The sequence below is a fragment of the Phascolarctos cinereus genome, unplaced genomic scaffold, assembly GCF_003287225.1.
Source record: "Phascolarctos cinereus isolate Bilbo 61053 unplaced genomic scaffold, phaCin_HiC Scaffold_2;HRSCAF=192, whole genome shotgun sequence".
In the NCBI taxonomy this organism is placed as follows: Eukaryota; Metazoa; Chordata; class Mammalia; order Diprotodontia; family Phascolarctidae; genus Phascolarctos; species Phascolarctos cinereus.
In genome coordinates, this window is record NW_027555625.1 from 379,457,452 (window position 1) to 379,601,630 (window position 144,179).

The 144,179-nt window shown below is 37.5% G+C and overlaps 2 protein-coding genes and 2 pseudogenes across 3 annotated transcripts in view; 2 read left to right on the forward strand and 2 right to left on the reverse strand.

Moving 5' to 3' along the window:
* Positions 1-14,467: 14,467 nt before the first annotated feature.
* On the reverse strand, positions 14,468-102,154 carry PRELID2 (PRELI domain containing 2). Of its 2 annotated transcripts, XM_020964313.2 has the most exons (8): positions 101,948-102,032; positions 82,335-82,440; positions 69,660-69,717; positions 68,269-68,342; positions 65,864-66,024; positions 42,637-42,742; positions 19,152-19,221; positions 14,468-18,016 (listed from the first exon to the last, which is right to left on the reverse strand). In XM_020964313.2, exons 2-7 carry the CDS (start codon positions 82,380-82,382, stop codon positions 19,162-19,164), a joined length of 507 nt encoding a protein of 168 aa, XP_020819972.1. In that variant the 5' UTR covers positions 82,383-82,440; positions 101,948-102,032; the 3' UTR covers positions 14,468-18,016; positions 19,152-19,161. The 2 variants fall into 2 exon arrangements, with proteins under 2 accessions (XP_020819972.1, XP_020819969.1); XM_020964310.2 differs by lacking the exon at positions 82,335-82,440 and having other exon boundaries at positions 101,948-102,154.
* On the forward strand, positions 33,054-33,171 carry LOC144455994 (5S ribosomal RNA; annotated as a pseudogene).
* LOC110192895 (NADH dehydrogenase [ubiquinone] 1 alpha subcomplex subunit 3 pseudogene) lies at positions 78,045-78,302 on the forward strand (annotated as a pseudogene).
* Positions 102,155-133,800: 31,646 nt separating the features above from the next.
* GRXCR2 (glutaredoxin and cysteine rich domain containing 2) overlaps positions 133,801-144,179 on the reverse strand; it is a 14,410-nt gene continuing 4,031 nt past the window's right edge. Inside the window, 3 exon segments of the mRNA XM_020964265.1 lie at positions 133,801-133,925; positions 133,928-133,982; positions 139,748-139,975. Coding sequence (XP_020819924.1) covers positions 133,801-133,925; positions 133,928-133,982; positions 139,748-139,975 — 408 coding nt within the window.

Sequence of the window (144,179 nt, forward strand, 5' to 3'; positions counted from 1 at the left end):
TCTAAAATTTTGAGTCTATAGGTCTTTCTAACTTAAATCTTCTCTCCAATAGAATTTGTGTAGGCTGTTTGCTTTCTTTTTGCCAGGAAGAAATGATAATCACTACACTTGACAGAACAATTAACACCTAAAGAAACAAATTGTAATGCAGAATTTGGTCTTCACACATACAAAAAGTCCACTTTCAATACAGGAATAGCTCCAATTCTAATCTAGGAATTTTGTCTAATCCAAGCAAAAGACTTAATGAAAACTTGTAGCAACCTAGGATCTCTGAGGTAATCACAGACCATCAACAAGATGCCAATGTGAAATACAATGGATGTTTGCTGGGGGAAGGGGACAAGCATTTATATAACAACCAAGGAGAGCCAGGCACTGTGCTAAGTGCTTTATAAGTACTATCTCATTTGATCTTCACAAGAAACACGTGAGGAAGGTGCTATTATTATCCCTGTTGAAGAGCTGAAGAAACTAAGACAAACAGGTTAAGTGACTTGCCCAAGGTAACACACAGAAACAGTAAGTGTCTGAGGCCAGATTTGAACTCAGATCTTCCTGACTCAAGGCCCAGGGTTCTATCCACTGTACCACCTCAATGCCTTGTGGTAGGGTGGGGAAGATAAGTTGAAAGTTCAATACTTCCCTGGTATATTCTCCAGCTCCTTGAAATGCGCTTTGTGAAATGAAATATCAAGCATAGAAGTTTTTACAGCAGTAGCCCAAATTTGTTCTACGAAAGTTATGACCTTGGAATTTTGTTTCCCTCTCTCCCTTACTTATACTTGCATCTTGAATCTCTATTGTAATTAACTTTCCTCAGAGTCAACTCTCATTTACCAAATTTCTTTTTTTCTGTCAGCCCCCTATTATGAGACTCTTAAGGGCTTGTTTTGAATAACTGGCAAGAATATCTGTGTCTGATGATCTTAAAGATTGCGCCCAGAAGAAACATAAATGGCCCAGTTGGGTTTTCGGTTAGAAGTGATTTCCACCCAAACCCCAAATAATTGGCCATGTCACCATTTTGAAATTTTGAGGAATAGATGACTCCTGAGTTGATGGAGACCCCCTTTACATGGAGATATAAAGATCTACATGTATAGATCTTTAATTTGTATGATATGTACATATATGCGTATAGATGTGTATATATTCAGCTAAACAGTTGACATTCAAACTTTTGTCATCATACCCAGAAGTTCACCCTGGCAAACACACAAAGAAGCAAAGATTTCATAAGCAGCCTGAACAGATGGCAGTCATGAAACAGCTCCACCCTTCTCAGAGAACATTGGTGAATAGCTCCATTGAGCCCAATTTAACAGGATGGAGATTGTCATTTTCTCCCTGCTGCATACCTCACAGCATTCCAGTCCATGACTTCAAAAGCTCCATCTTGGGGTCCAATTGCATATGGTACTTAGGATTACCTTTAAAGGAAAAGGTAAGGGACAAAGGCCTCCAGCTATTATAGAATCCTTTCTACAAATGCATCATCTTGCAACAAATGCAACTTGGGTTTTAGATTTTAGCTGCTGAATGTGGCAAGGTATTGTCCCTGTCCATCTTCCTCTTCTGTCTTACCATTTACTTGGCAGTTATGCTGGAGAACTCTTTCTGATGCTGTTCTTCTGGTTGTAATTCTCTGAGAGGCAAGAGGCAGCTGACTCGCGGGAAAAAATTTCTCCTCTCAAATACTCTCCTGCTGCTTCTTCCATCGATTCTGCTGTCCCTATGGATTAGATCTCTTTAAAGTTTTATATTCCTTCAAGTGCCAAAAAAGAAATGCATTTTCCCATTAACATATTACTTTTTTTGCATTTGGGGGTATGTAGAGCCTAGTTTTATAAACTTAAGAACTCTCTATTCACCCCCTCCCCAATAAAGACTGTAATGGGAACATTGGACTTTATATTCCTATATTTTCACTTCTCTCTAAAAACAATACCTATTTATGTATGTGTTCCTATAAAAAGTAGAAATTGCCAAGATAGAATAGTGGTAACCAGTGAGAATATGAGTCACGTTTTAGTAAGAACAGAACTCAGTGCTTTCAATGTTTCTCAGACAGTATTCTGTGGAAGACAAGAGCAAAAGAGACAAGAGGAAGACACGGATTTTTTCTTTTGGATTCAAATTGACTAAATGCTTCTTGAATATTATGCTAGCATGCAATGTTTTTCAAATAATTTTATTGATATCTTTTGTTTTTACGTCACCTACATTTAGTAACATATGCTTCACCCTATCCTCTCTCAGAAAATCACCTCAATAAACAAAGGAAAAATAGAATAAAAAAATTCAGCAAAACCAAGACATCAAAAAAGATTCATATTATCTGTTAGTGATCTATACCCATAGTACTTCACCTCTGTAAAGAAGGGACAGAGGGACATCCTCATTTCTTCTTTGGAGTCAAGCTTGGGCATTATAAGTTCACAGCATTCAGTTTCAATTGCTTTGTTGTTATTGTTTCTTTTATTTTTGTGTATATTGTATTCTTGGTTCTGCTTACTTCACTTTGACTCAATTTATATGTTTTCTCATGATTCTCTGCCTTTGTCACATACATCATTTCTGAAGGAACAGTACTATTCCATTATGTGAATGTACCACAACTTTTTTTTTGCAAAATACCCCTATTCAATGGTTATCTATCTTCTTTTCAGTTCTTTGTTACCATAAAAAAAGTGTTTTTACAAATATTTTGGTATATATGACTCCTGTTTTGTTTTGTTTTTTATCATTGACCTCCTTGGGGCATATACCTAGCAGTGGAGTCTCTAGGTCAAAGGATATGGATATTTTAGTCACTTTCTTCACGTAATTCAATTTTTTTTTCCAGAACAGCTGAGCCAATTCACAAATCCATCAAAAGTGCATTAGTGCACCTTATCTTTCCAAAACATCTCCAACATTGATTCCCATTTTTTCCATTTTACAGGAAGTAAGATGAAACTTGTGTTACTCTTATTATTAGTGATCTGGAACATTTTTTCATATAGTTGTTAATAGTTTTCAATTCTTTTAAGAATTACTTTTTCATACCTTGGATCATTTATGGATCAAGGGATTGCTTTTAATCTTAAATATTTGTTAGTTGCCTGATATCTTGGATATCAGAACCTTGTTAGAGATATTTAATACAAAGATTTTATGCCAGTTCAACTATATTTCTGTTTACTCTAACTGCATTAATTTTGTTTGTGCAAAACTTTTTCAATTTCACAGTCAAAATTATCTATTGGATCTTGTAATCACTTTAATCCTTTGTTTGGTTGAGAATCCTTAACCATAGCTATAAAAGGTGCCTGATTTGGTTTTCTTCTCATTTATTTTCTATTATGATCTTTAATATTCAAGTCACATATCTATTCTGAAAGTATTGTGATACGTGGTATAAAGAATTAGTCTAAAAGCAATTTCTATCAGACTGCCTTTGAATTTTCCTAGTAAATCTTGTCAGATAGGGTGTCCTTCCTTAGAGAATTTATGTTTGGGAACTTATCAGATAATAGGTGTATTGACCACAATAATCTCTGATTCTTCTTTGTCTAGTCTGTTACATTGATTTATTTTCTATTTTTTTCAACCAACATCAAGTAGGAATATGGAATTACTACTTCCTAATATAGTTTCAGAACTAGAAGTATTATTATCCCCCTCATTCCTGGTTTTTTGTTGTTGTTGTTGTTGTTTCTCTTGATATTTTAGATTTATTCCTCAAAAAAAATGTTATTGCTTTTTCTAGAGCTATAAAGTGGCATAATTTAATTTAGGCAACATTATCATTTTTATTGTTTTGGCATGATCCAGCCAGGGGCTCTGAATAGCCTTTCTCTTGTTTAAGTTGTTCTTTATTTCTTTAAGAAGAATTTTGTTATTATATCTATACAGATATAAGATATGTACTGACTCAGCTATGTTTTGCATTTTGTATTTATTTTGAATGAGATTTCACTACCTCTGATTCTCTTCTGTATTTTGTTATATCAAAATGCTACTGATTTTGTAGGTTTATTTTGTGTCCTCCTACTTTGATAAAGCTATTTATTATTTCAATTAGTTTCTTTGGTGATTCCTTAGAATTTTCCATATAAACTATACTATAAGCAAATGATAATTTTTTCCTCATCTTCATCTGTTTTTTTTCTTTTAGTTTCTTCCTCTTTTCTTATTACTATGTCTAGTACCTGTAAAGCTACATCAAAAATCAGTGGACAAGGGGAGTATCTGTGCTTTACTCACGTTTATTAGGAAAGTTGCTAATGCTTCCCCAATACACATAACTCTAGCATTTGATTTGAGTTACATATTTTCAAAGATCATTCTATAACTGTATTTCATAAGGTTTTAGCATAAATGGAAGTCAAAATTTGTCAAAAGTTTTTTCTATATTATTAATATAATCATATTTTGAAATTTTTATTTTAATATAATCAATGATATTGATTTTTATAATGATTGCTTTTTATAAGTTCCTATAGTCTTTTTGCAGAGTTTTTTTTAAAAATTGATATTCATTAATGACATGAACCTCTAATTCTCTTTGCTTTTTTCTGACCTGTTTTAAGTATTAAGATTACATTGGTCTCATAAAAAGAGTTTGCAAGAGTACTTGCTTTTTCAATTTTCTATACTAATTTGTATAGTATAAATAATAGTAGTTCTTGAAAATTTTGAAAATTCTCCTATAAATCCTTCTGGGCTATGGTTTTCTTTTTCTTTGATAGTTCTTTTTCAGTGACTTTAATTTCCTTTTCTGAAATTGGATTGTTTAAGATTTCAAATGTCTATTGATTTGGAATTTCTTTTAGATAATACTCTTTCTTTTAAACTCTCAAAATTGCTGGCATAGACCTTGTATAGTAGGATCAGATAATTTTATTTTAAATTTATCTTCATTGTAATTTCACCTTGTTTATTTTAAATTTTATTAATTTGATTTTTCCCTTTTCTTTTTAATCAACTTCACTAAAAGTTTATCAGTTTTGTTAGCCCTTTTTAAAAAAAGTTTATTATTTGTTTATCAGTTCTGTAGGTTTTTTGGTTTCTAATTTATCTCTTTCTCTAATTTTCAACATTTCTTCTTTGATTCTTGTTTTGGGGTTTTATTTCTTGGTTTTCTAATTCTTTAATCGCATATTCAGTTATTTGATCTCCTCTTTTTCTTTCCTAAGGATATTTTCTTTTCTGTGAGGATTAAATTAACTTCATTCTAGAAAATGTAATATGTCTTGCATTTACTGTTCCTAAGCTATTCTTTCACCCATTCATTGTTTAAGATGATGTTATTAGGTCTTCATTTAAGTCTATGTCTTTTTGAGGTGTTCTCTGTACTGATTACCATTTTATTGTATTATAGTCTTAAAAGGATGTGTTAGATATTTCTTTTTACATATATTTGCAATATCTCCATGCCCTAATATATACTCAGTTTTTGCAAAGATTCCAGGTGGTGGTAAAAAATATGCATATTCTTTATCCAATTCAGAAGTTTCTGTAATTATTTGAAGTCTAATTTATTGAACAGTTTGCTCAGTTCTATCTTTTCCCTTTTGTTGATCTTTCAGTTAGATTTGTCTAATTTCAAAAGAGGAATAATAGTTTCCTATTACTGTGGTATTACTATCTATGTCTTATTGTAATTTTAGTTCATTTTTTTCTTTATGAAATGATACATTATGACATTTGGAGCAAATAACTTTAATATTAAAATTGGCTTATTGCCCATGGTACCTTTCAGCATAGTAGAAATTCCTCCTTTATCTCTATTTATATTGTGAATTTTAGTTTCAGCTTTGTCTGAAAGAATGACTGGAGCTCTTGGGGTTTGGGGAGATTCACCTGGTATATAGTAAATCTTGTTACAGGATCTCATTTTTATTCAATGAATATCTTTGCTTTGTTGGGCATGTTTCTTGTAAGCAAAAGATACAGAATTTTTGTTTCCTTCTCATTCTTTTTTAAAAATTTGTTTACCTTCTCTCTTTCATTTTATTGCGTTACGTAAATCATTTACATTTAAAGTTATGAGAGTTAGTTTAATCTTCATCCATTGTGTTTCTAGGTTTGGTTTTTTTTTCTGAATTAGAATTTTGTTTTCCTTTCACTTTCTACCAATAGTTGATTTTGCTTAATCTACTTTAAGACAGTACTATTCCCACAGGCTCTTTCCTTCACACTCCCTCCCATTTTCTCCTAGTTTTTGGAGTTTTACTTAACTTATTGATTCCTTTTTATTTCTTCCTTTTACTTATTTATTTAATTTTTCACCTCTTTTTTTTTTCCTTTCACTTGAAGTTAATTCAAAATCCTTTCTCTCCTACAAATTCTTTTGTTCATATTTTCTTTCCTTTTTTATTTTTTCCCATTCCACTATTTTGTCCCACAAAATATAGACTCACCAGTAGGAGGGTTATGAGGTTTATTCCATGTATTTCAGGCCTATTTCCTCCACTCTCACTTCTGTTTCTTTAAGTTCTACTTTCAAATTTATCCCTTTGTGTACTTTTAAAAAGAAATATCTTAATAGTCCCTCTGAGTTTTTTCTCCCAATCCTACAGATGTTTTTCTCTTTGGAGTATTTTTTTCTTTTAATTTTAATAGCCTCTAGAGATGGAGTCCTTTATTTAATTATTACTATATTTGTTTCATTTCCTTGGTAGTTGCATTTATTTACATTTCTTGTGTTTTTGTTGTTTGGGACAGCTACTGGAGCTAGAAGCAGAGCAAGTGAAGGGATATCTCCTGATGGGGGGGGGGGTCTGATAGGCCACATCCAGAAACCTACCTTATTATTTCATCTGAGATGAAACTGCATCTGAGATTGGAGCCATGAAGAGGAGAATGAATATAGGAGTAAGAGACTTTGTATGGACAGTTCAAAAAAAAAATACTGAGAATTATCCTATTACTGTTCTTAAGAGGAGAATGATTCCCTGCCCTAAGGGCCAAGAGATGGGCAAGCAATCATCTTCAAGGAACTGGGGTGATCGAATGAGAAATTCCAAAAAAAACCTGATGAATCACTGGAGAAATTGCTCCTTAGCATGTGGTCTAATGGGGTCAATGTTCTCTACATTTGAGATCCACAGGCTTAGGGAATTATCTGAGGATTTATTGTTAAAGTCAACTAAATCTATTAGAAACTCCAGAAAGGGACTGCCCTTTGTCCCTTTTTGGATGACTGAGATTGGGAGTTATTCACATCTGTTCCTTTATAGATTGATTTCCATCACAGCCGACACCCCGATGGAGATCTTCAGGGGAGAGAAGGAAGTTCCTAAAAGAAATGGGTTACATTGGATTCATGTGTACTCACCCCAGCAAGAACTGTCACAATGTATTACCAGTGTGCCTCAGGGCAATTATATCCCACCTTCTAGGTGAAGCTCCATCAGAATGGATTTCTATCCCAGCTATATAGTTGGGTAACTCTGTGATCAACTGGTGAAATTTAAGCAAGAGGTCAGGACAGTTGTGGCTTAGACAAATAACGTCAGTACGAATAGTCACCTTGGGAATGAAAAGCATCATCAAGCCTACTTTCCTAATAGCAAGTGGGCAGAAGGCAATGGCACTCTGCTTTGGATGGAGCTTTGGGAGTAGCTTCAGAAACAGAGGGTTGACAAGAAGAGAAATGGCCATTCTATGGGGGTGTTAGCAAAACAAATGGGGAAATTCAGCACCAGGGCAGTAAGGATCCTTTAGAGCCACCTAAGCCTAAAAAAAATATCAAAATAAGCTACTGACACTTCATCATACTCTAAGAAGGCATCCCAGAGACTTATAGAAATCTGTAGATTTTGGAGAACTCACATTCCCCACCTGCTTATCCTGATGGCCCTCATTTAGTAAGTCACCTGCAAGTCTATCTCTTTCAAATGGAGCCCAGAACAGATACAGCCTAGAAAATCTATTGCAGGTTGTCTGATACCCCTGGGCCCTTATGATTCCATAAGGCCCATGTTTCTGGAGTTTTCTGTCCCTGAAAGACTAGGATGAGTGAAGCCTTTGACAGGCAGCAAGAGGCTTGCTGTTAGGCTTCTGGAGCTATAGATTCCTCCAAGCAGCCACTTGCTAGGCCACTTTTGAAAAACAGTTACTTGGGCTTAGATTCTTAAAATCTAGCCACTGCTTAGATTCTTATAATCTAGCCAATAGCTTACTAATGTTCAGACTCCTTAAGAGTCTGCCCAATATGACTGATGTTCTAATAAACCTTGTCTTTGGCTGAAAGAAGGTTTGGGTCAAATTCTTTTGGGCAAGATCTGGTGTTGTGATTTTGGGGTCCCAGTACCCCTAAACTCCTAAACCTCAACATTTGGTGGCCTGTATGGAGAAACTGCCTAATCCCAAGTTCTTCTCCAGCCAAGACTGGAAGGTATGTAAGCCTGCCCATGCCTCCTTTCTTGCTGTGCAGTTGGGGTTGCTCTCCAAGCACCAAGGCTTGGAGGAGCTTTTTGAGCAGACAGTTATGAGGCTGTCTCACACTCCGCCTGACGCTCTCATGTTCTCGATCCACTGGGTCAGTTGGAGGCCATGGACCTTCCACAGCATAGAGAACAAGGACAGACATCCTATCTGGAAGTGCATGCCCAGTTCTGTCAGTTCTCTTGGCACTATAGAATTGGGGAAAACTGCAGTTGCTTTTTGGTGCCCTGAGGCTTACTTACTCCCTTCCCTCTACACCCCTGAATTCTCCTTCCTGGAGGTTACAGGGAAAAGTTAGAACAGCTAAAAATATCTTGGCAGATTTTGGAGGTTTTGTGATTGATCATTAACGAGTTTTGAAACCCCTCCTTACAACCCTGGTCACTCCTTTCTCCCACTCCCTTCCCTTGAGTCAAGAGGGTATATTAGCCCCTCTCATAGGAATAGAGAGTTTCACCCTTTACCCCTCACCTTTGATTTTGCCCTCCCCCACCTGGGAAAAGGAAGGAGGGGGGAGGGGCAGCAGCTCAGCATGGGCCCCCCTGGCAATGGCCTTGGGCCCTAGGGCAACCTTTGCCTGGAAGCATCACCCAGGTTCAGCACATCCTGCTCAAGGTAAAGAAGCTAGCCTCCAAACTTGGGTAAGCTCTTTTAAATTTGTAGTTTTAACTGTGTAAAGTAATTTGGAAATGCATTTAACAAAATTGAAGTCACCTGATTGGTTATGAGTTTGTTGCAAGTTTCAAATTGGTGAACTTCTTGTATCAGTTATGTCAAGCAACTTTTTGATGAGGATAGGAGCTAAATCCCAAAAAGGAAAAATCCTGGACTTTCCCATGTGGCCAAATCTCCAGCATTCCCCTGAGACTATAATCCCATCAACTGGCCTTTCATTGTGGCTCTGCCCAATCTATTACCCTTAACCTAGCCTAGACCTCTCTATGTCCCTCTGCCATTTCCCTCCCTTAATCCTAGCTTGGCTCCATTCTCCCTGGGGTCCAGGTCCCAGGAGTTCTGTTCACCCCAGCTTTCTGGCCACTCCTAGGTCCCTGCCACAGTCTTTCTGTATGTAAGGTCCACCTTGTCTCCATTAAGATGCTTAGGTTCTTAAAATCTAGCTACTGCTTAGATTCTTATAATCTAGCCAATAGCTTACTACTGTTCAGACTCCTTAAGAGTCTGCCCAATATGACTGATGTTCTAATAAACCTTGTCTTTGGCTGAAAAAAAAAAGGCAGTTACTTGCCTATTATTGGGCACCAATTGCTTCTGAATAGATGACACAGGATCATACAATCACCCACCTAAAAAGATCTGGCTCCTGAGGAACACTGTTTCACCTGATTGGCTGATGATTCCATGTGATACAAAAGAGGCAGATGCAACCAGGCTTTAGCAGTAGTAATCTGTTAACAGTGTATACCCTAGGAAATGGAGGTACAAGTCCTTCTAGTAGGCCGAGCTCCAGGCTGCATGGCTAGAATGTGAGAGCCTTGAGGGATGGCATAGACATCTTTAGCTACACTGACTTCTAGCTGGTAACTATGGATCTGGTTAAGTGGTCTGGTTACTGCCTGGAGGTTGCAGAATTGGATGCTCTAAAGGCTCTCCTCTTTGGGATCAGAATCAGTGGAAGAATTTTGACAATGCTTTGCATTGCATACAATAGTTTGTGAAGCATATTAATACCATCAGGAACATCATATCTAAACAACCAGGTTGGAGTCATTATGAAAATATCAGAATTTGTGGAGTGGGTCCATTACCAATATGCACCTTAGAGTATTGATGCTATATAATGTTGAGCATGGGACCACATGATTCCTCCTAAGGACAAGGCAGCTATTCTGGTCCAATTGAGCTCCTTGTTCCAGTCCAAGCATCCACCTCACCCAAGCAGCCCTCAACCTGTCTCCAACTGGCAAAATGGCACTCTTTCATCTTGATGCAAGAGGTTTGGCCCCTGCCAATCAAAAGCTGCACCATCATGTACCTGATTTCCCAGTCAGGGAATCCAACCTCCCAGAAGCCATGTCTAACAGGACAAATCAGTGCCACCTTAGGAAGGGGAAGGGAACTCCAGTCTAGTGGGTCCTGGGATCCAGTCTCCAGGAAAACTTACTTAATAAATATGTTCCATTTTTTAATATAGCCCCAGATGACCCTCCCCAGTCCTCAATGTCCTTGCCCCTCAGAGCCTCTGCATACACTGGAGTAATATCTCAGTCCCCCTCAATTGGTAGGCCTTCTTTTCCTTTAATAAAACCCCTTCCCAGTAAGGGCTTGGGGGACTAAGAGGTGATATTGATGGAAGGTGTCTTTCTAATAACACAGGTGAAGAGTAATTGTCACTATATAACTATGGTGGTGTCCCTTTACTTGGAAGAAGTGTAACTCCTTATCTGTCTTGGTGGTAATTCTGAATCCCTGGATAGGGGAGAGGACTTATTTAGCCCCTGTGGAAGAATGGAGTAGACCCTCCACAGAGATCTCTATGCCAGCATTCCCCTAATGTGGCTTTCAAGGAAGGAAGAGTTTTGGTGGGAAGCCAGGTAATATGGGGGGAGGGAGGGTACTGGGAGAGCTTAGGTATCAACTTCACTCCAGGAAAGGTTGTATGAGAGAAGTTTGTGACTTCTTAGCCCCTTTACTAAAGACAAATTGATGTGTGATAGAGAATTGTTGATTGTGCTGGAAGTATCACAATCTGGGCTGTGACTCTGATGCTGCTGGTACTGTTCATCAATGTGACTTTGCATTAGCACACCCACTGTGAACTGCAAAGAAGATGTGGCATTGCTCATCACACAATTCAGATCATTGAGATCTGAGACTGTCATTGTAAAGAGGGAAAGAAAAGCCTAGGATTTCTGGCATATGGCTTTCTCAACTTTTTTCTTTTTTTCTTCCTTTTTCTTTATAGTTACCCTTTGGCGAGTGAGGATAGGGAGAAGCTGTAATTTTTTTTTAATCCCTTGGTACTACTTATGCCAGGAGGATTATCTAGTAAAATCCCCTTAAAGAATTGAAATGATAGAAGGTTCTCTAGAACAGAGATGAGAAACACATTGGGGCAGCATGTAGCCCAGAATGCTCCCAAGTGTGGCCTAAAAAAGGACTGTCATCATGTATTCAAGTTTTTCTGTTCTGCTAATTATTTATGCTATGCTGGTCAGAAAGTCTGACATTTATTCTCATCTATGTTCTTTGCTCAATGTTCTGGTTTTTCTCTTGAACCATTCTGGAATACCTTGCTATACTTCCATGATTTCTTGGGAATTCTCAGGTTATTAAGTTTCATCCTTTGTTGGCTCAATTTCCTTTGTCTTATAATATTTATTTAGAGATGTTTGCATTCATACCACTTACCACACCGATTAACACATATTAATCACTTAATAAATGCTTTTTCATTCATTTATTCATCATTCTCATATTTGTTGTCATGATATGCAATAAAATGCATTTGTGGAATGACATGCAATTTTAACATGAATGTCATATATTAGGTACCCACATGTGAATTTTATTTTAGTTACTAGTAACGTCTCTATTAACTGTGTTAATTATACTAATGTGATGTTAACTATGTTCTACGGTTTTTGTAATTCTGACATGTTAACTCATGTAAGTCTGTTTTTGCAGATATCTTGTAGCTAAGGGATTACATATTCTTCACTAAGGGAAGACTGTAGAATGGGTTCAAAGCCTTGAAAATGTTTTGCCAATTATATATAACAATAAAAACAAAGGCATGAATCCTGCTGTCTCTCTCTCTCCCTCTCTCTCTTCCCTTTCCACCTCCCTTCCTCCCTATCCTTCTCATTCTCTCCCTTTTAATTGAAGGAAAGACAAAAAGAATTTGAAGTTAAGAAAAATATGGTGTCTTTAGACCCAGTAGCCTTTGTATTTTGTTGGAGGGGCATACCCTATACTGATGCTGACTGGGTACAACTTAGTAATTATATATTAAACAGGGAACTCCCAAGAGTTTCTAACCATAAGTAAAATAAAGGCTTTGGACAGAGACACTATCCTTAGTGAACAGGATATGGAGGTTTTGAAAAATGGACTTAAAGCTTATAGAAACTCTTTAGCTATTGGGGCGCCAGGGTGGGGAGGAGGGAACATGTTCCAAAAATCTTGGTTCCAGAACATGGGATCTGCTTTCAGAGAGTAAATGCTTATTATAAGCAAGGCTCTGAGAACCGTTATACTTTTTATGAGGGAGGAAAAGCCAAAAAGCTAAGGGGTTTTTTTCCCTTTTACCTCTAGTCCAATAACTGAGTGTATAAAGACCTTACCCTTCTAAAAAAGAACTGTAGCTTAAACATGTAAGTATTCAATTAAAAGAGAGATAGCAGAGTCTAGTATCCCTTTTTGGAAGGAAAAGGTAGCATCTTAGCTAAGGATTCTAATTTGAAGCCAGAAACAGGAAGTGGAAAGACACCCCACCTAGAAACAACCTACAGTAGCCCTAAAACCAATGGAGTACCATCTAACAGTACCCTATAAGACTTGAATGGAGCAACACCAACAGCGACTACATGCCATTATCTAATTCCTGGTGGGGAATGAATATCACATAACACTAGAAAGTAGATGCTGTGGGAGCAATGAGCTGACAAGAAATGGTAGTCCTGTAGCATCAGTTGTCCACTGTATATACCTTGGCCAAATGTATTCTCCACATGCCTCCCCACAAATGTTCCTTGGATGTTCACTCTTCCCACTGGTGGTGTGCATACTGTGATAAAGTGTGCCCTCTATGTTTAAGGGGGAAATGCCCTGGTTTTGCTACTTTTCTTATTATGCTATTTCATTAAATGCTTTTACTTTGAAATAGTTCTACCAAAAAAGATAAATAAACTGATGGGGGCTCATAAACAATAGTTTTGAGCAAATACAGATCCATAAAATACTTTGAACATATGGTTATCTTTCCTTTTAAGTCTTCAAGCATTAACCTCCGAGGGCAATAGAGATAATAATGTTTAGCTTTTGCTCTTCTAATCTGCCTTAACTTGTTTTTTCACATTTAGCTTGCAATTTTAGATTGACTTTTATAAAAATTGCTTTATTGTCCCACTTTGTTTCCTAGAACCATCAAAATAAATATAAGTTCTGAGGAGTTTGAATGTTAAGAAATAGAAATAAAAACACAAAAAGAAACAAAGATAAAGCACCTAACACAGTGTGTTGAACAAAGTAGGTGCTTAACAGTTGCCAAATGAAAAAACAAAATCTCTTCAGACACTGTGCATTTAACACTGTGCCTGGCACAAAGTATGTACATAATGTTTAATGTTTGTTGACTGACCAATACAGTCATTACGTTTTGGATTGTCAATGAAAACAAAATAATCCAGCTCCATAGTACTATGTAATCAAAGGTCACTGATTCAAGCGTATAAAGCTGAGTTTATGATAATCAATGCCAAATTTAAAGAAACCGGGGACTTAGAACCTAACCCCAAAGGACCATATAATTTACACTCCCATTGGTAGTAACGCTGGTAAAGGTTCAGTTAATTCTTGATTTGAATCAATCTTTAATACCACAGTATAAAATCAAGAAAGTTCAAAGGCTTATGTACTAATCAGTAGACCAAGGAAGGGATAATCCTGAATCAACTGCTGAGAGGTTTTTGCTTTGCTTTGTTTTGTTTTAGCTTTGGTTAGCCCCTTACTAGTCAGAAATGGACCTGGTTTACTACAGAGGCGTATGAATACTTGTTACATATGCTTCAAAACTCTTACAAGTAGGAAAGGACCTCCTAGACCCATTAGTAGACCAGACAGGTCCAGATCTGAGTTGAACTTCTAGGGAGTAGCAGAGCCCTCTAGTGTCCTAAGGGTTAGAGTGAAAACACAGTTTGGCTTGGTACATCCTTCTCTATGAAAATTCTGGGAATTAGAACATGGTAGCTAACTCATCTTTACAATGTGAAAGGGAAACTTAGCAGATAAAGGCCAAAATCCATGCTAATTGGCTTGATACCCAAAGAAATAAGATTAAAGTCACAAATAGTAGTTGAAACACCTTTATTTCATAGTGACAGCAATACTATTAACTATTCCTTTCAAGGATGTTACACAGAGAATTAAATAGATTTGCCTTCTCCCCCTTAAATCACAGTAACACTGAATCAAAATACCTTATCAGGCATCTTCTAACTACATAAATAATGGGCTTGGTATGAGAAATATTCTGTTTAATTTTAATCCATACATTATTAAATGTATTTAAAAACATTTAAAGAAAACAATTGAACAATAGTTTAATGGATTTAATTAACAAACTTACAGAATATCACACTTATCTGAAAGTCACTTATATAGTCATTACCTCACATGTATGATGTTGGTTAAGTCACTTAATCTCTCAGGGATAAACTAGATAGCACCTAGTTCATCATCTGAGATCTGTTCCAGCTCAAAATTTATTATTATATGATCCTAAATCATACATGCCCATCATAGAAAAGAACCAAGAAGACAACGAAGAAAGGTCTCTTGGCAACAACAACATACATACACACACAAAAAAAAAACCAGCCATGATGTCCATATACTTATGTTCATAGGGTAGCATGTCAGTACATTATAAAGCATTGGCTCTTATTTTATATAAGATTCTAGCATTCTTATTTATCTAGGTTAACGGCTCCTGCATATTAGAAATGGAACTAAGAACTGACAGCTGACCGTAAATTCTAGAATGTGTGTGTGTGTGTATGTGTGTGTGTGTGTGTGTGTGTGTGTGTGTGTGTATTAAAAAACAAGTTAAGTTTAAAAAAATATTTCAATCCAGGGTTATTTAGTGTAGAGGTAAACTCTTTAATATACCATGATAGTAGCCTCAGGATTTCATTGAATTACAGAATAGTACAATAATTGATATTCATGACACTGACCAGCAGGAAGATGTTAAAACTATGTGTAGAACACTATTTAAGAAGCATGTCACACATTTTGGCAAGATTTCCATCAGAAATTTTTAAAAGATTGCTATTTAAGATGGCAAGCTTTGGTTATCTATAAAATTCATTTATGTGGATCACCTCAATCTACCGAGGTGTCAGATAAATACGGTGTCACTGAATATAAAACACATGATACAGTTTATATTAAAATACAGCACCTTTCATCAGTATATGATTGAATAGATAAAACATTACTAAGGTGAAACGCTAACAGGCAACTGTAAGGCAAAATCTTAAATCATCTTTCCTCATAATTGGGATTTTCCATATTTCGAAGTAAAAACTTTATTGGCCAGTAAGTTAAACCAATTACAAAGCCTTCAAAAACAACTGGAAATGTGCATTATATAGCTGAATAGGTTAGCTAAGATGTCTTTTATGTTTATTTTTTAGTTTGCTGTTTGGTGACCTAAACTCACCGAAACTAGATTAAAGTTTACTAAAGCCAGCTATTGAGAAGTAACACCTTCCCAAACTATTCCTATTTTTTACAAATTATACCTTCATCTCAGTTTTGAGATGGGGGGAAAACAGGGCAGCCAAATAGGGACTTTCAGATGTCTGATCACATGACAATGACAGGTATAGAGAATTAAAACAAATTATAAGCCATAGTCAATAGAAAATAAATGGGATATCAAAACAGATTTGACACACAAAGCTGCCAATACCTGCAAAAATAAAATGAGCAGGCAAAAATGATTATCACAAATCTAAGAGATGTACCTTACTATAAAGGTGACCTTTGAGGAGAGAGTGCATCTACGGATGAAATCCAGCAAATTAGAAGAAGCAACTCTGCAAAGGACTATTAGTGACTAATGGTTTTTTGGCTGACCTTTAAACTCCTGAAGCAATTCAATTATGAAGGAAATTCTGCATCTCTGTGCTTTAGGTTGTATTTTTTTTCATCTTTAAGATGGACATAATACTAAAGATCCTTAACTTCTTCAAAGTGGTCATATAAAAGAGAGTAAGATAATCTCTGTAAATGACCCTAAGTTCTTCAGTAAAAGAAGCAAATTAGAAACAACTTCACTGAAATAGCAATATTATCACACTTATTTTTGGAAGTAGGCTGTCATTTGAAAAGTCCAGGTACTACATATTGATGGAAAAGCCAAAGTAACTTCTAGGTTCTGGCCTTCATATCTTCCTCCCAGTACAACTGCTGAATGATATAGCAAGAAAACAAAGGGAACATATCTTAAAAACACAAATCAAGCAACAAAAACATAAGAAATAAAAGTTCACAATTGAAAGCTTGCCACAAAAAGTACAATAACTTTAAAATCTATTGGTGGGTGAAGTCAAATGAAGGTTTGAATATTAAAATAAAGAATAATATTCTGAAACTTATCAATGATGGTCCGATTTCCCTATCCTAAGGTGACTTCAAAGTTATTACCTCCCAAATGTTTGGTTAGGAACACCACCAACATGCTTCATTTATGTTTTGCTTATTTTGTCTTCCTCTCAGAGGATAAAGCAGTACTGGACTATGGTTTTTAAGAAATAATTGTATTGCCTTCATCTTTTCAAAGTGCTTTCACATCTATTATCTGACTTTATCTAGGTGGCACAGCAGAGAGAGCACTGAGCCCATCAGGTCAGGAAGACCTAAATTCATTTCCAGCCTCAGGTATATCCTAACTGTGTGACCCTGAGCAAGTCATTTAACCTTTGTTTGCCTCAGCTTCTTCATCTATAAAATGGGGATAATAATAACACCTACCTTCCAGGGTTGTTGTGAAGCTAAAACAAGATAAAGTTCTTAGCATTATCTGACATATATTAGACACTTCATAAATGCTTGCCTCTTTCACTCCTTCCCAACAACCCAATCAGGTTGGTAGGGCAAGTCTTATCCCATTTAACAGATAAGAAAATTAACATTAGTTAAGTGACCTGAGTCAATCAAGACTAAAACTTAAGTCTCCTAATATCCAACCTAAACGGCACAGATTTAGCTAGAATATCAGAATCTAAACTGGTTGTTATAGGAAAGATGGCAAATGTGCTTCTTTTCAGGGTTATGAAAAGGATATCAAGCCATCATAATGTATGCACTATAAAGGTAATTTGTTTTCAACATAATCCAACAGCATGACTACCACAGACCATCTCGGGTTCAAAATACAATCCCTTAAATTTACTAATCCACGTGATCCTATGGCTATGGTGATGTCATGCTCCACGCACATGGAAGATCACTATTTAGTCTTCTTAAACAATTCTTGTCGCTTTATGGCATAAGAGAATTATAGAAATAATTCTAAGGAATCACTAATTAACAAAAATTATCCTAAACATTATCTTTTTCATTTTCAAAGTAAAATTCAAATAAAATTCAAATTGAAGAACTTATCCCCAAGAGTTGCATTTTCTTTAACAAATGGAAAAAGAACTGTACTTCCAGAAGAGTATATCTTTTTAAATACTTGTAGAAGGCTAGTGCCTTTTCTTCAAGCCATCCATGTTGTATCCTTGAGCCCTCCTCACTCTGTGGCTGGAATATCCAAAGGTTTTGGAAATGCAGTGGCAACAAAGGCATTGTTCTCTTGGAACTGAAGACATGGACTCAACTCCCCCTTATAAGGCAAAGAAAGCAAGCTTTATCATCTAATAAATCCACACTTCTAATCAATATTTACTTGCTCTTTTTTTTTCTGTAGCAACTCAAAAGAGTCATTTGAATTCTACGACAATGGGCCATTCTGGAAGAAATTACATTTCTGTGGAGTAATGATCTTAGAATAAAGTCAGCACCTCCTTTTGAGTCTACCTTCCCAATAGTAATAGCTAAATGAGGAATAAGAGATAACTCAAATTGAGATCTTAATCATAGTGATAGTATAGGACTTTGCTGTTATCAAATTCCAACAAGCAGTCAAAAGCATGAACAAACAGATGCCAGGACTATTTGTTTTATTCAAAACTGAAAGGGAATCCAAAACATGTCAAATGGATTTGTCAGTAGCAATGCTACAAACAAATTGCTTGGTGAGATTTATATACCTTTATTTTGGCTCATGATGAAACAGCCTTTCCAGTTTTCCAATACCCACTTAAAGAGTAGGTCAGGTTGTTCAAATGAGTATCAGACGTACGAAAGTCCCATCAATACTAAAAACTCTATATAGCACAATACTAAAAACTCTATATAGCATCCCAGAACATGGGCATCATACTTAAGAGTAGAAAGTGATATTATTTGGCAATAAGATAAAGAGTAGGTTTAAGAGTACTGGCCTCACCAGTTACAAATGAGAAGAGGAATAGTTTAAGACCATGGATGCGACTAACGATTTTAAACAAAAATTTGTCCTATAACAAAAATGTAATCAAAGCTACTAACAAGTTGTAACAGAACTAAAGCCCCTTTTTCATTCCCCTTCTTGCTCAAAACAAAGTTTTAAAAGCCCCCTTCATTATTCTTAGCAAGTTCATGAGGCCCAGTTCACTGTGGGTCTTTTGCTTTCTTGAGAATTTTCTTGCAGGTTCATGCCACGTTCAGAGCTGCAGAGCTATAGCAAGTTGTCCACTATTCAATCAAATTCAGCTGTGATCCTAAATTTTGTGTAAGAACGATACAAACTAAAAATATTGAACACGTATACTACACATGTGAGGTGGGCTTCAGAGCACAGAGCTACAACTCTGGGTCAACAAAACTTACTATAAATGGATAGAGAAAATGATCCAGACTTTGTTCTTGATACTCACTGATCATTCTTTATTCAGGTAAAGGGGTCCCACACTGTTCTTTCAAAAGAGTTTCCATTATTCTAATTCCCTGTGAGAATAAGGAAGAAAGATCAGTATGCCATATTTAATATGCACATACTTTCATAATTATCATACCTTTTTCCTTCAAGGGTCCAAGGCTATTAATATATAATCATGTTTTCCATTTCAAAGAATTAAGTTCATCATAATGCCACAAATATAGAATTGCCAATCCATCAACAAGCTATTTGACAGCCACGGTGCTCAACACTGTGGATACAAGTATTAAGAATGAAACAATCCATACCCACAGGGAGCTTACATTCTAATGGAGAAGACAAGTACATATAGAAATATATGCAGCATACAAATAAAGTGGAAAAATATGAACAAATATGAAGTAAATTCAATGTCGTTCAGGAGGGAGAGCACTGCAGGTTGGGGGAGATCAGGAAAAGTCACATGTGTAATATGTTGCTTAAGGTGTGTCTTAAAGGAAAAAAAGGGACTGGGGTAGCTAGATGGTGCAGTGGATAGAGCACTGGCCCTGGATTCAGGAAGACCTGAGTTCAAATCTGGCCTCAGATAGCCTTACTAGCTGTGTGACCTTGGGCAAGTCACTCTACCCTATTGCCTTGTGCAAAAAAAAAAAAAAAAGAAAAGAAAGAGAAGGACCCTATGCAGCAGAAGTAAGGAAGAAGTGAAGTTCTGACACAGCTGGTAATGAGGCTGGAAGAACTAATGAAGGAAAGAAACAATGAAAATGTCTCCTCTTCCTCCCTTTACCTATAGCTGTTGCAAACATCTAACTATAAAACAAAACTGTAAATCTCCGCCCACTTAACCTTGCCTCCCTAAGGAGGCATGATCTGGAAAACACAAAGACCACACAGCTACCTTAATGTGGGTCTGAAGCAAAGAGAACTTTGTCCTAGGAATAAGAAAAACTATGTTTCAGGCCCCAAACTGCAGCAGGAGCCTGAGGGGAAGTCATTTCTCAGAGCCTCAGTTTCCCTCTACAGCAAAGGAGGACATTAGACTAGATGATTTCTAAAGTCTCTTTTACATATGAGATAATATTCTTCTCTTAGAACTAGATAGGAAGGAATGATGTAACAAGGAATACCGAGAGAAAAAAAACCTGAAGATCAGTGAGAAAACAAATTCTATCATGGGAGATGCTAACAGAGCTGTACTTCACTGTCCAATTGATGAGAGTAAACTATGGAAACAGCCTACCTGGCTACCATTGCTTCTTTCTTGGCACAGTTATCACAAGGCCATGAATCAGTGGGGTAAGAGAAGGACCTCTCATAGGAGAAACTAAAAAGAGTATAAACTGAAGAGATAGAGACTAGACCTGTGACTTCATTGATAGAGAGAATTCCCAGAGAAGTAAATTCCTCCCAATGCAGCCACCACACCTTCTCTGAAACTTAAAATCTTAAGAGAATTGTCTAGGGCACTAGGAGTTTTAAGTGATTTGTCTAGGTCACACAGGAAATATTTGTCAGAGACAGAAAAGTAGAAACAATAATATAATTAAAATTAGGCCCTGAGGAAGTCAAAGGCTAGATGTAGAGAAAAGAAGGAAAGGCCAGATGTCTTTCCTTTATTGGGAGAATTAAGGGTAAGTTTAAAAAGGCATGACCCAGATGGAAGAAACTACAGACTGAATGAATGAAAAATTACTTAGCAAGCTAACATCTCAAGACCTACAATAAGTGCTGAGTTCTGGAAATACAAATACAAAAATGAATGCAATCCCTGTCTTCAAGATATTCTTATACTTATAGAGGGAAGCAATGATACACGGGAGTGGTATCCAGGTGGGGATATTTTGGTTTGGAAAGTTAAACAGATGCTGAGTGGTACCATAGGGCTCTCTCCTAGAACCAAGGACAGATGGTATGATTATGGCTCTAAGGAGGGAAGGAGGAGGAAGGAAGGTTGTGAAGGGTGATTCAAGGTAGCTTTCCGGTGGTAAGGAGATGACCTGGAAGTGAAGTGAAGCATAGTTGGAGCCTTGACAAGATGTAGTGGGCACCTGAGGCAACCACCAATCAGGATAACAGGAATTAAAGGATGAAAGTATTAAATGCTCCAGGAAATTTTCTAATTTTGGTGTCCTGGAAGCTAGGGAGATGATGGCCAGGATTTACAGATCAATCTATCAACAAGCAAGTGTTAAACATCCATTCATGCTAGGCACTGTACCAGCCACTGGGGAATGCAAAGAAAAAGTGAGCCTTTTCTCCTATAGAATGCTAGTGCCTTGAGGGCAGGGACATTTAAAAAAAAATTTTAATCCCCAGCACTTAGCACTACACCTTAAATAGAGTAATAATACTTAATGTTTGATAAATGCTTACTGATTGAATGATTATTCTGTTCCAGTGCTCTAGACTCCGGAAAAGTCAAGGGATCATACAGAAAATTCAAAGAAATTCAATTGGACATAATACTGAACAAATTTCTTGGATAATCCACAAGGCAATGTGACAACTTATATGATCATCACTAGGGATATTAATTACTTTATTAGCAAGATGCAGTGCCATTTATGGAAACTTCTGGCTGAATAAGTGACAGATATCACCAGGAATTTGGGGAGATTCTCTAAAATAAATGCTGAAGACATACTGTACACCCCATAGAGCCTGGGTCAGCTTCCTTCCAAAACAAAAAGAAATGGGAGAGAATAAAGTAAAATTTCCAGTGCTGGAGAAATGCTCTCAGTTCTTATTTAGGTAAGGACCTATAACTTTTAGACAGTTCCAATTTGGAACCTCTACCTGCTCTACTTCCCCCCTAAAAACAAAAAAATTATACAAAGACAGCTATGTGTGCTTTTATAAGCTCAATAAAGACAATACTAATTTCACAGAAACTTTTCAAAATCCTTTTTTTTAAATTAAATTTAGATGATCTTTCTTTTAAAAAAAAAAAGCATGCTTCTTCCACGGAAAATGAGAAATGGGTGAACTGTGCCCATCCGTCTAAATAAAGAAGGCCTCCATTTACAGAACAGAACACTAATTGACAGAAGTGAAGCCTCTCAGGTTTGCCTTGGGAATTAAAAAAACATTATTTATTCAATCAATTATGTTCATAATATGACAGCTGATTTTTCTCTTTTTTTTTCCCTTTCCACTACCATTTTAGTCTTTTAAGTAGAATGATTAGGCAAGTAGAGTGAAACCAAATCTATTTAAAAAAAAAACCTTTAGCGGAGCAGGGCAAGCCATTGCTTAGGATCTTTTCAGTAAGAAATATCAAAGTCTAACTACAGAATTCCTTTGCTCAGAAACCTTAAGTGGTTTCCTATGACCTCTGGGATAAAATGCAAACTCCTCAATCTGTCATGTAATGAGGAAACTCTACAACCTGGCTTCACCCTGCCATTCCACCTGTAATTCATCTAACTCTCCTCACATACTGCATTTTATCAAGACTGACTTACTAATTGTTTGTTGAACTTATCACCTCATCTTGCACCTTTCTGGCTTTTCTCAGACTTTGCCCTATGCCTATCATGCATTCACCTTCATCGCTGCCTCATAGCATCCTGAGCCTCCTTCAAGGGTCAGTTCACCTATTCAAAGGTGTCTTCCCTCATGCCACACCTACAAACCTCTATCATTAATGCTCTCCCCTCATCAAATTGTTGGTCTAATACAGGGATAAGAATGCTGGATGTAGAGTCAAAAGACCTGGGTTCAAATGCCACCTCCATCACTTGTTATCTCCGTGACATTGGAGAAGGAACTTAAAAGTTCTCTGTGGCTCAGTTTCCTCATCTGTAAAATGAGGGAGTTGAACTAGAAGGGCCTCTAAGGTTCTTTCCATCTCTTAATCTAAGATTCTATGTTGTATCCCACCACATCCCTCCAGCAGAATGCAACTTTCTTGAAGTTTCATTTCTGCCTTTGTATCCCCAATGCCTAGCATGGTGACTGGTACATCACGGGTACTTAATAAATATTTGTTGCATTGAAATGGTCAAAGGTAAAAATCCACTTGACATAGTTCTTCCAAATAAAGTTCAGACACCTAAATCTCTACCTAAGGAGATCCAACTTAGGGGCCTAAATCATACCCTTTATAATATGTTGCTGCACTTCCAATACAGAACAAACATTGATGCCCCATTAAAGCATTCTCCTTTATAGAGATATGGCTTAAAAGCTTCTTGGACTGACAAACCATAAAACAATTTGATTTTATTATTCTCCTCCCCCTTGGAGGATTTTTTGTTTTATGACAAAGCAATCTTTCTCCATTTGCAAAAGAACATGGAAGTGAGCTATCTCATAGACTCATTTCCCTAATGCTGCAGAGCATCATTTGCCAAATATACCCTCCTGAAAGAACTGCAGAGCTTTTAAGATGCAAAAACACGTTACAAGCCTCCCATTTTAAGAGTCCCTAAGCAATAACTGATCATTACTGAAAACTCAAAGGCTGCCTAAAAGAAAGATCAGGGAAGCTGGGAACCAAAGTCAGCTAAATCCAGGTCAAAACTCTTTTCATAAATATCAACATGATGCTTTCTTGAGAAAACCATGATTTATCTAGGAGGTCCTCAATAGGACCATTAAATCCAATGAGGAACCAGAGGGTTTCAAAAGCAGTCTTTTAGAGGTATTTCTGAAGGGAACTCTTAACAAAATAGAAATGTTCACTTAATTATTACTATGATAACAAATTGGTGCATAAGACCCCTCTGGAAATAATGCTTTCTTGCTGGTCATTGCTTACAGAGGGTGTAATCCGCCCTACTGTTATTATTCTTTAAGAGCTTGGACTTCTGAATAATAAGTGGCATAATCATGGGAGCTAATTATTTCTGAGAAGCATTGTAATGGAAAGCATCTTTGGTCTCCTATTACGCTGAAGTCTCTAATTATGCACATTGAGGAACAATACCTGCTGATGTAAAAGCTAATGATGATGATAATAAAAATAACAGTTCAAATTTGTAGAGTACTTTAAGGTCTGTAAATGGCCATGCTCATAACTACCCTTCCAGGTATTATAACCTCCATTTTCTAGATGTGCCCAGAGAGGTGAAATTCTTTGTTTGGAGTCATATAGCAATTTTAAAAAACCCCAAAACTAAAAGCTCTGGGAGGGTCTTAGAAGCCATCTACTCCAACCCATATCTGCATAGGAATTTCTCATTTATGACATGCCCAACCTCCCTGGGTCTCCATTTCCTCATCTGTAAAATGAGGAAGTTAGATTCGATGGCTGCTAAGGCCTCTTCTAGTGGACAATGAAGTAGCCATCCAACACCAGGCTCACAGCTTTCAATGAGAGGTCAATGACTATTCCACTATCCCTGGAAATATTCCATTGTACTTTGGGACAGCCCTGATTGTTAGGAAATTAAGAAATGTGTGCTACTTTAATATGAGGAAAGGCCTAAATGTGAGACTTTACAACTTCAATATGTTGCTTCTAGCTTTGTCCTCTAGGATGAACTATTTCTCATGACCACCTTTCTGAAAGCAGGTTACCATAACCCTGTCCCTTTTCTCCCAGTCTTCCTGCTCTCCAGATCAAAAAATGTTCTTGTTGGTCAGAATTACATACAAAAGTGCAATTCTCCTTACTAATTCTTCTTCTTTGCAAATGATGAAGTTATCATAAAGTGTCTACATTCAAACTTGAACCCAGGTCTTCTGACTCCAAAACTAGTGCTCTGCCTTAGGCTGTATATCTGCTTTGAATAATTCAAGACAATACATAAATTTCCCACCCCCAAACTTAAATAACAGGTTTGTCCAGGTTTGGGGAGGGGGAGAGAGAGGGAAGAGAAAAGACGCAGAGATAGAGACACAGAGAACAATGCATGGGTCCCTGACCTTCAGGAGATGACAGTCTTGTTGGGGACACAAGGTCTACTGAAACAATTCAGTAACAATCCCAGACAGCAGAGGATTTAGTGCTGAAATTAGCAGTCCTAGCAAGTACTGTAAGAGTTCAGAGAAGTTCAGGCCAGTGAGAATTATGGTGGTCATGGAAGGGTTAATGGATAAGGCAGTATCAGAGAGACATTTTGAAGAATGAGAAAGGTTTCAACAGACACAGAGGAAAAGCATTCAGATCCCAGTTTACATTTCTATTTTAAGTGGATTCTTCTCCATGTGAAAGAATTCATATCAGAACTCCTTTTTTAAATAGTCACTAGTCACCTCCCCTCATTCATTTAAAATTAATTTTATTTACAATACAATTAAAATTTTATTAAGTACCTATAGCATTGTAGGCACAGAGCAAAGCACTGGGGATGCATATAAGAAAAAGTAAGAAAGTCCTCGCCTTCAAGGAGCTTACTATTTATTAATGGAGGAAGAAAGCATACATAAGGTAGAGTTGGTAGGGGGGAAGAAAAGTATGTAACCAGGGGGCATGATGAAGGTAAAGGTAAATCCAAGCAGTATTGCTGGTTAGAAATGCAGAGCTGCCCCCTGGCCTGTTCTGAACCCTCTTTAGATGGGGACTTTGGAGGAGCTGCTAGCAATTTTTTTAAAAGTTGCTTGAAGTACAACTTTTTGGCAAAATATCTAGTGTGTAAATTAAAGCACACCTAGATTGGAGTCTGTTCTGGGAGGTAAAGTAGGTAGTACAGTAGAAAAAAACAGTGACTATATAGCATCACCTGGGTTCAAATACCAGCTCTGCCATTTATTATCAGCATAACCTTGGTAAAGTCATTGAGCCTCTGGGAGCCCAAATTTCCACATCTATGAAATGGGAGGGTTGGACTACGGTCTCTGAAATTCCTTCCAGCTCTAGATCCTATGATAATATCTATGAGCCTATGATATTTTAAATTAACTTGTCATTCTTTGCATAAGAAAGTTCAACTCAGTCCTCATAATGATCCCTTCAAGCTCTGAATCCTTGCTCCTATGATCCTAAGAGAGAAGAGGAGTAAAATTAACCCTCAACACCATTTTAAAGCTTCATAAAACACTGTCATTCTCAAATTTTTTATCACTATTTTCCTAAAACATTATATATTATAGTAAATTGGCTTTTTATCTAATATTGTACTTTTATGTATTCATGAGGAAAGAGAAAAAAAGAAAAAACAAGCATTTATTAAGTTCTCTCTAAGGGCCACCCACTATGCTAAATGTAGGTGATACAAATAATAATAAAAATGATGATGATAACTAACATTTATATAATGCTTGCCAGGTACTGTGCTAAGTGCTTTTAAAAGTAAATGACTTGCCTAGGGTCACACCTCTAGTAAGTATCTGAGGTGGACTTGAACTCATCTTTCTGACTCCGGGCCCAATGCTCTATTCAGTGTGCCACCTATAGTAAGATAATGCCTGACCTCAAGGAGCAGGGATTATCAAAAGGAGATGACAACACAAAAAAGGGGAGATGAAAAGGATAGGGGATAAGCAGAAAATCAAGGCACTCTGAATGGAGGCATGGTTTTGAAGTCCAAAGGAGGTCAGGAACAGGGCTAGGAGGAGAATGAAGGTTATGCACAGCTCCTCCACAAAATGGAGAGTCCAGAAGGAACTTACCAACTGGGGAGGAGTAGGCCTCATGGAAGGATGTTCTGTGGCGAATAGGCCACAGAGAGGGAGTAGTAGGCTGTTCCAGGGAAAGGAGGGCCCATTGCTGAAAGAAGTTCCAGAGTGGAACCTGATATGTCAATTTAAAACTGTCTTCATTAAACCTAACTAGAGCAAATTGGCCTACCATATGAACATATTCATACAGGGAGTTAATAATTAAAATGAAGGTAATTCTATATTCAAAATATTCTTTCCCCCCAAAATGAACAAAGAGTGGCCAACCTCATATTCTAAAAACTATGTCAGATATAGAAATAAAGGTACAAATATAAGGCATACTTACTTCAATATTTCAAAAGATACAAAATTTTATAATGCAGTCTTTCTTGAGTTGCCGTGCTTCCCCTCTCCCCCCAAAAAAATCATTTGGTGACCAATTTTCTAGTAACATGGTCCACAAATCTGAATAGACCAGTCCTTAGACAAACACAGTTCATCAGCAGGACCACTTGGGGAACGCTTCCTTCAGTCCAGAGTCTGTGATCAATTGGTATACTCTTTGAGAATTTAGGATCTCATCCAAATCATGATGAGACACCAGGTTAGGATTTCACTGGAGCTGGAGCTGTAAGAAACCTCATGTATCATCCAGTCCAACAACCTCATTTCATAAATAGGAAACTGAGGCCCAAGGCCCTTTGCACCAGGTCACACACATAGTGAGTAGCAAAGCTGGGATTTTAACCCTTCCCCTATCCTCTCTAAATCCAGTGCTCTTTCCATTGTACCATGCTATCCTATGTACAAAGTGGGTAAATAACACTTCAAAGATCTGTGATTGTGTCAGTTTGGATACTTTCTCCACTGTACAGATTGCAACCCCCTCTGTAATTTAGTAAATGGGCTTGGAGAATAGCTGTGGTTAAAAAAATGCATCACCCCAGAGCCAAACCGACTATGAGTCTCACTGAGTTCATCCAAGATCATGGTCCTTAGACAACAGTTATACAGTTCGTCACTGGGCCCATACCTGAAGTCTTTCCCACCTGGTAGGAACTACCAGCATTTTTGTTCCTACTAGAATAGCCTTCAAGAACCCAGAATCATCTCCATACCACCATAAGACATTAGGGTAGGACTTTAGGAAAGAAAGTAAATAATGTCTATGAAAAATGTAAAGGTACTTTTCTCACTGACTCCCTTGAATAATCACATCTGCAGAGCATCTGAAGTGGGCTCCTTATCAAATACAAATACCTTATTAGAATATATGACATAATATGATTTTCCCTTAGAGGTTTATAAACTCGGTCTTGAGTATGATTCATTTTTGTGTCGAGAGGCAACCCAAATCATTACACCTTAAGTGTCAAGGCCAGAACAGTAAACTGACACAATAATCCAGATTTATCTCCATTTCACGCTACAAAACTTTTCCCTCTCTTTAATGAGAATATGAAATTCTCATAGTCCTTAATGGAAAGGAAGAATATACTTGGTACTTTCACAGGCATCTCCTTAACAAATCACTCAATATAAGATAGTCTGAATTCTAAGTTCAAGAAAATGATGCTCTGCTATTCATAGAACCTGTCTTATTATGCTAAGGTTGGTTTCCTAGCCTTTTTTTTTTGTAATAATGAAACACTAACTGGATGGCTAAAGGCTCACTCTCCACCCTACCCCCCACCTCCCACCCCATGTATATATAGAAAGAGTTTTGATTCTTCAAACTTGAGTATGACAAAGTGAGAAGTGCTTGGAATTGGCCCCAAGGACAGAAACACCTGGCTGTAGCTCTGAATATATCTATTTTTACCCACATGTTCCAGTGGAACTGGAAGACAAACATTCCCCTGTAGGAACCATTTTTGCTTCAATACAATATCTGCCAATTCTGTTTCTTTGGTTGATGATCTAATACTAAGATAGGAGAGCCCTTCACTTTATACTAAGGAGCTGTTAGAGCCGAACGAGCTTTTCATTTCCAACAGACAAAGCGTCTGCAGGTTAAACAAGATAGCAGGTTACAACTTACAACAGAAGTGCTATAATTACCATTAGCAACATAAATAAGATTGCTCATCTTTATCCCTCATCCTTCAAATTACCTGTGAAGTGGCAAAACAATGAACACATAGCAAGGTTTAAGAAAAATGTTTTTTTTAAACAATGAAGCATTTAACACCCTAAATTAACAAGAGTAATCAAAACAAAAGCTACATGAAGGAAAACCACCAAAAAATTCAAAATATAAAACCTCTGTCCATGGATCATTGTCTAAAGATAATCCACCTACTGCAATTAGGTCAGTCATTTGAAAAAAAAATCCTAAGGCTCACAAATTCATATGCACTCCAATGCTTCTTTGCAGCTTAAAAAAGAAATGAGGTATGAGAAAAAGTGGAATCATTTTTATTTTTTTATGCATTTGTTTTTTAGAAAAATTTCTCTTCCTTTCATAGTCATTGTCTACTCTCTTTGACACCAGATTTTCCTATGCAGATTAATTATTCCCACATGGATATACTAAATCTACCCATTATCTTTAATAGAAAATAAGTCCATTGGAGATGGTATAGCATGCCTATAATCCCCACTACTGGGAAGACTGAGGTTTGAGAATCTCTTGAGCTTGGGATTTCTGAGCTGCAGTGGGCAAAGCCAATAAGGTGTCCACACAAAGTTCAGCATTAATATTATGAGCCCCAGTGAACACAGAGGCCACTAGACTACCTAATGAGGAATCACACTGGCCCGTGTCAAAAACAAAAGTTGTTAAAACTGCTATACCAATCAAAGTGGGTCCAAACAATCACAATCAATCAATAAACATTTGTTAAGCACCTACTATGTACCCTGGTACACTGGTATACTTTGTTAAGTCTTGAGAATACAAAACGAGGCAAAAGTCAAGGACTGCCCTTAGAAATTTCACCATCTGTACAGGTGAAAATAGGATAGAACTAACAGAGAGAAGACACTAGAATGAAGGTGCTGGGAAAGGCTTCCTGCACAAAATGGCATTTTAGTTGGAACTTAAAGGAATCCAGGGAAGTTTTAACATATCATAAAGCTAAGCAGGTAAGTTGCACAACAATGTTTTAAAAAGCTTCAAATGCCAAAGAGAGAAGTTTATAAACTAACCCAGTAATCAGGAGACTTGTCCTTTTGTCCTACCTCTTCTAATAACTAGCTACGTTAGCTTGGGGAAGTGACCACCCTTTTTGGGATATCAATTTCTTTATCTAGTAAATAAACAGATTCTATTTAATCTATTGGGGTTGGACTAGATGATCCCCAGGGTGCCTTCCAACCATAAATTCTTTGATTCTATGAACCTAGGGAGATGAGACTGTCTAAAGCACTGTTTTCAGCTACTGCCTGCCATTCATGAAGCAGATAAAAAGAGAGACTTCAAAGGGGAGAATTGGAAAGTTCCTTCACATTGTCCTTCGAATACCTATGCTGGTCCCCTGCATGTAAGCCACTTGAAAATGCATGCTTGTTAGTTAATGTGGATTAGGCAAAGAGGGTAGATGGCTCAGCTAAAAGCATCCTCACTGTTAAAAAACACTATTCAAAAGTCGTGTATCACTGAATACGGCCACATTCTTCTCCCTTCTGACCCAAACACTTTATGGAATCTTAGATGTGGAAAGGATAGACTATCTCCACTGTAAAGCAAGAGTTTCCTCTGTGAATGAGCTCCCTGTTATTATTATTGGACAGGTTAAGCGCTGTCTTGATAGGCTCAGACAAGTCATTTAACTTCTCTAACCTGTTTCCTCATCAATTAAATGGGATAATACCACATATCTCACAGGGTTGTTGTGAGAATCAAATGTGATAACTTATGAAAAGCACTTTGCAACAGTTAAAGTACTGTATAAATAGCTATTATTATGGTTATCATTATACTTATGAAATGGAAAAAGACTTAGTTATTCAGCCTCTAACACATACAGTGGGGTCTATGAGAATATAAGAATTACACTAGATGAAAAAAAATGGATGAGTTACAATCTGCACCAAGAAAGGGAGTATCCCATTGACTGAAGTGGAGAGGATGAATAAAAATATTTTAAAAGGCTATGAATAAATGCAGCATTAGTAAGGCAGAAGAGACCTTAGGTAATGTAGTTCAACTCCCAAGTTCATTGGATCATAGATTCAGGGCTAAAAGGAACTTTACAGATCATCTGATCCATTCTTTCACTTTGCAGATGAGGAAACTAAGTCCCAGGGAGGTTAAGTGATTTGTTCAAGGTCACCTATAGATAGTAAGTGGCAAAGCTGGAGTCTGAACCCTCCGACTCCCAAACCTTGCCATTATACCCCAACACAGTCCTTACTTTATCATAGCTTAGACACTGAACAACAAAACTACTAAAAATAGTCCTACAATTTTATATGACTTAAGGTTGTATCAACAAGAAGGGTGTTATTTCTATGCAAATGAATTATCAACTCAAGCAGGTGTTCATTTTTCTGAGCTCCCTCAGATTAAAATAAATTAGGAGTTTGTTTGTTTTTTCTTTAAGACTAACCAGCTGTTAGGTAGTTAGACCTGGGGTCCTAGTGGATAGGATCCCACAGGTAAATCAAGGAGGTATAGAATCTGAATCCAGTCAAACAGGATCCATAGTGGACAAGAGTTCTTCTGTCTTTCCCCCAAACTGAGATGTATGCATTTCCTCCTTAGCACTATATCTAATCTAGGTTCCTTGAAGCCTGTCATGAGGAGCTATTTAAACAGAGGGACTAATACCATGTTGATACATGGAGGACTCTACAACAACTGTACCCAGAAGAGTATGGAAGAAGGGTCAGGGGAGCTAATTATGACACCTCAGATACCAGCATACAACAGGAATCAGGGATCTTAAAAATCTTGCACCACCTTTGCGCCACCCTCACAGGAACTATACTGTCCTTGTTATAGAAGCTCCAAAATTCCTCCTTAAGTAACTGTTCTGAGACACTCCGATGCCTTTTTCCCAATCCCAGGGGTAAAACTGAGGGCCTGAAAGCATCAAGACTCTACCTGCATCACAGTATGGTCCAACAAGGAGACAGATCTCCGATCAATAAAAGATCCATAAATCAAATAACCTTTGTCCCTATATAACCTACAGATGCAGTCCCAATTTTCAAGCTATTTTAAAGCAGCATTACCAGGACTATGGCTTCCAGTTTCAATTTTGAAACCGAAACTGGCTCTATGCTTTTACAAAAGCCTACAGTAGTTTGTGTGAATAAGTAAATATTTATAGGTGGCATAAATTCCATTCTTTTTCTCTTTGAGATTAGCAAGAACAGAGTAGGAAAATTAGCATGGAAAACTAATAGCACAGGTGGAGCTTTTTCCCCGAAAATTGATAAGCTGTCATTGGACCACTTTTCATGAAAGACATGCAGCTAGTTATATGTCAATAAAGGCAAGCAAGTTGGTAGCATTACAAGCTCCATGAGGCCAAGAGATCATGTCTTCTTTACATTCTACAAGGTATGTAGTTCAAGGTCATGTGCATACCAATGAATATTAAATGAGGATGATGGCATGAGGGTTTTACTATGTATATATTTCTAATTCCCTTCATGCCCGACATGGCATCTTGCTGCATAACTTTCTAGCATAATGCATGTAATATTGTATATTATCGTCATCAGTGCTTTCATCTTAGCCCCCTTTCTCTCATGCTGTTTCCCCAAATCCCAGACCCATAAAATGATACTTCCATTACTCACATCATCCAGATTAATCATCTGGCCCAATCTCTAGGTCCTAACCCTCGAGGTTCTAAATTCTGCTATGAGTCCACACAGTTCTCATCCTCTGGTCCAAGGTTGAACCATTTTCTTAGGCCACTTTTGATCTCTGTCAAGCAAAGTTCTTTCTTTTTTGGGTCTCCAGCTCTACCCATTTTGGTCTTGGCTGAAATCACTGGGCACTCAGCCATTTCCATTACTTGTTCAGCCATGTGACCAGAAGGATACTGGCATTTTCTCATTCTCTTAGGCTCCTTTTTTCGAGGACCTAGCACAATACTCAAATATTTCTGAAATGAATGAAGATGACAGAATCTTCCCTAAATAGCTGAAAAGCTATAAAGAGTAAGGACTATATTGCCCAATGGCAAGACTTGGGAGTCAGAGAATCTGGGTTCAAATCTCAGCTTTCTATTTATAACCTGTGTGGCCTTGAGCAAATCACTTAACCACCCTGGACCTATTTTCCATCATCATTATTGTTTTTCATTATTCCCAGAAAATTACCACTTCAATTCCATTTGGTTTTACCATCTCCAATTCTCACTATCCTCTCTCAACTTTAAACACTGAACCTGTCTGCGGCCATTCCTCCCTGAACACGGCCGATCTCATCTGATCTCAGAAGCTAAACAGAGTCGGGCCTGTTAGTACTTAGATGGGAGACTACCTGGGAATACCAGGTGCTGTAGGCTTTAAAAAAAAAAAAAGACTGAACCTGTTCAGAAAATACAAGTGATATTTGCATGTCCTCACCACAAAAATCTAACATAATTTAATGGGGTCAAGATGCCAGTCAGGGAGAGGGGGAGAGACAACAAACATAAAAGTTGGGATTTGAAAGGAACATTAGAGAACTCCTAGCCCAAGCCTCCTCATGACATACTCAAGGTCAAACAGCAAGTTGATGGAAAAATCAGGACTAGAACCCAGATATTCTGACTCTCAGTCCAGTGTTCTTTCCACTATATTGTACTACACTAAAGCATTCTGACCACTACCCCCTGCAAGAGAAAAATACCAGCTCGTCTTGGCTCTTCAAGAATCATTCCTTGTCATTTCAGTTAAGAGCTTAGCTTTATACTTTTCAAATAAGTTCCATCAAATGTAACAGCTCAAAATTTTGATGATCTGATTTATGGGATTCTTGAAAGTATTGCTGATAACCAAATCTAAACAACTGAGATGAAGTCAAATGAGTCATTGAGGGTCCTTTGATTCCTAAGCCTCATTCATGGCACAACAGATGTTAATTTAAGCTCAGCAGAAGAAACAAAAGATACCACTGTCACAGAATACTCATTTTCAGAAAGAAATCTTCCTCATTTCAAAAAGGATACATTTCCCCAAAAAAAAATCATCCAAGGGCACCCGTCTCTAATGATTATGGCAAGACAGGCAGTTGTGGCTAAAGGGATGTATGTGACCATGGGCACCACTATTTTCTTTTAATTTTAAAAAGAAAATTGACCAGGAAAAAAATCATTAAAGTCAAAAGTCTTTGCATTCTTCTCATCATAGCTAAGATCTGAAAATAAAATAGACCAATCCATTTCATTTCTCAGTAGTGGACTTGAAATTGCCCTTAGTAAGAGATTGCCAATTTAGTAAGCATGGGTAAAGCTCTTGAAAAGTTTTATCATCAGAGATGACTTTACAGCCCGGAAATCAACCCTGTGAAATTGGAGAGAGAGAGAACATATTTCATCAGTATTGTCAAGTGATCTAAGCCAGATGAAGAATCTTGAAAGGCTTGCTTCATAAAAATAACAAGTGAGGGGAAAAAATCCCCTGGTAATGGAAGGTATCTTACAACATTGCAGTTCTTTATGTCAAACTTATTTGCAATATTTATTTGTTCCTTCAAATGGCAGGTTTATCCTTTGGGTTTTTTTCCCTCTTATATAGTGGGTTTTGGAATGCAGATGCCTATAAAAAATTCGCATACACAGCGAAACATATTTGTAGATATTAACCACTTCAATAAAAGAAAAGGTTCTTCTTGCTAAAATACAAACTGACATTTGGAGTTGTTTTGTTAAAATGAGTCTTCAAAAAGCTACAAATCCATGGCAATCCCAGAAGTGGGAAGTATGTAGCTAAGACCCACTTCACAATGAATAATTAATCTCTATGGTGGAAGAATTTAACGAGATGTGTTTTTTTGTTGATGAATTGGTAAACCAATTGGAAAAATATCACCAAATTAGAGTTAGTTTTTTTGTGTGGGAGTGTGAAAGAGTGTGTGTGTGTGTGTGTGTGTGTGTGTGTGTGTGTCCATCTAGCACTAAACATATCCTCTACAGGATATACTGCTTGCCCATACTAAGAAAGTTGGCTTCAGCAAAATAAGTTGATACTATATAGAAGGCAGCATGCCCAAATCTCGCTGGTGGTAATTTGCCTAGACCAGCATTCACATTCCTGGAATCTATCTCATCATTACAATAATTAACCACTACTATGTCATCACTCCCTCACTCTGCCACAGTGCAAAGGCAGACAGACAGGCACTGTCCCCGTTCCCATGGATCACTTTAGGACACAAGAGTTCTATGGGGTAAGAAAACAGTGACTGACTAAGAACCTAATAACTAGAAGAGATGATAGCTTCTGAACCTATAAGAAGATCTTTTGTTATTAATTTATGTTCCCTGGAGTCTCATTCAGGCTAGGAAAAAGTTACTGAGGCATAGAAAGAAACTTGGTTTGTTTTTTTTTTTAATTTTTCAGTTATATCAAAAAGATTAATGACCCCAGTGCATCATGTGAGTATGGGAAAATAGTGATGTACAAATTTTTGAGACAAGCAATAATTTTGTGACAGCAATGGACATGTTGCTTCCACTGACCACCAGGCTGACACAGAACATCTGACCATTATGGAATTGAACTGCCTTCCCCACCTTCAATTAGTTCTTTCTAACTGAATGTTGGATTTCATGCAAAGCATATACATTTCTTTTCTCTCTTTTGTTGTGTTTTTAAACCTACATTTTTTTAAGAATGGATATTACTCCAAGTAAATGTGCAAAAACTCTTACACATCACACTTCAATGATTGTTCAAGTTATATGTTGCTGTGAAGTCAAAATGTTTCAAGGATCACTCAAGCCAATGGTGAAACACGATCAGTCACACCAAAGCACAAAGGAAAGTGTGCTTGAAAATGAAAACAATGCCAAGAACTAACAAAACAATCTAATTAAATATACAGAAAACTTAAGACCTTCAGAGTAACGTGGCAACTGGGAGGGTTGTTACTGATTTCTTTTATAATGTGGCACAGGCTTCTTTAAGTTGGAAGAACTGGCAGGACTAGTTAAGCAAAAAAAAAAACCCAAAACAAAAACTATTAGTCATTGCTATGAAGAAAAAACATTTGTCCTGGGCAAAACAATACAAAGGACTAGAGAATGGAGGCTGGAAAAACATACATATTTATTTTTATTCATGAAACTCACTTTTTCATTCATGATTATGCTAAAAACAATTGTCAGAAGAAGTCTAAGTAAACCGTTAAGACCTGAGCATCTTCATCAGAATGGAAAACATCTACCTAAAAATGCTTTGGGGATTTTTTTTTCCTTCTAGTGAGCCTACAAGTATTATCACTACTGAAAGAACGATGAACTCTGAAAAATATACTGATATAGAGAAATGAAATTATTCCAAAATCACCATATTTCCCAAATGGAGAAATATGATTGCAAAAGGATTTCATATCATGCCATATGTCACAAAGGTTAAGAAACTTATTCAAGAGTTAGAAATTAACATAATTCAGTCATCTAGAAATTCACCCAATTTAAACCCCATTGAAAACCTATAGGCTGATTAGTGATGAAGTATGCTATCCACCTCCAGATAAACAGCTGATGGACCAAAGTACAAATTAAAGCATATTTTCTTCTCTTTCTTCATTTTTTTTATATACTTGCTGCAGGAATTTGTTTTGCGAGTACACATATTTGTAAAGGGTTTTAATTTTCTTACCTTTTCAATGGGAAAGGAGGAGGGAAAGAATTAAGAACTGAAAATAAAATTGAATTTTTTTAAAGAAAATGTATAGGCTACAATCAAAGCTAGGCTTGGACTGTTTATCAAAGATACATACTATCCAATGTGATCAAAGTGTGGTTTTATGATAAAGAATTTAAGAATGTGTCAAAATCTTGTGAACTCAATGTCAAATCTTACAAAACAAATGATAATCTTAAAAGGAGAATATGCTGCAGGTTAAAAGGTGGGGCTTTTGAAGATATTAAAAAAAATGTGTAAGGTTTATTGTACAAGTCAATAAATGTAATTATTTTATTTTGTCCCAAGAAATTCCACAAACCACTTGAAGTTATTTGAACTCTCTGGGTCTGTTTTCTCATATGTAAAATGAAAGGGTTGAATCAGATGTTCTCTAAGGCCTCTTACAGTCCTCACACTGTGACTTCACAAGCTGCTGAATTCAGTCTCTTTCTACTTCAGTTTCCCTCTTAATACAATGGAAATAATGATGGGATCTTGACAATAGAGGGGGTGGTATAGCTTAAATTATTTTAGCACATGCAGCAAATGTATTTCACTAACCTAATTTTTTTTTACTAAAAAACATGCTACATAAATGCAAAATAAGATCTCCATATTTCCATAGCATCTCTCCTAGTCTCTAAGTGCTCAGAAATACTGGGCTAAAAAAAGAACAGCTGTGTTAGGGAAAAAAAACAGTCCCCAAATTCCTTATTGGTAACAATACTTGGATAAATTAGAAAATTATTAGAAATTACTTCTTGGTTCATAAACTCTACATTGACTATTAGGAACAGATTCATATAAGAATAGATACTAAGCTATCTTGCAAGTTTCTTTAAAGTTATATTTTATGAATTTGTGAATAATTACATCCTTCAAGCATCAAAAATTTCATTGGTACAGGTTTTCCCACAACTGACAGCCCTTCCACTGACATCCTTTCATGACTTACTATATCAGTTCCCATTCTTTGTGAGTATGAGGAGCCTTTTTTTAACATGAGACATCTTGTGGATGCCCACATGATAATAGTTGTACTATTAGCATACATTGATTGAGAAAACAATGTGATGAAAAAAGCTACTGTAAATTCAGTAAAAACCTTTAGACAATCTTGGTTTTTTCTCAATTACAAAAGCATCTACATATATTTGAAAAATTTTAATAGATATCTGCTACGCTTACACACACACACACACACACATATGAGTCACCTGGTGTTTATTTTTCATATAACTGGGATAAGGTTTTGTAATATGTACGTGTTGTCTCCACCAACAAAACCTGAACACTAGGAAGAGATACCACGTGATTTTTGCCTGGTATTTAGTAAATACTTAATAAATATTTGCTGACTGGCTGATGGATTGCTTGACTATAGGGAGTTCCTAGTGAGGAAATGCTACCTACCAATTCAAATCAACAACTAACCTTATACTCTAAAACGGCTCTTAACTTGGGGTCTATGAACTTTTAAACATTTTTATTAACATCTGTACTTCAATACAATTGATTTCTTTCATACTCCTATGGATTTTATTTTGTGCATTCAAAAATATGATTCTAAGGTTCCTTACACTTCACCAGACTGCCAAGGAGGTCTACGCAGGCAAGGGGAAAGAAAACAAATTACCTACTATACTATGTGCCAGGCACTGTGCTAAGCACTTTACACCTATTACCTCATTTGATCCTCAACAAGTCTATGAGGTAGCTGCTGTTATTATCTCTTCATTTTACAGTAGAGGAAACTGATGCAAACAGAGGTTAAGCAACTTGTCCAGGGTCACACAGCTATTAAGTCTGAGACTAGAACTGAACTCATGCCTTTCTGACTCCATGCCCAGCATTCTAAGCACTGCTCCATCCAGCTGCCTTTTGTACCTATGACCTGGGGCATAGAACTAGTAGTAGTCAGCAGTGAGCCTTTAACCCGGCTTATTCTGATTCCAAATTGAACCCTCTCTCTACTACAACCATAATGCTTCTCAGAAAAGCATATATACATAACATAATTTTTTGTATCCTCTAGACATGATATTTGCTTATTTATTCTGTACCAAAGTTTATTTGTCCTTCTTTTTGAAGGCTAATGAGATCACAGTATGATAGCCTGACTCATGCATGAATTGGATTTAAGTAAGGCAGAGTTGCAGAAAGTCATCAGCCTCACTCTCTCTTTCATAGCCACTGAAGTCCAGTGGCAAGACAAAAGTCAAGATGATTGGCAATGGCCTGGAATGCAATGGATGACCTTGGTGTCTTCAATGTCTGACCAAGCTCAAAGCACTCCAAAGCACCTGCTTTAGATACCTTCATGGCCATGGGAATAAATTGTTCTCATCCACCCATTCCACTATGGGAAGTCTTCACATTCTTTAAGTAGACACCTCCTACCCCAGAACTCACCAACAAGTTTGAAGCCCATCAGTTACTCTTCAATCCTTTAGCCAATCTGCTAAGACAGTTTATGGGGTGTGGCCACTGCACATGCTACAGCTTCGTGGAGCCACAGGGGAGAGCTGAATGCCAAGTAGATAACAAAGCAGCCCTGGAAAGGGCTCAGCAAGCCCTCACACCGAGGTGCTAGTCTTCTTTGAATACCCCACACACCTAGAGCAGGTGAGTAGAGGGGAGGTAATGGGAAGCCTTGCTTAGGAGTGCAGACCAACCTCTTGCCACGCTGCATAAAGAATAAAAAGTCAATTTTTGGTCTTCTCAAAACTCTCGGATCAGTAACTTCAAGGCCCCTACAAGTACACAACCCTAAAATTAGGAAACAATTGCCTAAATAAATGGTTCGCATGTATTGTGGGGGAGAGGGGATCACTGCTGCATAGCCAACTTTCTGGTAAGAAGCATCTCTAAAGTTCACTAGAGGCAGCTAGGTGGTACGAATCCAGGAAGGGCTGAGTTCCAGCCTAGCCTTAGAAACTTAGTTACTGTGTGACCCTGGAGAACTCATTTGACCTCTCTCTGCCCCAGTTTCTTCAACTGTAAAATGGGCATCATAATAATAATAACTCCCAGGGTGGTTGAGAGAACCAAATGAAATATTTTAGTACAGTTCCTGGCTCATGGGAGGAGCTTAATAAATGCTTATTTGTTTCCTTCCTTCCTTTCTTCCTTCCTTCCTTCCTTCCTTTAACTAGGCTAGTTCACAGACAAAAGGCATGAGGTCTATGTTCAAGCCCCTCTCACATAGGCATCACCCTAGTCGAGATCCTCATCACTTCTCACCTAGACTATTGCAACAGCTTCCTAATTTCACATTCTGTCTCAGGTCTCTTGCCTTTTCAAATCATCCCACACACAGCTACCACAGTAATGTTCCTCAAGTGCAGGCCTGACCACGTCACCCCCAAAACACACACACACACACACACACACACACACACACACACACACACACACACTCAACAAACTCTGCTTGCTCTTTATCACCAGTGGGATCAAAGGATCAAATACAAACTCTGCTGTTGGGCATTTAAAGTTCTTTGAAATCTGACCCAATCCTGCCATTTCTGTCTGTTGTACTTTACTCTCCTCCTCTGTGCTCTGTACAACGCAGACAAATTGACCTTCATGCTATTCTTCACTCACTAAATTTGATCTCCTGTCTCTGTCCCTGGAAGAATCTCCCTCCTCATTGCACCCTCTTAGAAATCCTGGTTTCCTTCAAGACATAGCTCTACATCCTCTACATGAGACTTTTACTGGTTCCCTCTGACAGTAATGGCCTCCCCTACAAATGACCTTGTATGCTGCTTAGCATATTTTTTTATATACCTAAAAATGTACATGTTTTCTCCTCCACAGAACATGTACTTCTTGAATTCAGGGATTCGCTAACTGGTTCACTCTTGTCTTTGTATCTCAAGCACCCAGTACAGTGCCTGACACATAGTAGGGTCTTAACACATACTTATTAAACTGTTGGTTGAGAACACCATTATGAGTTAAGTAATAGAGGTATAATTAAGCCCTTTATACACATAAGGGAACAGACCCATAAAAACTACCTGACTTACCCAGTCACACAGCTAATGAGTAGCAGAGCTGGGATGTTAATCCAAGTCTCCTGCCCCTAAGGCTTACACTCCCTCCACTTCAATATACTTGCACATCTGCTGAGGGCTTACTGTACGCCAAGATACTGTATCAAGATGTTAAAGCAAATAGAACACCCCCTAAAAAGCTTCCAAACTAAACAAAAGCCATTAAACAATAAATAAATTAGAAAAAAAGTAAAATACGAACTGGAGAAAAGCTGTAATGTTTCTAAGACATTGTGAGTCATGGAGAACAGAGAAATTTATTTGAAAGCATCAATCTATTTGAGAACATTACTTTAAAGCTTTAAAATCATTCAAAAATTATTATGCTCTTATCCATCAGAAACATTGTAGAGTACATTGCTGGTTCTATTTTCTTTCATTCATTCAACAAATATTCAGGAAATGTCTGATGTGTGTTCAGTATTGTATTAAATAACAGGAAGGATAGTTACATAAAAAAAAAGATCCCTGCCCTCCAGCTTTAGTCAAGTTTTGGAAACAAGTTACAAATAGTTGAAAAGTTAAACAACATAATTAAGTGTCCAGTATCTGGTAGAGACAATAGATGGCAGTTGTAGGAAGAAAATATTACTGTGGACACACAAGTATTAGGAGAAGACTTCATGGCCCTTGAGATGGGCTCTGAAGACTGGGCAAATTCTTAATAAGCAGAAGGGAGTAGGATGGGAATAAAATTAGCAAAGGCAAAGAGAGAGAAGACATAGTGAGTAGAAAGCCAGTCTCAAGGCCGGGAAGATCTGGGTTCAAGTCCTGACTCTGGCAAATGTGACTGTGGGCAAGTCACTCAAGGTCTCAGACTTTTTGGTCTCATGAGCCCATTTAGCTCTTTAGAGTTATTGAGGACACCTCCTCCCAGCCCAAGAGGTCTTCTTTATGTAGGTTATAGCTATCAATATTGGCCATATTAAAAATGAAAATATCATATTATTGTGAAAATTGTTTTGACTTTAACCCCTTATAAGGGTTTTGGGGCATCTAGGTGGTCCATTCGATGGAGTGTGGGGCCTAGAGTCAGAAAGACCTGAGTTTCAAATCTGACCTCTAATGCCTACTAGTTGTATGGACCTGAGCAAGTCACATAACACTGTGTGCCCTATTTGAACAACAAGAATAACAAAAGAGTTTTGAAGACCCCCCCAGTTTTGAGAACTGCTGCTCTTTGTTTAATCATTGCAGTCGTGTCCAACTCTTCGTGACCCCATTTGGGGTTTTCTTGGCAAAGATAGTGGAGTGGCTTGCCATTTCCTTCTCCAGCTCATTTTAAAGATGAGGAAACTGAGGCAAACAGGGTCAAGTGACTTACCCAGGATCACATAGCTAGTAAGTGTCTGAGGCCAAATTTGAACTCAGGAAGATTAGGCTTCCTGATTCCCAGCCCATTGCTCTATCTACTGTGCCACCTAGCTGCTCTAGAAACTCTTTAAGATTGCAAGTTGTAAAGATGTTGACCTACACTGATACTGGTACTTTCCTCACCTCATACCAATGAAAACAAAGATCAAGTCACTATCTCTATTGCCATAGATGAAGGGTGCTTACCCTGGTATCTGTAGATGGATTTCAGCAGATCTGTGAACTTGGACAGAAAAAAAGATTACACCTTTTACTTCAATATAATTGGTTTCTTTTATAATCCCATATATTTTCCTTACATGTTTAAAAGCATTATTCTGAGAAGGGGTCCATAGGATTCAGAATACTAAACAGAATCCATGACAAAAAAAAAAGTTAAGAATCCTTAGTATAGAGGCAATATAATGCAAACCATGATGGGAGATAGTGAGTAAAACAGTCTGAATTAAGCGAAGAGTTCCTGTGGGTAATTGGAGAAGTAAAATTGAAAGGCTATAGAGTTCGGTTTATATCAAAAAGCAAGGAGAAAGAATGAGATTTTTTTTTTCGAGTCTGGACTTTTCCAGCCAGTTCCGAAGTTCACAGAATGCATGAAATCCAAAGTGAAATTATCAGAATGAACAGTGCTTTAAAGAGACTTGAATGAGGCCTCAGCAAGGCAGGAATGCCGGTGATTAGTAGGAGGAAGGGGAATAAGCTTACCTTCTGGGCGCCCTGCTTTAGAAAAGTACGGGCAAAAGTCTCTAACATGCAGTTGAGAAATCCTGCCCCAGTGATTGATATTCTGCCTCTTTGGATGAATTCTGTCCTGCAATAGAACATATCCTTCTGATGTAAGTTTATTTCTCTGTACAAAGATGATATGAATTTTCAATAAATCAAAAGGATCATTTATCCTTTACTGTGTTGTAATGGCATGCCTTTTTTCCTTCCTCTGATTCATCACACAGATGCAAAACACCCCAATATATAAAGCCTGAGTGAAAATGCTAGGGGACACTAGCCCGCTACTGCACAGATAGTGAAGTTTTTCAAGTCTGGAGACTGGCTGAGGAACACTGCATTAAGTCATGCATTTAGGACAGACTTAGTGGCACTTTTGGTTTTTTATGCTCTTTGCTGCCCTTGCCTGCTTGGGCCAGGGTGCCCTTAGCCCAAAATCCCAGGGAGAATGGCCATCCACATGGAGGGAGGTAGCTTACCCTGGGAACCTACAGATTAGAACGTCTCAGAAGACCCAGCCTCAGGTCACAAAGAGCAATCTGTGAAGTAAGTGATAACTTTACAAGCTCAGCCATGGGGTGAGCCAAACTAGCCCCTCCCTATCTATCTTGTCCCCCACTTTCTTCATTCTCTCAATCAATTATGCTACTCAAGATCATAAAGCAGAGGTGAGAGTATAGAGGCAAGACAACATTTTTTTCTCTCCATCAGCTAAAATGCTGGAAAGTCCAAAGCAAGATCAAGAAGGATAAAAAAAAAATGTTAGAAATGTCATAAGCTTTAAGTTCTTTAGGGGGGAAGGAAAGGAAAAGGAAAGTATTGCATGGTGCCTACTATGTGCCAGGAACTGTGCTAAGTGCTTTCACAAATATCAACTCATTTGCTCCTTTTAACAGCCCTGTGAGATAGGTGCTATTATTACCTTCATTTTGCAATTGAGGAAACTGAGGCAAATAGAGGTTAAATGACTTACTCAAAGTCACACAACTCGTATGTAGATTTGAATTGAAATCTTCCTGACTCCAGGCCCACCACTCTACTCACCATGCCTGTATATAAGGAAGGGTCAGAAGCCCACACTTTTCTTTCTTGCCACTTTCTTTGTGGTCTTGGTACTTGTGGGATCAATGACAGGCCCAAAGTCAGGGACCCCCAACCAGAAGTAGCCCAGAAGCTCACATCAGTGGTCACATTCTCATACCTTTTGAGACCAAGAGACAGCTAACCATACCCTAAAATTTCATTGCAATAATTTGGTCTCAGAGTGTAGGCTTTGTGTATGGGCTATCTTCCATATTTCTGGCACAGCCACTAAATCCCTCGTTTAGAAAGCATTTGCTGCTGTGTAGCAGGGAAGCTGAATAAGCTCCCCAAATTCTCCCCTTCCCAACTCATGAATATTAGTTCAATAGTGAATTTTGTAATAAGATTTTTAAATTGAGGCCAAAATATTCTTATCCAAGTTTTTTTTTAATAGCTTCCTTCTAGGAAAATGGCATATTAACATGATTTTTAATATTCCTGTTGTCCGGAATCTTTTGTTGTTGTTGTTCATGAGGAGGGAAGGAGGGAAGAGAGCAGCTGCTCTACAGCCATCTTCAGGGTTCCATTAATACGTTCTAAAAGAAGAACTCCTCAGAGGTTAGGAAGAAGTACTGAATTATATTCCCCTTCCATTTTTGTCCTTTTCTGGAACTATCTCTAGAGGACCTATCATTGTCATCTGGCTACATGTACATTAAAAAAACAACTAAGACACTAATGAGTTTACAAGCCTGCAAAAAATCATCTTAGGTTTACAGAAATGAATTGGTGACAAAGGGAATGAAAGATTACCATTCTCCTGAGCCGTTTAGACTCCTTTCTCTCCAAAATTTTATTTTCAATCAAAAGAGGTAGAAGGGGATATCTGTAGCTTTCCCTCTCCTTTAACATGGAGAAGAGAGAAAATAAAAGGCACATTTTCTGGTAATGTGCTTTCACAGTGAAGGCATTTCTGGTAACTTCTTGGATCCAAAAAGCTTTGTTATCATGGTCTAAATTGTCCCTGTAAGTCCCAGATTGGACTCTTTCCACTGAGTAACAGCCTATGCATTCTGATTTCTAAGGCAAAGGAAAAGCATTCAAAACTCATCTCTCTCTCCCTCTCTCTCTCTCTCTCTCTCTCTCTCTCTCTCTCTCTCTCTCTCTCACACACACACACACACACACACACACACACACACACACATACACACACACATGATAGTTCATCCAAATATTCAGAATGTTTTCATAAGCTAGATAAGGGTCCTTCTATCTCTCATGTCTAAGCCAATTTAAAACCATTTGCTTGCATAAAATTATATTCTTGAGACATTAATCTTTCCCTTCCTTGATTATAGATTGTCAGCATAGAACTTTACAGAGATTTTAATATTTAAAATGAAAAGTTGAACATTCTCGTAATTTGAGGGAAACCATAGTCCTCTAAGTTTAGGTGACGGATTAATGAAATTCTCCCTTACATCACAGTCTAACTAATAAATTCTTTCAGTCATCTATATCAGAAACCACCTGATAAATGTCCTCAGAAGCTACCCACACATCATAGAATAATAGGGTTCAAAAGAGAAGTTATGCCCTTGTCATAGGACAGTTTGTTTTTTAAGAACTAAAGGGCAAGAAATTCCATGCCTTCTCTCCATAATTCATCCCAGTGTTTAACGACCACAATCAGCAATTTTTGGATTATTCATATATGTAAACTAAATCCTTAATGCTATGATTCACATAGATCAAGTACCCTGGGAAAAATACATTATGAGTCCTGTTCCTTCTTGCTACGTAACCAGGGAGCCAATTACCTCATCAGGGAGACTCAGTTTCTTTCCAAGTCACACAAATGGCTATGTGACCATGAGCAACTAAAAACACAGGTCACAGAAAAGGTACCTACCTGCACTTGTAGATGCAGCTCCTTCACTTTGGAGTTCCCTGTTCCACTGAAATCACAGGTCCCTATCCCTTATTATCCACACAGAAAAAAAAAACACAAGTGGATAAAGAATACCTATTGTTCCACATGGGGCCAATTTGATAGTTATAATACTTCTGTCTCTTTCCTCAGAGAACTCATAAGGAAAGTATTTTGTAAGCTGTGTTCTTTTTTTTAAATATGAGCTACTGCTATTGTTATATGTCCACTTATTTCATTCTGTCTTCAGTGAAGATGGTAATGGAGTTCATTACCAGCCTTTTTTAAGAGCACTTCATGTGCTAACCAATTCAAAAGTCCTTGTGTATCTATGATAAGTCATTTTCAGCAAAGGAGCATGATCTTTAATTTACCTTATATTTAAAGTCTTTTATTAAATCATCCCTTAGCTTTTTTTTCTCCATGCTAGCTGAAACCAATTATTTTCACCTATTCTCCTATCTTCTTATTCTTATATCTTATTCTCCTTCCCCCACCATTTTATTACCCAGTTCTCCATACATCTAATGAAGATGATAAGATGATTAAGGTCTTTTCACACTGCATTTTGGGAAGAGCTAGAACTGGGCAGTATCTAAACAAAGAACTACTATGGACTGATTATAAAGAGTATTTTTCTATATTTTGCATTCTAGATGTTAAATGCCTTTGGGTTTTGTTTTTGTTTTGTTTTACTATACCCCCTTAATTGCTAAATGCTGATCAGTTTATTAACCACAGAAGTAATGTGATGTAATGGACAGAGGGCAGGCCTTGAAGCCAGGAAGCCTTCTGTTCAAATTTGGTCTCTGACACATACAGGCTAAGTGACCACGAGTAATTTACTAAGACTAGAAGCTGCAGAGAAGGTACCTGTCTGAAAAGGGAGATGGAGTTTCCTCACCTGGGAGTTCCCTGTATCACTGAAATCACAGGTCCCTGTTCCTTACTATCCACACAGGAAAAAAAAAAGGAAATGAGGAAAACCTGTTGCCTCACATCATGACACACAATTAGATGGGCAGTTCATTGAATTAGTTCACATATGAGAAATGAGTCAAGAACTACAGTCTTTCTGGTAAGATGAAAGAATACCTGAACTTGCCAGCTTCCCTGTCATTGAATTTGCCAGATCCTTGGACACCACTAACTGCTTTGCCAGTGCCCCCTGTGGACTTCTGGGCTTCCTTATCCAGCCTGCTGAGTGACTGAACCCCACCTCTCTATTTGCGCTCTTTCCCAACTAGAATGTGAGTGCTTGAAAGCAGAGACTACCATGCTTTTCTATGTATATCCCCAGCACCTAGCACAGTGCTTGGCACTTAGTAAATTAATATATACGTATCTATATTTATACATATGTGTATATGTATGTATATAAAATATAACATTTATTATGAAAGAACTTCAAATCAGAGATCAGCCTGGCATTATTAAAAGTACTAAGACAATTTACCAAATGCATTATAGCTCAATTTCCTCCTGTTTTTCAACTCTGGGTCCAGGGGTCAGAAGGCAGATTGTAAAAGGTTGAAGAGGGAGGGGTTGATGAGAAGTAATAACAGTGAGTGTAAACAACCTTTTACAGAAGTTCAGCAGTGAAGGAGAAGAGGTATAAAACCTTGACCAGTTTGATACTGGTCAACTTTTAAGTTCAGAAGAGATCTAAGCATGTTTTCAGGCCCAGAGAAGGTCTTCCTGGACTCAAGGATACCTCTGTATACATTATACTACACTGCCTCTGTGGGGAACAAACTGACCAGAAATCAAGAGTTTACGGACATAATAATGTGGAAAAATAAGGACAGCATGAAGATAAGTGATTAAAATGGATGAGGCAGGATTTCAGAGGAAATAGAAAGGGATAGTACAAATGAAATGTAACCTTATTTAGGAGAAAAGGCTATTTCTTCTTTAGCAAAAGCAGAGAAAGTGATTAAAGATGTTGGGAGGTTTTGAGGTGTCGAGCAGGAAAGACAAGGGAGCTTACAATGCATGGCCTCAATTTTTCAATAAGAGGTAAAGTCACCTGCAGTGAAATACAAGGATAAAAATGGCCCTGGGAGCTTGAAAAGAATGTTAGACAGTCAATCAGAGGTGAATAAAAAGAAGTACCACACAGCCCCCATGTAAACTACCATCAATTTAAGCTTATAACTTCATTCTGTTGCGGTTTTTTTTCTATAATCTACTTCTGTAGTTTACCAAGGTCATTTCAAATCCTTATCCCTTATTCTAAAATATGTCTCCCATGCACTCCCTCATGTCTACAAAGAACTGTTCTTTCTACTTTATCCAAGTCACTGATGATTGATTAACTTTGAAAGACTTCACATGTAAACACTTTGAGGGAAAGAATGTTTTCCTGATTTTTTGTTTTGTTTTGTTTTTGGGGGGGGTTGTATTTTACAAAATTTGTAATTTTGTATTTATTTGTATTTTTTATATTTGTGCCTTGAATACATCAGATACTTAAAAAATAAAACATTTGCTGAGATGTTATCTTCAATAAATGGAAGCACATGGAACATGTTCCATATCAGATTTCCCACTTTTCTCTTTGGAAAACGTCACTGGTACTCATGCTGCTGAGTTCAGGAGGGGGCAGTCTTCACCTGGCTGATAAATGAACAGGCCAATAAAAGCTACAAAATTTTACTGACAAGTCCAGGCCCATTCAGTCCTTGTATCTGAGACACACTTATAATTTTTTTCCCGTCAGATTGATGTAATTAAATATGGAACATATGGGATCAAAGAAAGAAAGAATAATACAAGTCCTAGAAACTGCTTTGTTAAAGTAAACCATGGGGTATAATCAACCTCCCTTTGTCTCAGCTTCATTTAGTTACAGTTGTGTTTCTATCTCTTTCTGTGGAGGACAAAAAGTTCATAGAAAATATTGATCACCACTTAATCCCTACAGCACATAGCTACCTACCCTGCATCCCTGAGATGGCAGTCACGGGGAGAACAAAGTCTATTAATGAGATCCCACCACTGAATTATTGACTGGTTAAGTATGGCAAATCTGGCCTAATTGTTTTCATGATGGGAGTTTAATTAAAGTGCTTTTGATTTAAAAAAAAAAGAGCAGAGAGAAAGAAAAAGAACGGGGAAAAGGGAGAAAAAGAGAAAAGGGGAAGAAGGAGCGTGAACATCATTCTAATTCAGATTGTATCAAGCCTTTCCTTCAACACCACAGAGCAAGTGGGTTCCCCCAAAGGAAATACAAACTTTGTAACCTCACATTATGCCAAGTTTCCCATTCAAATTAGGCCCATTAAGCGAATTTAAAACACTTTTGATTTGTTCTTTTAAAAAAAAAAACAAGCCTTTGATTTTAATGGTGTAGAATATTCCCAGAGAGGAAATCACCTCAACAAAGGCAGAACACAACTATTCTACAATTTATGATCTTCTAAGGGGTTGTCTATAACACCGAGCTATTAAGTGAGTTATTCATGGTGTGACAGATAAAGGATCTGAACTCAGTTCTTCCTGAACCCTAGTTTGGTGATCTATCCACTACACCACATTGTCTTTACCTGCCTGGATTATATTTCCACACTCTTTAAAGTGAAGCCTGTAAAGATTTTCTCATCTCATCTTATTTATTCAATATCTAGTAAAACCAAAGAAAGCCCCGGGCAAGGCACTGTAGGGGATTATTTCCATAATCTAACTGTTTCTGCAGTATAGTGGAAAAAGTACTGAACTGAAGTCCTGGCTGTGACAATTACCAGCTGTATGGCCTTTGGCTTGTCACTTGACTGAGTTTCAGTTTCCTCATTTGTAATAGAGATAATAATACTTACACTACCTACCTCACAGGGTTGTTGTGAGAAAAGCACTTGGGAAACTTTAAAATTCTATAGAAACATCATTATTACTATAAAATCCATTCTTGCGGCAAGATGATATTACAGACAACTGGTCATGAGTATCTACTGGAAAGGTTAGGTAAGAATGGGAAGAAACAGTAGAAATAGGAATGGGTCCTAGTAGTTGAGCAGACACTAATCCTGTCTAACTTTTCCATTGTCAGTGAGTGGTAGCTATAAATGCAATTGTGATTAAGTCCAAAGGATTCTTCCACTTCTCCCAAAGGAAAATTCAGACAAAAGAGTAATTTAGCACTGTGGCTCCCTAGATAACCATTCATTTGGTTTGTGCCTTGTCATTCACAATCCCTTTCCTTAAATATGCAAAATTAAAAAAAAAAACACCTAACCACTTGGATGATTTCTACAAAAAGATTCTGCAGCTCATCATTCCATCATATACGTATCTTAGAACTTTAAAATCATGTACTACTATTCTTTAGCACAATATAAAAACTATGCAAATAAGTTTTATAAACATGCCAAGTCCTTTAATAGGCACTAAGAAAGATAAAAAGATACATGAATCAAGGTCCCTAACCTTAAAGAGTTTATAATCTAGGGTTTGGGTCCAGTTTCACCCAAATCTTTCAAGTAAAAAACAAAAATAAGTAACCCATGAAACAAAAGAAATCCAAAAAAAAGTTTTCCAAACCCTAAAATTTTAGTTTTTCCTCTTGGGAGCTACTTGTCTCTGGAAACATAGGAGCTGTCATATTAGAATAATCCAATTGACAATCTATCCCAGAATACTGCCTCTAGCAATGTTCTAGACCAGATGCTTCAGGAAAAAAAGAAAAAGAAAAGAAAGAGAAAAATACTCCATCTCTGGTACAATACTATATACAAGGGAGATGCCCTTCTTTCTTCATTTCAATTAATGAGAAACCTAAGTTATGAAGTAGGATAATTTTTTTTTAACCATGGCCATTTTTATCTCTAAGCTCAGGTATAGTGTAATATTGTAAAAAGAACTCCAGACCAGGTGGCAGAAGACCTAGGTTCCAGAACTGGTTCTGCTAGTAGCACATCCTGTTCCCTCAGGAAAATCACTTCACTGCTCTGGGCCTCAGTTTCCACATCTGTAAAATAACTACTCGGGACCAGATAATCTCTAGAGTCTCTTCTAGTATCATATGTTACATTAAATCAAACAGAAATTTATTATCCTAATAACTAATTCATATTTGTATAGTGTTCCACTATTTACAAGATGTTTTCCTTTTTTATCATATTTTTTAATTATCAAGCATTCATTTTCTTTCTTTCCCAACTGAAAAAAAGAAAAAGGAGACCCTACGAAGTACTTTCTGCACAAGCACCTTATGTAAGGTAAAATCTATGACTGTGATATGATTCCATTTGATAGGGGAGGGGGAAAGTAGAGTTGACTGAAGAGACCAAGACAATCAAATTTGACTTTTAGTTTTAATGGCTACAATGGAATACCTTTTCTTGCTTACAATCTTGAGTGGCAGAACTAGGCATCGATGGGTTAGTAGTTTGTCAAACAAATGAACAAATCCACACTGCAGCCCCCTCTGACTATTTACAATCCACTTATTGCAGTAACTATCACACACCTAAAGTTTTTTATTAGCAGCATCAAAATCAGGTCCTCAATCATTTTTGTACCATTGATCCCTTTGACAATCTGATGAAACCAATAGATGCCTTCTCAGAATATTTTTAAATACATAATATAAAATACATAAAATTTCATAGGATGCCAATTATATTGAAATACAGTTATCAAGACTTAAAAAAAATATAGTTCACGGATTCCTGGGTTAAGAAAGAATCCCTTGCCTAAACGGTCACAATAAAGCAAAGGAAGTAACAGTGTGTTTCATTAGAAAACATAAAAAGACCCAAATAGGGGGCAGCTAGGTGGCACAGTAGATAGAGCACCAGGCCTGGATTCAGAAGGACCTGAGTTCAAATCCAGCCTCGGACACATAAGGCTTACTAGCTGTGTGACCCTGGGCAAGTCACTTAACCCCACTGCCTAGTCAAAAAAAAAAAAAAGACCCAAATAGCAGGTGGAATACAAAGCCAGGTTTCTTATGACTGAGTCCTACACACTACTCATTATATGATGCTAAATTAAGTAGAGTAAATAACTACTATTGTCCATTGGGATAGGACAAGTATCCTTTGGATGTGCAGGGAGCTTAGTATTGAGACAGTACTGAGAGTGCAACAGCCAGGAAGTATAGAAGGATCACTATTAGGATAAGATTAGGCTGATTAGGATGGGGAGAGGGGAGTAGAGGAGGGAGATTCCCTAGTAGCACTTGAACAGCAAATTTTTTAAACAAAGCAATGTCTAATGGGGGGGTGGGGGTGTTAATTGTTTACTGGAAAATTTATTCTTAAGAATAATGGTATCCTTACAAAGGATTTTTGCCTTCAGGGTAGACATTGAGACAAAGTGAAAAAGGGGGAGGAAAGGATGAGAAGGTATCTACATGCACTTGGGAGAGGACAAGTGAAGCAGGGTTCAGTGTTCTCTATATGTCCCTGCAAGGCTTGGGAGACCCACTGACCCACTCCCTAAATGAGCCAAACACTGAATAACAAATAATGTCATGCCAAATGGTTACATCATAAAGTTTTCAAGTGGCTCTGCTTCCTCACCCACACCCCAAGCCATGACTACAGGAATATGAGTTTAAAAAGAGTTAGATTTAACAATCTATGAAAGCTCTATCATTTCATAGAAGAAAAAAAATGAAATTCCTAAAAGTTCCATGACTGTCCAAGATCACATGGTAAGTGACAGAGCAGGAACTCAAATCCAAGTCTTCTAATTCTATATCCACTATTCCTTTTACCACGCTAGATTAGTAAGACATGCCAGGGCTAGTGACCCACCAACCTTTGAGCTAGCCTTTGAGAAGCCTAAGTCACCTCTACACTGTGACGAGGCATTAAGGAATGACTTTAATGGGGGATACACAGCATTTAGTAGACTCATCTTTGGTGAATGAATGAAAAAATAAAGTAGACTAAATTATCCCTGTAGCTTACAGAATAAACAAAAATCAAAGGCATGAAAAGGGAAGGCCTGTACCAAGAGAAGGAACATAATCCCTTCTCCTATGAGCCCCAAAAGTGAAATTTAATTCAATCAATCAATAAACATTTAATAAGCACTTAATATGTGCTGGACACTGTGCTAAGCACTAGGGATTTAAAAAGAAGCAAAAAACAACCCCTGCTGTCAAGGAGCCTACAACCTAATGTGAAAGACAAGGTGCAAACAAATATAAACCAAGCAGGCTATATACAGGATAAAGAGGAAATAATTAAGAGAGAGAAGGCCTAGAATTAAGAGGGGTTGAAAAAGCCTTCCTATACAAGATGGAATTTTAGTTGGGACTTAAGGAAGCCGGGAAAGTCGGTAGGAAGAGCAGCGAAGGGAGAGCATTCTAGCAATAGGAGACAAGCAAAGAAAATGCCCAGAGCCAAGAGATGGAGTGCCTTGTTCCTGGAACAGCCAGGAGACCAGTATCACTGGAAAACAAATCTGGGAATAAGGTGTAAGATTGGAAAAGTAGGAAGGGGCTTAGTTATGAAAGGCTTTGAATGCCATTTTATATTTGATCCTGGAGACAATAGGGAGCCACAGTATTTATTGAGTAGGGTGGATGATATGACAAGATCCGTGCTTCAGGAAAATCACTTTAGTGGCACAAATGATAGATTAGAGAGGAGAAAGACTTAAGACAGGCAGACCCACCAGCAGGCTATTACAATAGTACAGGTGTGAGGTAATGAAAGCCTGCACCAGAACGATAGCAGTGTCAGAAGAGAAAAGAGGGTATATTTGAGAGATGTTACAAAGATGAAATTGACAGGCCTTGGCAACAGATTGGAAATGGCAAGGGGAGAGATAGTGAGGAGTCCAGGATGACTTCTCAGTTGTGAGCCTGAGGGACTGGGAAGAGGGTGTTATCCTCTACAGTAGGGATTCAAGAAAGGAGGACAATGTAACATGTTCACCCACAGGTCAAGATGGGGAAAAGAAGAGATAGTGTAAGGGAGACAGCCAGGGAGATAACTGAGGAGTCAGTGGATTAGAGGTCACAGTGTAGATGAAGAGTAAGGTTTTGTAAAGGAAGGCAGAGGGAGAGATGAAAAGTCAATAGATTATGGTTCATTGCCTTTCATCTTTCAAAAGATTATACCTCTCTCCATGCCAAAAGTATATTACCAAGACATTCCATTTGGGCCTATTTGCCCTGTGGCACTCCATGTTCTTCAATTTTCTCTCTTTCCTCCCAACCACCATCAAAACTTACCTGCTCTGTATGACAATGCTTACTTCCCTTACAGCCTAGGAAAGAAAACTGCTGATTTAAAACTAGAAATACTAGGGGCAACTAGGGACAGCTAGGTGGCGCAGTGGATAGAGCACCGCCCCTGAAGTCAGGAGGACCTGAGTTCAAATCTGGCCTCAGACTAAACACTTGACATGTACTAGCTGTGTGACCTTGGGCAAGTCACTTAACCCCGATTGCCTCACTAAAAAAAAAAAATTTAAAAAAAAATAAAACTAGAAATACTTCAGTTGGAGTCCTGCCTCAGACACATCTTAGCTATGTGACTCTGAGTAAGTCATTTAACCACTCAGCCTCATTTTCCTTATCTGTAAAAGGAGAGGGCTGAACCTGATGGTCTCTAAGTTTCCTTCTAGGTCCAAATCTACATTCCTAGGACCCACTAGTGGTGACAGTTGATTCCAATTAAATTTCAACTGCCAGAAATGCAAAAATGAAAAATTATACACTTCAGGCCTCACCTGCAAGAAGCTTATGATATAATAGGGAGGATTGAAATTTGACATACAATACAAGACATTGTGTGGTAAGAGCAAAGGAAGGATCCAGAGAAAAATACCCCAGGAAAACATGAAGAAAAAGAAATTACTTCAATGGGAAAAGAAAACAATTTCAATAGGTTCAGAAGAATTACATTTTGGGTGTGTGGGATGACATTTATAAATACACGGAAGCAAGAGGAAGCAGAATGAGATTGAAGAAGATCTAGAAGTCTAGTTTGGCTAGACTCTAGAGTGCCTCTTCACTTCCACCTTCCAAAATTCTTAACTGCCTTCAGGGTTCAGCTCAGGTGACATCTCCTCCAGAACTCTCACGATCTCCCTGGTTCTTGGTGTTCTCTTCCTTCTTAGATTACTTTATATTTACGTATGTTTACATATTTTTTCACCTACTATGATAGAAGCTCCTTGAGGGTAGAGGGCTAGTTTTCTTTTTTGTTTTTCATTTAGCATAGTGTCATGCAAACAGTTTATTTAATTGAGCTGAGTACAGTAGCATGAAATACAGCTGGAAAGGTTGGTTGGATCCCCAATCTGGAGAGCTTTAAGGAAGGGAAAGAGAAGGCAACAAACATTTATTAAGGGCTCTATTAAATAGAATGGTATTTATCAATAACATCTTTCTATTATACTTTATGGTTTATCAAGCACTTCCCAAAAACAATGCTCTGAGGGAGACAGCAGAAGTATCATAATCCCCTTTTACAGATGAGGACCATAATATTGAGGTTCAAATTGGTGGACAGACTTTCCCACAATCACAGGGCTAGGAAGCATCGATAGTGGAATTGAGAATGACTTTTGGGGGCCAGACATGGGAGTAAGACCACAACTACACACAATCCAGTATTATCAGAATTACACAACAGATAGCCATTGGCACATCTATAAGCAGCTTTCTCAAAAGCCTAGGAACCCATAACAGCTGATGCCTGCCAGATGTGGATAGGTCTCATTCAAAACTTGGGAGGGGAACAAAACATTGGTTTTCTTCCCTCTATCCTTTTAAACAAGGGGCTGTTGCCTTGTTTCTAGGGCAGAAGAGAGAACATAATAGGGACGACCATTGAATTTCTTCTCAATGCTACAGCATGTTTTACAATTTGTGTTCTGAGCTTGGACGTGTATCAAAAGTGGCAGCAGCGGATTCCAGCATCTGAAATTACTTCAAATACTTCTGTAAATGAATAGTAGGAAACTGAACACTGCCACTCAGTTTTGTTTTCTGTCTCTTTGCTTAGCTACCAATATTAACACTGATTACAAAACTGACAGTGTGGTCACCAGATGCTGATTCTCAAAATGATTGAAGACTGTGATTCTGATCCTAAGTGTACCAGCATTATATTCATATTTTTACTGTCTTAAGGAGTTTCAAGCTGTTGCATGTAAAATCAACACCTTGGTTTAAAAAGAAATTATTGCTGACACTGGAAGGAAGAAAGAAGGAAGCCTTTCCATTATAAAGCCCAAGTCTCATCTATTAAAACCCTTAAAGAAAGATTATATAATTTTGGTACTAATCAGGATCACTTAAGTCTCCCTCTTTATGCTGTGTTGCTTTCTTATCTATTGTCTCCAGTGATATATTCCCTCTTAATCAGATTAAAAAGTGCCGTTGCTTGGCTTCCCTAAACTTTTCAGAAGGGCATTTCAGTTCCTTATCTCCTAGAAGATAAGAGACATGAAAACAGTTTACATGTTATACAAGTTAAAAAAAAAATTTTTAATTGAATTAACAGAGCTAGGAAACTAGGCTACTGTGCCTTAGGAAACAGTTTCATTAATACTTTAGGATTTTGAAAAGTTAAATATTCAAGATAGAATGACTGAAAAATCAAAGTGACAACACCAAGGCATTTGCACATTTTTTAAAAAAAATTTCTACAATCATCTCGTGACATAGGTACAGTAAGTATTATTATTCCCACTTTTCAGAAGCAGAAACTGAGCAAAAGGTTAAGTGATTTTCTGAGACATTATCATAATAGTTAGCATTTATATTGCTCCTTAAGATTTGCAAAGCATGTTATATATGTTATATCATTTGATCCTTACCACAACCCTTTATAGTGGGTATAATTATTTTTATTTTACAAATGAAGAAACTGAGGCTGAGAGAAGTGACTTTGCCCAGGATCACAAAGCTAGTAAATATCTGAGATGGGATTCAAACTTAGGTCTTCCAGAGAAAATGAATTTAAAAGTATTTTTGCATAAAGCAAATTTGCATATATACAAAGATATGGTATTAATACTTAGAGTTAATAAAAACCTATTTTTAAATCTCTATTGTCATCTTAATTCAGATGACATATTCCTTTAAAAATGATGAATTTGAAGAATGAGCTACTGCTGACCATAATGAAAATATCTCCATCTTTGATACAGCTACAAAGTGTGATAACAGGGCTATTCACATGTAAAGTATTTCACAGAAAGTTAGTGGCCCAGCCAAAACTAAAACTCAGGTCAGTACAGGGTTCTCTCTACTGACATTACTGTCTAGTTGTTGAGGTGCTATATGAGGCAAGGGTTGGGTTAGATGTTGTTTGAAGGCTTCTCCAATTGGTCAGTGGTATGACACTTAATGCTAATTGACCTGCAAAATGTATACTTGCTCTTTTCACGTTTACTTGTGCTCAACTTTTGCTTCCTTCCTCTAATCAGTAAGCTAAGAGTACAGTACCATTTGCCTACTGGTAACATACTCAGTATTCTTCATGGGCAAAGATCCCAATGGCAGTGAGACTAAAATAGGGAAGAAAACACAGCAGAGGATATTAAATTTCTCAAAGGGCTCATAACTAATTTCTCTTAGGGCCATTCCCTTTTAGGGCCCTGGCTACACAGAGAAGTGCTAATTTCAATGACTGAGTTTGAAAATAGGGTCAGAAAAATAACTCTGCTTAGCAGAAGATCAAAATGAAGAAAAATATAGCCTCATTTTGAAATGTGAAAGCTTGCAAACAGCAGCTCGTGTCAGAACATGAAGATAGCCAGTCTGAATATGGTACTTTCCCGGAGAGCTAAAATTCTTTATCAGATAAATTATCACTCATCTAATATAGGGCAGTAAATTCCTGCCAAAAAGTAGGAAGAAGGTTCTTAAGGCTCCTTTCAATTCCCCAATTCCAAGAATCTCAGAATACCAGTTTATATCTTAGATCGTTTAAAATACAGAGAACTTTGACTTCTGTTAGACATTTATTACATTCCAGTTTTTGATGGGGTTTTTTGTGTACACATCTTATTTCCCCTTCCAGAAAGGGAATGCCTAGGGGCAGCTAGATGGCGCAGTGGATAGAGCAGCGGCCCTGAAATGAGGAGGACCTGAGTTCAAATCTGACCTCAGACCAAACACTTGACACTTACTAGCTGTGTGACCCTAGGCAAGTCACTTAACCCCAATTGCCTAAAAAAAAAAAAAAAAACAAACAGAATGTGAGTGCCTTAGGGACATGGACTGTATCTTAAATGTCTTTGCATCTTCAAGACTAGCACACTGTAGTGCACACATATTAACATCAATAAAAATGATAAATATTTGTTAAACAAATAATTGAATAAAGAAATTATTAAGGGAAATGAGGGAAGGAAGTGCCCTGGAGATAGTAAACAAAAAAATGAAGGAGATCCATTAAAAGCATATGTGCAGACATAAAAAAAGACAAATTAATATCTAGGAGGGCAGTGTATTGTGGGAAAAGAAGGTTCTGCTTCAGGTGTTTTATTTATACAGATAAAACCTTTATCCTCCTTTCCCTAATTGTTTCATGTTTCATTAACAGTTTGACCACTAATTAGTATGCTGAACGTTGAGGTCAGCATGTGTCACAATGTATGTGTATAGAATAATGCTTCCTTTGACCAGGGATCCAGAGGCTTTTCTAAAAACCATTAGCTATCTCTTTAATTTCTTTATCTCTAGGGCTAGAATTTAAGGTAAGAAACAAATCCTGAGCAAAATCTGCATAACCAACGTATTACATTACTTTGGACAAGTCAAACACAAAATATAGTATAAAGGGTAGAAATAAAGATAAAAGAAAAGTAAAAACAGTCTGGAAATGTAAACAAGATGGAAAACTAGAGCACCATCAAGTTATCTGTCCAATTTACTCCTAGAAAAAGATATTTCAAAATTTCTTGAAAGAAATAGATCTACCATTAGAAAAAAAAATTCGGTGACCCTCAAAATATGTACATGTATACCGATATCATTGAATTCCCAAGAGAACAGATTCAGTTTATCTCTACTGCTATTGGTGTTGGGGTATGTGTATATGTGTGTTTAACTGGTGTAAACCAATTTGGAATTAAGGTTTTTAAGAAAAGTAACTAAAATGTCCATACCCTTTGACCCTAAGATCCTATTGCAAAATACATAGCCCAAAGAATTGAAAGATAGAAATAAAGGTCCCATACCTAATAAAATCTTTATATTATCACTTTTTGTGGAAGTGAAGTAAATGCCCTTTGCTTAGGGAAGAGCTAAGCAAATTGTAGTACAATAATGAATAGACTATTACTGCACTATAAGAAACAATATAAAGAATTCAAAAGCATGAGAAGACATATGGTCCTGTGAAGAGTAAAATAATCAGTACCACGAAAACAGCACACACAACCATAACAATGTAAACAACAATAAAGCTGAGCACTATATTAGCAAAATGACAAAGCTTCATCTCAGAAATGGATTAAAAAAATGTACCTCTTTCCCTTTGCAGAAGTGAGGGACGATAGGTATATAATATTGTATATACTGGCAGATGTAGTTGATTTGTTCACTGGTTTTGCTAAAAAGCTTTCTTTCTTTCGCTTTCTTAATCTTTTTAAGAGGAATGGCACTCTGGTAGGGATGAAGTAGAAATATATTTGAAAATAAAAATGACATTAAAAACTAAAGCTATCAATAAAGATTTTTAAAAGCATATACCTACCAGTTTATGTACTTTATTAAGATGTGAAGTTTTATCTACCTTATTAATTTGAACTACCACACCAATATTCTAAGAATATTCACATGACAAAATTTAGCAGCACTGACAATTTGTCAGTTTAAAGACAAGCCACTCATCACTTTCATTTAATTTGTCCCTAAGTTGGACATGAACTTTCTGATCATGTTCTAAGAGGAATTTCATGCTGCATATGCATTGCTTCAACACAAATTTATAATAGGTGCCTACTTAATCTTAGTAGGCTATGTTTCAATAGGTAAACATTAAGAAGTCTTAAAAATTATGTTTAAGTATTAAAGCGTTAGTAGATTTTCTTAAGCCTGAAGATGAGTAACATGTAACTGAGACACATATTCAAAGATGGAATAGTCTTGGCTGTTAAATATCGTGAATTTAATTAGTCTTTACTATACTGAAATGAAATTAGATGTTCCCTTAAGATGCCATAAATGTTTCTTTTTAATTTAACACAAAAATGTCTGTATTGCTATGGTTAGGAAGTAAAAACAAGTAATTCTTCTATATAGAAGCATAGTTAAATATTTTATAATTGCATTCTTCTATTAAAGGAAATGTTTATTATTGAAATCAAAGCAAGTAGGCATCAAATGTGATTGCTCATCTTCCTTCATATCTGAGTTTGTAAACTAACCCTATTAACAAAAAAGAACACGAACAAAAGACATCAGAAATAAGCACAGATAAGACTTCCAAATGTGTTTGCAAACATACAACAGAAACTCATTAATAAATCTGCATTGATAGTAAAATCCCAGAGGTCAAGCACCCTCTCTTACTACTAACCAATCAGTGAATATTCATAAATATCTTGGGGACAAAAAGTTTAAATAAGAAAGGCTCCTATCCTCAAGTAGTCTACTTGAGGATAAAACACCAGGACACATGTCTACAATTCTTACACAATATTTGATTGCAATGACTGGAAAAGTTACTAAGTGCTAAGTGAGATCCAAGAGGCAAGGTCCCTATGGAAACATTTAAAAAAAGAGGGGGGAGCAGACAGTCCACACAGTGGATAGAGCTCCAGCCTTGGAGTCAGGAGGACCTGAGTTCAAATCTGACCTCACACACATGACACTTACTAGCTGTGTGAGCCTGGGCAAGTCACTTAACCCGATTGCCTCATCAAAAAGGCAAAAAAAAAAACCCAAAAAAACCCCAGCTTTTGTTATCTGTTTCTACAATCACAATGAAATTTTAAACAATTAACTTTGGGAATAAAAGTATAAATTAAAATATAATAAACTATCCATCTATAGCACCAAACCAATTATCTTTTCAGTTAAGTCTATACTGTCAAAAAGTAATAAAAATGCCCACTTCTATTTTAAGGACTTAGATACCACAAATCAGGTCTTCTATTGTTCTTTGTGATCATAAAAGTCCTATACAATCTCTCTTTCTCCTTTCTCCTTTTCTCTCTCTCTGTCTCTCTCTGTCTCTCTCTGTCTCTCTCTCTCTCTCGCACACACACACACACACACACACACACGATTCTGCAAAACAAGTCATTCAATAAATGTAACTAATTGACTGCACAGATGAAAATACAGATGCTTTGAAGGAACACATAAATTCAGACATGTCAATCAGTCCTGACTTCAAGAAAGGAAAAGCACACACCTACACAATAACATTGCTAAACATGGTCTGAAGCAAGGTAGAATCCATTTTGTCGGTGTAGCAGAAAAAGTACTGGACTTGTGGTCAGGAGAGACCTAACCCACCTTTGGCACTTAATATGTGATCATGGGTGAGTAACTTAACCCTTCTGAGACTCTATTTCTACATTTCTAAAGTGAGGGTAATAGCACATATAGTACCTACTATATGTCAGGATCCAATGAGATAATGTGTGTAAAGTGATTTGTAAATTTTAATGCATAATATGTGAGCTTTAATGATTATCTCATTCTTATCTTTTTTGATGGAGTTCAGACAGGAATGGACCTATGACAAGTGTCTATCCTGTTTTTCTTATACATTAAATTTTCTGTGAACTATTGCACCGGTGGAAAAAAAAAGCTGTTTCTTATAATTTTGCAAAAGTATTAGGTTAGAACTTGTCTCCAGTAGGCTCAATGAAAGCCTCTTTGGGACAGTTCCAGAAGCAAATGAGATTATGGGGATGATATGAACTTAATACTGTTCCCACATAATTTTGATTTCTTCTGCTAATCTTTTTATTCCACATACCCTGGTGGTTATGAGTATTTGGTATAGCAGTATCTATTTAAAATATAGTTCTTAAATTTTTAAGACTTAGGGTTGTGCCCAAGCAATTGTGGACTGCCAGTGGTAAGTCTGGTTCCAGTACAATTTACTTGGGGAATTTTCAAAGACATTTTGAGATCTCTATTTGCAGCATAGAAATTTGTTGTCTGGCATTTTATGAGATAGAGAGATTCTAGTATGTAATCCCAATCAATAGTTCTTGATACAGTAAGCACTAAGTTTGTATGGCTAGCAGCGATTTTGTTGTAAAACTACCACTTTTTCTTTGTATAATCTCCATTGATCATTAAGTTCAGATTCCTTAAGCACAACTCATCTGTAATTTCTCGTAGTTATGCTCTGGTCCTTCACTGCCATCATAAGCTCCTCTACCTCTTTTTAACAGCAAATTATATGACTCAATCATTTGTTTGATGCGTCTTTGTCCAGATATTTTTGGTTGAATTTATGTGGATGTCACCAACGGAGGACCTTTTGATTCCACACTTGGATTTTACCCTTCAAAGTAACTACTTTCTGGCATAAACATATCTTCAGGTTTTACTATTGCTTGGTAAAGTATTACCTATTTGGTACAAAAGTACTTCTTTTATCATGTGCTATAAAAATATTTGCCAACCATCATCCTGCTTTTTGTCGAGGAAGTGTTAATTTTTCCAAAACTGCCTTAGAATGGGACAGCTAGGTGGCACAGTGGATAAAGCACCAGCCCTAGATTCAGAAGGACCTCAGTTCAAATCCGGCCTCAGACACATAACACTTACTAGCTGTGTGACCCTGGGCGAGTCACTTAACCCTATTGCCTAGCCCCCCAAAAAAAAACTGCCTTAGAGTGACGGGCTCTGTGTTTTGTTCATATTTCAAGTTGTTTTGTTGGGTTACTTTATAAATCTATCATGGCCTGCTTTGTGCATGTTAAGACTGCTAGTATAGAGATGTTAATTGCTTTGAATATGTTCTTCTTGCTTTGATTTCAGGATACCAATAAGTTTCTTGACATATATGACCTTGGCATCTTTGTTTGACATGTATTGTCTAGAGGAACACAAGGTAGTTTTAAGTATCACCTCCTTCTGTTAGTTCAACTGGACCTCCAGATTTGAGCTTCAGTCTTCAGTCTCTATCTTTTCTGGACTTGTCAAGTCTAATTGACATTTTTATATTATTGAATAAAGATTCCAGAAGATGGAGAGGCTCTTTAATATGTTTGGGGTGGGAAGCCATATAAACTTGATATCACTGATAACACATCAAGGATTTTATTATTATTTTTATTGTTTTTATGTCATTTAATTTCAATAGATTTATTAAGTGCCTACAATGTGGAAGACACTGTGCCAAGAATACACCTTGTGTAGATTCTAGTCTCCTAGAGGACAGAGACTCTCTCATGCATTTCTTTTGCATTCCTCTCAGCACCAAGTACAGTGCTAGGAACATAGTAAGTACCCTGTCTTTGCTTTTTTTTTTTAATGAGTAAATAAAGACTTCAGATAATAAGGAATCTGAGAGGGACAGACTTGACAATCTTTCCTCATCTCCCAGCTCTAACAGTCTAGGATTTACAACTCATTGATCCTAAGATACCTTAAGATGACAGGAGGTGGGAAGATGTTGAGTTAATTTAGTGAAGACAGGACTGATTTGGAAATTAACAAAGTGCAATAGGATGGAGGAGGAGGTGGTTGTCCTGAAGAGGTGACACGATTGTGAAAAACTCAGGTGGGAGCTGAAATTAGACATGCAAAGGGAAATAGAGCATAGTCTTAGCCAAATACTGCAGGAAATCCATTTCAAAATCATCTCAGAATTGAAGAGACAGGCAGAGCATAGGGACAGAATGACATTTGGTTTCCCATCACACACCCACACCTGCTAACCAACACACAGCTTGTAGATCTAATTTTAGGCTTAACAGCCTTGACAGTTTTTCTCTTTAAAAAAAAGTTCATATTTCGTCTTCTGGTCCCCATAAGTGACTAGTCATTACTATCACAACTCCTGAGGGGGAGATTAAAAAACAAATGAATGTATTTCTTTACCTGACTTCTCTCCCTCAATTACCTACTTGTTTCAAGATGTCTGGTAAAATGTCTTCCTGAAACCATATCAAAAGCTAAATGTCCATGAGATCCCTGGAACCCAAATACTACTTTTATTCCCTTACTTTTCTGCTTAAGAAATCTTAAATAACTTCCCATTGCCTAAAGGGAAAAAAATCAAATTCCTCAGCCAGTCACTAACCTACCTAACATTCCAACCTTACTTCCTACTACATGTCTACATAAATTATCTTCCCCAGAAAACCTGGTCCACCTATGCCTTTTTCATTCATTCTAATCAATAAATTGGCTTATTGACTGCAGAACAGATTCTCTTCTGTCCCCTACTTGAATACTCTCCCTACTCCTTTCTAGCTACAAAGTCCTACCTAGCCTTCAAAGCCCAGTTTCCACCTCCTCCACAGCCCACCAGGATTTAGCTCCCACCTCCACTGAATTTCTATTGCACCCATACTCTGTACCATAATTATATATTACTTAAAATCATATTTGTATTTTTAGTTAGCTTCCTTCACATACCCATCTTATTTTCCCTAATCAATTTTAAATTCTTTGAGGACAAGGGCCATACTTTATACCTCTATATATGACATGTAGGTGCTAGCATGAAGAAAATAACAAACTCTTGAAAACCAATAACAAGAGTCACCAAGAAGCAAACAAACCCAAGAAATTCTAAGTTAGGATGTCTAGTTTATAATACAGATCATTGATCATATAAACTTGAAGATAAAAATCTGTTTTTATGCCTCAGAAAGAAAGTTAAATGTTACATTCTGACCCATACTCCCCCTGCAGCCTTTTGAAGGCAAAACATTCCCTGTTTTAAACAGTTGGCACCTTCCCAAATCACCTCTAGAAGCCCAACGATAGATAGACTAAGAAGTAATCTTTTCAGAAAAAGACCATCAAACCCAATCTAAAAGGTTTTAGGGGAAACATTAGAAACTTGATCAGGGAATCACAGAATGTCAGAATTGAAAGGGACCCAAAGGTTACATAATCTGATCTCTGCAATTTCTAGGAGGGAATGAAGAGAATGGTAGTGACCTGTCCATAGTCAGACAATTAGTTAATGGCCACATCAAAACTCAGGTGGCCTGACCACCAGTCTTTTATATATTTCAATAAGTCATGCTAAAGCTAATTGCATTTTAATAGAAAAAAAAGAAATCCTAGAGCTGAAGGCAAAGGGAAAAATAAAGTGCCAGTAAAATAATATCTTTAAAGGGCTTTGGGGAGATTTCAAAACAAAAACATGAAAGAATAAGGTTTCCAAAAAGTTATTTCCCTGGGATTTCCAGGCCATGGTGTCAAGATTCATTTCATTTAGGAAAGCTCATCCAACAGGAAAAGGACCTGAGAAATATTCGGTTAAAATGAAATTAGATTCCTGTCTAAAATAGAACTTTTCTACATAAAATTAGAAAATCTAAACTGCTACGCTTTTCATGCTACCATGTAGTAAGAAAAACTTTATTTCATACATGCAGATGGTACTCTTATCCCCAGTCAGCTGTTTCACCAAATGGGAAACATTTGGCCCACCTGAGAGTGTGGATTGCTCAGAGCAAACTTGTCCTCACTACCGAGGAAATCATTTAACGTGCATCCTCTTTTGGCAGTGTGTGAGCAATAGCATCTTCTTAGAAGGGTGATTGCAAAGCACCTAGTCGCTTCTTATCATTTCCTCTTCATATGTACTTCAACAGAGCGAATCATCAGGCGCTATGGCATAAGTGAGATGGCATCATGGTAGCGTGGATAAAGAGCCCAGCCTCAGCAACCAGAGTACCTGCTTTCAAATCCTGTTCCTAAAGCATACTGGCTCTATGACCATGGCTAGGTCACTTAACCTTTTGGTGACCCCAGGCAACTCCACAAGACGACAAACTGCATAGCAATTGCCAATCTACAGGGGTTGAGGAACTTTTGCTCCTGAAGAATGCCCATATACCAGTGAAATCACAGGTCCAGATCATGACGTAAGTAGCTCTAATGGACAGACAATAAATTAACCAGGCTAGTAGAAGCTTTTTTAAAGCCCTTCTTTAAGGAAATCTTAAGAGGCAATTTCAAAAGGGACTAATATTACAACATTCTTGGGAGCAAAAGGTATGAATCGAAACAATATTATATGCATAAAATTTAAAAGAGAGAAAGATAGCAAGAGAAAGAAAGAGAGAAAAGAGGGAGGAAGGAGGGTTGGTAGTAAAGGATAGAGGGAATCTTACCAATTTGGATTTTCCAAGCTTTCCCTGAAGACAGATTCTTCATTCATGGATGCATATTGGGTCCACGTTAAGCAGTGACTTCTTATAGCCATATTTCTTTCCTGAGGATTGAGCCATGATTCCTCTTCCAACTGGATATTTGGCACTTTTAAAATGCTCAGCTGTCCAACAAAGGAATGGCAACTTCTTATTGTTGCAAGAAAGCTACATGAAAAGGAACTAAGGAAGTACTTTCAGTCTTGGATAATTATGAGGCCAAATGATTATTAAGCAGAGATGACACATCTCACCAACTGCTGCAAGCCCTTGATAATCAAATGTACTTTGACCTTAATAAATGCTAGTGAGGACATGCAGATGGCCCAAGATTTATGCAAGCCATATAGTCCCCTGGCCAGATTTCCCTAACCACTAAACACAAAGTAAATTATCAGCCTATTTCATGTTTCAGCTCTAGCTCGGTTATGGCCCTCTTAAATTGATGGATTCTAATAGGACCCACTTACAGACCATCACATGCAAGATAATATCAGGTAAAATATTTTCTTCATTTTAGTCTCTGCCCAATACCTGGAAATTTATGCTTTCGTAAGTGGAGGAGATGTGCAAAAATACAAGAAGCAGAAATGTACAAGTCAGAAGTACCTTAAATAATTTAGAATTTCAGATGTGTGATAAAGTCGAATGCATTTTTGAATAATAGATTCAATATGCATATTTGGGGCAATGGTGGCATGCACTGTGTATAGAAATCATCCCTATCATACTCTCTGTATACAATGCAAAACATTTTACCATCTCATATATAGCTCATTGCTACTGTGAGATATAGGCTCTCCTTTCACTAAAGGTCATCTTTAATCTTTAACATGATCTTGAATCTTCCATAAGTGAAATGGCAGAAACCACTGTTTTCCCACCCACTTATGCAAGACAGCAATTCAATTTCAAATCTAACCATTTAGGGAGCAAAGCTGGGGTTTGAATCACACACAATCAATTCAAGTTTCAAATATCTATCAGAATGCCCGAATGCTCTAATTCCTGGTTCTTTAAATACCCACCAACAACTGTGCTCCTTATGAGCCAAGCAATGTGGAGGGAAAGTAGAACTTTTCACTTACCTTCTTCCAAAAAAGCATCAGCAGTGTGGCTTTAAGGGGTTTCAAAGAGAAAAAACAATTTTGCTATCATAAACACTTTTTCTGTAACATAATTACTCTATAGAAACATGAGTACAAAAAAGATTTAAAGGAGATCTCCAAGAAGTAGGGTACCATCTTAAATACTCCTTTTGTCATCTCTGACCATGAGTTTAAAAAGGAAGTTTATCATCCTTCCTAAAAGGTCAGACTAAATCTGTATGACTTTTACACGTCAGATCATTTTTATATAAAAAGAATCACTTTTACCCTTTCAGGAAAAAATGTAAAATCCAACTCACTCGTGCAATATGTTTCTCATTTCTTTTAAGACTAATTTAGACCATCTCTGTATCTCCATTAGAGACAAAAAAAAGAGGAAGTAACTTGAAACTGAAGGAATTGGAGTTAAACTTTTTTTCAATGCCCTACTATTAGAAATTATTTTTGTTGTTCAGTCATGTCTGACTTAGTGACCCCATTTAGAGTTTTCTTGGCAAAGATACTGGAGTGGTTTGCCATTTCCTTCTCAAGCTCATTTTATAGATGAGGAAACTGAGACAAACAGGGTTAAGTGACTTGCTCAGGGTCACACAGCTAATAAGTGTCTGAGGCCAGATTTGAACTCAGGAAGATGAGTCTTCCTGACTCCAGACCCAACACTCTATCCACTGTGCCCCCTTGCAGCTCATGCCAGCCAGATGCTAGAACTTGGGAGGTTAATCAGGCTTCTTCCATATGAAAAAATTTATGTACTGGAGAAACTCCCATTCTTCTGAATAGTTTAAGAACAACTTTGCCTGAAGGCAAAGGAAATAGGCCTTATGAATTTTTGCACTGATGCCTTTACCACTATATTTTTATGATTTAGCACTAGTCTAGGGTTTAAAACCAGGGTTCTATGTCCAATTTGGGGGTTTTTTTGGGGGGGAGTGGGTGGGGAATGCCAATCAGGGTTAAGTGATTTGCCCAAGGTCACACAGCTAGTAAGTGTGTAAGGTTACATTTGAACTCAGATCCTTTTGACTCCAGGGCCAGTGCTCTAACTACTGCACCAACTAGTTGCTGCCAGCTTCCAGTTTTAACCTTAACTCATGGTATACCCTCAGTAAGGTTAGAGACATTGTCAGGTCTCAGTTTCCTCACATGATTGGTCTGGACTAGATAACCTCTAAATTCCCTTCCTACAACTCTATGACTAAGTGTAGCACAATGGGGGATGAAGAACTAATGCAATTCTAAGTAAGGTTAAATTTCATTTACCTTTCTTAAAATTTCTGGAATCACATTCTGACAGATTGCAATCCTCTTTCTGTAGATGATCCCTGTTGAGACATCTAAAAACAATAATATAACAATAATAAGAATAGCTAGTATCTGTAGAGTGCTTTAAGGTTTGCAAAGTGCTTTACAGATATTACTCATTTGATCATCACAGCAACCCTGGGAGGTAGGTGTTATTATTATCATCATCCCCATTTTATACATGAGGAAACTGATAACAGACAAAAGTTAAATGATTTGCCAAGGGTCATATAGCTAGTGTCTGAGGATAAATTTGAATTCAGGTCTTCCTGACTCCAGGTCCAGAACTCTATCCCTTGTGCCACCTAGCTCTGTGTTTGTGTGTGTGTGTATGTGTGTGCATGTGTGCGTAGAGATTTTAATTAAGATGGGAAAGTAGTATTTTTATCTTTCACATCAATTTGATAAGCTCTCAGTTATCTTTGTGTGACTGTTCCACGGCAAATTTTTAATCCCAGACCTGCTTTCCCTACTCATATTTCAAGGCCACCACCTTTCAATTAGTCCATTTCAGGCAAATGGCAGCCACTATGGTATAGTGAAAATGGCATTGGATTTGGAGTGAGGAGACCTGAATTCAAGTTCTACCTCTGCTGTGTGACTGTAGATACATCACTTCAATTCTCAGTTACCCAGGCAACTCTACAAGACCAAATGTTGCAAAGCAGAAGCCAATTTGTATTGGTAGTTCTCTATGCCAATAAAGTCACAGGCTTGATCTTCCCCCTCCCCCAAGAAAAAAGAGGACAATGACACTTACACTAGCTACTTCATAGGGTTGTAATAAACTATAGATATGTAGGTTATCATTATTATCATTAATGTATCACAAAGCTAAAACAAAAAGGGGGAAAGAATTTTTTACTATCTACTGTGCCATTGTTTTCATTGTTGGCACACATGACAACATGTAACTAAGATAATTAAATGCAAACACTAAGAATAAGAATAGTATGAGTAATATTGAGAGAGCCACACATTGGGAATTGGGAGATACTGATCAGTGAGATAATATTGTCTCTATTATCTAAATTATCTACCTCTATTATTCAGATATTAGCCAGTGAGACTGGAATCCAGACTCTGTCACTACCTAGCCAGTTGACCTCAGGCAGACACAAACTATATCTGGTCACTGAGATCAAAGTTGGTAAGAGCAGAACAGAAAATTATTCATCTACTGTCACCAGAAGAAAAAGTTAATCAAGAACGTTAACTGTCCGAGGTTGTTGATTGTTTTGATGTCAAAAATCCATTAGACCACAAATCCATCTCTTGTGCCTAATCTCTCTTTTAAAAGAAAGATAACAACCAGCAGTGACTTCATAACAAGCATGCCTGCAGCTCACCTGTTCGTTCTTCCACAATTCTCACAGCAATCACATTTTTATCCATGGAGTTAGGGTACTAAGGGAAAGAACACAAACAGTTATTGGTTACTAAAATAGACATTTCTGTTTAAAGAATCACTAAGTATTTTCTAAGCAATCTTTAATTAAAACCAGTTTTCAGTCTAATGTTTTAGATTTGCTTTCCAGATAAAGGAATGAAGATACTCAGTTTAAAAAAAAATAACTTGCTCATTTCTTCCTGTGATAACACTTATTTTTATTACAAAATAACCATGGTTTCCACATGGGGGATATTTATTCAGAAATCATTTGCTGATAGTTACCTTTCTCAAAGAGATGATAATCCCTTCCCCCACAAAAAAAAAATTAGAGAACAGAGCCACTTCCAACAAATGGACAGGGTCCACTGTTGATAGATTCAGAGAGAAATCACAAGCCTACTATGTGTCAGGCACTGTGCTAAGTGCTTTGCAAATATCATCTCATGTAATTCTCACAAGACTGCAAAGTGGATGCTATCATTAACCCAGTTTTACCTCTGAGGAAGCTAGAGTTAACAGAGACTGAATGACTTGTATAAGGTTCCACAGCAAGTAAGTCTCTAAGGTCAAATTTGAACTCAAGTCTCCCTGACAGTGGGCCTAATGCTCTATTCACCATGCCACCTAGATGCTATATTTTATATATTAGGGGTGTGTATGTGTGTGTGTGTGTGTGTGTGTGTGTGTGTGTATGGGAATTTCTGTGTTCTTTTATCTCTTTGGTGTATAGGCCTAGCAGTGATTTTGTTGCAACCACTGCATTTTCCAGATGAAAGTGCTGAGGCACAGAAAGGTTAAGTGAATTTCCAATGATGATACAACTAAGAAGTGTCTAAGGAAGGATGCAAATCCAGGTCTTTCTAACTCCAAGTTCATCATTCTGTGTGCTACATGAGACTGCCTTTCACATAGCTCTCTTCCTGGTCCAGTCTTTCATGGCAGCTAATCCAATCTCCAGGAGCTCCTCTGCTCACCCCTCTTGGCCAGGCTCAGCAATATTTTCTTTTACCCTCCTGTGGATAGGGGGTAACCTGGGTCTCAAGTGACTGCACAAAGTGAAGAATGGGCCCTGGTTAATGAACCAATCCTAGGACAAATCACTGATCCCAGTCTCACCCTGGTTAGCCCTCCCATACTCCCATCTTGAAAAGTTGTTTCTAGACAAATTAAAAGGGACTAGAAGAACTATACTCTCACATCCCACCCCTACCATTTCCCCTGTTTATGTATTGTGTCTTCAAAGCTTGTTGCTCATAAAGCGTGGTCATCTATTTTATCACTTTTTTTAAAAAATAGCATTAGAGGGGTAGCTATGTGGTGCAGTGGATAGAGCACCCGCCCTGGAGTCAGGAGGACTTGAGTTCAAATCCGGCCTCAGACACTTGACATTTACTAGCTGTGTGACCCTGGGCAAGTCACTGAAACCCATTGCCCAGGCCAAAAAAAAAATAGTATTAGAGAAGATCTAAGTTTGAATCCTGTACGACCTATATGACCCAGGACAAGTCACTTAACCTTTCTGTGTCTGTTTGCTCATCCTTTACTGACCAAGTTGCATGACCTTGAGCAACCAATCAACTATTGTTAAGGGCTACAGTGTGCCAGGCACTGTGCTATGGGACTGGCAACAAGTACAAAGGATAAAACAGTTATGATTCATAAGGAGCTTACATCTTAACTGGGAAATTAAGAGATACATATAAACAGCAGAAATATAAAGCAAATAAATATAAAGCAAATAAATATAAATATATACAGAGTAGCTAATATAAGGTAATTTTGGGAACAGAGCACTACCAGTCGGGAATCAGGAAAAGTTTTGTGTAGAAGATACCAAACGAGATAATATTTGTAAAAAAAAAATGTTTTTAACACAATGCCTGACACACAGTACTCACTATATGTGTGATTGTTCCCTTCCCTTCCCTTTCTCCCTCCTTTCCCCACTCGAAGATGGTACTTGAACAGCATCTTAAAGGAAGAGAGAGACGGCGAGATAGCTTCTAAACATAAAGGACAACAGTCGCTTCCCTCTCTGGGCCTCAGTTTCCTCATTTGTAAATTGAGTGACCTGAACTCCCTCGATCACTAAGATCTTTCCAGTTTTGTCATTCTATGTTCTTAGATCTCTTCCAAGTCTAAAATTCTATGTTCCCATCTAGCTTAAATATTCTAAAACTATAAAATCTAACAATCTATGTCATAACAATGCTATTCAGAAAGTCAGCATTCTCTGACACAATGAAAAAGTTTTGATTGTATCATCCCACATTGAGAACGACAATTATTTTAGATGCACCATTCTGAAATTTGTTCGATTCCTCTGAAGAAAATGTGAGGGGAAAGAAAAAAAATAAATAAATTGTTATTAGAAGATAAACAGGGATAATTAATGGTCTATGGTCCATAGAATTTCCATTAAAATTTGTGATGTTAGCATACATATGAAGAGTGGATATTACAAACACATTGTTTAAAAAAAAGGATTATTAGACTACAAAGCAATAAGAGAAGCAAGAAAGGTAATCTATCACTCAAGAAGCATGGCAATAAAGTTATTATCTGAAGCACCTTTCAAATTCTGATCATTTCTCTGGATTACCCATCAGTGAAATTCTAGCACAGAAGAGCAACCCAAACATTTGACTGTATTTGGTTGGTACTTACTAAAACTTCAGATTAATTTAAGAACCAGAGGAAATCCTGAAATTACACTTCATTATACACTCAGGTCTCATGCATAACATGATGCTTTGAAATAACAAAATTAAAATCAGAATTTCATTACCACACAACACTGTGAAACACATGCCCTAGTCCAATCATTGGCAGAGATTCAAGTCATTTTGCTACATAAATATTTTCAAAAAGCCAACTATATTAATTGGAAACGAAACAATTTTCCACACAATAAAGTAAAAAATAAAATTATTCAGGTTCATTTTAATGTATTCACCAGTAGCTAAATAAAACGATGTGTCTTTCATTCTACGGTATTTTTGAAAGTTAGACATTATTGCTTTGAGTCTACTCCCAAAATTGCATGAAATGATCTGTTGCCATCTTGTGGTAACTTGAATATTTGAACGTTACCTAGATTAAGGGAAATTTATCTGAAAGCTGATAATGAAAGAAAAAACATGGGAATGATGTGCATATGTACAGGCATAAATATATGTGGCCATTTTACAAAGACATTCTTTCTATTACCTAACATCTACCAAGGATCAGTAATTTAGTAGTTGCCTGGATTGGCATGGCTTCCTATTAAATTAAGGTTCTCAAAGGGTTGCTTTTTGTTTGCTTAAGCAGAATTTGTAGATTTTTAAGTAGATGTTTAAGTAGATTTTTTTTCTAGATATTTAAATAAAATTGTTAGATTCAAGAAACATATGTTAATGTATGAAAGTATACTGTATACATATATATATATATATATAACTGTGTAAGAGCACAGTGTACCACATGTAACAATATATTAAAAGTAGAAAATCTTTTTTTCCATAAATGTTATAATGTAACAAATTATGGGGGTTGATATTTTTACTTATTTAATGTAAATAAGAATGAAAGGTCAACAAATTACACTGTATATGTGTGAATAGACAAGTATAACAAATTTAGAGAAAAGTATATAATGTCATGGTTCTTTAAATGGAGTGAGCACCTGATAAATATCAATAAGCTTATATCAGATATAACAAATTTTTGAAAGATTATATTCAATTCAGTAATGAAGATACAAAAACAGAAATGAAAAGCATACATGGAAGACCTGCCTACAATCTCACCTAACTATATTCTACTCCCAACAACTTTGCAACACTTTGCATCTGGTCATTCCTCTGTCAAAAATCCTCCTATGATTTCAGAAAAACCTGGAAAGACTTAACATAAACTGATGCTGACTGAAATGAGCAGAACCAGGAGAACATTATACACAGTAACAGCAACATTGTGCAATGACAAACTTTCATAGACTTAGCTCTTCTCAGCAATACAATGATCCAAGACAATTCCAAAAGACTCATGATAGAAAATGCTATCCACATCCAAAGAAATAACTGTGGAGTCTGAACGCAGATTGAAGTATACTATTTTCTCCTTTTTTTTATGTTTTTCTTGTTCATGTCTTTTCCCTTTTGTTCTGATTCTTTTTTTTTTAAGTTGGGCAGTGGGATTAAGTACTTGCCCAGGGTCACACGGCTAGTAAGTGTTATGTGTCTAAGGCAGGATTTGAATTCAGGTCCTCCTAAATCCAGGACTGGTGCTCTATCCACTGCACCACCTAGCTGCCCCTCTGATTCTTCTTTTACAACATGACTAATGTGGAAATATGTTTAATATGATTGTACATGTATAGCCTATATTAGATTGCATGCCATCTTGAGGAGGGGGGGGATTTAGAACTCAGAATCTTATAAAAGTGAATGTTGAAAACTAAAAATAAATACATAAAACCTTCCATGACCACCTATTACGACCCAATGAAGTCCAAAATTAGTCAAGGACATGCACAACTTGGTACTTCTTCAACTTTCCAGTCTTGCATCACATTACACTCTTCCACGTTAGCTAAAGTTTAACAAAACTATATTATTCACTATCCATCAACTATTTGCAAAGCCTTTCCTATCTCCATGTCTTTGCTTACACAATTACTTGAAATCCCCTTTCCTTCTCCATCTTTATATTTAGAAATCCTACCCATCCTTTAAAGCCTAGCACTTACGGCATCTCCTCTAGGAAATCTTACTTAATGATTCCAGTTGAAAATGGTCTTTCCTTTCTTAGATCTCACATGATGCTTTGTGCTTCTCTTGGTTTCTCATATTCTATTCTGTATTTTTTATTATTATATAATTATTATATATTTATGTATGTACATGTATACACATATTATCCCATACACATATATGTAGATGGATAGATAGATAGACAGACAGACAGACAAAATAGATGGATGGATGGATAGCTATTTAGATACCCATCATGAGCTCCACAAAGAAGGAGAGATAATATCTCATTCAATCTTTGTTCATTCCTCACTGTTTTACTGGCACAGTAAATTGCACAAAATACGCACTTAAATGCTTATTGAATTAACATATGAAATTCTTAGGTTGAAAACTACCATTTTGTATAGAAAAGAACTTATTTTGAGAAAAAGGTTTAGGAAAAAAGTGGAGGTCTTAAAAAGCCAAAAGTTCATAGGAGTAGAAAGGAATGATCTAGACCCAATTTCACATTACAGATGAGAAAAGTGAACTCAGAAAAGTATAATGAAATGCCACTGCTAAATTGAGGAGGGGGCGGCTAGGTGGTACAGTGGATGGAGAACTGGGCCTGGAGTCAGGAAGATCTGAGGCCAAATTCAGCCTCCAGACACTTACTAGCTCTGTGACTCTGGGCAAGTCACTTAATCCCTATTTACCTCATTTTGTCATCTGTAAAATGGGAACACAATGGAGAAGAAAATGGCAAACCACTCCAGTATCATTTGACAAGTCCATGGGGTCATACAGAGTCAGACATGACTGAACAACAAAGCCAAAGAGCCAGGATCCAAATCCAGATCCTCTGACTCCAAATCTAATGGTTTTCCTATTTACTATACAACACATGGTTCCTGAGCTTTGTGATTTTTAAGCGGGGAAAAAAAAGAATGATTAGAATAATAATTGTTCAGTTTTTATTATTCAAATTACAAGTTTAAGAACTTTCAGAAAGTAATTGTCTAGTATTCCTAAATATAGGCTAAATATCAATTATTCAAAAACCTAGAATTCAAGGAATCTTCCCCAAAAATAAATAGGTCAACTATTACCATAAAATTCATTGTTTACCCCCTTCCAAATGTGGTTTTCTGATAAATAGTAAGCTAGACAGATATGGCTGTTAACATTGTAATGAGGTAGCTGAAGGTAGATAGTCCTGCACACAGTGTGGTACAGTTGAAAGAGAAATGGTTCTGAGGACTAGTGAAAGGACATTGATTCAAATCATGTCTATTAATTCTGTGTGACATTGAGCCAGTCACTTAACCTTGCTAGGACTCAATTTTCTCATCTCAGCCAGTCAGTCCATAAATATTTATTAAGTGCCTACTACGTGCTAGGCACTTTCCTAAGCATTGGGGATACAAAAAAAGCAAAAGACAGTCTCTCTCACTATCTAACAGGAGACAACAAGCAAACAAATATGAACAAATAAGCTATATACAGAATAAATAGGAAATAATTAAGAGGAGGGCAACTAGAATTAAGAGGAGTTGGGAAAGACTGCCTATAAAAGGCAGGATTTTAGGTGGGACTTGAAGGAAGCTAAGAGGCAAAGATGAAAACGGAGAATATTCAAGGCACAAGGGACAGCCAGAGAAAAGGCCCAGAGAGGAGAGGTGGAGTGTCTTATTTGAAGAACAGCAAGGAGACCGATGTCACTGAATTAGATTGTGAATGACTTTGGAAGGAAAGGGTTAGAAGACTAGAAAAGTAGAGGGAGGCATTAAGTTATGCAGGGCTTTGAATGCCAAACAGAAGATTTTAGATTTGATCCTGGAGGTGACAGGAAGCCACTGGAGTTTATTGAGTAGGGGGCTGAAATGGTCTGACGGGAAGTTAGAAGAATCACTTTAACAACTGAATGGAGAATATCCTGGAGTGGGGAGAGATTTGTGGGAGGAAGACCAATCAGCAGGCTGTTGCAGCAATTCAGGCAAAGGAGAGGAAGGCCTGCCCCAGGGTGGTGGCAACATCAAGACATGTTGCATAAGTGAAATCCAAAAGTCCTAAGCAACAGATTATCACAAGTTGAGGGTAATACTTGGGTTGTGAGCCTGTGGGACCAGGGGGATACTGGTACCCTCAACAGTAATAGGAAAGTTCCTAAGCGGGCAAGGTTTGGGGATAAAGTTAATGAGTTCAGTTTTGAACATGATGAATTTAAGATTACTATGGATCAATCCGTTTGAGATGTCCAATAGGCAACTGGAGACACAAGACTGGAGCTCAGTAGAGAGGTCAGGGCTAGGTAAGTAGTTTTGAGATTCATCAGCATAGAGATGAAAATTGAACCCATGTATGCTGATACAATCACCAAGTAAAAAGAAAAGACAAGAAGAAGGATGAGGATTAAGAAAAGATCATTAGATCTGACAATTAAAAGACCATTGATAACTGTAGAGAGAAAGGTTTCGGTTGAATGATGAGGTTGACAACAAGATAGTAGAGAATTAAAAGTAAGAGGAGGTGGGGGGGGAAATCACCCATTGTAAACAGCTGTCTCACCAAAAGGCAAAAGAGATATGAGGATGAAGAAGACATAGGGATGTTTGTAGGCAGTAGAACACATCAACCAGTATAAAAAAAAAATTGAAGATCTAGATGATAATATTAATAGCTAACATTTATATAGTACTATGTGCCAGGAACTATGCTAAGCACTTTACAATCATCTAATTTGATCCTCACAACAACCCTGGGAGGTGCTATTATTAGGTGCTATTATTATCCCCATTTTACAGATGAGGAAACTGAGGCAAAAAGAAGTTAAGTTACTTGCCCAGGGTCATAGTAAGTATCTGAGGCTGGATTCAAACTCAGGCTTTCCTGACTCTGGCCTAATGCTCAATCCACTATGCCATGTGCTGCCCCAAAATCCAACCTAGCGTAGAGTAACTTAATAGCTACAAGCCAAAACTCAAAAGAAAAAGAGATTTTCCATGAAGACTACATAAATACCCAGAAAAAATGAAGCAAGAGATGAAATAGAAGAACAGTTTGGAATAAAAAGTAGTAAACTTACTGAACCAATTCCCTAAAAATCAGACCAGAACAAGAAATCAATCAACCTTTTTTTTTTTAAAGCATCTCCTATGCAGCAGGCATTATACTAAGCACTAGGGATACAGAAAGAAGCAAAGGACAGTCCCTGCCCTCAATGAGCGTATAGTCTAATGGGGGAGACAACATGCAAAAAAATATTTTCAAAACAAGATACATACAAGAGAAATAGGAGATAATTAACAGAGGAAAGGGATAGCTAGGTGGCACAGTGGATAGATTACCCAGCCTGGAATGAGGAAGACTCATCTTCCAGAGTACAAATCTGGCCTCAGAAATTTACTAGCTGTGTCACCATAGGGAGGTAACACAACTCTGTTTGCCTCAGTTTCTTCATTTGTAAAATGAGCTGGAGAAAGAAATGACAAACCACTCCAGTATCTTTATCAAGAAAACTCCAAATGGGATCATGAAGAGTCAGACAGGACTGAAACAACTGAATAACAACAACAAACAGACAAATCCCAGCTGCCCCTGCAGTGACAAGGAAAGTGGCCAACATGGCGGGCAGACTGGGCCGGTTCCTGAAGGAGGCCTGGGCCAAGGAGCTGGTGCTGACCGTGACCTTCACCATTGGCACCTTGGCTCTGCTCGTAACTCCCTTAAGCCCCTATACCAAGTGTGCAGACATAGTCAACCAAGCTACTCCTTACAACTACCCTGCATTCCTGTTCTAGATGATAACAACATGCCTGACATCTCCAGGCCAACCTCAGGATCCCCAGGCTCCTTCCCTCCAGTGGCTGAAGAATCTGTGAATCCTCCATCTGCTCCCTCACAAATAAATGTCCTTGTTTCAAAAAAAAAGAAAGAAAAGGAAAGGAAAGACAAGAAAAGACAAGACAAGACAAGACAAGAAAAGACAGAAAAGAAAAGAAAAGAAAAGAAAAGAAAAGAAAAGAAAAGAAAAGAAAAGAAAAGAAAAGAAAAGAAAAGAAAAGAAAAGAAAAGAAAAGAAAAGAAAAGAAAAGAAAAGAAAAGAAAGGAAAAAAAACAACAAACAGAGGAAAGGCCCTGGAATTGAGAAGGGTTAGGGAAGATTTCCTGTAGGTGGAATTTTAGTTGGGACTAAAAGGAAGTCGGGGTGGGGGGGGGGGTTAGTAGTCAGAACAAAGGAGGAAAATCATTCCAGGTATGAAGTACAGCAGAGAAATGTCAGAAGAAGAGAGATGGACTATCTCTTTTACGTAACAACTAGGAAGCCAGAGGCATTGAATCAAAGAATACGTGTCCAAGAGTGAAGTGTAAGAAATTTGGAAAGGTATGCAGGGAGGGGAGAAAGGGTGAGGTAGCTATGTTATGAAAGGCTTTAAATGCCAAACAGTATTTTGTATCTGATCCTAGAGGCAAGAGGGAGCCACAGGAGTTTATTATGTAGAGGGGTGACATGCTTGGATATGTACTTTGGGAAAACCATTTTGGTTACTGAATGGAGGATAGATTGAAGGGAAAAAACACTTGAGGCATGCAGACCCACCAGAAGCCTGTTGTAATAATCCAGGTGTGAGGAGATGGGAGCCTGTGCTAGAGAAGTGGAAGTGTCAGAGGAGAGAAAGAGGCATGTTCGAGAGAAGTTGCAAAGGTAAAATTTACAGACCTTGGCAACAGCTTGGATAAGGGGGTGAGAGTGAGAAATCTGTGATGACTCTGAAACAGTAAGAAATTTCAGAACACAGGCAGCTAAGTGGTGCAGTGGATAGAGCACCGGCCCTGGAGTCAGGAGGACCCGAGTTCAAATCTGGTCTGACACATGACACTTACTAGCTGTGTGACCCTGGGCAAGTCACTTAACCCCATTGGCTAGCCAAAAAAAAAAATTTTTTTAAAGGAAATATCAGAACAAAAACAAAAGATTAAAAAATATAAGAAAATAAGGTGTCTGACATCAACAATCAACTGACCTAGAAAATAAGTCAAGGAGAGAGAGAATTTAAGGACTCCCTAAACATTGTCCCAGGACATTGGATACCCTGAAAAATTATAATTTTTTAAAGCCTTGGCAGTATAAGAAAAAAATATTGTGAGCATCCAAAAAGAAGCAGTTCAAATACCAAGGAATCACAATCAAGATCACAGTGTCTACTAAAATAAGAGAAGAGCATGAAATGTCATATTCCAGAAGGCAAAAGATATAAGGTTACCACCAAGAGAAACTCACCCATGCACCCGTGATAATTCTTGATGGGGGGGGGGGGAATGGACAGAGGACTTTAAGAATTCCTGATGAAAAGACCAGAGCTGAATAGGAACTTTGGAATGCAAGCATAAGAATTTTAAAAACCTATAAAGGTAAATTTGAGCAATTATAAGGAACTGTAAGATGTTGTGCTAACATTCTAATATAGAGAAAAGCAAGTGTTCATCAGAACGTTTGTGCCTTCACAAGGGGAATTGAGGAATTAAATAAGAAAAACCAAATGTTTAAAGAAGATTGGTTCTATTAAAAGTTTTAAAAGGGGAAAGACACACACAATTTGGTGCAGAAATATCAGTTAAGGGGCAGCTAGGTGGTGTGGTGAATAGAGCACCAGCCCTGGAATCAGGAGGATCTGAGTTCAAATATGGCCTCAGACACTTGATACTTACTAGCCGTGGGACCCTGGGCAAGTCACTTAACCCCAATTGCCTAGCCAAAAAAAGAAAAAGAAATATCAGTTAAACTCAAGAGGGAAATGGGGGTTGGGGGTGGAAACAAATACTATCAGGGAAGGGAAGAGAGAAGAATGTTATTGTGCCATAAGCAGTGAGGACAGAGGCCGTTTCATAATCCTAGGAAGTATGAAGCGAGCAGAACCAGGAGAGCAATTTGTGCAAAAACAACATTAAGTAGAACAACAACTTTGAAATTCTTAAGAACTCAATAGTTGATATAGTCTCCAGAGGACTTAAGATAAAGCCCATTACCTACCTCATTATGAAGAAGTAATCAACTTAAGGGGGCAGAAAAAAGACATATTTTTTGACATGGACAGTGTGTATACATTTTGTTTGACTGTGCTTAACTTTGCCAGGATTTGTTTTCTTTTTCTAAGTTTTTTATTTGCTTGCTTGGGGTGTGTAGGACGGCAACAATGATGACACCAAAGAGAGGGCCACTGAAATATGTCTGAAAAAGGAGAGTGGAACAGAGGGAAGTTCAGAGGGACAGGCAGTAGAGCTTTGAGAGCAACAAATGGAATCTGTTATGTCCATTTTGAAGAAGCGTCAGTATAAGGCAGAGAGTAACAGTATGATGAGCAGTCCTCCTCTTGTGTGCTGCTGTTTAGATGAAAATGTTCTTCTTGGGTGTTTGAGTACTGAACCAAAAAAAAAAAGGAAAAAATATGGGTTTTCTGAAAAAGAAAAACCTTACACTGTAACTCAGAATTTGTGATCACTGGAGAGGAAAGGTGAGCTAAAGTTTATCTTTACCAACAAAGTATTTGTTAAAAGAATGATAATAAAGACAAAATTACCAAGGGAATATTTACTTGCTAGATTGTATGCTCCTTGAAGACATAATCTTTGTATCACATACATATATACACATGTGTATACACATGAATCAACTGAGAGTAAGCAGTTAATTAATGTTGTTGAACATAAAAGAACAAATGATTTTCAAACATTACAGAAATAATAGTAATAATAGCTAACATTTATATAGTACTTATATATGCCAGGTATTATACTGAGAGCTTAACAAATACTATCTTATTTGATCCTCAAAACAACCCTGGGAGGTATTTGGCATTATTATCCCCATTTTACAAATGAGGAAACTGAGGCAAGTAGAGGTTAAGTGACTTGCTCAGGGTCACACAGCCAGGAAGTAACTAAGGCTGAATTTGAACTCAGGCCCAGTGCTCAATCCACTGTATCACTTGAGCTTCTTCCACTTATATAAGCAGATAAGTATCTTTATATACCAAAAAAATGCAACTTTAAACTGAGCCTAGGCCAACACTCTAAGGTCTCATAATTTAACATACTGATCATCAAAATTCTAAACTATGGACTAAAACAGGACTTCTATTAAATAGCACTATTAGGCTATTTTGAACAGTAATACAGTGATTTCAATATTTTATGAGCCCTACTATAATAATTTAGTTATTTATCTATTATCCCTCACTCTCTTTATATGACAGATCCATTTGCTTTTCTATTTACATATGTCCTCCATATTTATAGGTAGTTGATAGTCAATGGATAGGGCACTGGCCTTGGAGTTAAGAAGAAAGATCTGAATTCAAATCCAGGTTCAATCATTTGCTAGCTGTGTGACCCTGGGCAAGTCACTTAACTTTTGTTTGCCTCAGTTTCCTCATCTGTAATATGAAGATAATAATAATGCACCTCTCCCATGGCTGCTGTCTAGGTAAAATGTGATGATATTTGCAATGCACTTTGCAAACATTAAAGTGCTATATACATGCTAGCTATTATTAATGTTATTGTTTTTACGTCACCTCTGGTATACAAATCATAGATGGCAATAAGCACAACTTCCTTATGGTGACATGTATCTTTCTATTTTCCTTTAGGTCATGCATAATTTTAGTTCTCCTGAGATCATGCTCTATCATAATTTTTAGAAAAATCATGAATTCAAGAATGCTGGCATTTTTAAAAGATTGGCTTTTGTTGCAGGGAGCAAACTAGAATCACTGAAAGTGTTTCATTGTTTTCAACTCTTATTCAATTCTTGGCCTAACTAGCTGCCGCTCTTCGATACCTGTCCAAACTCCATGTGGTACCTGAAAGTCCAACGCATGTCATAATGTAGACATTCAGCATTCAGCACTTACTTGATTTCTCTGGATGAGCTGACAGATTAATCTCTCTTGAAGAGTCATGGATCCCCCTGAGGGCCCTGTACTATTCTGAGGATTTGTGAAATCAGCACAATGTCATCTGCAAACAGAAATATATGGCAAACCTTACTATCTACATGGAATATCTCCTCTACTCTCGATGATGCTACATAACACCTCGGATGAGCATGGCTTTCCCTGTTTTGTCCTGCTTGATGATAATACACAGAAAATCACTGAATCGAGTTATCTCTGTATTTGCATCCAATGTATCTGTTATGATCCCAACAATGTATACGAGACATTTTGCTGGAAAGGGGGGATTTTAAGATATTTTGCTACAAAGAATTAAAACTTTTTTTTGTTTCCTAACCTATGAACCATGTATCCTATCATGCAGTGGAGAGAGGATTGTGCAAACAGTCATTACAAAGGTTTCTTAAGTCCATATGCACATTAAGTATCACTTGTCATTTTAATTTTATTGATTGACAACAAAATATGAAGTATGATAACAAATAAGCAAACAAAATGTCTTAAGACATTTGTACATATATAAGCTTTGGGACTGGAAGGGAGAGGTGGTCTGCACCTGGGATTTATTAGTACTAGGAGCTCCCAATGTACAAATTCCCTCCACCAAGGCAGATCAATAATGTCTACATAACTTAGAAAGCTGGCAGAGGCAATAAGAAGTTGACTGATTTGCCCATGATCACCCAACTAATACGTGACAGTGGTGGGACTAAACCCCAGCTTTTCCTGACTCCAAGCCAGCTCTCTATTGTACTCCACTACCTCTCACATTTATGTATTGCTACTTTTGCAAATTTATGTAATAAATGTGATTAATAAAATCCAAATTAATTTCACAGCATTGCTGAATTCATAATTTCTCATCATATATTTTCTCAATTAATAGATAATAGCATAGCTATTATCTGAGGACCTCTAAAATTTTTACATTAAATGGTAAAGAAGGGTCCTTATGCTCAAAAAGGTCAAAAATTATGACACTAGACCTCTCAGTCAATTCTATAACTGTAAAGATGCAGCTGACTTCAGAAAATCATTTTCAAAACCCTACCTGTGTCCTTCTCTTACTTTCATCATGAATATCCTCAATACAACATAACTAGCCTCAAATATTTCACAGAAGTAACAAAGTAGATACATATTTCCTAAAGTCTTCTCAGTTACCTTTAAAAAATAATAATAGCATATTTTCCTTTCTTTTGGAATCATCTTCTATTTGGGATATTTAGGATATTTTCCAACTTGATCCCTGAGGGCCTTTAAAATGGTGGCACTTCCATCATACATCTCTTTTGCCATCCATACTTGTGTAAGGGTGGGGTCAAAATCACACCATCCCAATTAATCTGAATACATTCATCAAGTAAGAAGACATCTCAAACACCAAATGTAAACAAGGCTTGGACACTAGGTCCAAAAATAAATCTATTTGGATTAATTGAAATTGTAGATGTAACTGGGTCTGAGGATGAGGCAATCTCTTCCCACCCCCACCCTCAAGTACTCTTTTCCAAGGGGATTGGCAGGAGACCTCTCTCCTGGCTCCCACTAGCTCAAATCTCAGATTCCAACTAGCTAAATGATTTCATAGAGTCCACAGCAGACATGACAAAATCACTTAGTGAATCTGAATGGACTTTCTCTTATTCCTAGGGAAGTGTCCAGGCTTTCTGGACACTCAATGGATAAATTTATCAAGGCTAAGTGGGGGTAGGGTGGAGTGATCTGGACCCAACCTTTGCAGTTTATCAGTTCCAGCCTTTCTTCAGAAGGGGCCCTTTCCCTCATCTTCATCTGTGCATTGGCAAATGTTTAGTAAACTGTTTTCCAGGAAAAAATGTGCATATGACATTTTTAAGTTTAATACTTCATTATTAATATTTTCTCCATCACTTTCTTTGGTCTAGATATGAACCAAACAATAAATAAAACACTGTAGAGTTTGCCAATTTCTAAACACTTTCACCTTCTGTCAGGCTCAGTCAATGTATTAGCTTTTTTTTTTGCTGACCTGCTTTTATTTTCCACAGATCAATCAATCAATAAGCATTTATTAGGCACCTATGAAAGGTCAAGCACTATGTGAAGTGCTAGGGATACAAAAGGGGACAAAAAACACTTCCTGCCCTCCAGGTACTTACAATCTAACAGGCAAACACTGTAAACAAATATATACAAAGCAAGCTATCCATAGGATGAAAGGAAATAATTAACAGAGGGAATGCAGTAGAAGTAAGAGAGGTTAGGGAGGGCTTCCTGTAGAAAGTGGGATTTTGGATGGGACTTACAGTGGTCAGAAAGGAGGAGAGAGAGCCCTCCAGGCTTGGGAGACAGCCAGAGAGAATGCCCAATGGAAAGATGGAGTGGAACAGAGATTTGTGGAACAGCCAGAAGGCCAGTGTCACTTGATGAAAGAGTACATATATGTGAGGGAATAAGGTGCAAGAAGACTCAAAAGTTAGGAGGGGGCTAGGTTTGAAGGACTTTGAATGCCAAACAGAGCATTTTGCATTTGTTCCTAGAGGTAATAGGAAGTCACTGGAGTCTGTCAAGAAGAGGGACAACATGTTCTGACCTGCATTTTAGGAAAATCACTTTGGTGGCCAAATAGAAAATGGATTAGAGTGGAAAGAGACTTGAGGCAGGCTGACCACCCAGCAGGTGTTATTGCCATCGTCCAGATGTGAGGTGATCAGAGACTGCACCAGAGTGGTGGCAGTATCAAAGTAGAAAAGGGGGTGTATTCAAGAGATGCTGCAAAGGTTAAATTGACAGGCCCCTGGCAACAGCTTGGATAAGGAGGGTGAGAGATAGTGAGGAGTCCAGTATGACTCCAGATATAAACCGTTAACTCCTCTAACTTAGAGGTTAAATCATTTGCTTGTAGTGACACAGCTAGTATTTACTACAGGTAGAATTTGAACCTAGGTCTATTGTAGGTTTAAATGTAAACTCCTCTGTTTGGCATTTAAACTTCATCATAATACAAATGGGAAAAGGATTCATATGTACAAAAATATTCGTAGCAGCTCTTTTTGTGGTGGCAAAGATTTGGAAATTGAGAGGATGCCCATCAACTGGGAAATGGCTGAGCAAGTTGCGGTATATGAATGTGATTGAATACTATTGTGCTATAAGAAATGATGAACAGGCTGACTTCAGAAAGACCTGGAAAGACTTGTATGATCTGATGCTGAGTGAAATGAGCAGAACCAAGAGAATGTTGTACACAATAATAGCCACACTGTGCAATGACTAATATTGATAAACTTAACCCTTCTCAGCAATACAAAGATCTAAGACATCTCCAGAGGCCTCGTAATGGAAAATGCTGTCTGCATCCAAAGAAAGAACTATGGAAGTTGAATTGCTATCTTTTTTTTCTCTTCTATTGAGTTTTGCTTCCTCTTTCTGATGGTTCCTCCTATTGGTTTTAATTTTTACTTACAACATCACTAATGTGAAAATATGTTTAACAGGAATGTAAATGTATAGCCTATATCAGATTGTGCGCCATTTTGGGGAGGGTGGTGGGGAGGAAGGGGGAGAAAAATGTTAAACTCAAAAGCATATTGGAAGTGATTGTTGATAAATCAAAATAAATTAATAAAATAAATTTTAATAAATAAATAAAGTTTGGCATAACCTAGCCCCATCCTGCTTTTCCAGCCTAATTTCACATTTCTCTCCTCTTCACATCCTCTCATTCAGCCGCACTAGGCTTCCTGCTGTTTCTCTAACAAGCTACTATCTCTTCCATGACCATGCATTTGCACTGGTCTCCCCATGCTTTGTTTGAATGCTCTCTCTTCTCACATCCACCCTTGGGAAGACTTAAGTTAAATCACTTCTGCATAAAACCCTTCCTAGTCTCCACAGTTTTACAGTTACCCTGTCTTTCTGTGTGTATGTGTATAGATGTATGCACATGTGCATGTATGTATGCATACACCCACAGGCATGTTGTTTTCCCAAGTAGAATACAAGTTTCTTGAAATCAAGGACAATTTCACTTTTGTCTGTATCCTATCCCCAGTGACTACACATGATAGGCACTTAATAAATACTTATTTATAGAATTTCAGTACATCAAGTATCTGTGTTTTCATAAATGCAGAGAATTCTCTCCACCCTTGCCTGACTCAGTGATCAGCATACGGCCAATTCAAGTACTCTTTCTTTTTCTTTCTCTCTCGTACACATGAATGAAAAAGAAACTATTACTAAGTACCTAATCAACTTTCTACTAGAAATGAAAATACCATTCATAATGCCATTTACGTGCCTAACTGTAACTATTCAAACAATTTCTTCTAGTACATCCAGTTTCCAGTGAAAATAGAGCTCTGGATCACTGTCTCGCAGCAAAGAAATTATTTTAGCCTTTGTACTTTATTGCAGCTACCCAAATTAAGTATGTTACTTAATCCCAAAGCAATTTAAGGTTGAAATCATACATCACTATGTATAATATTTGCAATGATTCTTTTGTCCACATTTAATAAATCAACACCGACAATTCCATAGGAAAAGTTTTATCTGGCCTTTAATTGATATATAAATAAGAAAACTAACTCAACACAATGGTCCTTTGGGTCCTTGGTCTTCTTTACTGACTTATTAGATTTAATATACATGAGCTCTGAGATGTAGATATTTCATAGCACATCCCTCTCTCATTAGTTCTCTCTGATGCCAATTCCTAAAAGGCAAGCTTATTAAATATAGTCATTTGAGCTCACCAGAGATGCTTCTTCTGTACAGTAATAATTCCCTTACCCATTTCTGGAAAGCTCCTTGTAAATGATTTTAGTTAAAGAGAGAAACAGCTATAAATGAGGAGAAGGGAGAAGGATAGAGGGAAGAAAGAGGCACAGCATGATAGAAAGTCATTTAAAAAAAAAAGCCCTGGTCCAGATGAATACCATGATTCATTCAATACATTGTTTTTGGTAGCATGCATCCATTCATCCACCAAGAGTCAGCTAAAACATAATATTTGGGGAGCAACTCCTAGTTGGTTTGTTTTAACGATACCACCTGAAGTCTTAGTGCATGCACTGTCTTAGTGTAAGTGATCTGTCACACACAAGGGCAAAGAGAGTTAGTGCCTCTCAAGGTTTTAAAAATAGTAGTGCATTATTACTTGTGAGGGAGTAACATACCAGAAGCCATAGCACAAGATACTATTTAAAATACAACCTGCTTAGTGTTTCAGCAGCTTCAAACACCAGGATAAAATAAATCAGCTTCCCAAAAGTATAAACACCATTCTCCTAGATGCCAACATTTTCATATAATCCTCATAGGAAACCTCACACTGAAAAGAGAATTATGCCACCTTGCACTTATACAAAGCTATAAAATTCTCAAAACTCTATCCCATCAATTATAGTGCCTAGAAGTCAGAAAGTACTTAACGAATGGCAGTTGAAACTGAATTGGCATTGTCGCATGTAGGCCTCACAACAACCCTCTCAGGTCATGAAAATATTCCCATTTTATAGATGATGAATGTGGGGCTCAGAAAAGTATGACTTATTCAAGGTCATACATAATGCCCATGTTGCAGGCAGGACTAGAATCCATGTCTTCTGCCACCTCCTCTAGGGTTCTTTCAACCAAACCACAAGAAAATTACCATTCAGATTATAGCAAAACTCTCACACCCTGAAAAAACACAAAAGCTTCTTCTTCTCTATGGGGTCCACAGGCTAGGAATAGCTGATTTAAACTAATTTTCTCTAAGTAAAGAAAAGAATAACTGCTAAGTTATATTGTATAAAACAACTAAGATTAGTGGTTCCCAGACATTCCAAGTCTGAGGAAACTTTTTAAGTGTCAAAAAATTTCTCAGACGCCAAACATGATAGTAATTACACCCTTAGTATCCATTGCTTGTAAAAATGTATGGCAGTAAAAAGCTACTATGGATTCAGAAACATTTTACAATGAATTTGTGTTTTATTGATGACAACAGCATCTAGCCATATTTATCTGCAACGTACTCAGTCTGTAGAAGATAACGTTTGCTTATTCGTTATCCTAGTCACACCACACGTATTGTGGTGACCATTCTGGAGATACATTCTTGGGATTTGTTTATCCATTTCAAAGAGCTGATGTCTTGCAATAACTTCTTTCCCCAATCCCCACAGGGGCAAAGGGCCCATAGTTTAAGAACCACTGTCATACTAATTCCCCATAAGAAAGGCAATAATAACGGCTAAAAGAAGTACCCACAGAGCAGAGAAGACACCATGAAAGAAAGCCAGGAAGAAGTTTTCAGGATTGTACCTTGGCCAAGACAAGGACAAAGAGGAATAAATGTTTCATCCATATTTACTACCATATGCTTTGTTTTCAGCAGTTTTTTAAGGAATGGATAGGGATTTGCACAGTTCTGTCTTCCAGACTTTTTTGTGATCAGGCAGACACATTCTGAAAATGATTGGCCTACTTTGAGAGTATAGCCCGTATTTGTGGAAGAAGGCAAAGCTAACTGGCTCACAAAGGGATCCAGTCCCTAACCTCACCTTCATTAGCTCTGGATCCTACTGAAATAAAACAGAACAGAATATGGAAATGAGGGACAGGAAATTCCCCAGGGAATATGCTGGTGTTTTTAACTACGAGGAATACAAACCAATTACTCAAAACTCGGTAAGACTGTGTGATTTATCACATTGGCATGCCTCAGTTAAACAACAATCCCATGCATAAAACCCCTGACCAGCAAAAACAAAATTGGGAGGATCCATGATTTACATTGCTGAAGAATCCTTCACTTTTCAGAAAGCTTTATTTAAGCTTCCTTAGTGCTAGTCTCACACTATATGAATGAAATTCAATACAATGCAATTCAACAATTCAAGTCAAGCATTTATTACTCGTTTTGAAGATACCAACATTCTTCCAGTCCACAGGTTCATAAATTGAGCATTATCCTCAACTTCTATCCTAACTCTTCTTCACATCATATATCTAATCAGTTTCCAAGTCGTAAGTCATTTCTAACTCCACAGCTACCCATTCTGACCATTTCTCTCTACTCACATAGTAGCCACCTTAATTCAGGCCTATTGTCCCTTCACCTATTGCAGTGACCACCTAACTGGTTTCCCATTATGTGGGATGCCACTCAAAATTAAAAAACACAGAGGTATCCAAAGAGAAACAGAAAGTTAATTTTTTATTATTATTATTTCAAATCTCGAGATTTGGGTGTCCCTCCGCTAGTATGTTCTGATAAGGGGAGACAAAGACACAGAAGCAGAAAGCCAGGTTAAATAGCCCTAATGGGTACATTCCCCCTCCCACTAGCTGTCCGTTAACTCGGCTCACAATCTCACACTCGAGACTCTACCATAGAACAAAGGACATAGTAGACATCTCTATATTTCTTAGTTTGTTGAGGTAATATCAAAGAAGCAAATTAAAAATGTGCAGTCAAGCTAGACTTTGTCCTGTGGAGCCAGGCCACTATGGCAGAAACTGTTTTGGAAGGTCTGAGAGATTGAATAGACAATGGGAATAGATAATGGAGGGGACTGGAAGGCATCTGAGTAAGGTTGTTTCCAAGGAAGTAGATAAGGAACCTTTTAAGGGGTTTCTGGAGCCAGATTCTTTTAGGGACAAAGGCACATCTGAATTAGATTAAAAGGTAGGCTAAGGCTTAACAATTAGACAAATTTTTAACTACTGATATATGGCACTAAAAAAAAACTTACAGAAATCTATACTTAACCCTATCCTACCTCCTGAGCTTATTGCCAGATTTAGGATAGTCTTATCCCAAACTTTAATTACACTGAGAAGTCTCCACTGGGACATCCCATTCACCATCAAGTCTCTCCACACTTCAATCCACAATTCAGCTGCCAAAGTGAATTTCCTATGTAGAAATTTGACCACGTCACCCTTCTACTCAATAAACTTCAGTGGTTCCCTATTGCCCTAAAATATAATATAAATGTCTATTTAGCTTTTAAAGCTTCAAGACATATATCCAAACCACCGTATCATTCCAGCTTCACTGAATGAATGAGGAAACAATTAGTAAGCACTTACAAGCATTGTACTTAGTACTTGCGATACAAACACATTGTGCACATTAATGCCCATCTCATACTCATTGGTGTTTCAGCCAAACAGCCTTCTGTCTGTTCCTCACACTTGGCATTCAATCCCCTGTCTCCATGCCTTGACACTGGCTTTATCCCATACCTGAAATATATATAATTTCTCCTCATCACCACCTCAAAGAACACCCTCTCTTCCTTCAAGGCATAGCTCACACACCACTTTCTGTATGAAACCTTTCCAAAATTGTCTCCAACTACTAGGGCCCTCCTTCCCTAACTATCTCGCATTTATTTGTAATTCTTCTTCTTGCAAAAAGGAAAAAAAAAAGATGACCATGAAAATAATTGCAGGTTACATAACAACATCAATTGCTAAAAACAAAATGACAGAGAAATTCTGTGCAGAACTAGGTAAGATTCTCCAAATCAAATCAACTTGTGTGCTGATAGTTGGTGACCTCAATGCAAAATTGGGGAAAGTTGAGGATGGGAAGAAATATATAACTATAGTTCCAAAGAAATAAATGAGAGAGGCCAAAACTTTGTAGATTATGACGAAGCCTTATGTCTCTTTTATCAGGAAGCCTTAACCTAAAGTCCATGAAGTAATTTAATATTTTGACAACTACATTTCAATACAATTGGTTTCCTTTGTAACCCTGTTTTATTTTGTGTACTTAACATTATTCTGAGAAGGGGTCCACAGGTTTTATCAGACTGCCAAATGGGTCCATGACACAAAAAGTTAAGAACCTCTGCCTCTTTCGTGAACATTTTCTTTAAAAATAAATAAATAAATATAAACAGAGTTGGTGGGTACAGAACAGGATGAGCATCAAATAACATTATAAAAAGAAATGAAATGACTACGAACAGGCAGGAAAAGACAATGTGGATGTGGGAGTCATCAGAGCCAACTGCCTGTGAACAGTCCGTCCATGGACTTGTCTCAAGTAAAACCAGAATTTATAATAAAGAAGAATAGTAATGAGTAAAATATATGATGTACAATTTTTAAAAGTTAATTCTGAATTATTTAAATAAGCTATTGAAAATCAAAAATGGAAATGGACAATAAAATAAGATCAACAATCACTATAATAATTTCATCCAGAAGCTAAACCAATATAAATTAATTGCTACAACAAGGAGATCCAAAGACCCTAAAAAGTACCTTAGCAGACATTTGACTTACTTGCTAATTGGAAAGATGGCTATCAAAGGCAATACTTGGTTAGAATACAAACTAGCCTGTAAAATCTTACCAAAAAAAGATGATAAATAATTATGAGCAGTCTCATAAAGCAGAGAGAAGCCATGGAGGATAAAACAGTCTTAATAAATCAATCAAAAAGCATTTATTAAGTGCTTCTTATATGCCAGGCATTGTGTTAAAGAAGGCTGGGAAAAATATCCAATGAAAATATCCAAAGGACATTCAAGGATAATGGGAAGAAGACTACAAAAAGAAGGAAAAGTTGAAAATATTTGCAAAAATTGTTATTATAACAAACAGTTTTTTCAATCAAAGATAGTGGAATCATCATACTTGGATCCTAACATCACAACTTCTAAGGTTCTTATAGTCAGTCAATAAACATTTGTTAAGATCCTCCAGGGCAGCTAGGTAGTGCAATGGATAGAGCACCGGCCCTGAAGTCAGGAGGACCTGAGTTCAAATCCAGACTCAGACCAAACACTTGACACTTAACTACTGTGGGACCCTGGGTAAGTCACTTAACCCCAATTGACTAAAAAAGAAAAAAAAAGATCCTCCAATGTGCCACTCACTATGCTAAGCACTGGGGATACAAATTTTAAAAAAAGAAAAATAGTCCTCCTCAGGGAGCTTACAATCTAATAAGGGAGATAACACACAAAAGGAAGTAGAAAACAGAGGAAGGTACCAGATAAGGGTAGTATGATAGAGAAGTCCATAGGAGATCAACAAGGTAGGAAATGAAGAGATAGCTAACCTAAGTGCCCTTCTTAAATGCAACATTTGGAGAAGCTTTTTGCTCCTTCCTCTAATTAGAAGGCAGAGAGCACTGATAAGGTCTCAGTACTAAGGCTCATTCAATCTTGCAGGATGATGAGGTTCCAAATGATTCTCACAGAGAACCTTACTGAGGAGTGAAAGAAATGATTATTAAATAACCAGTTACTGGGGAGATCCAGGGTTTTTTCCCTTCCTATTTCCTCAGTCTCTACTAGGTCAAATCAGCATTCGAAGGATATTGCTAATAATATGATTGGATTAACTTTCACCACAATCAGACCCCACCCAAGTTGGGAAGCCCATAGTGTTCTACTCAGGCATGGGTCTTCAATTTATGAGATGGCCAAATGACCATCATTTTATTAATTACTTGCTAGCAATTACTAATAAAATCATTAATTACCCAGAAATTCTCTTAAACTTTTTTATACATCACAGGAAGAAGAAATGACACTAAAAAAGTCATATATGATGAAGTATATATAGAGGCATGTAGCTTCTATATGTGTGCTATGGTGATAAGTGTGAGGGCATTGAAGGAACAATGCATAATATATCTACATGACAAGAAGATGTTAAAAGTGTAGGGGAAAATCTCAGACTCTATTGCTACCAAAAGAAAAAAAAAGTGACCAAGAAAACATCCACAGCAACTGAGCTATATGTTGTCTCTCCCATCTATACCAAAACTTTATGAGAGTTATTTATACTAAAGTTAATGACAGTGTTGTTAGGAAACAAATAGGTTTTTTGCAAATGATATTTAATAAGGGATCATATCTTTATATCTCAAATGACTGAAAAATATAGAAAATACAGGGTGTTCCAAAAGCATTTACTATCCTATGATTTTTGGAAGTTGCTGTATAAGATCCCATGTCACTTATTTATAGATTACAAAAAAGCATTAGACTGAGTAAAACATTGTTTCATTGTTTTATAGGCTCTTTTACAATAAGGTGTCTCTTATCTGTGTATTGAGATCATTCAAGATTTCTTGGAAAACTTCATAATAGAAATTACCCTATTCAATGACCTGATAATAAAAATCAGGCAAGGCATATGCTGAACAAAGGTATTTATTGCTGTGATGGAGGAGATCAAATGCAGAGTCCTGACTGAGGAAGGATTCTAAGTGGGTGGTGAGGTCTTTCAGATGCTTCTATTTTTTTTGAATGTCTGAGTTGATTACATCTAGTCCCAAGATATTGCAGAACTTCCTGGAAGATACCTGTAATCACTTAAGGAGTTTGGCTCATTCAGTCACAGAGGAAAAACCAAATGGATAAAAAATGTTAGCTGCCCAGATTTCAACATGCTTCTGAATGGATAACCTAGAGAGCTTGTTCAACAATACGCATATCTGGGCCAAAACACTGATGATGAATGCACTTGGCTGAGGGTTCAATGAGGAGGAGGAACAAGCCCTTACTAAGTACCTACTGTGTGCCAAGTACTATACTAATATTATCTCATTTTATCCTCAAAACAACCCTGAGAGCTAAGTGCTATTATCATTCCCATTTTACAGATGAGGACACTGAAGCAAACACTGGCTAAGTGACTTCCCTAGGATCACACACTAGTAAATATCTGAGGTTATATTTGAACTTAGGTCTTCCTGAGGCCCAGCACTCAATCTACTACCGCCTAGTGTGAGGACAAAAAAATGCCCCAAATGACTAAAAGAGAAACGAGGCAGAGCTCTGAGCCAAAATACTTTATTAAAGGAATCTGGCCCCCTCTAATGAAGTGGATCATAGACCTTCCTCAAAATCTAAGATACTCCTTCCAATATCTTATTTTTATAAGGCTTGATACCAGATTTATTGCTTGAACATTTTAAAGAGACTATACAAAATGCAGAATCCCATTGGTTGATAGATCTTGCTTAATGGGCCAAGAATGATGCAAAAGCTAAAAATGGTATGTCAGCAAGGTCATGGGTTGAGTGAAGCAGGGAGTATCTCCCCTGACTAGGTAGTCATAAGATGGACAGGCTCCTCCTTAGATTGGGCAAGAAGAAATGGTACAAGTCATACATTTGTTCCAAGAACATATGGGAGGGGAACTTCCATACCATGCCATCCATGCTTGGTTTGGTCATGGAATTTGAGCAAAACAGGTTAGAAATATCTGTGTCATCCTTCTGTGGTTACACAAGTAAGCTTTCATTAATGTTCACAAGTAGAGAACATTACATTAAACTTTGAGGCCCATTATAGGGGCTATATTAGAACCTATTAGAACCTATATTCCTACATGATTTATATAAAATACGGATTAACATATTTTTATTCTTATACCTATTATTAGATGACTGATGAAATACATATTACTGAATGAGTATAGTAAAATAATTGTTAACAACCATTACCCCTTAAAGAATCATAATGAACTAATATTGATCAGAGTTTGAATAGGGGTCCAAAATGAATCATCCCTCTTAACTGCTGAAGAAGGAAAATGGCCTGGATAGCCTTCAGGAAATTGCAAAGTACTTTTACCAAACTCAAGCTTACCATAACATAAAAGGACCTTCTTGACAACAAAATATTTACCTATAATCCTGTTGGCAGTGAGACATGGGATACCATTGCCTTTGAAGAATTAAAGAAAACACTACATAGAGGACAATGGAGAAGCGCATAGTGGCTATGAGCAAGATGCAACATCCAATCAACAAGGAACTCTGAGGAACAGGAGTAGAGGACACCATCACAAAATTGTATAAATGAAAGAACAGATGGGTTTGTCACATGGTGAGAGAAAGAGATGTCAGGTGGGCAGCCACAGTGCTCCATTGCTACCTGTCACAATGTTGGAAGAAAGCAAGAAAGGACTCCAATGTTGAATAGAGCCCCACTAGAGAACTTTTGGGAGGATGTGGATCACAATCACACATAGTAGAGTCAGCAGACAGGCATGGATGCATTTCAGTCTACACGACTGAAGAAGTTCCTCAATCAATTGGATCACAGATTCAATGAACTATTTGCGCACGTATTTTCTTTATATTTCTTTATAGTGTACTTTGCTTTCTTTAAAAATGCAGGCACTTTATGAGTGGGGATTCTCTCATTCTTGGTATTTATATGCACAGAGCCTAAGGTGCCAAACAGATACCATAGTAAGTATTTAATAAATGCTGATTGATTTTTTTAAGAGCAGTGGAATGAAAATAAGAAGACCTAAACATGCAAAATGTGCTATTGACAAGCTGTGTGATCTTCAGCCAGCTACTCCATTGGTTCTGTACCTTGGAAGACAGTTATAAAAGTGGCATATTGTTCTCTTAAGGTTCTTCACATTAAGCTATGACTGTCAATCAATCAAATAACAAGCATTTCTTAATTACATATTATGTGCCTGGCACTGGGGAAACAAAAACAAAGAAAAACAGCCTCAGCTTTCACATAGTTTATATTCTACCAGGGAGAAGACATATATGTAGACATATATAAAATGGATACAAAGGAACTGGGCAAACTTTCTAGGCAATATGATGAAAAAGACTGTAGGCTAGAAATTTTCTCCAATCCTCACTAACTCTTTTTTATTTTGTTTTCTTTCATTTTATTAAATTGTTTAATATACTTATGCTTAAGGTTAGGATTGGTAGGCTTGTTAGTTTTCTCCATTTATTTCTTTTGCATTGATTTTTATTCCCTTCATTTTTTTCCATTTTAATGTATTTTATTTTTCCCCAATTACATGTTAAAACAATTTTTTAACTTTTTTTAAAGTTTTGAGTTCCAAATTCTATCCCTTACTCCTTCCTTTCCCTCCCCCCTCCCTGAGACAGTAAGCAATGCAATAGTTTATACATGTGCAATCATGTAAAACATTTTCATAGCAGTCATTTTGTACGGGAAAGAAAGATGGAAGGAAGGAAGGAAGGAAGGAAGGAAAGAAGGAAGGAAGGAAGGAAGGAAGGAAGGAAGGAAGGAAGGAAGGAAGGAAGGAAGGAAGGAAGGAAGAAAGGAAGAGAAAAATAGCATGCTTCAGACTGTATTCAGACAGTATCAGTTTCTTCTATGAAGGCGAATAGCATGCTTCATCAGGAGTCCTTTGGGACTGTCTTGGATCATTGTATTGCTGAGAATAGCTAAATCATTCTTAGTTCTTCATCGTACATTATTGCTGTTACGTGTACAAAGTTCTCCTGCTTCTGCTCACTTCACTTTGCATCAGTTCATTCAGAGGTTCCCAAATTTATTTGGCCCTACCACCTCCTTTCAAAAAGAGATTACTCAGCACTCTTCCTCCCCCACAAAAAAAAAATCTACTTTCTTTAACCCTTTAATGTTTGTTTTATTTGCGTCATTTCAAAAAACTATAATTTTATTAAATGATGCATCTTAAATTTAATAATTTATTGTGAATTTGTGGTTTTTTCCCCCGCATTGAAATTTTGTTGATTCACTATTGTGTCATGTAACCATATAGTATCATATTGTAAAAAAAAATTACACACACATACTCCTGCTGATGCACGCTGGACTTCCTGACAATGTGCAACAGGCTGGCCTGACAGCAACACTTGCTTGTTAAGACCTGTCCCCAGACTTGACCACTGATCAATTTTAACTTGCATTTTGGGTGCTTATTTGGAAAATAATGTAATCACGATACTTTGACTTGTTATACAACAGATGAAACATGTACAAATGGTTTTTCAAATTCTTCTCTTCTCTTCTCTTCTTTCCTTATGCTTCCCCTGCCTTCTCATTTTTATTCAACACCCTTCAATTGCACCTCAGGCTACTTCTGCCCCTCTGGATCATTCCTGCACCCCACAGAAGGCAGTATCACCCTCTTTGGCAACCTATGAATCTAATTCTTTCCAGGTTTTTCTGAAATCATCCTGCTTGTCATTTCTTATCGCACAACAGTATTCCATCATAATCATATACCACAGCTTGTTTAGCTATTTCCCAATTGAGGGTGTCCTCTAGATCGATTTCCGATTCTTAGCCACCACAAAAAGAGCTGATATAAATATTTTTGTACAAATAGTTCCTTTTCCCTTTTTTTATGTCTTTGGGATAGAGACCTAGCAGCCTCACTAATTCTCAAAACAAAACCCCAAACTGGGAATTATGTGCCAGATGCAGAAAAATTACAGATGAATTCCCAGGACAAGAAATGAGGAATCCCATCAAGGTAAAAGCTTTATGAACTAACACTAGAAAATGTTAATCCTTAAAAGCATTCATTAAGCTGCCCTCCCCCACTAGCTCTATGCTTCTGGAAGGATTGCACAAAATAATTCATTGGATCATGCCTGAGGCCCATATGGGAATCCCCTCCTGCTGTTGGGTCTACTAATGCAATACAGCCCCTTCCTCCTTTCCACCCTAAAAAGCAGACACTGATTCCTCCCAGACATATGAGATGGTGTTGGAGAGTAAAGAAATTCATGCTGCCTTCTGCCTGGAGCAGTCTCTAAGTTGGGGTGCTTCATGGCTGCATGGACTCTGCAACATCTTCCTTATTCCCTCCTTACCATGTAAAAAGTGGTAGTCAATGATTCAAGTCAGCCAGAAAAGGAAAAGAAGAGGGGGGAGTCAGAAAGAGAGTGATAGAAGAATAAATGGGGGTGGGGAGGAAGGTTGAAATGACAAATAGAAGTCAAAGAAGAGAATTTGAATTGAAAGAGAAGAGTACAAAGCAAAGAAATACTTTTAGGAAAGAAATACAAGAAAAAAAGATTGTTGAAGAAGAGGAGAGGAAAGGAGAGATTTTGAACTGGGGTGGGAATAAAAATAAGATGGGAAGAAAATTAATAGTACAGGACTCAGCTACAGTCCTGTTGGGGTGGGGTGGGGGGGTGAGAGAGAATGAGGATTCAAAGATGACACCTAGGTTGCTAGCCTGGGTGACTTGAAGGATGGTGCCCTCATTAGAAATAAGAAAGTTCAGAAAAGTGGAGTTTGGGAGAGGAGAAAATCATGAGTCCTATTTAGGGGCATTTTGAACTAGACATGTCTGAGAAATCCATTTTGAGATGTACAACAGGCATTTGGCAATGTGAGTTTGGAGGTTAAGGTAAAGGATTAAAAACTAGACAAATATATTCTGAGAATCATTGACATAGAGCTAATGATTGAATCTCTGGGAGCCTATGAAGTCACCAACTGAAATCTTAAAGAGGGAAAAAAGAAGAGGCCCAGAAAAAGCATTGTGGGACACCCCACTGTTAGTGACCTGGATTTAAATCCAGCAAAGTAGACTAAGAAGAAGTCAGGTAGAGCATTGTCACTAAAACCGAGAGAGAAGAATCTCAAGGAGAAGAGGGTTATCAAGAGAAGAGTCTCAAGAAAAAGAGGGTTATCAACAGGGTCAAAGGCTGCAGAGAGGTCAAGAAGGGTAGGGATGGAGATCAGTTTCAGCTTAATGATGAAGTTGGAAACCTAACTGCAAAGAGTTAAAAAGAGAGTGAGAAGAGAGAAAGTGGCAACACCAATCATAGACCACTTTCTCAAGAAATTTAGCAACAAAAGGGAAGAAAACTTTAGGATGATAACTAGTAGGGATAGATGAATCAAGTGAGGACTAGAGAAATATAACCAAAAAATGGAGAAAAGAAATCAATTAACAAGGTAACTCAAAAACTGAGAAAAGCATTAAAATGGGAAAGGTAAGTGAAGAGAATCTGTGAGAACAGAGTTACATCTAAGAAGTTTAAGTAACACTGATATAGAGACAAAGTACTAACTTAAAAAAAGAAGAGGAAAAAATTCCAAAAAAGCAATATTAGAGACACAAATATAGGAAAACATAAATCTAACTTTCACAACATTAACCGTGAATGGATTAAACAATCCAATAAAATGAAAGAGTGGCAAGGCTGGAAAACAAAAACACAATTTGTTGCTTACAAGAAATACATCATGCAAAAATCAAAGACTTACATGGAATTTTAAGTCTAGAAAAGAATTTGCTATGTATCAGGTTTGTCCAAAAAAGCAAGAGTTGCAATCACTTATCAATTAAAGCAAAAATAATAATTTGGAATATTATTAGAGATTTTTTTTAAAATTACATTATGCTTAAAGAACCTCAGACAAACTGTTTTCAAATCTTATGGTTTCTATCTTCACACATCCCTCTTGCATGTCCCTGTCTCCACTCACACAGCCATAATCCTAATTCAAACCCCTCACATGCCAGGACTACTGAAAAATGCTTCTAACTGATCTTGTCTCAAGTTCTCCTGAGTCTCATTCAGCTGCAAACTGCAAGTTATCCATGTCACTTCTGCTACTCTACAAACTCATAGCTCCCTATTATTTCCAGGATTAAATATAAAATATTGTTCAGCATTTAAAGACTTTCACAAAGTGGCCTCTTCATTCCTTTCCAGTCTTTTTATATTTTACCCCTCCTCCACCATACCTTCTATATAGAGCTATATTAACCTCCTTCCTGTGGCTGTCCCCCAAGCCTGAAAGGTTCCCCTGCTACCTCCTAGCTTTCTGGATTTCTTCAAGACTCAGCTAAAAATCCATCTTAGCTTCTATTTATGCTTATCTGTACATAGATACTTACATGTCTCCCACCCTAGAATATAAGGTCCTTTGGGGCAGGAACTGGTTTTGCTTTTATTTGTATTCCTAGGACAAAACATAAAATAGGCACTAATAGCCCTTGAGGGCAATAGGTCAATTAGTTAATAAAAAGCCAGACATAAGATATAAGAAGTAGCAAAAGACAGTCTCTGCCCTTGAGGAACTCACAATTAAATAAGTGAGACAACAAGTAAATAAATTCTGTACAAATGATCTGCATATAGAATAGGAAAAAAATTTACAGAAAGTACTAGAATTAAGAGGGATAGGGGCAGCTAGGTGGCATAGTGGATAGAGCATCAGCCGTGGAGTCAGGAGGACCTGAGTTCAAGTGCAGCCTCAGATACTTAACAGTTACTGTGTGACCCTAGGCAAGTCACCCCAATTGCCTCGACAAAAAAAAAAGGGGGTTGGGGGTTGGGAAAAGTTTACAATCAAAGATGAAATTTCAGTTGGGATTTAAAGGAAGCCAGGGAAGGCAATAGGTAGAGTTGTGAGGGAGAGCATTCTAGGCATGGGGGACAACCAGAGAAAATGCCTGAAGCTGAGAGATGGAGCGTCTTGTTCACGGAACATCCAGGAGGCCAGTGTTACTGGATCTAGGAGTATGTGGCAGGGAGTAAGGTATAAAAAGACTAAAAAGGTAGAAGGGAGCTAGGTTTTGAAGGGCTTTGAACATCAACCAGAGAATTTTCTATTAGATCTTAGAAATGACAGAGTACCGCTACTGTTCCATTAAGTGGAGGCAGGGTGTGTGGGACTTGTCAGACCTATAGAAAAGGTTTAGTTTTGTTTTTTTTCTTTGTATCTCCAGTACTAATACAATGCATGGATATAGCAGGATTTAATAAATTCTCGTTTCACTGAATCTAATTGGATCAGAACTGAATCTGGGTTTTGTCACTACCTTAGGATCTTGTGACTTCAGTTAACCTATTTTACAGATGAATGAGTGAATGAAAAAGCATTCACTAAATGAGTACAACCTGCAAAGCACTGTTATGCTCTGGAAATAGGAATACAAAAGAAAAAGCATTGCTGCCCGTAAGAAACTCAGATTCCAATACGTGGAGTCAACACATAGAGGGGAGTAGCTGCCTTAGGGAATGATGGCAGACTAGGGCAAGACACAGTTATGGGAGGTATGGCTGGATTCCTGCATGGAGGGTTAGTATGGGATGGTGTGACAGAAAAGTAAAATGAAAGGATTTAATGAAATCACTTCTAAGGACTCTTCCAATTCTAAATCCTATGGCCCATCCATCACCTCCATTTCACAGAGAGGCAAGTGAGTGCAAAAAAATAACAACCATCCAGCCATTCCTTTTACCTCCTGTTCCTTCCCAAGAACATTGTCCTATCAGAGTCTCCAACTCCTCAGTGGAGACCCCAAGACCTTCTTCGCTCAAAAAGTTTTGTGGATGAGGAAAGACTCATAAGATTCCTCCATCCTCACCACAAAGGCCGATGCAAGTTTAAAAAAAAAAAACTCCAGCAGGTGAGACAGAGAGCCAAGACCTTGGGAGTTCCTCTTTAACTCATTCATTCACTCATTCAGCAAACACTTACAGACACTATCCCCAGAGAACCTGAGTCTAGAATTTAAGAGTAAGACACATGCAAATATATAATACAAAGTAGAATATGAAAGTCTCAGAGGTATAATCATAGTGGTGATACTTCTAAGGAGGGAATGATGACTTTCAGTCGCAGAAAGAAGCGAAAGGGTGACAGCATCTCCCAACCGTCTCTACTTGACAGTTCAGTTTGAAGAAGCCGGCAGGGAGTGACTGGCAAGGGAGTGATCTTGCACATGGTCACATAGCTACTAAGTTTCAGAGTAGGCAGAAGTAACACCCACAGTCCAAGGGAAGACAAAGGAGATCAGAAGGACAAAAATTGCTACTTCTTTACCTTTCTGAGGAAGCTAGACACCACTTGCTCGAATGGGTATCTGTACACTTGGTGCACATCCACAGTGACTCCCATTTCCGGCAGCAGATGGTCGCTACAGGCCAACCAGTCGGTCCTTCTCTGAGCCCCACAGGCCCTGCCTGCCAACACACAAGCCTCCCGGGCTCACAGTCTGAGTCTGCAGGCGCAGCCACGCTAGTGGCTGATGGCAAGTTCCTTTTGGTTTTTTTTTTCTTCTTTTCAAACTTCTAAAACTTTATTGGCTCCTGAGAGGAACACAGTCCATTGAGAGGACTCCCCTTTAGTCGAAACTGGGGTGGGCGGACCCAAAGAGCAGCTGAAATAAGGATTAGGGGATTTGTGCCTTTTCCTAACCCTTGACCCTCAGAGCCAAGCGACCACAACAGCCCAGCTCTTTCCTTCTCTCAGGTTGCAGACAGGTTTTGCTCTTTGCAGCTGGCGTCCCACCCAGTCCTGACCGATACCAATATTAGCAGTCTGGGTGGGGTCAGTGCTAGGCGTGTGTATCACCCTCACACAAGCCATAGGACTACAAAGTCTAAAGAGCAAAGAAAAGGGCAAAGAAAAAGGGAGGAGGGAAAGAAAGAAAAAGGAGAAAAGAGGAATGGGGAGGAGAGAGGAAAGGGGTGAGAAAAATGGCAAGGAGATGGGGAAAAGAAGGAGCAAGAACCCCAAAAGAGCAAAACTATACTTAAAATAATGCTTAAAATAAAAAGAACCCAAAAATGCTCACTAAAATTAGAGCTAGAAGGTACCTCTGAGGTTATCTAATCCAAACCCCTCGTTTTATAGATAAAGAAACTGGGACTTGCCCAGAATCACACAGAAAATGAGGAGTAAATTCCAAATTCAAACTTATTCTTCTTCCAAATCCAACACATTTTTCACTGTATCGTGAAGCTAACTCTCTCCTTCCTCCCAGAAAAAAATGGAAACAATTTGCCCAGAGGAATGCATAACACAACAGGCAGAAGTGTCATATGAGATATCTGATCTGTTTCAACTGTCATGGTGGGGGCGGAGGGGAAGCAGGATTCTTGCTTCAATCAATATGAAAAATAGGGGGAAAGCATTTCCCAAAAGACGTGCCTCCTCACCCCACCATCACTTCAAAACACATCCCACCATCACCTCTTTCCAGGACCTCCCATATTTTTATTAGTTTATCTCTTAGTAGCAACGTCCAGCTGAAGAAAAGTGAAAAAAGATACCTCCCCCAACCAAAGCCAACACCAGTTTTTAGGTGCTTGTGGTCACTGCTAGAGAGAAAACAAAATTGTTTCAGTACTAAATTTCTATTTCAGCAGGGAGCAGTTTCATATTCAAATCCAATTCAACAGGTATTTTTTAAGCCCCTGTTATGGATCTGGCATTATTGTAGATACTGGAGATACAAAGACAGCAAATAAAAGCCCCAGGGCCCATATTCTAAGGAGGTGGAAAGCAGAGGGACAGCAGTGACACAAACAGGCTTGGAGAAAACAAAGGCTGAGACTGGAAAGGCAACCACTCTCCCTTTGAAAGAAGCCTCCACAGTAGACAATATACACTTATTTTTACTATGCTGCCACTGTTCAAGCGCTATCTCTGCACAAGCCACAATCGCCCTAAGCTCTAGTTTCCTCTTCTAATGAAATGAAGGGGTTGGATAATCTCTAAGGTCCCTTCCAACTTTATATCTATATTCCTATGTCAGGAAACATTTTTCATTTCAGGTTTGGGAAATTGTCGTGATTTAATCTAGCTAAGTGTGACAGAATGTACACAGTTAGCACTTCAATCTAACATACCTTTATTAAGCATAAGGTTCTATACTACAATAGATATAATAGACCCTGTTCTCAAAGAGTTTATAATCTGATAAATACTAGAATGTGTCCAAAATAAATACAGTGTAACTACGATCCAAGGCAAAATGTGATGAAGTATAAAGGAGAGAACTCCAGGCAAAGTGCTAAGAGAAATACAAGGAAGGAGAGCTACCATCTGCAGCATGATGTAATGGAAAGTAGTTTCTGGATTTGGAGTTAAAGGGCCTGCATTTGAAAGCCAGCTCAGTCAGCACTTACTACCTGCCTGACTATGTCATTTCTAAGGGCTTCAATTTCCTCTATAAAATGTGGGCGTTGGACTAGATGACCTCTAAGGTCCCTTTCAGCTCTAAATCTATGGTCCTGTGACTGAGATAGATCACACAGTGGGGTCTAGTTGACAGAGCACAAAACTGGGGCTCTATATGGCCTCAAATGAAATAGGGCTGTAAAATATGGTCTACTCTATTGACTGTGTGGATCATCTTAATGTCAGGAGGCCAATAAAAAATAGTGCTTCCCGTCCCAATTCTCAGGGCTGGCCCTAAAGATTGTGAGAGCAGAGCAGGCATATATTATAGAACTCCACCCTTACTTTTATGATCTTGCCTTTCTTGCTTTCACTGTGTCTTCAGATTCAACTCATGTTTTAGAATCATAAATGTTAGTGCTGGAAGACGCCTTAGAGCCCAAGATACTCCAGCCTCTATACCCCTTCCTTCAATTTCTCTTTAAAGGTAAAAAAAATTGAGGTTACTCTGAGGGAAAATCAAGGTCACACAGTTAGTCAGTAGCCTTGGACAAGTTTGGTCTGGTTAAGAGCAGTTTTCTTGCTGGTCCTCTAACAAGACACTCTATCACCTGATTCTGGGCTGTGATGTATAAAAAGTTCAAGAGCAATAATTTCTAGATGATTAGGGAGTCAGTGGCACTCTCAAATGCCAAAGACCCCCTCATGGAACCCACTCAACACTTATATGTCCTTGGAAGAGTGGGCGTTCCTGAGGGGGGCAATCAACTCTGTTCTTTGGTTAACAATTAATGAGAAGAATGAATATTATAATGAGTATTGGACCCATTCTAATGAAGGGCCAAAATTTTGATCAGGTCATTCCCGAAGGGTGGTTTGGGTGCTGAGGGTGGTCAGCCTCCTCAGCAACCCCCTCATGCACACACACAGACACCCACTCCTGAATAGAACTCTAAGGGCTTCCCCACTTGGGTGGGGTCTGAACAAAATGGAGGAGAAAGTTAATCCAATCTCATTATCAGCAGTGTCCTTCAGATGCTGACTTGACCCAGTAGAATGAGGAGATAGGAATAGAAGAAACCCTGGACTTTCCCAATAACTGGTTATTTAATAATCTTTTCTCTGTCAGCTGAAATTCCCCTCTTCTGCAAGAAACCTTTCCTGATTCCTCTTCATTCTAATGCCTTTTCTCTGGATTATTCTCAATTTATCCTGTACATAGCTTGTTTGTACATAGATATTTGCATGACTGTGAGTTTCTCAAGAACAGGGACTATCTTTTACCTTTCTTTGTATCCATGGTCGTCAGTGCTTAGCATATTGCCTAGCACATAGTAGGTGCTAATAAATGTCTATTGACTGAAAGAGACTTGTCCCTCAAGTCAGAGGACCTTTATTCAAATCTTGTTGCTTGTAAGTATCACCTGTGTCACCTGGGTCACTTAACCTCCCCGGGTCTCTGTTTCTTCACTTGTCAAATAATGGGGTAAGACTAGATGGCACTTATGATTCTGTGATCCTATAATTTCCTCACTGGCTCTCAAGTGATCTGTCAATCGACATAAGTACCTACTCTGTGTAAGACACTGTTTGAGGCCCTCTGGAATACAGACAAAAATTAAGCGGTTCCTGCTCTCAATGAGCTTTTGGAGAACAATCTGGAATTATGCCCAAAGAGTTATTAAACTGCCTATACCCTTTGACTAGGTCTATTTCCAAAGATGATTAGGGAAAAAGGAAAAGAACTTATATGTTCTAAAATATTTATAGCAGCTCTCTTTGCGGCAGCAAAGAACTGGAACTTGTGGGGATGCCTGTCAACTGAGGAATGGTGGAACAAGTTGTAGTATGCTATTGTGATGGAATACTACTGTGCTGTAAGAAATGATGAGTTTGATGATCTTAGAAAATCAGGGACAAACTTGCATAAAATAATGAAAAATGAAATGAGCAGAACCAAGGAAATGTACACAGTAGCAGCAGTATTGTTTTAAGAACAACTTTGAGCAAATAAGCCATTTTGACTATTATAAATACCCAAACTAACTACAAAGGACCTATGAAGGAAGACGCTATCTGCATCCAGAGAAAGAAATGATAAATAGAAATATGTTAGAATTATCATACATACATACACACATATATACATATATGTGTATATATATGTACATATATATACACATACACATATTTGTGTCTAATGATAACCATTGGGGGGGAGAAACTTATATAATAACTTTATTATGTATTTAAAAGGAATAGAAAGTTGAACATAATAGTTTTGTAGTTTCATGTGCAATCATCTTTTTTTATTATACTGTTATGGAAATGCTTACTTTATTCCATATATTAAAAATAAAATAATTTTTAAAAAGGAGTTTATATTTGGGAAAAAATTGCACACATATGTATCCAAAATATGTATTAAAAGTCAATATAAAATGGCAGTGGATAGAAAACTGGTCTTGAAACTGAAAAGACCTAGGTTCAAGTCCTACCTCTGATATATACTGGTTGTCACTCTGGACAAATCCCTCAATTTATCAGAGCTCTAGGCAACTCTCTATGCATTTCCAAGAAGGTGCTAACTTATATACCTAACTATAGCTATATAGCTAACTTTATAGAGGAAGTTTCCTTACCTGGGAATTCTCTGCAATCACTGGTCTAGACTTAATCCTTGTTCCTGAATATAAAATAGGTGATGGGAAGGGCGGGGGGGCGGAGATTAGCAACTGAGGAATCAGGAAAAGCCTCGTGAAGATAGTGTTACTTGAACTGACTTTTAAGAGGAGGTAGACATTCTACTAGATGGGAGTAACAAGGGAGCCCATCTCAGGCATGGGAAACAGCCTGTGTACGGGTATGAAGATGGAAAATGGCTTGTGACTCACAGGTATTTGCAGGCAGGCTAGGTGGACAGTCTATAGAATATATGAAGGGAAATAATGTGAAATGAGCCTGAAAGGCAGGCTAAAACCGGATTATTCAACCAGAAAAGCAAAAACAGGCCCTGACTTCAAGGAGTTTACAATTTAATGGAGAAGACAATTTGCACATAGAGATACAGACAAAATACATTCAGAATATATTTAAGGTAATCTAAGAGCATTTAAAAAAAACTTTAAGATTTTTGGGTACTTTTCATTGGGCTATGAAATGTTGTAAAAGCCAAACAGAGGAGCTTATGTGGTATCCTAAGAACAAGAAGAACCCCCTACAGCTTTTTGAGAAAAGTAACATGTGCTCTAGGAATGGAGTGGATGGATTGCAGAGGGGAGAGACTTGAGCCAGAGAGTTCTATTAGGAAGATATTTCAACAATCCAAGCAAGTGCAGATGAAGACCTGAGCTAATGTGGAAAAATGAATACTTTATCTTCTTGAGTCTTCTAAAATAGAAATACTTTGAGGAAGGGCAAATACTAAGTTCCCAATATTCACCTTAAACATAACAACCCACATTTTACCTCAGTCAGTTAATAAGCAAGAATTTCTAAAATGCTTGCTATATACCAAGGTGTTGCAGAAAGCCCTGGGATGCAATGGAAAGGCAAAAACAGCCCATGATCTCAAGGAGCTTACGTTCTAATGGAGAAGACAACTTCCACATAAATACAGAGAAGATACATTCAGAGTGAATTCAAGGTAACCTTAGAGGAAAAAGCACTAGCACTTAAAAAGAAAAAGCTTTAAAGTTTATGAAATACTTTTCTTGCAATAACCTTGTGCAATGAGTAGTAGAAATGCTATTATATCCATGCTACAGATGAGGGAATAAAGGCTAAGTGACTTACCATTTACCGGTCACACAACTAATAAGTATGAGTAGTCAAGATCTGAACCCCCAGACTATCCTGACTTCAAGACAGTGCTCTTTCATTATAGGAAATTTTATTTCCTTTGTTATTCAAGACGCAAGGCTATTCCTTTTGAAAATTTTGATCAACTAAAAGTTTGTGTTAATATCAACCTCACCTGACCAAAATCTGTCCCATCAGATATGAAAATTTATTTAGTCTTGAACATGCTTTAAGAAGTCAGAGAAAGAATCCAACTGTCCCTAACTCCTTGGTGACATGTAATTCTTCCTCTTCAATTAGCCTATTCATGAACCTCCTAAATGTAGTGTAACCTGACTTAGTTTACCTGCAGATTTTGTTTGATAAAGTTTATTTCCTCAGAGGATATATGAGATTATGACTGTTTAAGTTTATTCAACTTTTATGACATTGAAGAAAGCATGGAATTATGGATCTCTTGTCTTAACTTTTATGGCCTAAGAGATATACAAAATTGCAATATGTAAAAGAATTATTTCTGTCACTCTGACATAATCTTACCTATAAGAAGTTTTGTCAGAATCTTCATAGTTGTTCAGATTTTCTCTGAGGTCTTTTATACTGAGCATAATAATAAAACCTAGGTTTTTACCTCTATAATTTCTGCATTGCAGTAAATATATATTTGACAAGTTACCTACCACATGAACTCAGAAAGGAGATATTTCTCCCATAACACTTTCCACTCATCTACATGTTTGGATCACTCTATTCTTAGGAGTTCAAAGATTAAGACCTAGAAGTGTCTAAGAACATAACTTTCTTATTTTAAAGATGAGAAGCTCAGAGAAGTTAGTAACTTGCCCAAGGTCATTCAGGTGGTCTCAGAGGTGGGATTTGAACTCAGGTACTTTGAATCTAGAATCACTGCTCTTTCCACTAGACCTTGGTTTTCTCAGATACTTTTTTCTTTACTTCAGTCTTGGTGTAAAGTGAGCAAGTAACATTGAAACGCAGTCAGGAGAACAGAAGAGATCGTATCCTAGAGCTAAAGACAAGCCTGCTGAGGCAACGAGTAAAGATGAGAGAGGCTATCTGACAAAAGATAAAACAATCATCATTGTAGAAGTACTTCCCTCCTCCAGAACTTCTACTGCTCTCTGTGCCCTAAAGAAGAATCTGTATAACGTGGATTAATCAGGAGAGCTGTGCTAGAAGTGTGCTGGAGCCAGCTCCAACTGGTTCAGGAGAGCCAATTGTTAAATTTTTAGTGTAAGCATTTATGCCATGGAAATTTGGAAACCCTAAAAATCAAGCCTTGTTCTAGGTCTGTATCCCAAAGAGATTATAAAAATGGGAGGAAAAAAGACCCACATGTACAAAAATTTTTATAGCAGCTTTTTTTGTGGTGGCAAAGAATTGGAAATTGAGGGGATGCCTATCAGTTGGGGAATGGCTAAACAAGTTGTGTTATATGAATGTAATGGAATGCTATTGTGCTATAAGAAATGCTGAGCAGGCTGACTTCAGAAAAACCTGGAAAGACTTGTATGGACTGATGCTGAGTGAAGTGAGCAGAGGCAGGAGAACATTGTACACAGTAACAGCCACGTTGTGCGATGACTAACTTTGATAGACTGCTCTTCTCAGCAACACAAGGATCTAAGACATCTCCCAAAGTCTCACGATGGAAAATGCTATTCACATCCAAAGAAAGAACTATGTAGTCTGAATGCAGATCCATGCATACTATTTGCTCTTTTTTTTTCTTGTTTTGTTTTGTCTTTTCTTTCTTGTGGTTCCTCCTATTGGTTCTAATGCTTCTTTACAACATGACTAATGTGAAAATATGTTTAATAGGAATGTATATGTATAGCCTATATCAGATTGTGTGCTGTCTTGGGGAGGGCGGAGGGGAGGGAGGCAGAGAAAATTAAAACTCGAAAGCTTATGGAAGTGAATGTTGAAAACTAAAAATTAATTAATTAATTTAAAAATTAAAAAAATCAAGTCCTGATTCATTACTTTATTGATGAAAATGGCAGAGAAAACGTTAATAATGTAACTTAAACTTTAAAATGTGTCATACTTGTTTAGAGAGCTGACTGTTAAACGTTTACTGTCACAGCTCTGTCCTGACCAATTTGATGAGTACCCTTATGGATCATGAGGGTAGATCTTTGTTCAAAGTGCGCCTTACATGGAGGTATGCATGTGTCTCCAAGTATTACAAAGAATACACAAAGTCCACTTTCACTGGTCCCCAGATGTGGCTACCTCCACATTTGTCCTCATCTCTACCTATTTAAGTCCTATTCTTCCTTCAAGGCCCATTTTACTGGTTCCTTTGCTATGAAGTCTTCCCTGATCTCCACCAAACCCCTTGTTCCTTCTGTTGTACCATAACAAATGGAACTGAACTTCCAAGATACTGTAAGTATATATGTAAGAATAACAAGGTCACAGATGTCCCTGAGCTTTGGGAATTCAAGAATCTTGGCCAAAGTCCCCATGATAAGTTTTTCCCTAACAAAAACTCCTCAAATTTTCATGGACTACTTGTCTGAATCTGTCCTTTTACCTTATCACTTTCTACTTTGTATCAGACTTGTCTGTGCACATGTCACAAATTGTCTACTCCTTGAGGGCAAGGACTATGTCATTCTTCATCATTGTATTCCTAAGCTCCTTCCTAGTACACAATGCTTAATAAATATTTTTTCAACTCAATTATTGCTAAAAACTCGTATTTATGTAAGTAACATTTTAATATCCATTCAATGCTTTCCTCAAAACAACCTTGCATGATAGACAAGACAATACAAGTATTTTTGTAGCATATATATTATGGCTCCCTCTCTCAGAGTCAGAATTCTACATAGGCCCCATAGGGTTTGGGGGTAACCTTGAGGGGTTGAGATAGCTCTTTTCTCTACCACCACGAGCTCAATCCCCCACCAGCTTATTGCCCCCATTGTTACAGGCCAGTAATTAATGCCCCAATTCCATTGTCAATGATATAATGAGAATAAAATATTAACATTTCCTTCCTACATCTCAGTGAGCATATTCTCCCCTTACGCCACCTTATTCTCTAGGGAAGTGAATTTAAAACTCACCTCAGCTGGGGAAGCTAAGTGGTGCAATGGATAGAGCTCTGGCCTTGAAGTCAGGAGGACCTGAATTCAAATCCTACCTCAGACACTTGACACCTACTAGCTGTGTGACCTTGGGCAAGTCACTTAACCCCAAATGCCTCACCAAAAGTAAAAAAAAAATTTAATTTAAATGTATATATTAAAGAAAAAAAACTTAGTTTAGTTCCTACATGGCATATCCCACCCACTACAAAGGCTGGCTTCATCCTCTCATCTTCTATTGGGCTGGGCTCAGAAAGTCACTACTAAAGGTTATATTGTTCAGTCTTTCCAGTCAATAATCGGCTCGTTCTTCCTTCTTCCTCATTGCCCTTCCATGTTTGTGGCCAAAAGTCCAGTACAAATCAAGTATGAGAGTGTTCACCCCGAGTAAGTGATAGGATTTAGCCCCAAAGACCTGAGATGAGATGGCCCACAAACAGAAGGATATTTGTTTGATGATGCTTTTAGGACATGGAAGTTCTAGATATGCGGTGCTGGTTCTGCTGGTACTTTTTGGATTATTGAAAATTTCATTGAGATGGTTAATTAATACTAAGAATTCCTCTCCTTTTCTTCTGCCACCACCCCGAAATCAATTTATGTCTCACTAGGTCAGCCAGGTGACACAGGGAATAGAGCATTAGGCTTAGAATCAGGAAGACTTATCTTGAATTTAAATCTGACCTCAGACACTTACTAGCTGTCTGACCTAGGCAAGTGACTTAACCCTGTTTGCCTCAGTTTCCTCATCTGTAAAATGAGCTGCGGAAGGAAATGGCAAACCACTGCAGCATCTTTGCCACAAAAACCCCAAACAGGGTACAAAGGGTCAGACATGAGTGAAATGATTGAACAGCAATGCTTAGCTCATGTTCAATCAATCAAGAAATGCTTGTAAAATGCACTAGGTTTTTGGGGGGAATAATAGAACATAAACTCATTAAGAGCAGCAGCTTTTTTTTTTTGGTGTGTCTTTGTACTCCCAGAGCCTAGCATTGTGTCTTACTCAAGCTTAATAAACATTCGGTGAATTGAATTGCTCTTGTTTATGATGCCCCACAAGGTAATCCAGGCTGGTGACCTTTCTGTAGACTGGCAAAAAGTTTGGGGACGTAGTAGATTTCATTTGGATCTGAAAGAAAAGTTTAACTATAATAAACTAATACAACACCTGACAAACAGTGGACCTCTCATCTTTGTGTGTCTCCCAATTATCTGAGCCTCTGAGGCTTAAGATCAAGTGAGGTTTCCTTTTACATGCTCTGTTATTTTCAGCTTTCCCTTTTTACCCTTTTCACCTTCATTGTTTAGCAGTTCTATAAAAGCTTTATTCATCTTGTTTGTTTGGCAAAAGTGTGTCCTTCATGACCAGTTCACTTAAGAGTATGAGGACAAGAGGAAAAATGTTCTTTAGAAAGCAGTAGCAATTAATGGCACACTTTTAAAAGCATCTGCTTGAGATGCTCTCTGTCAAGGAAAACCAATTTTCAAACCTGATGTCACACAGGCCTAAAGGCCAAAAGTCATTAAAGGGCAGTTTTGGTCACACTAGAGATAATAGCAACACCAAACCAGAGGAAGTCACACAAAGAAAAATGTGAGTCAAGTAAAAATGGCTTTGGAATTTGAATTATAAACTTTTTCTTTTGCAAAAGTGACTTGTTTTTCTGTGGAGTGTTAAAGGAAAACACTCAGACTCTGTCTGAAATTCTGATGATAATCAGCTTAAGAGTTGATTCCTGCAGCTCTCAACAGATAGCAAAACTAAGCTACTACCTCATGTGAAATCAGGGCAAAAGAAGTTCCTCTTGTCCATAACAATAGCTACTCATGTATCCACAGATGCCTAAAACTACACAATTAGAGTTTAGTTTCTTTATAGACATTAAAATGAAATATTCTTAGGAAAAATAATATTCTAAGCTTTTACATTGTCTTTTCACAACTCTATTTAAAAAAAATAATAATAATAATAAAGGATGGAGAGGGAGCTTGGGGACACTGGGGTCTTATGGAAGTTAGGGATGTGACACTGGGATAGGATACTCTTGGAGCACCAAAAACAGACTTCACCTGATTCACAATTTTGTCTAGGAATTTCTGCAGGCTATTTTTTCTAAGATGAGTTAATGGGAGAAGAGAATTTTCATGATATAACAAAGGAATAAAATCAGGAATGACATGACCTGAACTGGAACCTTACAGTATATTTTTAGGTATAAACTGACCTGCAGTACAAATTGATCTGAATTTTTAAAAAAATCTTTCTTCATACTGAAGCTCTTCTAGGAACTTTCCCCAAGTCAGCTATTAGAACAGCTGCTAATTCATGGTAAAAAAAAAACACCCCAAATCCCCTAGTGTTACTTACTCTCTTAGCAACTGCTTTGTGGCTGGGAGCCGGTGTGATAGGAGAAAAAGTATAAATTTTAAAAGACTAATTCATCCACCTCAATATGAGTTAGTAAACAGCCCTTTGACCAGGGATGAACGACATTGCTAATGTAACTGCACAAGTAAGGTGGTTTTCAGAAGAATTATATTTGGAAGAATAAATGAGAAAAGGGCATTTGGAAACAGAAGAAGCAAGCTGGGAGCTAGAATCCATAGCCAATATTAGCAAGAGAGAATTTAATTCAATGGGAGAAAATTGATTATGTGGATTCCTAGTAAAGTTTCCAATATTCCTCTATGGCCCATCCACTGGAGTGAGAATTTCCTGTAGGAAGAAGTGTGTAGCTTTTGAGTTGATTTCACTGTGTAGGCGAGGGTTGGCTCTATGGAAACAAGCCAATAAATAGGGTACTCAGATTAAGAATAGCATTTCCCAAAGTGAAGTATAGCTAGTAGCAATTAATCTATAAATTACTGAATGAGTTTATTTTTTTGGTTGTGAAAAAACTTATTTAAATATCATAAACACATACACTAAAGGAAAAGGCAGTTATATTATGTTAAAACTTTGTATATGATGAACATAAATAGTTTTAGTTAAGCATGATTAAAAAGAGTAGATAGATATTAAGAAATTACAAAGCCAATCTCTTAGAGTAAAAAAAAATTACTAAACATATAAAACAGGATCTTAAATACCCATGCAACATGAAGAATCTCTCAAATGCAACAAGAATAGAGAGGTTGAAGACAATCTTTCAATTAAGACCATGATAAGGCTATAGCCAATATACTGTATTTAGGGCAATTTTGCTAACTAGGAAAAAAAGAATTATGCTTGTTTATATGAACTGACAAGATGAAGCACAAAAGTTATAGTTTATAACAAACTTTCTCAGGTTGAAACTTTGATGGTTTAAGAATAAGCAAATTGGTACTTAAGCAGTCTTCCTTTTTTGACAGTTGTTCATATCTGTTTATATGGCTCTGCTCTGACCAAACCTTCTGAGTGACTCCTGATGCCAGACATAGCAGTCAGCTGTCAAAAGGAAGAAATTATATAGAGAAAAAAAATTACAATTTTCTTCCCAAAACTGAAAATGAAAGTAAATACAGAACAAGAGGAAGGTTGGTAAGGATTAGGAAGGGTAAGGTGTGGGTCCTCATCCTGGTTCTCCCATTAATTATATGAAATAATTGCAGTGATTTAACTTTCTTCTGTCTCAGTTTCCTCATTTGTAAAATGGAAAGATTTAACTAGGATAATCTCTAAAGTTTCTTCCAGTTCTATGATTCTATAGTTCTTCCAGATATAAGGAGAGGGATATCTGACCTTGGATGGATCCAAATTTGTGACCTTAGACAAATGGATGAAAATCACCTTAAAATACTTATGAAATATTTGGTGTCTATTCTTCAAGCAGAGTTTTGAGATAAGGCATTTCATAAACAGACTTTAGTCTTCATAACATCTTGGGGAGGAGTGAGAGGTGAGTATTATTTCTTTGTCATCCATTAGGTACACATATATAATCACAGTGTGAACCATATTCTGTTTATGCAATTACTGGCTCAGAGGACATGAATAGTTATTCAGTTTCCTTGTATAATTTCAAAATATTTTGCAGGAGTGTTGGACCACTTTGTGTGCCTGTCTTTCCACAGCCCCTCCAGCACTGATGGGTTCATTACCAACTGACTGGTTGTCAAGTGAAATAATGAATTGTTTTGATTTGTATTTCTCTTATTAGTGATTTGCCCCATCTATACATAACATACTTTAAGAAACATCAGAGAATAGATTAGTCAAAATCTTAAAAAGAAGGAGCTTTTTATCAGCTAACAAAGGTTTATCTCCTAAGGAATAAAATAGAATCAGAAACAAATTGATTACAAAACAAAAGCATATACTGCCTCAACTGTTTGAAATATTCTACTTTCTTAAACTAGGAATCAAGGTTGTACAGTGAATAGAGCCAGACATGGAGTCAAGGAAGATCTGGGATTGAACCTTGTCTCTTACATTGACTAGCCATGATGTGACCCTGGGTAAGATCCTCAATCTCCTAAACAAGTTTATTTTTTAAAATTATTATTTTCACCTGGATCCAACTAGACTCCCACCAAAAACAAAACAAAACAAGACAAAACAAAGAAACAAAAACCATTCTGCTGGAGTCTATTTGGGAAGAACGATGGTTTCAAATATAACTTCCTGGTTTATGGTATTCTGTCTAAGTATAAAATGTGGCATAATGGGAAAATCACTGAACCTGGTTATTAAAAGACTGAGTACAGTCCAGGCTCTACCACTTATCAAGTTTTATGCTTGTGGAAAAGTTAATTCCCATCCCGTTCCTGTCTATGTGACATTGGGTAGAACACTTTATTTTCATGGGCCTCAGTTTATTCCTCTGTAAAATGAAGGTGATTTTCAGGGAGCAGATAATGAAATATGATTCTCCTCTCAACGAAGAGATGAGAGACAACAGGGGCAAAAGGTTTCATGTTTTCCAGCCATTGCCCTCTTTCAGTTGATCTTGCTTAACTTAAACTTTCTTGGTTAGTTTGTTTTATTACATGGTAGAGGTGGGAGAAATGTAGAAGGAAGGGAATTGGAAAGGAGGCTATGTCCAGAATTGACTGGGATTAGACTACAAGGTTTCTAAAGTCTCTGCCAGCTCTAAATCTAAATCTAGGAAGTCAATTTGAAGCTCCTTGAGCATAATGACCAAAATCTCTCTGTGCCTCAGCCAGTAAGCAAACAACAGAAACTCAATAAATGTTTGCTGATGAAGGTGATAAGATTAGTGATATACTGAAGGGCACATACACGTTATGATGTATGCACGTAACAAAAAAAAAATTTTCTAAATCAGAGTGATGGGTTTGGTTTTTTGGGTTTTCTTTTAGAGAGAATGAGGAGGAGAGTATATGAATTTGTTCATTTTTTTTTAAAAAACCTATCTTCTATTGCTTGTAGTTTCTTGCAAACTTTTTCATTTTGCTTTAGTTTAAAGGTTATTTGCAGATGCAACAGATAGTGACATCTTTTGTCAAACCAATTTCTTGTTATCTCTACATTATCTAACTGCAGTTTGTTTATTTGATAACCCACATACTGCAGGTGATTTTTAAAGCTACATTTGAGTCAAAACTCCAAATAAACATATAAGAAGGATTTAGTCTTATACAAGCCTTGCCTTGCTAAAGCAATATAGCCATTTGATTTTTTTTTTCCATTTTGACCTTGGTGGGTTTTTTAAATATTTTATTTTTTCCCCCAATTACATGTAAAAAAATTGTAACATTCTTTTTTTTCAAATTTTGAGTTCCAAATTCTCTTCCTTCCTCCCTCCCCTCTCCCCCATTGAGAAAGCAAGCAATTTGATATAGGTTGCACATGTGAAGATATGCAAAGCACATTTCCATGTAATTGATTTTGGTGTTTTAAGAAGATTCAGAGGCAGCATGCCCAGAAATCTCTTCATCCTGGAAGACCACTTCTGCCCTTGGAATTCACACCTCAGCAGTACCTTCAGCCCCTTGGGCCCTTCCCTCTGATTGGATAGTTTCTCCTAGAACCTACATTTAAGGAGGGTAGGGTGCCCAGGCCAGTTATCTCCAGGCTATATTCTGGACTTCATCATGCCCCAGCACTCCACCTTTAGCTTCCTTTTATATTTCTTACTCCATTAGAATGCAAGTTCCTTGTGGGCTGGGGACTGTGTTCCTTCTTGCTTATATTTGTATTCCTAACACTTAACACAGTGTCTGACTCATAATAGCAGCTCAAAAAAATGCTTAGTGACTGCCTGACAGAGAGCAGAATGACCTGTACTTAAATGCCACCTGTGACACTGCAGCTATATAAACTTCAGCAAATCATGTAACCTCTCAGTACCCTAGGCAATCCTCCAAAAGTATAAGTTCTAAGAGAAGATGGTGACCTACATAGGTAGAAGGACTTTCCTCATCTGGAAAACATCTCTTTACTGATAAGGTCTCAGGTCCAGTACCTATTCCTATCAGAGGTCACGTTGCACAATGGAAAGAAATGTGAACTAGGAGTCAGGAGACTCCTGGCTCAACTACCACCCAGATGAGTGAACTTGGGTGAGCTGCTACCTCTCAGAGAGCTTCAGTTTCCTCACTGTGAGGTAAATCCTAGATGATCTCTTGGGTCTCTTCTAGACCTAAGAATCTGTGGGCTTATAGATGCGTAACCTTGAGCCTACACGTACAAAATTAGCTAAGTAATTAAAGGGGTTTACAATTTAATCAGTAAACAAACATGAATTAAATACCTACTATGTGACCAGCACTGTGCTAAGCATGCAGTTGGGGAAATGCATTGAGTGGTAAGGGTGAAGTTAATGTGATCAGGTAAAAAAAAAATAATATCATTTGAAAGTCTAGGGTTCAAAAACCTTTTGATTATAATTACCTACTTCCTCCCCTTCCTACAGGGCAGCTAGGTGGCTCAGTGGATAGAATTCCCAGCTGGAGTCAGGAAGACTCATCTTTCTGAGTTCAAATCCAGCCTGAGATACTTACTAGCTGTGTGACCCTGGACAAGTCACTTAACCCTGTTTGCTTCAGTTTTCTCATCTGTAAAATGAGCTGGAGAAGGAAATGGCAAACTACTCCAGTATCTTTGTCAAGAAAACCCCAAATGAAATCACAAAGAGTCTGACATACCTGGAAAACAACTGCACAACAACAAAGTTAAAACTAGAAATTCAAAATATCATACAAATTTTATAAATTTGCACACACTGTATGAATATTGGCTCATTATTATACTAATTCAGACATCAGTCAATCAATAAACATTTATTAAACACCTAATGTACCAGGCACCATGCTAAGTGCTGGAAATATAAAAAGAACTTATAACCAAATGAGGGAGACAACACACAAACAAATATACACAAAGCAAGTCACATACAGGATAAACAGGAAATAATTAACAGAGGAAAGACACATATATTGATTAAATCATGTAGAAGGCAGCATGGTACAGCAGAAAGGATATTGAGCTTGGGGTCACAGGACCTCAGTTTGGATTCTTACTCTCCTACTTACTACCTATATGACTTTGAGCAAATCCCTTAACCTCTCTACCTCTCAGTTTCTTAATCTACAAAATGAGAGGGTTGGGTTTAGATGGCCTCTGAACTCTTTCCTCTATAGACAGAATCATGCTGGTATCTCAAGATGTTATGTTCAGGGGCAGCTAGGTGGCACAGTGGATAAAGCACCGGCTCTAGAGTCAAGAGGACCTAAGTTCAAATCCAGCCTCAGACACATAACACTCACTAGTTGTATGACTTTAGGTAAGTCACTTAACCCCAATTGCCTCACATAAAAAAAAGGATATTAGTATTCAATGGACCATTGGTGTACCTTGGATTCCTCAAAGAAGGTTTAGTTACTGAGGTATCCAAGAATTACCTTTTTTATAAGATGATTATATATCATATAATGCTTAAATTGCTATATTGTAAGATACTAATACACATACATTTAAAACGCTTAATATAACATGGTCTAACCACTAAAGTTCTCTGATGTTTCAAAACATAGTTTTCAAAAGGTCTTAAGAAGCTGGAGACTCTTCAGTTGTGTGCCTGGTGATGGGCCATATGTTGTCCCATGAACAGTCTGGCTGAGTTTGGAAAAACAGAATACCTAAAGGTTAGTTGCTAATTTTTTTGCTGTTGGGTTGTTTTGTTGTTACTGGTTTTGGTGGGGGTGAGGGTGGGGACAGAGTAGCAGCAACTCATGAAACAATTGACTAAAGTGTGAAGGGGAAGAGGGAACAGCCACATAGATGAAATTGTGGGTCCTTAAATTTTTTTAAGCAGAATAGATTTATTATATAAAGTAACCATGGACAAAGGTAACACATTAAAAGATTTTCAGTCATTTAGACTTTAGTATAAATGAGTTTATATGAGAGCTGAGTTTTACAGGATGGAAGAAGAGAGAACATCTGGCCACTGAGTCTTCAGGGGCTGGAGAGAGACACCGTTAACAAGAGAGAAGGATACAGAAAGAGGAGGCTGCCAGGGACAAAGGTAGACTTCACCTCCTTCATAATTATGCTGAGGGCTGGTCCTGTTAATCCTCTAACTACAATAGCACTAAAAGAAGATTCCAATTTATTGTCTTTCCAAGACATTTCTTCACTAGATTGTGCAGGTTCTTTAATACAGGCAGTAATTATACACCTTAATCATGACACTGACATAACTCCATTTCCCTCTCACATAATTGTGTGTATATGCACTCTCTATAATTACCCTGTTTAATTAGAAAATGAGGAGTTGCTGCTAATGAGTGCAGGTGATAAAAACAACTGTCGACATTTCTCTCAAGTTTACCTTTACTATAAATTTACCCAGATTAAACTACATTGAACCATGTAAATTTTTGACAAATGTAGTTGTCTTCAGTCTAGCTGAAAGAATGCATTGCCAAAGTATTTTACTCACAACCTTAAGGTTAAAGGGCTTCCATCTTTAATGGTGCCCAAGACAACATCAAAATCACATGTAACTATCGGAACTCGATCAATACTGTTAGCTGGTTAGCACTGAAAGTCAGAATATTTTGTACAGACTCATAGCATATGAGACCTGAAACTGTCCTCTAGAAGGACTGGTAAATGGTAGAACATGAAGAGGCATGCTAGGTGTCAAAGTGAATAGAGCTTTGGACCTAGAGGGAGGAAGACCTGAATTCAAATCTTCTGTCAGACATTTACTAGTAGCTGTACCCTGAGCAAGTCACTTAACTGAGTTCAAATCAGGCCTTGGACACTTACTAGTTTCATGACCCTGAGCAAATCATTTAACTTCCATCCATCTCAGTTTTTTCATCTGCAAAATGGGGAGAATAATAGCACCTGCCTCCAAGGGTTATCATGAGGATAGAATGAGATAATGTTTGTAATGTATTGTGCAATCTTTAAAGCACTATATAAATGCTAGCTATCAATACTAAATATTATTTTGGAGCATAATTATGGGATGGAGAGATGGAAGCAGGAGTGTGCTGGAGCCGGCTCCTAACTGCTTTATAGAGCCTACTGTTAAATTTTCAGCCTTTATATTTAGACACCAGAAATCAGCACTCACTATAAATCAGGGCTTAATTCACTTTTTATTGCTTTTCTAAACTTAAGAAAGTAGTATAGAGAATGTTAATCATGCAGATTAAACTTAAAATTATTTTGTGTGTATTATTTCCATATTTTGTTCTGAGAGTTGGTTGTTAAACATTTACCAGCACACCCCTCAATTGAAAGGACCTTAGGAATTATTCATTTCCATACCTTTGCTTTGCAAATAAGGAAACTGAGGCCAAGAGAGATGAACTGATTTGCCTAAGATCGTATAAGAGGAAAGCAGCAAAGCCAGGACTCAAACCAAGTCCTCTCACTCCAGATCCAGAGCACTTTCTAACGCACCACGGTTTCTTTCCAAAGCCATAACATCACTTTCGATACAATGGCCAAAGAACCACATAAAGTCCTAGGGCCACAAATAGAACACCCCTTCCCCTAATCTCGGACAACAGTTTTGTCTGACAGGTATTTGAAGCCTTCCAAAATCTATTTCCTGTATTATGATCCAACCCCAAGCCCCAAACATACCCTGGCACCCCATATGCTAGGTGATGCGGTAGATATAGTGATGGCCCTGGAGTCAGAAGGAACTGAGTTCAAATCCAGTCTTAGACACTAACAAGCTGTGTAATCTTGGGTAAGTCATTTAACCTTTGTTTACCTCAGTTTCTTCAACCAAAAAATAGGGATAGTAAACAGCATTTACCTCCCAGGATTATCACAAGGATCAAATGAGATAATATTTATAAAGTGCTCAGCACAACTCCTAGCACATATTAAGGGTTCTATAAATGCTAGCTGTTATTGTTATTATTATTATTATTATTATTATTACCTGTACATTTGCTCAGGATATTCTTTCTGCCTGTTGTAATCCAAATTATCTTTTATAGTCCACTGATCTCTAACAGCTGTGACCTTCCCTCTGTCTTACCTCTAGTGTCCTTATCATATAACAGTATATATTAAAAAGTATCTAGATTGGTAACTAATGGCCCTATTAACTTGTAAATTCTGTGTGGGTAGGGATTTTATCTTATCTAAAGTTTGTATCTTCCCAGCATGTAACATAGTGCAATGAAAACAGCAGGGGCAGCTAGGTGGTGCAGTGGATAGAGCACTGGCCCTGAAGTTAGGCGGACCTGAGTTCAAATCCAGCCTCAGACCAAACAGTTGACATTTATTAGCTGTGTGACCCTGGGCAAGTCACTTAACCCCAATTGCCTAAAAAAACAAACAAAAAAAAAAGTAGATGCTTAACAAAGAATTTCTCTTATTATAAATAGACTGACCCACAAGGAGCTGGTTAAGAGATACTGTGAATGACTAGTTCAGCACAAAACTAACCCCATTAAGAAGAAAACAAAGTATCAATACACACTTTTGTTTTTTAAGTTTCTTGCAGTAGCATGTGAGCTCTTAGTGCATTTTTGTATTCATGCCCCCAGCACCAAATACAGTATCCAGCCCATAGTAGTTACTTGATAAATACTTGTTGATTTGATTACTGGTGGTGGTACAGCAGCAGTATTACTAGGTCAAATTCTCAAAGAGATCTTTCATCTCACTGATCTGGAAGTTCACTCCAATATGCAAATCATAACCCATACATGGCTGCCCTTCCTCTGTGACTCCTGCTCATGTCTTCCCTCAAGTCTGTCACAGAGGGTCCGCTCAATGTGTTGTAGGCCTTCTTCCATTTTTCCTGGAATTGCTAGGGTATCTGTGGAGCACTCTAGCTAACTGTCTACTGTCCCTCCCCCTCATCATGTGACCAGATCCTTCCCATCATGCAATTCCTTTTTTTTACTTCTGTTATTTTCTAAAATTCCTTATCAATCATGTATTACCTACTCACAACTAGCCTGTGCCTTTCTATTGCTCTCTACACAATATTCATTTTTAATTCTTGTATGACTATTCCATGTTTTGCTGCCATAGAACAGCAATGGTGAAATTGTGAGTATTATAAATTTGTTTTCTTGAGAAGCTTGCCATCATTAAAGAAGTTTTGCAGTTTCCTGAGAAGTCTTCCATTTCCTTGTCCTCCTCTTCTTGTTCAACTCTGAATTGTCCATCTATACTATCTCTCGCAGATATACATACTGGCCAAGCTCTATAAGGTATCCATCCAAATGTATATTTTAGTGTGAAGAATGAGTTTCTTCATCTAACTGGCCTGTACTCTGTGGATTGTTAGACCAAACTCCTTTGCGTGATTACAGTACTCTTCCCTGTAATGTTCCAGGGCTTCATGAAATCTAACACAATGACAGCCACAAATAGGAGTATCTCAAGGAGCTCACCATTCACAGGGAATCTCTTTTTGATTTGGATTCTATGCTGTGTCCCTTTACACTGGTAAACACTTATGGTGAGTATACTGTTTTATGTTCTACTTTCACCATCAGAGGATCATTGAACAAGGTTATTTAAATTGTTATCTCTATTAAGTGACAGGCAACCCTAGTATTAAGGAGATAGGAAGATAGCCTTGGAATCAGGAAAACCTGGGTTAAAGTCCTGCCTCTGAGGCATACTGACTGTTTGACTCTGAGAATGTCATTTATTCCTCCAAGGTAATAAACTGAGGAGAAGGTGCTGACCTGCATTGGTCAAAGGCATTTCCTCATCTGAGAATTTTTCATGCCATTGAAATCATAGGTCAAGTCCCTATCTTTCACATAATCTTGAAAAATGCGGATGGCAATGAAGGCACTTTATTGTAGGGGGAGGAGTCTGTAAAGTGGCATTTTGCTACACTGAAGCATTTTTTCATAATCAACATTCGATAAGCAGAGAAAGATCTTATATTCCTTATGTTGTTCAACTAATTGCAAAATGATATTTTTGTCCATTGTTTGTCCAGTGTTGAATATTTCTTGAGAACGCCCACTTGCTATACTTTCAAGGGTGTGTTTCTCCAATCACTGATTAAAGATCTGAATCTCCTGGGTGTGATTGGTTTACTCTTCATATATGTATGTGTCTTATCTCTTTTCCTAGACCAGGAGCTCCACAATAGCTCAGCTGCATGCCTCTCTCTCTCCCCCCCCCACCCCAAGTTATCTGCTTGCTTGTTTGCTATGCCTATTATCAGCAGAGGGTTCACTGTGAGTCCTCATTTAATATTTTTCTAAGTCAAGAATAAGGCCTGATCAAATTGTAAGCCCTAAATTTAAAAAAGCAAAAAACAAAAACAAAATAATGATTTCTCTACCTTTGGGTCTTTGATGTTCATTGTTGATTTATCTTCAGGCCCTCTTGAGTTATCTTTTATCCCTCAACATTTTTTATGTCTTTATATCCATCATACTTCCTTGACATATTATTATTACTCTTTTACTATTATAATTCTAGTGGATTCCCAAGGCCTGCATTTTAAGGAACATTCCCTTAACCAGATGCTTGCCTTCAGTTTGGAGATCTATCTACTAGTCTATACCTAGGAAAAATACACAATGTCATAGTCAATGTAAAAATAAAAATAACTGATATACAGAAATAGCCAAATAATCTTTTTAGAATGTGCTCTCAACTCTTAAAAGTTGTCACTATCAACAGAGAATCTTTCTTCCATTTGGACTCTGAGCTAAACATTTTCCATGACAATGACAGACATCTTTGGTGGGTATACAAAGACAGTCTTTAGACTGGCTTTTGATAATGGTTATTGAATGAAATTATCTATATTGTTACACTTATAAGAAATCATGTATGATTTTGACATGTGCATGGAAGACATCTTGTTGGAGAAAAGCTTTTAAGATTTACAGTTCCAAACCAAATGCTTTTTTTATCATCAACAAACAATAAACTCGGTAAGATCTTGTCTTCTTTGCCCCTTTCAGTCAATGGTATGACTGGAAATGGGGGGAGGAGAGGGAAAGAGAGAGAGAGAGAGAGAGAGAGAGAGAGAGAGAGAGAGAGAGAGAGAGAGAGAGGAGAGAGAGAGAGAGAGAGAGAGAGAGAGAGAATGTCTATTTGTTCCCTATCAATACCCTCATGGAGGACAACCTCCATTCATAGATAGACAACCCAAATATACAGGTAGATACACTAAGCATTGATGTTCTCTTAGGCACCCTTTTTCATTATTAATAAAGTCAAAACATTTTCCAAGCTTTTAGTATCTTTCCCTTTTTCAGAAACCTTGTCTATTTGTTGTTCAATGTGTTCATAATTGTGTTGCCTTCAGCATGAATTGTCCTCCACACATACTTGGTTCAATTCAGGTGCTTTCCCCATCTTCGTTCTCTTCTGCTTCTACTATTTCTATTACTTCTAGTTCTACTTTGCCTACATAAAAAAAAAAACAACCTGGAACTATGATGTTAAGATTCAAATGTGGTGGTTCCACTGTTCTTAATAGAAGAGTTTGCTATACAATTTTTTGCAAATCTTTACTATTTTTCTTCTGTCTGTTGTCCTTTCCTTTTTATTTCTTAATGCCTTAAATTTCTGAGAAAAGAATTGGTAGGATCTGGACATGATGAGCACCAAAAAACAACATTAAAAATAAAATAGGTCATATTTTAACAAGCAAGGATAAAAAACACATTGTTGATATAGGTCTTCTCTTTGAATCCATTGTCTATGTAGAGTTAGACCATGGACTTATCAGAACTAAGATTAGAATGTGTTAAAAATCAGAAGGAGAAAATTATAAAGGGGAAAACTATTATGGAATTCAATTGAAACAATTCAATCTTCAATTATTTAAACAAGTAATGGACAATCAAAAATAGGAAATTGACAACAGAAATTATATCATCATTGATTGGAATGTTTTTGTGCAGGAATTTAACCAATGTAAATTAATTGCCACAACAAGGAGAAGAAAAAGGGCCCAGAAAATACCTTAGTCCACAGATGTGATTTACTGCCAAATGCAGAGAGATGGCTGCCAAAGGGAACATCAGATTAGAATATATATTCATTTGAAAAATCTTATAAATGTGATGGATTATTATAAATGAGTGAATTAATCAATCAATCGATTGATTGGTGAAAAATATTTATTAAGCACTTACTATGTGCAAGCCACTGTGCTTAGCACTAAGATACAAACAGAAAAGCAAGATGGTCCCTGCTATCAAAGAGCTCACATTCTAGCAGGAAGAGACAACAGATATAAGAGGTTTCACTTGCAAGTAAGATGCAAAGGCCCAATGGTCCTTAGGGTACAGAAGCAAAGCAGGTGGTAATGCTTTTCCTTTTTAATGTTATTTCCACTACAAAAGTGAATCCATTTCAGAGGATGAGCCTCTTTTGAAATTTGGTGGGAAAAACTTTCTTTTCCCAGTTGTCAGTAGCTGTGGCTGCTGAAGAGGCAAGAGCTGCAACAGCCCCAGATGAAATTATTAGGTCTCATCTTCACGATGGGTTGATACCCTAGGTGGTGGTTTCAGAGCTGGGCTGAAAACAGACATAGTGTGTGGTGGTGCAGGGAGGTGAGGGAGAGAGAGGGAGGGAGGGAGGGAAGGAAAGAAAGAGAGAGGGGCAGGGAAGAGAGGAAACTACTGTTTTCAGTGCTCTTGGGCTTAGTGACCTAGACTGTCTCCATTCAGGTCTGAGGGGAGGCAATAATTAAGATGGTTTGACTTGTCTAACACATGCTATCTCTTATATCTCCTTCAGAATGCTTCCCACTTCAGCAAAATCATCTCACAGAGAGAAGCAATTGAGAGTAAAACTTGGCAAGACATCCAACCAAGCAAAAGTTACTACAATTGAAGAAATTTGAACTGACCAATTTTTGGTACGTAATCAAGGAAATTGACATAAGCACTAGTTCATACATCCAAAAGCTTAAAAAAAAAAAATCAGGCCGCAGAGTCTGTTTAGTTCATATCTGATGGATTGACTCTATTACAATCCCTTGACAGTTATTCCAAACACTCTCCTCTTTCCTCAATTCTTAAATTAGTCCAAGACCGGTCTGTCACAGCAGACAACTTTAACTCCTACTTTACTGAGATGATTGAGGGAATTCATTTTCACTTCTTCCCCTGCCCTTCTATTTTACATATCAAAACCTCTTTATCTTTGGGGGGGGGAGGCAATTGAGGTTAAGTGACTTGCCCAGAGTCACACAGCTAGTGAGTGTTATGTGTCTGAGGTCACATTTGAACTCAGGTCCTCCTGACTTCAGGGCTGAGGCTCCATCCACTAGTGGTACACCACCTAGCTGCCCCCTCTTTTATCTTTTTGAACCACTTTGAGGTTTTTTCCTCTAGTCTCTGCATGAAGTAGTCCTTCAACTAATCAATAACAACTTATCTACTTGTGCATTTGGTTCTATGTACTCCAGTCTCCTCTAAAATCTTTGCTCATTGATTATTTCCTTTTTTCTCATATTCAATTTCCCATTAGCTCCTAGCTCCTTTCCAGTTGCCTATAAACATGCCTCCATTCTTTAAAAACTTTTACTTGACCCTGCTATCATGTCAAGCTATTGTGTTGTATTTCTCCTCTCTTTCACTATTCTGTTCCTAGAAAGAGGAATATATATTATATATATTTATATATATATGTATATACATATATTCCTATACTCATGCCTCTACTTCCTCACTACCCATTTAGCACTCCTTAACTCCTTGCTCCTTGACTTTTAACCCCATCACTTTGCTGAAGCTGCTGAATAAAGGGCCACCAATTGCCTTGTGGTTGCTAAATCTAATAGCATTTCTCAGTGCTTATACCCTTGCCCCTTCTGCAGGATTCTATATTGCGAGCTGCCTTTTCTGTAGTACAATAGAATAAGCAATGGCTCTTAAGTCAGAGGACATGGCTTTTTCCTACCTCTGTCAGTTATTAACTATGTGACCTTTGGCAAGACGCTTAATCTCCCTTAGCCTCAATTTCATTATCTTTAAAATGAGGAGGTTGAGTCAGATGACCTCTGAGGTCCCCTCCAACTCTACATCCCTAAGTCTGGCTCTATGGAGTAGTCTCTGCTCTCTTGACTTCTATCACACTGTCCGTACATGGCTCTCCTCCTCCATGTAACTGCTCCTCCTCAGTATATTTTATCCCTCTCCTCTGGCTTCTATCTACCTTTTTTCCAAAACTCTCTTATAGGCCATCTTCTCTTTTTTTCTCTGTCGTCTCTTCCTCACTGATTTCATCTTCAATGCATTCAATTATTATATCTGCACAGATGACTTTCCAAACAATATATCCAACTCTGATCTCTCCTTTGTATTATAATCCCAAATCACCAATTGCCTCTACCAGTGTATGCTGCTGGCACCTCAAATGCAAAATGTCCAAAACTGAATTCATTGTCTTCTCTTCTAAATCTTCCCTTTCTCCCAATGTCCCTATTTTTGTTGAGAGTACCATCATCTTTCCAGGCATACAGATTCAAGGTCATCTTTGACTGTTCTTTCTCTCTAATCTCCTCCCTCCCCCCCACTCCCAGATATCTAATCCATTCTCAAAGTCTGACAATTGTCCCTCCATAAGAACTCTTGTATCTGTCCTCTTCTCTCCACTCATATCCTTGTCTAGATCCTTATCACATCTCACCTGGACTATAGCCATGTAACTGATGTCCTTGACTCTGGTCTCTCCCTTCTCCTATCCTTCTTCAAACAGCTTCCAAAAATCATCCTCCTACTGCAAAGATCTAACCATGTAATCCATTTCATTGAAAACTTCCAGTGGTTGATTATTGTTTTTAGAATAGAATACAAAAACCCTTAGCCTGGCACTCAAGGCCCTGGACAATCTGGCTTTAATCTACCTTTCCAGCCTGATATCACATCACTTCAGTTCATGCATTCTATGCTTCAGCCAAACTGAAATTTCTAACTATTCCTTGAATTCAGCATGCCATCTCCTATCTCCTTGCATTTGTACAGACTGCCCTCATGTCTGGAATATACTCCTTCCTCATCTCTAGTTTTGAGAGTCCCTTTACTCTAATGCTCAACTCAGTTGCCACCTTCCCTATAAAGTTTTCCCACTTTCTGTGAAAGCCTCTTTTGCTTTTCCCATACCCAATCTTACATGTCATATCCCCTATTAGACATAATAGCTAGACTAGATATGCCATATCTCCCAGGAGAATAGGAGATTATCATTTTTTTTATCTTTGTTTTCGAAGAGTCTGGTACAATGCCTTACATATAATAGACCTTAACCAAAGTCTGTTGAACTAAATTAAATTGAATTCTTTCTATTCCTTTCTAGTTGAGGTTTAAAGGAAATCTATTTTTGGGAGGGAACTATGAATTGATTGGCCACAGACAAATGTTTGTGCTCTCCTAGTTGAGTGGAATTCTTTTGGTCTAACAGTAGGAGATTACTGCAATGACTGAAAAGAAATAGAGTAACACTAAGAAATATTGGCCAACTTAATGTGGCTTTGCCAAACTAAATAGCAATGTGGCAGATCTGATGATTTGGGGAAATAAATTAAAAGGCTAAGCTTCAGGTTGAATTCAATTTGTTGTCTATTTCATTTCAGAATTTTCTTTGTTAACTAGTGTTCTACTGTGCAAATGATTCCCCCCACACACACACACACACATACACACACATCTCAGGTTCAGAGAAAACACACCGATTACATCAATATTCCACTGAATCTCATTGATATCAATGCTCCCTCCAAATATAAAGATTGTAATACACCAATTTAATCTCCTCAATCTGGAACTTGCCTAAATACCCAGATTGCAACAACAATAACTTCATTTCTAAATACTTTTTTAAAAATCCATGAAGCAGATACAAAGTGATAATATTGTATCCTTTGTCAGTTTTGTGGTACACTGTGGGATGCTTTTTCTCCCTGAGACTATTTCTAGGTTTGTCCAACAATGGATTTATAATAATAACTTACATTTAGATAATGTTTTCCATACAACCTTCCGCATAACATGTAGCACAAGGCTTATCAAATTCCGTCTTGACAAGTGAAGAAACCAGACTCTGTTTGAGAGGTGAAAAGTTAGTGCTTGCCCATGATTGCATCCAGACATTAGGCAGAACTTACAGGAGGCGTCCTCACTTCAAGGACAGGGCTCTACCCACTATAACATGCTATGTCTCAAAATCTACATCAAATACCTTTGAAATAATATGAACCCAAATTCTTTAAAATAGCATAGGTGGGGCCCTTTCTTTAGCTTTCACGTAGCCCAGTTTGGTTATAGACATGGTTTGTTTGCTGAAAAGATTTGCCAACACTGTTGTATAGTGGCTAGGGCTCTAGTCTTATGAGCAAAAGACTCAGATTTGAGTCCTGATTCTAGCACATGTTTGCCATGTGATCTTGGGCAAATACTATTTATCACCTCTCAGGAACCTCAGTTTCCTCATTTGTAGAAATGTCATAACATTTTACCTAACTACCTCTCAAGATTATTATGAGAGAAGCACACTGGGGAGGGGAAAAAAAAGATTAGGATGACATATTTTTGTATACACCCAATGAGGGACTTAATTTTGGTTGACTATGAATATTCATTTCAAGGAATTCATTTTTCTTTTATCTTTTTTTTTCTAATAAGTTCAGAAGTGGGAGAAAGAGAAAAAAGATTTTTATTAATTAAAATTTTTCTTTAAATAATAAAGAAGTAGGGGTTCTATGGAATGTTGCACACACATTCAAATGAGGTCACGGTAGTGTTTATTTTGCTTAATTGTTTTGTTTTCTTACAAAAGACCTCTCATAGAGTAGGGGTGAATTGTAAATGTTTGTAATGTAAAAACAAAGCACATCAATAGAACTTAGAAGGAAAAAAGAAATCAGTATAGAAATAGGAGCTACTCTCTATCACAGGTTTGTAAGTGTAGAAGTAGGTGAGATAGTTTTCCAGTATAAAGCATATTAATAAGTTCTCATGCTTATATAGGGGCAGCTAAGTGGTGAGGGGTAGCTAGGTGGTGCAGTGAATAGAGTTCCACAGAGCCAGGAGTCAGGAAGGCCTGAGTTCAAATCCAGCCTCAGATACTTACTAGTTGTGTGGCCCCAGGCAAGCCACTTAACACTACTTGCTTCAGCTTCTTCCTCTGTAAAATGAGCTGGAGAAGGAAATGGCAAACCACTCCAGTATCTTTGCCAAGAAAACCCCAAATGAATCCAAGGAGAGTTGGACAGGACTTTAGAATTTACAAAACCACTTTCATGTCTGTTATCTCATTTGAACCTTATAAAAGCCTGGTGCAAAAGGTAATAAAAGTATTATTATCCCCATTTTATGGACAACAACTTAGGCTCAGAAGATTACATGACTTTCTGAAAATTTTAAGGTAGTATCTTCTATGCTATGTGGTGTAGTAGATGAAGAGATGAACCTCAAAGCCAGGAAGACCTGTGTTTAAATCTATCCCTGCCACATACTAGATGTGCAACCCTGGGCAACTTCTCAGTGCTATAGGGAAGCCACTCTCAAACATTAGACATTGCAGAGAAGATGCCAATCTACAGCGGGGAGGGAATTGCCTGAACTACAAGTTCCCGATACCAATGAAATCACAGGTCTAGGTCCTTTTTCCCTTTTTCTTGCCTAAGTTATCCCAACTTGTAAATAGGATTTGAATGAAATCCTTCGGAATCCAAATTCAGCATTCTTTCTACTATATTACATATACCCATTACAAGAAGAGGAGACCAGTCATTTCGCTTTTAAATAGCACCATCTAACACTTGAAAAACTCAGGACTGACATTTGGGTTCCCATAAATCTTGTGGTTAAACTTACTTTTAAAATTACTACAGTAAAGAAATTATGCTAGATCTTTAAAAAAAAATAACAAAAACCCAGAATGAACAATTTCCTTAATCATAGGATAGTGGATCAAGGGATAGAAGGGAACTCAGAGCTTGCTTAGTCTATGCCCTTCTTGTTAAAGACAAGGAGACTAAGGCACAGAATGATAAAGTGACTTGCCTAAGAGCAAACAACTAAATAGTATTTCCCCATAATTTGGGGGAGAATATTTTAAAAAACATGAGTAAAAACATTGTCTAAAAACTGTATGACCTCAGTTGTAGACCTCTATTTCATCTTCTAGAGACTCATCAATGAACTATCGTATGGACAACTCTGGGGGGGGGGGGAAGCAAATACAACCATATTTTTCATCCCAGAAAAAATTATCAGTTCTTGGAAAGAATTGTCATAGCAGTCCTCTACCATTCCAGATGATTCCAGAAGACCACAAAACCTTTAGCTTAGGTCTTCGTGCTTCCTAAGAGCTAGTAGTGCTTATAAATGCAAAGAATCACTTTATTTGGCATCATTATACAACTACTTATGGGGTAAAATTTTAAGACCTGCACACAATTCAACAGTTTAACTCAAAGTTAAAGCACAGGAGGGAAATTTTAGACTGTCTTAGTCATAATAAGACCATTGCTGTAAGACCAGTGATTTCCTTAGCACACAAGATGGGCAAGAAATTGTGGTCACATCAAAGTTTAGAATCCATGGATGGCCCAAAATTAGGTTATTTGCCCCCAAGACTTTCTTTCAATTGCAGGTGTGAGAATCATGCAGGTAATTCTTTTAAATAGCCTTCCAACCAAAACCTTGCATTTGTTTCTATGCCACCAAGGCATGTAATTCCACACTTAGCAATTAAAGAAAGACGCAGCACAACTGCTAATGATTCATTTATTATTTAGTATAAAAATAGTCTTAGAATAACAAATACCTAACAAAATATGGGGATTAGGAGAAGGGGGCCCGGGGGAGCCCTTTATACTAGAGTATAATTCCTGAAGGCAAGGGGATTGACTAAATGGTGGTTCAAAATCACTTCCTTCTCTATAGTTCTGGGACATGTCAGTTCCAATAGCTGGTAGAATACTGTGAAAGACAAAGAAAGGTGGGAGGTAGTTAATTACAGAGATATGTAAAGGTGGGTGAGTAATAGCATGTCATGACGTGGGGGATCTGATGAGAGAAACTGGATATAGAAAGTGTTTACCTGTATAAGGAATATTTTTATCTTTTCAAAAAAGAAAGATCTAAGTTACCTGAAAAGAACTACACCATTAAATTATTTTAACAGTTGAATCTTGGAGATAAACAAATCCCTAAGACACCAACACTTACTATTACTCACCACCTTACTGTACTTCACTATATATATGGGTATACGTATGGGAGGGAATATTTCTAAACCTGCCTTGATTAAGGCAAAAATAGATTTGGAGGAGGATCTAAAAAGAAAGGTTTTAGCAATAAGTTATTTTCGCCCACCATTTATGGAGAGATAAGAGAGTCATTGCAGAATTAAAATGAACTTATTTACATATTAATAATTTGGGGCTGAAGGAAGTCTAAAATCACATGCCCACCTAAGCACCAAATTTGTCATAAGGAACTTTGACTTGGCTTAAAACTTCTGTAGTTAAAGGCACATAGCAGCGTCTTTTCTTATCATGTCCTTAAAAGTAACCATATTCCTTGCTGCCTGTGCCACTATTACCCAAGCACATCAGGCATAATCACCTAAAGGCTCTGGAAGAAAGGGCCTACTCCATTTGCTTATCTTACCTAGAAAGTTCTCACCATCTGCATTTCTAGCAATGACTTGCTAGACATTTGGAATGCCTGTCTCTCCTAATAAATTAGAATGTCAATTTGACCAATGACAATTTAATATGTATTACAAGCAACAGAATTCTGTTCACCAGAATCTTGCCATTTCATTCCTTTTCTCCTTACACAGGTTTGCAGCCATCCACCATGTCTGGAATGTCCTCATTTCTCAGTTCTTACTCTAAGAATCTTTAGTTTCCTTCCAAGGGGAGCTCAGGGGCCACCTCCTGAACATGAAGGCTTTTCTGATCTTCCACTTATGTGTCATGAACTTACTTTGTGTCACTTTGCATATACTTTGTATCTGTGTATCTTTGTACATTAGACTGTAAGCTTCCCAAGGGCACAGACTTTCATTGTTGTCTTTGTGCCAACAGCACCCAGAACAGTACCTTGTATTGCATCAAGGAAGCTTAAATGTTTGTTGAACTGAATGCAAAACAGCCCCCCAACAAAACAAAACAAAAAGTGGTTTCAAGCGTCTAACTAAAGCGTACATTCACTATCACAAGAGAACTGAGCTGAGGCCCCCTGGAGGACACTGTTAGCATTAGTCCCAGAAAAGAGCGGAAGTCCCAAATGCTCCGCACTTAGACCCCTACCCCCAGTTAGACAGATGTATCATCTAGATTTGCTGGTGGCACAGGTGACAACAATTTCAGCTGTTCCTCTGCTGATGAGATCACACGAAGGACCCAGCGATTTATCAGAAACCAAACCAGACAGTCAAACCAGACACATGGAAGTCATAAGTTATAGGTTGCAAATCTGGCAGGGCTGGAGACCATTCTCATTACAAGCACGACACCGTAGGGCCCGGTAAGATTCTTTAAATCTATTAGCCAGCATTGAAAATTTGCTTCCATGGCACAGAGAAAAGTAGCGCTGCCTGATCCTCTACAGTGGAAGCAATTGTGCTCAGGGATCTCCCCTTCCTGAAAGAAATAAAGCCAAGAGTTAGGTATTGTTTCAACACAGGCCCATCATCTACACAAATGGTTCTAGGCAAGGAAAGAGAGTCCAGCAAAAGATTCCAGTTTACCACAAATGTCTAATATGAGACCAGAAGTAATGGGACAGCCAAGGGCTCGTAATATCTAGCATTTGTATTGTATTGTAAAGTTTGCAAAGCACCCTACATGTATTATATCTTTTGATCCTTACAAGAACCCTGGGAAGCTGGCGTTATTATCCCCATTTTACAGTTGAGCAAATTAAGGCAGACAGAGGTTAAGTGACTTGCTCAGGGCCACACAGTAAGTGTCTGAAGTGGTATTTGAAATCAGGTCTTCAGCACTATATGTACTGATGCTAGATGCCTAGATAGGAATTCACGCTGTCATATATAACTAGTAATTTTAAAGAATAGGATAGACAAATACTTTCCAATCTATGAAGCTTTAATACTCTGTCGTTAAATTTTGCAGCACCTTTCATGAAAGTCATGTGACATGTAGTCATTGATCCCAGTGGATTAAAATTAGTTTTGTTTTGCACCTTTCATTAATAGCTTGTACGCTAATTAGAGGTATGTCAATTATGGAGCCTTCTTCCAGTTTTCCTAGGCACTGCTATGAAAAAGCTTTGGGTTCCAAATCCTACATCTTGAGTTCCTCCTCCTATCCTGAGACCCTATCATTTTTGCTTTCCCTCCTCCTTCTTTACCTCCTGCTCACTACCACCACACTTCAGGATCTTGGTATGTATTAAACCTTACGATTCTTCCAAGAAGTAAAGGGAGCTACCTTTTTAAAGAAAGTTCTGGTTCTGTGAAATAAAGCCAGTGCAACTGGCAAAGGAGGTTCGAGGGATGCTGATGAACTTTTTTTTTAATGAATTATTAACTTGTGTTTCCTGACTGATTAATGTGAGGGAGATTGAGGAATGCTGACATTTTCCACATCATTATTCAAAAAGAATAAAGTATGTTTTCCGAAAAAGGTATCTTAGGGGGAAATTGTCGATCTACATTTTTCTCAAAAATCTATTTTTGTGGCCAAACTTGGACCTGATTCATTTAGTAAAAATGGAATTTTATTGTGCCACAAATGAGGTTCCAAGGAAATAATTTCCATCTCCACCACTGGCAATATCTCACACCCTAAATCTAGAGGATTCTAATGTCTGTACACTTTGCAGAGTGTTATCCCCAAGTGAACCATAGGAAATGATAGTTCACATTCATGTAGGGCTTTACTATTTACCAAGCACTTCCTTCACCACAATCCTATGAGACAAGATGTATGCTTATGCCTCCATTTTCCAGATGTGGGAACTGAGGCTGAGATCTCCATCTCTTAAATGAGGATAAATAAAAATCAGTTGCCCAGAGTCACACAACTAGTGAAGGAATCAAAGTGCTTCTTTAGCCTGACCTTACTTCTCAAGAATTAGCTCCCAATTTCTTGAATAGTTTCTAGTCATTTTGCTTCCTTTTCAATACAAGTCAAACACCAAGAAAACAGAGACAATTCTAGATGGAGCTGAGATTTTTATTCTTCTCTCAGGGTCTGTTTTACCCATCCTTCTTTTTAGATTTTTTTTCTTTAAAACGAGACAAATAATGTGTCTCAGTGGAAACCAAGGTTCTGAGTAAAATCACATAAAGCATACAGAAGTTCCAGTGATTTATGAGATCGAGTCAAGTGAGCACACATTTTTTTCTCCATGTTTCATTGCAACTGAGTTCAATTTTCTCTCCTCTCCTTTCTTTCCTTTTTTTTCCAATATAGCTAAATATATGGGTTCAAGGATTATTCTGACTTTCATACATACTCCATCTTTTATAAAGGTCTCCAGTAGCTTCATTCTTCCATATAATGGAGCAAGAAGTCACTTAGAAGAGACTCCTTGATGATCTTTGGCCTTTTTAAAAACAAAACTTTTCCAAAGAATAAGGGAACAAGTAGCATTTTAATGCACAGTTCAGATGGAGGGTAAATTAGGTGCAATTTTTTACTACAGCATCTTTGTTCTACAATTCTGTCTTAATTTGTAGCATAGTTTCTAAAACCCACAAATCTCTCAAAACTGAAATTAAGAATACTTTTTATGCCAGCTTTGCTGAAACACACTTTAATTCAGGCCTGGTTCGACCTGATGCCTTTTTTCTTAACAAATAAGCAAATTGAATCCTTCAAAGGAAGGATTCAGATCCATGTCTGTCAAGCAACAGCTACTACTCCCTATCCATTGCATCACACTGTTTCCCTGCCCAGAGTTTTAATAAAATTAGTCTCTCCTGAACAATGACTGTTGCTCATATTACATGAAAACATATGGGGGGAAATTATAAAACATTGTATCCATTGTATCACACTGTCTCTCTGCCCAGAGTTTTAATAAAATCAATCTCCCCTGAACAGTAACTGTTGCTTACACTACATGAAAACACGTGGGGAAAATTATAAAATGTGATTCTAGAACTGGATGGATTCTAGAACTTCACAAATAGAACTATCCAGTTACCTGCTTATAGACAAATGTCCAGGCCATAGACCTACCTACTCTCTTCTTGGCTATCTCTAGAGATGCAGGCATCAAAACATCCTTTGATTACCTCTTTCATTAACCTAAAAGACAAGAAGTTCTTCCTTATATGGAAGGGAAGTCTTTTTCTTATTTTCATTTGTGCTGTTAATTGGTTTTCCAAGCATATGAAAAACCTCTAGGTATCTCCTGCACAAAGGCCTTTCTTACACTAGAAAATAATGAAGTCCTAGACCCCTTAATCACATCATATCTTCCTTGAGGGCAGATACCATCTTTTTATCCCCAACACAAAACTTTGCATATAGTAGATGTTTAGTAATTTTATGTTGAATGAATATTCTTTTTTTAAGAAATTAATCTTCTGTGACTTTAGTTATCATTTCCCCTCTTCTCTAAAATCTTTCTAGTATCCTTTTAAATGAAGAATACCTTTTTTTTTTTTGGCAGCTTGGCATAATAGAATGGGGACCAACTCTGGAGTCACATCCCATCTTTGGGACCCTAGGCAAGTCATTCGAATTCTCGGGGACCTGAGATAAGTCTCTAATATTATAAAGTTTGCCAATCTGTGACTGTTAAAGAAGTTTCCACAGTGATAAAGTCAAAGATCAAAGACAAAATTTTTTTTAAAATCTCACCTTCCACCCACCAAAATAATAATGTAAATTTGTACGCCAGCAATTCCTCACTCTGATGAAATCACAGGACCAAAAAAATTAAAGTCTTTTTTTTTTAAAGAAACAGAATGATGTAATCCAGTGGTTCTCAAACTTTTTAGTGTCAGGATCCCTTAATGCTCTTAAAAATTATAGAGGAAATCCCCACCAAGAACTTTTGTTTATGTGGGTTATATCTATTTACTACATTAGAAATTAAAAGATCTTGGTATTATTATGAAACGGTTTTGACTTTGAGGACCCCCTGAAAGGAGCTTGGGGTCCCCAAAGCTATGCTTGAAAACTGTTGGGATAGTAGACAAATAGCATTCTGGCCTTGAATGTCTCTGCCCTTGAATGTGAGAAAGACCTGGATTCAAATTGTCATTTGGACTCTTAGTAGCTAGGTGACCATAAGCAAGTCACAAAACCATGCCTGAGACTCAGTTTCCTCATCTGTACCATAAGGAACGTAGCACTTAGTTCACAAAGTTCTTATAAGGTTTAGGTAAGATAATATCTATAAAGCTCTTTGAAAACTTTCAAGCAGCAAATTAGTTTCAGTTGTCATTTTTTATTAATTAATTTATTTTTAGTTTTCAACATTCACTTCCACAAGATTTTGAGTTCCAGTTATCATTTTTTAAAGTACGCTGACCCTAAAAGAAGTACACAGTACGCTAGTAATAGTCAGTGTACAGCATGATAAAAGTTTTATGTATTCATCTTATTACGCATATATGTCTAAAAAGAAACATATAATAATGCACACTTCCAGAGGTCAGGACTCCACTGATATACACAACATGTGATATCAATGATGATATTGGAATTTAAAGTCAGGGGCCTAGAAATGCAAGTATACCAACCTTTTTCCCAAATCTTGTCCCAAAGGCTTGTTTAACTTTAAATAACCGTTTTTGCATATGACACCTTTAGAACTTTTTATTAGTTACCAAACAATTACATCTCTCTTTGCATCCCCCACAATACCTAGTGTATTCATATATATAATATATTCTATATATCCTATAATTCTATATATCCTATAATAAGTTCTCAATAAATATTTGATTGATTCACCAATCCCTCATCCCTTCTTTCCTTCTCTCCTCTCTCCCTGATTATCCTTGCCATGTCTACTGCACAGGCAACTGCTTTCCTATTCCTCCCTACAAAGTAAATGCATATAAAAATGCTTATTGAACATGGAATGTATTAATAAATTAAATTACCAGAACAGTATGTATTAAACAATAATGAGGCTTCAAAGTCCTCTTCTAATAGTTTTAAGTGGCCATTTTTGTTCAGAAATCGCAATGTACACTTGAGGAAATTACCTCATCTATGTGTAAAGTGAGAGGGTTCGATGAGATAAGTGAGCTATAGTCAGCATTATAGCATGTTTGCAAAATGCTTTATAAATATTACTTTTGTAAAACTTACAATTTTGTGTTTATAAATGTCTTTATAAAATTTATAAATATCTTTACAAATGTTATAAATTGTATCCTCACAAGGAGGTAAGTGCTATTATTATCTCCGTTTTACAGATGAAAAAACTGAGACAGAGGTTAGGGGACCTGCCCAGAATCACACAGCTAGTGGATCCTTAAGATCTACTTAGCAATTACTTGATTCGCTAAAGGCCCTTCCAACCCTTAAGGTACATGTTTCTAAAATTATCTATAAAGGCCAGCTAAAAATTTGTTTTAAAGGGTGTTCGTATAGCATTTGACTTGTTCTCCTACCAGGAATGAGAAGAGATTTCCCCCAAAAAAGCATAAATCACCATAAAATCAAGCAAAATGGGAAGACTCTTCATCTAAACAAAGCTTTATTGTCCAAGATCAGCAGTTTAAAGATCCAAATAAGTCTATATCTGCGCATAACAAAGAATGATTTCAAAACTAAGGTAGGCAATCTTGACTTCAGAGGCCTGGTCACAAAATATGCCTCCCTTCTCTCAGTAGAGGGATGATGGACTGCAGGTACAGAATGAAGCACATGTTGTCAGACAGGAGCAATGTATCGGTTTGCTTTTCTTAACTGTACTTCTTTGTTAACAAGAGAGGGCAATAAGGCGGAGGTTGATCAAACAGTGAACACAATGTGAAAAAGACATCCATAAAAAATTTTTTAAACATAAGCTGTTGATAACAATAGCTTACATTTATATAGTGTGCTAAAGTTTACAAAGCATTTTACCTTAATACAGTGGGGAAAAGTTGACATTTGTAATTTTTTCCTTTGGTTTAGTTCCCAATTGCACTACTCTAACTTCACATTCTCTAGTAATCAGCTCTATATGCTTTTGGAAAAGATACTTTCTTTGGGGAACTCCATAAATTAATAATTCACTTAAAAGATGTTTGTATTCTTCTTTGGTCTTTCTTAGACTATAGAAAAGTATCTGTGATAATGACCTTTTTAAGGACTGAAGCAGCTAAAATACAGGAAATGAGGAAGTTGAAAGGATTCTCAGAGTCATGATGGTCTCTGTGGTGGATATCCCCATGACAGAAACCCAATCATAATCCGCTTTGCCGTACCTGGATATATTGGTTGTGGGCAAATGTGGTTTCTGTTTCTGGCAGTGGGCCATCAGTCTGATCACTGTCTCCATCACCCTCTTCTTTGCTCACCAGAGACTGTTCCTCAGCCTCCTCTCCCTTCTGAAGGACTTTTCTCATGAAGTCTCTTTTATCCATTGAAGTTCGGATAATTTTCAGGTTATTAGTATAGATGATTATCTTGCCAAAATCTAGAATGGGTGGGGACTACAGAGAGTGAAAATGAGCACAGCACCTGTGATGAATCACCCAGTGAATAAGAAGTAAGCAGAAAAACAACCAGCTTTTACAAAATAGACTTAAGCCTTACAGTTTTATACGCACCAGTTAGAGAAGGGAGGGAAAGAGAGAAAATAAAAGAGAAGAAGAAGAAGAAGAAGAAAAGGAATAGAAAAAGGAAAAAATAAAGAAAGTAGGAGAGACAGGAGGGAAAAAGAATAGAATAAAAGGAGAGGAGGGAGAGGGAGAAAGGAGGAAAGAGAGAGAAAAGATGGAAAAGGAGGAAAAAAGGGAGAAAAGGAGAAGAGGAAGGAGAGAGTGAAATAGGAGAGAGTTAAATGTAAGAATTAAGAAAAGGTAGAGAGAAGAGGAAAAGGAAGAGACAAAGAAGCAGGAAGGAAGAGCAAGAGAAGGGGAAGGGAGAGGAAAAGAAAGGTTCCAAAAACTTTTTCAATGACTCAGTCACCAAATAGAATTGACATTCTTTTCCTTCTCAATCCACACATTTCGTGCTTTGCCCCAATATACTGTGAGGTACTGAGAATAAGGTGTTTGTTTGTATTTTTTTAATCCATGTGTAAGGTTTTCTTCATGACCCAGTCCTGGTGACAAGTATAAAAGTAACAGGAGAAAGATCGTTTTCAAAGAAGTCATAATTTCAGCCAAGCATAGTAAATGGAAGGCCAGATTCAGCCAAGGAGACTAAGGCCACATCTGGCTCAGCAGCAGGTCAGGTGTAACCAGAGGAAATTATGGATATACTTAGTTTCAAAGAGTCTTCACAACAAGTGGCAGATTGCCAGCTGTGTGACCTTGGGCAAGTCACTTAACCCCAATTGCCAAAAAAAAAGTGGCAGACTAGCTCTGATGGACCTTTTGAATTTGTCTAATGCTGTTGTACATCTACCAACTGAACCTAACATGAGTTTATTTAACCTGGTCTAGTTACCACCTTGGACTTGTCTCACGTTAGGTCTACACAAAACCAGTGAGGGTTACTAACGAAAATAACATCAGGGATGATATATGATTTCTCTTAAACAAAACAGTTTATGTCCCATGGTTTTTCCTTTGTGAACTGTCCTACAGAGATGATGGATTACCATCACCTAATATTACTGACATGTGATGTAAAAAAAAAAAGTGAAAAGCAGTGTGCAGTGGGAAGAACTCTGAGAATTATGAGATGCAGCCTGGTACAGTAGATAGGGTACTGTACTTAGAGTCAGGGAGACCTGAGTTCAAATCCCACCTTAGACATTTATTAGCAGTATGAACCCAGACAAATTAACTTCTCTGTGCCTCAGTCACCTCATTTATAAAATGATACGTTTGGACTCAATGTCCTTTAAGATTCATTCATCTCTAAATCCATGATCCTCTGACTATAAACACTAGTTTGGGGATTGGAAGACTCAAGTTTGAGTGTGTGTGTGACCTTGCTCAAATCACTCAACCATTGGGCTTCAGAGATCTTTATTTATAAAATAAAAGAGCTCAACCAAATGACCTCTGGAATCTCTTCTAACTCTAAATCTATGAAAAGGTAAGGCCATATAAATGTAAAGTTCCATTGCTATAAAATTTAATTCAGCAAATATTTCTTAACGTATTATGTTCAAAGTCATGTGCCAGATTCTATGAGCAAGACAGGCCATATCTTCGCAGAGTTTAGAATACAGTGAGGAAGATAAAACATTTACATCAACAGCTGTATAGCAAGGTTGGATACAAAAGTGCAGTAAGAGTGATGTGTTCTCAATAGAGTGAGCAATGCTTTAGAGAGAGGGGGTCAAAGACATGCCTGGAGATACAATATGAACACTGAACATTGAAGAGTGAATAGGAATTGAATAGGAAGAACAGGGAAAGGAGATACTCCAAAAAGAGCACACAGAGGAATAGGACTCACAAAACTGGAAGGAAGGAAGGAAGGAAGGAAGGAAGGAAGGAAGGAAGGAAGGAAGGAAGGAAGGAAGGAAGGAGAGAAGGAAGAAGGAAGGAAGGAAGGAGGGAGGGAGGGAAGGAAGGAAGGAAAAGAAAGAAAGAGAACCCGATCTTCAATATTATACATACTTTCCTCCTCCCAAAGAATTGCCTAAATCAGTTTAACTAATAGAAAGTGTATTATATCTCATTTAAATAGAATCTTATTTAAACCATAACAAATTCATTCTGGACCTACTTTCAGGAGGTCTTACACAGCTTAATTTCCCTTTAAATTGACCTTTATATACACTCTCCTGGTTTGAGAGGATAATTTTCTGAAGCCACAAGTTTCCCTGTTGCCTCTGGTCTTCCTCAAGGGATCACGTAGCAGCTTCCATTTCTTATTGTTTAATGTCAGTCAGAGTCCTGTTTCACTCTTCAGTATCCATTTCTAAGCATTAAGAGATAAGCGTGGTGGTGGCACTTTCAGAAGGCTCCATTTCCCTTCCGGTGGTAAGTAGTCAAAGAAGTTAGTTAGGTTATAATAAAGCTCTCTTGCTTTTTTAGCTGTTTTTTTTTTAAGGCAAACTGAAAGAACCTTAAGAGGTCAACTGATTGAACCCTCTGCCTCCAAGAGAGTCAACGCCTAAATCAAGAGTTCTTACCTTGGGATTTGTGAACTTGTTCTTTTTATTGTTTAATATTTGGCTAAGTATTTCAATAATTGGTTTCCTTTGTTATCTTATACATTTAAAAACATTATTATGAAGTGTCCATAGGGTTCACCAGCCTGCCAAAGGGATGTTCAGTGGATGGAGCTCTGGCCTTAGAGTCAGGAGGACCTGAGTTCAAATCCGGCCTCAGACATTTGACACTTTCTAGCTGTGTGACCCTGGGCGAGTCACTTAACCCTGATTCCTCACCAAAAAGCAAAAAACAAACAAACAAAAAAAACACCCTAATGTTTATCATCTAAAACAGATGAGCTTTTATTCTAGCTGTAAAAATATCCAAAGTTAAATATTCCACTTCTTCCACTGACAGACTTCATCAGTATTCAGTCACCTCGACAGCCAAGAGGTCTTCACTGTATCTAGGGAAACTCTCTCTACATGTAACTTAAATCCGTGGTATCTTATTTCACGTATTATGGGAATGAAGATGGACTGCTTAGTGTACTCATTCTACCCATTGGAATCTGGGAACGATACTTCCCTTTTCATAGTACCCAGTGTAGGAACATTGGTTTCTCCTTTGTTTGATCAATACTTACTGGGAATGAGCAATACGAAAGCCACTATTAAAGGGACCATTTATCCTGCCTTTCATCCTCTCTTTACAGGCTAACGGATCATGTTTGCCCATGTGATAAGAAAGCCTTGCTCCTTTAACCATTGCTTATAGAACCTATTTTCCATTCTTTAAGTCATTTTGTATCATTCTCTAGTTTCTTTACAATCATCTTAAAATGAAGGTTCCCAATATTGCCAAATTACAAGAGTTAGAAGGAACCTCCATAGCCATCAGGTTCAGCCCATACCAATTTAAAAAAAAAATTCAATTTACAATATACACAACTGGCCATCATGAATCTGCTCAAAGACCTTCAGTAAGAAGGAACCCAACATCTACTTGGACAGTTCATTATACTTTTGGATAGTTCTAATTATTATAAATGTGGTTTTTTGCAATTTTTACTCACTGTTCCTAGTTTTGCTATCTAAGATCAAATGGAAGAAAGCTAGTCTCTCTTCCACAAAACAAGTTTAATTTACTTAAAAATCACTATCCTGTATCTCATTTCTAGACCCCCCCCCAACATAAGCCTTCTCTTTTCCAGGCTAAAGATCCCCATTTCCTTCACCCACTGCTTACATGTCATCAATTTTATCGTCCTGTTTCGCCTTCTCTGGATACTCTCCAGATTATCAATGCCCTTCCTAAATTGTGGCACCCAGAAGTGAACATGATACTATAGATGGGGTCTCACTAAGGCAAAGCACATGGAAACTATCACCTCCCTAGTGCTGGATGCTATGCTTCTCTTAACACAGCCCAAGATGCTAGCTTTCTTGGCTAACATATCCCATTGTTGTCTCAAGCTAAGCTTGCAGTCTACTAAGACCCCCAGATCTTTTTTTCAGAAAAACTCTGTTTCACTCTATTTAGTAGGTACTTATTGACTAGCTAATATGCTCAAGAAATTGCGTTAGGAATTGAGGGGTATGAATGATGTGTAAGACAGTGTTCCTATCCAGGGAGA

Bases quoted from the DNA above. Each gene is read 5' to 3' on its own strand.
- PRELID2 (XM_020964310.2), bottom strand. From the start codon at position 102,022: ATGGGAGTCACTGTGGATGTGCACCAAGTGTACAGATACCCATTCGAG. The intron at 69,718-101,947 runs GTAAAGAAGTAG...TCTTTCCCTTAG, and splicing joins TGTCTAGCTTCCTCAGAAAG to TACCCTAACTCCATGGATAA. The intron at 42,743-65,863 runs GTAAGATTCCCT...GTTCTATTGCAG, and splicing joins AGCTTGGAAAATCCAAATTG to GACAGAATTCATCCAAAGAG.